This window comes from Chiloscyllium plagiosum, unplaced genomic scaffold (assembly GCF_037043375.1).
Source record: "Chiloscyllium plagiosum isolate Xiang-an unplaced genomic scaffold, Cpla_swu_hap1 HiC_scaffold_50, whole genome shotgun sequence".
NCBI lineage: Eukaryota > Metazoa > Chordata > Chondrichthyes > Orectolobiformes > Hemiscylliidae > Chiloscyllium > Chiloscyllium plagiosum.
This window is the reverse complement of record NW_028270188.1, coordinates 46,954,628-47,096,185: the sequence shown is the minus strand read 5'-3', so window position 1 is coordinate 47,096,185 and position 141,558 is coordinate 46,954,628. Positions and strand designations below refer to the sequence as shown.

Genomic DNA, 141,558 nt, shown 5'->3' with positions numbered 1-141,558 from the left:
CTCATGATACCACTGGACTTTGGGAGTTGGAGTGCTGTGTAGCAGGGGGTTTGATCGAAGTCTAAGGCAGTCATTCACAAGGGGAGGCAAAGGGTTAGAGCCAAACTGACATTGGGGATCAAGTGGGACATACCCTGTACATTTATTATGTGTTTAAATACTGCCCCCTGACAGTTACCAGTGGTGACAAGGTAACATTAACAGCTCAATCCCAGGCAATCAGCATTTTCTTGTAAAATTGAGCAGCAAGCAATTCCTGTGCTTCTCCTGCGTTTCTATCTTAGTATCGACAATAATTCCATTCTGAACTAACTGACTGGCTTGGAGCTAAACTGTGTGACAGGCAGGTGAAATGGAATCCACCCCTTCCTGATTCAGAAAATCTTCTAATGGAACATTCCCAACTATTCCCAGGAGCCGCAATCTGCTGGTGTTACCGGGGATATGAGAGCAGGCCATGCGCAGCCTGTGACATCAGGGATAGAAGGAGGCTAACAGTGTTCAGGGGAAAGATCAAGTGGCAGGGAAAACAATCAGGAAGCGCAGCCTCGAATGGTCAGGTTAGCTGGTTAAAACTCCTTTCACTTTGCTGTACACCGCTGACTCTGCTCAGAGCATCACAACAACTCCCATTTACATAGCGCCTGACAACAACAGCTCCCATTCACACAGCGCCTGACAACAACTCCCATTTACACAGCGCCTGACAGTAACAGCTCACATTTACAAAGCGCCTGACAGTAACAGCTCCCATTCACATAGCGCCTGACAACAACAGCTCCCATTTACACAGCGCCTGACAACAACAGCTCCCATTCACACAGCGCCTGACAGTAACAGCTCCCATTCACACAGCGCCAGACAACAACAACTCCCATTCACACAGCGCCTGACAGTAACAGCTCCCATTCACACAGCGCCTGACAGTAACAGCTCCCATTCACACAGCGCCAGACAACAACAGCTCCCATTTACACAGCGCCTGACAACAACAGCTCCCATTCACACAGCGCCTGACAACAACAGCTCCCATTTACACAGCGCCTGACAACAACAGCTCCCATTTACACAGCGCCTGACAACAACAGCTCCCATTCACACAGCACCTGACAACAACAGCTCCCATTCACACAGCGCTTGACAACAACAGCTCCCATTTACAATGCACATGAGAACAGCTCCCATTCACACAGCGTCTGACAACAACAGCTCCCATTCACACAGCGCCTGACAGTAACAGCTCCCATTCACACAGCGCCTGACAACAACAGCTCCCATTTACACAGCGCCTGACAACAACAGCTCCCATTCACACAGCACCTGACAACAACAGCTCCCATTTACACAGCGCCTGACAACAACAGCTCCCATTCACACAGCGTTTGACAACAACAGCTCCCATTCACACAGCGCTTGACAACAACAGCTCCCATTTACACAGCGCCTGACAACAACAGCTCCCATTTACACAGCGCCTGACAACAACAGCTCCCATTCACACAGCGTTTGACAACAACAGCTCCCATTTACACAGCACATGAGAACAGCTCCCATTCACACAGCGCTTGAGAACAACAGCTCCCATTTACACAGCGCCTGACAACAAAAGCTCCCATTCACACAGCGCCTGACAACAACAGCTCCCAATTACACAGCGCCTGACAACAACAGCTCCCATTCACAGAACGCCTGACAACTCCCATTTACACAGCGCCCGACAGTAGCAACTCCCATTTACGCTGTGCCAGACAGCAACAACTCCCATTTACACAGCGCCTGACAGCAACAACTCCCATTTACACAGAACCTGACAGTAACAGCTCCCATTCACACAGCGCCTGACAGCAACAACTCCCATTTACACAGAACCTGACAGTAACAACTCCCATTTACACAGCGCCTGACAGCAGCAGCTCCCATTTACACAGCGCCTGAAAGCAACAACTCCCATTTACACAGCGCCTGACAGTAACAACTCCCATTTACACAGCACCTGACAGCAACAACTCCCATTTACACAGCACCTGACAGCAGCAGCTCCCATTTACACAGCGCCTGAAAGCAACAACTCCCATTTACACAGCTCCTGACAGCAACAACTCCCATTTACACAGCACCTGACACCAACAACTCCCATTTACACAGCGCCTGACAGCAACAACTCCCATTTACATAACACCTGACAGCAACAGCTCCCATTCACACAGCGCCTGACAGCAACAGCTCCCATTTACACAGCGCCTGACAGTAACAGCTCCCATTTACACAGCGCCTGACAACAACAACTCCCATTTACATAGCGCCTGATAGTTACAACTCCCATTTACACAGCACCTGACAGTAACAACTCCCATTTACACAGCACCTGACAGTAACAACTCCCATTTACACAGCGCCTGACAGTAACAACTCCCATTTACACAGCACCTGACAGTAACAACTCTCATTTACACAGCGCCTGACTGTAACAACTCCCATTTACACAGCACCTGACAGTAACAACTCCCATTTACACAGCGCCTGACAGCAACAACTCCCATTTACACAGCGCCTGACAGTAACAGCTCCCATTTACACAGCACCTGACAGTAACAACTCCCATTTACACAGCGCCTGACAGTAACAACTCCCATTTACACAGCGCCTGACAGTTACAACTCCCATTCACACAGCGCCTGACAGTAACAACTCCCATTTACACAGCGCCTGACAGTAACAACTCCCATTTACACAGCGCCTGACAGTAACAACTCCCATTCACACAGCGCCTGACAGTAACAACTCCCATTTACACAGCTCCTGACAGAAACAACTCCCATTTACACAGCGCCTGACAACAACAGCTCCCATTTACACAGCGCCTGACAACAACTCCCATTCACACAGCACCTGACAGTAACAACTCCCATTTATACAGCACCTGACAGCAACAACTCCCATTTACACAACACCTGACAGCAACAACTCCCATTCACACAGCGCCTGACAGTAACAACTCTCATTTACACAGAACCTGACAGTAACAGCTCCCATTTACACAGCTCCTGACAGAAACAGCTCCCATTCACACAGCGCCTGACACCAACTCCCATTTAATCAGCGCCTGACAAAAACAGCACCCATTCACACAGCGCCTGATAACAACAGCTCCCATTTACACAGCGCCTGACAACAACTCCCATTCACACAGCACCTGACAGTAACAACTCCCATTTACACAGCGCCTGACAGCAACAACTCCCATTTACACAGCGCCTGACAACAACTCTCATTTACACAGCGCCTGACAGTAACAACTCCCATTTACACAGCGCCTGACAGTAACAACTCCCATTTACACAGCGCCTGACAGCAACAACTCCCATTTACACAGCGCCTGACAGTAACAACTCCCATTTACATAGCGCCTGATAGTTACAACTCCCATTTACACAGCACCTGACAGGAACAACTCCCATTTACACAGCACCTGACAGTAACAACTCCCATTTACACAGAACCTGACAGTAACAACTCTCATTTACACAGCGCCTGACTGTAACAACTCCCATTTACACAGCACCTGACAGTAACAACTCCCATTTACACAGCGCCTGACAGTTACAACTCCCATTCACACAGCGCCTGACAGTAACAACTCCCATTTACACAGCTCCTGACAGAAACAACTCCCATTTACACAGCGCCTGACAACAACAGCTCCCATTCACACAGCGCCTGACACCAACTCCCATTTAATCAGCGCCTGACAACAACAGCACCCATTCACACAGCGCCTGACAACAACAGCTCCCATTTACACAGCGCCTGACAACAACTCCCATTCACACAGCACCTGACAGTAACAACTCCCATTTACACAGCGCCTGACAGTAACAACTCCCATTTACACAGCGCCTGACAGTAACAACTCCCATTTACACAACACCTGACAGCAACAACTCCCATTCACACAGCGCCTGACAGTAACAACTCTCATTTACACAGAACCTGACAGTAACAGCTCCCATTTACACAGCTCCTGACAGAAACAGCTCCCATTCACACAGCGCCTGACACCAACTCCCATTTAATCAGCGCCTGACAACAACAGCACCCATTCACACAGCGCCTGATAACAACAGCTCCCATTTACACAGCGCCTGACAACAACTCCCATTCACACAGCACCTGACAGTAACAACTCCCATTTACACAGCGCCTGACAGCAACAACTCCCATTTACACAGCGCCTGACAACAACTCTCATTTACACAGCGCCTGACAGTAACAACTCCCATTTACACAGCGCCTGACAGTAACAACTCCCATTTACACAGCACCTGACAGTAACAACTCCCATTTACACAGCGCCTGACAGCAACAACTCCCATTCACACAGCGCCTGACAGTAACAACTCTCATTTACACAGCACCTGACAGTAACAACTCCCATTTACACAGCGCCTGACAGTAACAACTCCCATTTACACAGCGCCTGACAGCAACAACTCCCATTTACACAGCGCCTGACAGTAACAACTCCCATTTACACAGCACCTGACAGCAACAACTCCCATTTACACAACACCTGACAGCAACAACTCCCATTCACACAGCGCCTGACAGTAACAGCTCCCATTTACACAGAACCTGACAGTAACAACTCCCATTTACACAGCGCCTGACAGTAACAACTCTCATTTACACAGAACCTGACAGTAACAACTCCCATTTACACAGCGCCTGACAGCAACAACTCCCATTTACACAGCGCCTGACAGTAACAACTCCCATTTATACAGCACCTGACAGTAACAACTCCCATTTACACAGCGCCTGACACCAACAACTCCCATTTACACAGCGCCTGACAGTAACAACTCTCATTTACACAGAACCTGACAGTAACAACTCCCATTTACACAGCACCTGACAGTAACAACTCTCATTTACACAGAACCTGACAGTAACAACTCCCATTCACACAGCACCTGACAGTAACAACTCTCATTTACACAGCGCCTGACAGTAACAACTCCCATTTACACAGCACCTGACAATAACAACTCCCATTTACACAGCGCCTGACACAACAGCTCGCATTTATACAGCACCTGACAGTAACAGCTCCCATTTACACAGCGCCTGACACAACAGCTCCCATTTATACAGCACCTGACAGTAACAGCTCCCATTTACACAGCACCTGACAGTAACAACTCCCATTTACACAGCACCTGACAGCAACAACTCCCATTTACACAGCACCTGACAGTAACAGCTCCCATTTACACAGCGCCTGACAGTAACAACTCCCATTTACACAGCACCTGACAGTAACAGCTCCCATTTACACAGCGCCTGACAGTAACAGCTCCCATTTACACAGCACCTGACAGTAACAACTCCCATTTACACAGCACCTGACAGTAACAGCTCCCATTTACACAGCGCCTGACAGTAACAGCTCCCATTTACACAGCGCCTGACAGTAACAACTCCCATTTACACAGCACCTGACAGTAACAACTCCCATTTACACAGCGCCTGACAGTAACAGCTCCCATTTACACAGCGCCTGACAGTAACAACTCCCATTCACACAGCGCCTGACAGCAACAACTCCCATTTACACAGCACCTGACAGTAACAGCTCCAATTTACACAGCGCCTGACAGTAACAACTCCCATTCACACAGCACCTGACTGTAACAACTCCCATTTACACAGCGCCTGACAGTAACAACTCCCATTTACACAGCGCCTGACAGCAACAACTCCCATTTACACAGAACCTGACAGCAACAACTCCCATTTACACAGCGCCTGACAGCAACAACTCCCATTTACACAGAACCTGACAGTAACAACTCCCATTTACACAGCACCTGACAGCAACAACTCTCATTTACACAGCACCTGACAGCAACATCTCCCATTTACACAGTGCCTGACAGTAACAACTCCCATTTACACAGGGCCTGACAGCAACAGCTCCCATTTACACAGCACCTGACAGTAACAGCTCCCATTTACACAGCGCCTGACAGCAACAACTCCCATTTACACAGCGCCTGACAGTAACAACTCCCATTTACACAGCGCCTGACAACAACAACTCCCATTTACACAGCGCCTGACAGTAACAACTCCCATTTACACAGGGCCTGACAGCAACAGCTCCCATTTACACAGCACCTGACAGTAACAACTCCCATTTACACAGCACCTGACAGTAACAACTCCCATTTACACAGCGCCTGACAGTAACAACTCCCATTTACACAGCGCCTGACAGCAACAACTCCCATTTACACAGCGCCTGACAGCAACAACTCCCATTTACACAGCGCCTGACAGGAACAACTCTCATTTACACAGCACCTGACAGCAACAACTCCCATTTACACAGCGCCTGACAGTAACAACTCCCATTTACACAGCGCCTGACAACAACAACTCCCATTTACACAGCGCCTGACAGGAACAACTCTCATTTACACAGCACCTGACAGCAACAACTCCCATTTACACAGCGCCTGACAGTAACAACTCCCATTTACACAGGGCCTGACAGCAACAGCTCCCATTTACACAGCACCTGACAGTAACAACTCCCATTTACACAGCACCTGACAGTAACAACTCCCATTTACACAGCACCTGACAGTAACAACTCTCATTTACACAGCGCCTGACAGTAACAACTCCCATTTACACAGCGCCTGACAACAACAACTCCCATTTACACAGCGCCTGACAGTAACAACTCCCATTTACACAGCACCTGACAACAACAACTCCCATTTACACAGCGCCTGACAGTAACAACTCCCATTTACACAGCACCTGACAGCAACAACTCCCATTTACACAGCGCCTGGCAGTAACAGCTCCCATTTACACAGGGCCTGACAACAACAACTCCCATTTACACAGCGCCTGACAGTAACAACTCCCATTTACACAGCGCCTGACAGTAACAACTCCCATTTACACAGTGCCTGACAACAACAACTCCCATTTACACAGCACCTGACAGTAACAACTCCCATTTACACAGCACCTGACAGCAACAACTTCCATTTACACAGCGCCTGGCAGTAACAGCTCCCATTTACACAGGGCCTGACAACAACAACTCCCATTTACACAGCGCCTGACAGTAACAACTCCCATTTACACAGCGCCTGACAGTAACAACTCCCATTTACACAGTGCCTGACAGTAACAACTCCCATTTACACAGCACCTGACAATAACAACTCCCATTTACACAGTGCCTGACAGTAACAACTCCCATTTACACAGCACCTGACAGTAACAACTCCCATTTACACAGTGCCTGACAGTAACAACTCCCATTTACACAGCACCTGACAGTAACAACTCCCATTTACACAGCACCTGACAGCAACAGCTCCCATTTACACAGCGCCTGACAGTAACAACTCCCATTTACACAGCGCCTGACAGTAACAACTCCCATTTACACAGCACCTGACAGCAACAACTCCCATTTACACAGCACCTGACAGCAACAACTCTCATTTACACAGCGCCTGACAGCAACAACTCCCATTTACACAGCGCCTGACAGCAACAACTCCCATTTACACAGCGCCTGACAGTAACAGCTCCCATTTACACAGCACCTGACAGCAACAACTCCCATTTACACAGCGCCTGACAGTAACAGCTCCCATTTACACAGCACCTGACAGCAACAACTCCCATTTACACAGCGCCTGACAGCAACAACTCCCATTTACACAGCGCCTGACAGTAACAACTCCCATTTACACTGCGCCTGACAGTAACAACTCCCATTTACACAGCACCTGACAGCAACAACTCCCATTTACACAGCGCCTGACAGCAACAACTCCCATTTACACAGCGCCTGGCAGTAACAACTCCCATTTACACAGCACCTGACAGTAACAACTCCCATTTACACAGCGCCTGACAGTAACAACTCCCATTTACACAGCGCCTGACAGTAACAACTCCCATTTACACAGCGCCTGACAGTAACAACTCCCATTTACACAGCACCTGACAGGAACAACTCCCATTTACACAGCACCTGACAGTAACAGCTCCCATTTACACAGCGCCTGACAGCAACAACTCCCATTTACACAGCACCTGACAGGAACAACTCCCATTTACACAGAACCTGACAGTAACAGCTCCCATTTACACAGCGCCTGACAGCAACAACTCCCATTTACACAGCACCTGACAGGAACAACTCCCATTTACACAGAACCTGACAGTAACAACTCCCATTTACACAGCGCCTGACAGTAACAGCTCCCATTTACACAGCGCCTGACAGCAACAACTCCCATTTACACAGCGCCTGACAGTAACAGCTCCCATTTACACAGCGCCTGACAGCAACAACTCCCATTTACACAGCACCTGACAGTAACAACTCCCATTTACACAGCGCCTGACAGTAACAGCTCCCATTTACACAGCGCCTGACAGCAACAACTCCCATTTACACAACACCTGACAGCAACAGCTCCCATTCACACAGCGCCTGACAGTAACAGCTCCCATTTACACAGCGCCTGACAGTAACAACTCCCATTTACACAGCGCCTGACAGTAACAGCTCCCATTTACACAGCGCCTGACAGCAACAACTCCCATTTACACAGCACCTGACAGTAACAACTCCCATTTACACAGCGCCTGACAGCAACAGCTCCCATTTACACAGCGCCTGACAGTAACAACTCCCATTTACACAGCGCCTGACAGTAACAGCTCCCATTTACACAGCGCCTGACAGTAACAACTCCCATTTACACAGCGCCTGACAGTAACAGCTCCCATTTACACAGCTCCTGACAGCAACAACTCCCATTTACACAGCTCCTGACAGAAACAACTACCATTTACACAGTGCCTGACACAACAGCTCGCATTTATACAGCACGTGACAACAACTCCCATTTACACAGCGCCTGACAGCAACAACTCCCATTTACACAGCGCCTGACACCAACAACTCCCATTTACACAGCACCTGACAGCAACAACTCCCATTTACACAACACCTGACAGCAACAACTCCCATTCACACAGCGCCTGACAGTAACAACTCCCATTTACACAGCGCCTGACTGCAACAACTCCCATTTACTCAGCGCCTGACAGCAACAACTCCCATTTACACAGCGCCTGAGAGTAACAACTCCCATTTACACAGCGCCTGACAACAACTCCCATTTACACAGCGCCTGAGAGTAACAACTCCCATTTACACAGCGCCTGACAACAACTCCCATTCACACAGCACCTGACAATAACAACTCCCATTTACACAGCACCTGACAACAACTGCTCGCATTTATACAGCACCTGACAGTAACAACTCCCATTTACACAGCGCCTGACAGCAAAAGCCCCCATTTACACAGAACCTGACAGTAACAGCTCCCATTTACACAGCACCTGACAGTAACAGCTCCCATTTACACAGCGCCTGACAGCCTCAGCTCCCATTTACTAAGCGACTGACAGCAACAACTCCCATTTACACAGCACCTGACAGTAACAACTCCCATTTACACAGCGCCTGACAGCAACAGCTCCCATTTACACAGAATCTGACAGTAACAACTCCCATTTACAAAGCGCCTGACAGTAACAGCTCCCATTCACATAGCGCCTGACAACAACAGCTCCCATTTACACAGCACCTGACAGCAACAACTTCCATTTACACAGCGCCTGGCAGTAACAGCTCCCATTTACACAGGGCCTGACAACAACAACTCCCATTTACACAGCACCTGACAGCAACAACTCCCATTTACACAGCGCCTGGCAGTAACAGCTCCCATTTACACAGGGCCTGACAACAACAACTCCCATTTACACAGCGCCTGACAGTAACAACTCCCATTTACACAGCGCCTGACAGTAACAACTCCCATTTACACAGTGCCTGACAACAACAACTCCCATTTACACAGCACCTGACAGTAACAACTCCCATTTACACAGCACCTGACAGCAACAACTTCCATTTACACAGCGCCTGGCAGTAACAGCTCCCATTTACACAGGGCCTGACAACAACAACTCCCATTTACACAGCGCCTGACAGTAACAACTCCCATTTACACAGTGCCTGACAGTAACAACTCCCATTTACACAGCACCTGACAATAACAACTCCCATTTACACAGTGCCTGACAGTAACAACTCCCATTTACACAGCACCTGACAGCAACAGCTCCCATTTACACAGCGCCTGACAGTAACAACTCCCATTTACACAGCGCCTGACAGTAACAGCTCCCATTTACACAGCACCTGACAGTAACAACTCCCATTTACACAGCGCCTGACAGTAACAACTCCCATTTACACAGCACCTGACAGCAACAACTCCCATTTACACAGCACCTGACAGCAACAACTCTCATTTACACAGCGCCTGACAGCAACAACTCCCATTTACACAGCGCCTGACAGCAACAACTCCCATTTACACAGCGCCTGACAGTAACAACTCCCATTTACACAGCGCCTGACAGTAACAGCTCCCATTTACACAGCACCTGACAGCAACAACTCCCATTTACACAGCGCCTGACAGTAACAGCTCCCATTTACACAGCACCTGACAGCAACAACTCCCATTTACACAGCGCCTGACAGCAACAACTCCCATTTACACAGCGCCTGACAGTAACAACTCCCATTTACACTGCGCCTGACAGTAACAACTCCCATTTACACAGCACCTGACAGCAACAACTCCCATTTACACAGCGCCTGACAGCAACAACTCCCATTTACACAGCGCCTGGCAGTAACAACTCCCATTTACACAGCACCTGACAGTAACAACTCCCATTTACACAGCGCCTGACAGTAACAACTCCCATTTACACAGCGCCTGACAGTAACAACTCCCATTTACACAGCGCCTGACAGTAACAACTCCCATTTACACAGCACCTGACAGGAACAACTCCCATTTACACAGCACCTGACAGTAACAGCTCCCATTTACACAGCGCCTGACAGCAACAACTCCCATTTACACAGCACCTGACAGGAACAACTCCCATTTACACAGAACCTGACAGTAACAACTCCCATTTACACAGCACCTGACAGTAACAACTCCCATTTACACAGCACCTGACAGTAACAACTCCCATTTACACAGCGCCTGACAGTAACAGCTCCCATTTACACAGCGCCTGACAGCAACAACTCCCATTTACACAGCGCCTGACAGTAACAGCTCCCATTTACACAGCGCCTGACAGCAACAACTCCCATTTACACAGCACCTGACAGTAACAACTCCCATTTACACAGCGCCTGACAGTAACAGCTCCCATTTACACAGCGCCTGACAGCAACAACTCCCATTTACACAACACCTGACAGCAACAGCTCCCATTCACACAGCGCCTGACAGTAACAGCTCCCATTTACACAGCGCCTGACAGTAACAACTCCCATTTACACAGCGCCTGACAGTAACAGCTCCCATTTACACAGCGCCTGACAGCAACAACTCCCATTTACACAGCACCTGACAGTAACAACTCCCATTTACACAGCGCCTGACAGCAACAGCTCCCATTTACACAGCGCCTGACAGTAACAACTCCCATTTACACAGCGCCTGACAGTAACAGCTCCCATTTACACAGCGCCTGACAGTAACAACTCCCATTTACACAGCGCCTGACAGTAACAGCTCCCATTTACACAGCTCCTGACAGCAACAACTCCCATTTACACAGCGCCTGACAGTAACAACTCTCATTTACACAGCTCCTGACAGCAACAACTCCCATTTACACAGCTCCTGACAGAAACAACTACCATTTACACAGTGCCTGACACAACAGCTCGCATTTATACAGCACGTGACAACAACTCCCATTTACACAGCGCCTGACAGCAACAACTCCCATTTACACAGCGCCTGACACCAACAACTCCCATTTACACAGCACCTGACAGCAACAACTCCCATTTACACAACACCTGACAGCAACAACTCCCATTCACACAGCGCCTGACAGTAACAACTCCCATTTACACAGCGCCTGACTGCAACAACTCCCATTTACTCAGCGCCTGACAGCAACAACTCCCATTTACACAGCGCCTGAGAGTAACAACTCCCATTTACACAGCGCCTGACAACAACTCCCATTTACACAGCGCCTGAGAGTAACAACTCCCATTTACACAGCGCCTGACAACAACTCCCATTCACACAGCACCTGACAATAACAACTCCCATTTACACAGCACCTGACAACAACTGCTCGCATTTATACAGCACCTGACAGTAACAACTCCCATTTACACAGCGCCTGACAGCAAAAGCCCCCATTTACACAGAACCTGACAGTAACAGCTCCCATTTACACAGCACCTGACAGTAACAGCTCCCATTTACACAGCGCCTGACAGCCTCAGCTCCCATTTACTAAGCGACTGACAGCAACAACTCCCATTTACACAGCACCTGACAGTAACAACTCCCATTTACACAGCGCCTGACAGCAACAGCTCCCATTTACACAGAATCTGACAGTAACAACTCCCATTTACAAAGCGCCTGACAGTAACAGCTCCCATTCACATAGCGCCTGACAACAACAGCTCCCATTTACACAGCACCTGACAGCAACAACTTCCATTTACACAGCGCCTGGCAGTAACAGCTCCCATTTACACAGGGCCTGACAACAACAACTCCCATTTACACAGCGCCTGACAGTAACAACTCCCATTTACACAGCGCCTGACAGTAACAACTCCCATTTACACAGTGCCTGACAGTAACAACTCCCATTTACACAGCACCTGACAATAACAACTCCCATTTACACAGTGCCTGACAGTAACAACTCCCATTTACACAGCGCCTGACAGCAACAGCTCCCATTTACACAGCGCCTGACAGTAACAACTCCCATTTACACAGCGCCTGACAGTAACAGCTCCCATTTACACAGCACCTGACAGTAACAACTCCCATTTACACAGCGCCTGACAGTAACAACTCCCATTTACACAGCACCTGACAGCAACAGCTCCCATTTACACAGCGCCTGACAGCAACAACTCCCATTTACACAGCACCTGACAGTAACAGCTCCCATTTACACAGCACCTGACAGTAACAACTCCCATTTACACAGCGCCTGACAGTAACAACTCCCATTTACACAGCACCTGACAGCAACAACTCTCATTTACACAGCGCCTGACAGCAACAACTCCCATTTACACAGCGCCTGACAGCAACAACTCCCATTTACACAGCACCTGACAGTAACAGCTCCCATTTACACAGCACCTGACAGTAACAACTCCCATTTACACAGCGCCTGACAGTAACAACTCCCATTTACACAGCACCTGACAGTAACAGCTCCCATTTACACAGCACCTGACAGTAACAACTCCCATTTACACAGCGCCTGACAGTAACAACTCCCATTTACACAGCACCTGACAGTAACAACTCACATTTACACAGCACCTGACAGCAACAACTCCCATTTACACAGCGCCTGACAGTAACAACTCCCATTTACACAGCGCCTGACAGTAACAACTCCCATTTACACAGCGCCTGACAGTAACAGCTCCCATTTACACAGCACCTGACAGCAACAACTCCCATTTACACAGCGCCTGACAGTAACAGCTCCCATTTACACAGCACCTGACAGCAACAACTCCCATTTACACAGCGCCTGACAGCAACAACTCCCATTTACACAGCGCCTGACAGTAACAACTCCCATTTACACTGCGCCTGACAGTAACAACTCCCATTTACACAGCACCTGACAGCAACAACTCCCATTTACACAGCGCCTGACAGTAACAACTCCCATTTACACAGCACCTGACAGTAACAACTCCCATTTACACAGGGCCTGACAGCAACAACTCCCATTTACACAGCGCCTGGCAGTAACAACTCCCATTTACACAGCACCTGACAGTAACAACTCCCATTTACACAGCGCCTGACAGTAACAACTCCCATTTACACAGCACCTGACAGTAACAACTCCCATTTACACAGCACCTGACAGTAACAACTCCCATTTACACAGCGCCTGACAGTAACAACTCCCATTTACACAGCGCCTGACAGCAACAACTCCCATTTACACAGCGCCTGGCAGTAACAACTCCCATTTACACAGCACCTGACAGTAACAACTCCCATTTACACAGCGCCTGACAGTAACAACTCTCATTTACACAGCGCCTGACAGCAACAACTCCCATTTACACAGCGCCTGACAGTAACAACTCCCATTTACACAGCACCTGACAGTAACAACTCCCATTTACACAGCACCTGACAGTAACAACTCCCATTTACACAGCGCCTGACAGTAACAGCTCCCATTTACACAGCGCCTGACAGCAACAACTCCCATTTACACAGCGCCTGACAGTAACAGCTCCCATTTACACAGCGCCTGACAGCAACAACTCCCATTTACACAGCACCTGACAGTAACAACTCCCATTTACACAGCGCCTGACAGTAACAGCTCCCATTTACACAGCGCCTGACAGCAACAACTCCCATTTACACAACACCTGACAGCAACAGCTCCCATTCACACAGCGCCTGACAGTAACAGCTCCCATTTACACAGCGCCTGACAGTAACAACTCCCATTTACACAGCGCCTGACAGTAACAGCTCCCATTTACACAGCGCCTGACAGCAACAACTCCCATTTACACAGCACCTGACAGTAACAACTCCCATTTACACAGCGCCTGACAGCAACAGCTCCCATTTACACAGCGCCTGACAGTAACAACTCCCATTTACACAGCGCCTGACAGTAACAGCTCCCATTTACACAGCGCCTGACAGTAACAACTCCCATTTACACAGCGCCTGACAGTAACAGCTCCCATTTACACAGCTCCTGACAGCAACAACTCCCATTTACACAGCTCCTGACAGAAACAACTACCATTTACACAGTGCCTGACACAACAGCTCGCATTTATACAGCACGTGACAACAACTCCCATTTACACAGCGCCTGACAGCAACAACTCCCATTTACACAGCGCCTGACACCAACAACTCCCATTTACACAGCACCTGACAGCAACAACTCCCATTTACACAACACCTGACAGCAACAACTCCCATTCACACAGCGCCTGACAGTAACAACTCCCATTTACACAGCGCCTGACTGCAACAACTCCCATTTACTCAGCGCCTGACAGCAACATCTCCCATTTACACAGCACCTGACAGTAACAACTCCCATTCACACAGCGCCTGACAGTAACAACTCCCATTTACACAGCGCCTGACTGCAACAACTCCCATTTACACAACACCTGACAGCAACAACTCCCATTTACACAACACCTGACAGTAACAACTCCCATTTACACAACACCTGACAGCAACAACTCCCATTTACACAGCGCCTGACAGTAACAACTCCCATTTACACAGCGCCTGACAGTAACAGCTCCCATTTACACAACACCTGACAGCAACAACTCCCATTCACACAGCGCCTGACAGTAACAACTCCCATTTACACAGCGCCTGACTGCAACAACTCCCATTTACTCAGCGCCTGACAGCAACATCTCCCATTTACACAGCACCTGACAGTAACAACTCCCATTCACACAGCGCCTGACAGTAACAACTCCCATTTACTCAGCGCCTGACTGCAACAACTCCCATTTACACAGCACCTGACAGCAACAACTCCCATTTACACAACACCTGACAGCAACAACTCCCATTCACACAGCGCCTGACAGTAACAACTCCCATTTACACAGCGCCTGACTGCAACAACTCCCATTTACACAACACCTGACAGCAACAACTCCCATTCACACAGCGCCTGACAGTAACAACTCCCATTTACACAGCGCCTGACTGCAACAACTCCCATTTACTCAGCGCCTGACAGTAACAACTCCCATTTACACAGCGCCTGACAGTAACAACTCCCATTTACACAGCACCTGACAGTAACAACTCCCATTTACTCAGCGCCTGACAGTAACAACTCCCATTTACACAGCACCTGACAGTAACAACTCCCATTCACACAGCGCCTGACAACAACAGCTCCCATTCACACAGCACCTGACAATAACAACTCCCATTTACACAGCACCTGACAACAACTGCTCGCATTTATACAGCACCTGACAGTAACAGCTCCCATTTACACAGGGCCTGACAGCAAAAGCCCCCATTTACACAGAACCTGACAGTAACAGCTCCCATTTACACAGCACCTGACAGTAACAGCTCCCATTTACACAGCGCCTGACAGCCTCAGCTCCCATTTACTAAGCGACTGACAGCAACAACTCCCATTTACACAGCACCTGACAGTAACAGCTCCCATTTACACAGCACCTGACAGCAACAGCTCCCATTTACACAGCTCCTGACAGTAACAACTCCCATTTACACAGAATCTGACAGTAACAACTCCCATTTACACAGCGCCTGACAGCAACAGCTCCCATTTACATAGAATCTGACAGTAACAACTCCCATTTACACAGCGCCTGACAGCAACAGCTCCCATTTACACAGAATCTGACAGTAACAACTCCCATTTACACAGCACCTGACAGCAACAACTCCCATTTACACAGAATCTGACAGTAACAACTCCCATTTACACAGCGCCTGACAGCAACAGCTCCCATTTACATAGAATCTGACAGTAACAACTCCCATTTACACAGCACCTGACAGCAACAACTCCCATTTACACAGAATCTGACAGTAACAACTCCCATTTACACAGCGCCTGACAGCAACAGCTCCCATTTACATAGAATCTGACAGTAACAACTCCCATTTACACAGCGCCTGACAGTAACAGCTCCCATTTACACAGCGCCTGACAGCAACAACTCCCATTTACACAGCACCTGACAGTAACAACTCCCATTTACACAGCGCCTGACAGCAACAGCTCCCATTTACACAGCACCTGGCAGTAACAGCTCCCATTTACACAGGGCCTGACAACAACAACTCCCATTTACACAGCGCCTGACAGTAACAACTCCCATTTACACAGCGCCTGACAGTAACAGCTCCCATTTACACAGCTCCTGACAGTAACAACTCCCATTTACACAGCACCTGACAGCAACAACTTCCATTTACACAGCGCCTGGCAGTAACAGCTCCCATTTACACAGGGCCTGACAACAACAACTCCCATTTACACAGCGCCTGACAGTAACAACTCCCATTTACACAGCGCCTGACAGTAACAACTTCCATTTACACAGCGCCTGACAGTAACAACTCCCATTTACACAGCGCCTGACAGTAACAACTCCCATTTACACAGCGCCTGACAGTAACAACTCTCATTTACACAGCACCTGACAGTAACAACTCCCATTTACACAGCACCTGACAGTAACAACTCTCATTTACACAGCGCCTGACAGTAACAGCTCCCATTTACACAGCGCCTGACAGTAACAGCTCCCATTTACACAGCACCTGACAGCAACAACTCCCATTTACACAGCACCTGACAGCAACAACTCCCATTTACACAGCGCCTGACAATAACAACTCCCATTTACACAGTGCCTGGCAGTAACTGTTCCCATTTACACAGCGCCTGACAGTAACAGCTCCCATTTACACAGCGCCTGACAGTAACAGCTCCCATTTACACAGCACCTGACAGCAACAACTCCCATTTACACAGCACCTGACAGCAACAACTCCCATTTACACAGCGCCTGACAGTAACAACTCCCATTTACACAGCGCCTGACAGCAACAACTCCCATTTACACAGCGCCTGACAGTAACAGCTCCCATCTACACAGCGCCTGACAGTAACAGCTCCCATTTACACAGCACCTGACAGCAACAACTCCCATTTACACAGCGCCTGACAGCAACAACTCCCATTTACACAGCGCCTGACAGTAACAGCTCCCATCTACACAGCGCCTGACAGTAACAGCTCCCATTTACACAGCACCTGACAGCAACAACTCCCATTTACACAGCGCCTGACAGTAACAACTCCCATTTACACAGCTCCTGACAGTAACAACTCCCATTTACACAGCACCTGACAGCAACAACTCCCATTTACACAGCTCCTGACAGTAACAACTCCCATTTACACAGCGCCTGACAGCAACAACTCCCATTTACACAGCGCCTGACAGTAACAGCTCCCATCTACACAGCGCCTGACAGTAACAGCTCCCATTTACACAGCACCTGACAGCAACAACTCTCATTTACACAGCGCCTGACAGTAACAACTCCCATTTACACAGCGCCTGGCAGTAACAGCTCCCATTTACACAGCGCCTGACAACAACAACTCTCATTTACACAGCGCCTGACAGTAACAACTCCCATTTACACAGCGCCTGGCAGTAACAGCTCCCATTTACACAGCGCCTGACAGTAACAGCTCCCATTTACACAGCACCTGACAGCAACAACTCCCATTTACACAGCTCCTGACAGTAACAACTCCCATTTACACAGCACCTGACAGCAACAACTCCCATTTACACAGCGCCTGACAGCAACAACTCCCATTTACACAGCGCCTGACAGTAACAGCTCCTATCTACACAGCGCCTGACAGTAACAGCTCCCATTTACACAGCACCTGACAGCAACAACTCCCATTTACACAGCGCCTGACAGTAACAACTCCCATTTACACAGCGCCTGACAGTAACAACTCCCATTTACACAGCGCCTGACAGTAACAACTCCCATTTACACAGCGCCTGACAGTAACAACTCCCATTTACACAGCGCCTGACAGTAACAACTCCCATTTACACAGCGCCTGACAGAAACAACTCCCATTGACACAGTGCCTGACACAGCAGCTCGCATTTATACAGCACGTGACAACAACTCCCATTTACAGAGCGCCTGACAGCAACAACTCCCATTTACACAGCGCCTGACACCAACAACTCCCATTTATACAGCACCTGACAGCAACAACTCCCATTTACACAACACCTGACAGCAACAACTCCCATTCACACAGCGCCTGACAGTAACAACTCTCATTTACACAGAACCTGACAGTAACAACTCCCATTTACACAGCACCTGACAGTAACAGCTCCTATCTACACAGCGCCTGACAGTAACAGCTCCCATTTACACAGCACCTGACAGCAACAACTCCCATTTACACAGCGCCTGACAGTAACAACTCCCATTTACACAACACCTGACAGCAACAACTCCCATTCACACAGCGCCTGACAGTAACAACTCCCATTTACACAGCTCCTGACAGTAACAACTCCCATTTACACAGCACCTGACAGCAACAACTCCCATTTACACAACACCTGACAGCAACAACTCCCATTCACACAGCGCCTGACAGTAACAACTCTCATTTACACAGAACCTGACAGTAACAACTCCCATTTACACAGCACCTGACAGTAACAGCTCCTATCTACACAGCGCCTGACAGTAACAGCTCCCATTTACAGAGCGCCTGACAGCAACAACTCCCATTTACACAGCGCCTGACACCAACAACTCCCATTTATACAGCACCTGACAGCAACAACTCCCATTTACACAACACCTGACAGCAACAACTCCCATTCACACAGCGCCTGACAGTAACAACTCTCATTTACACAGAACCTGACAGTAACAACTCCCATTTACACAGCGCCTGACAGTAACAACTCCCATTTACACAGCGCCTGACAGTAACAGCTCCCATTTACACAGCGCCTGACAGTAACAACTCCCATTTACACAGCACCTGACAGTAACAACTCCCATTTACACAGCACCTGACAGTAACAACTCTCATTTACACAGAACCTGACAGTAACAACTCCCATTTACACAGAACCTGACAGTAACAACTCCCATTTACACAGCACCTGACAGTAACAACTCCCATTTACACAGCACCTGACAGTAACAACTCCCATTTACACAGCACCTGACAGTAACAACTCTCATTTACACAGAACCTGACAGTAACAACTCCCATTTACACAGCTCCTGACAGTAACAACTCCCATTTACACAGCGCCTGACAGTAACAACTCCCATTTACACAGCTCCTGACAGTAACAACTCCCATTTACACAGCACCTGACAGCAACAACTCCCATTTACACAGCTCCTGACAGCAACAACTCCCATTTACACAGCACCTGACAGTAACAACTCTCATTTACACAGAACCTGACAGTAACAACTCCCATTTACACAGCACCTGACAGTAACAACTCCCATTTACACAGCACCTGACAGCAACAACTCTCATTTACACAGCACCTGACAGTAACAACTCCCATTTACACAGCTCCTGACAGTAACAACTCCCATTTACACAGCGCCTGACAGTAACAACTCCCATTTACACAGCTCCTGACAGAAACAACTCCCATTGACACAGTGCCTGACACAGCAGCTCGCATTTATACAGCACGTGACAACAACTCCCATTTACACAGCGCCTGACAGCAACAACTCTCATTTACACAGAACCTGACAGAAACAGCTCCCATTTACACAGCGCCTGACAGTAACAACTCCCATTTACACAGCGCCTGACAGTAACAACTCCCATTTACACAGCGCCTGACAGTAACAACTCCCATTTACAGAGCGCCTGACAGCAACAACTCCCATTTACACAGCGCCTGACACCAACAACTCCCATTTATACAGCACCTGACAGCAACATCTCCCATTTACACAGCACCTGACAGTAACAGCTCCCATTCACACAGCACCTGACAGTAACAACTCCCATTTACACAGCACCTGACAGTAACAACTCCCATTTACACAGCACCTGACAGTAACAACTCTCATTTACACAGAACCTGACAGTAACAACTCCCATTTACACAGCTCCTGACAGCAACAACTCCCATTTACACAGCGCCTGACAGTAACAACTCCCATTTACACAGCGCCTGACAGTAACAACTCCCATTTACACAGCTCCTGACAGTAACAACTCCCATTTACACAGCACCTGACAGTAACAACTCCCATTTACACAGCACCTGACAGTAACAACTCTCATTTACACAGAACCTGACAGTAACAACTCCCATTTACACAGCTCCTGACAGCAACAACTCCCATTTACACAGCGCCTGACAGTAACAACTCCCATTTACACAGCGCCTGACAGTAACAACTCCCATTTACACAGCTCCTGACAGAAACAACTCCCATTGACACAGTGCCTGACACAGCAGCTCGCATTTATACAGCACGTGACAACAACTCCCATTTACACAGCGCCTGACAGCAACAACTCCCATTTACACAGCGCCTGACAGAAACAACTCCCATTGACACAGTGCCTGACACAGCAGCTCGCATTTATACAGCACGTGACAACAACTCCCATTTACACAGCGCCTGACAGCAACAACTCCCATTTACACAGCGCCTGACACCAACAACTCCCATTTATACAGCACCTGACAGCAACAACTCCCATTTACACAGCGCCTGACAGTAACAACTCCCATTTACACAGCACCTGACAGTAACAACTCCCATTTATACAGCACCTGACAGCAACAACTCCCATTTACACAGCGCCTGACAGTAACAACTCCCATTTACACAGCACCTGACAGTAACAACTCCCATTTACACAGCGCCTGACAGCCTCATCTCCCATTTACACAGCGCCTGACAGTAACAACTCCCATTTACACAGCACCTGACAGTAACAACTCCCATTTACACAGCACCTGACAGTAACAACTCCCATTTACACAGCGCCTGACAGCAACAACTCTCATTTACACAGCGCCTGACAGTAACAACTCCCATTTACACAGCACCTGACAGTAACAACTCCCATTTACACAGCGCCTGACAGCAACAACTCTCATTTACACAGCGCCTGACAGTAACAACTCCCATTTACACAGCGCCTGACAGTAACAACTCTCATTTACACAGCGCCTGATAGCAACAACTCCCATTTACACAGCACCTGACAGTAACAACTCCCATTTACACAGCGCCTGACAGTAACAACTCCCATTTACACAGCGCCTGACAGTAACAACTCCCATTTACACAGCGCCTGACAGTAACAACTCCCATTTACACAGCGCCTGACAGTAACAACTCCCATTTACACAGCGCCTGACAGCAACAACTCCCATTTACACAGAACCTGACAGTAACAACTCCCATTTACACAGCACCTGACAATAACAACTCCCATTTACACAGAACCTGACAGCAACAACTCCCATTTACACAGCGCCTGACAGTAACAACTCCCATTTACACAGCACCTGACAGTAACAGCTCCCATTTACACAGCACCTGACAGTAACAACTCCCATTTACACAGCGCCTGACAGCAACAGCTCCCATTTACACAGCTCCTGACAGGAACAACTCCCATTTACACAGCACCTGACAGCAACAACTCCCATTTACACAGCACCTGACACCAACTCCCATTTACACAGCACCTGACAGCAACAACTCCCATTTACACAGCGCCTGAGAGTAACAACTCCCATTTACACAGCGTCTGACAACAACAACTCCCATTCACACAGCGCCTGACACCAACTCCCATTTACACAGCTCCTGACAGGAACAACTCCCATTTACACAGAACCTGACAGCAACAACTCCCATTTACACAGCACCTGACAGTAACAGCTCCCATTTACACAGCACCTGACAGTAACAACTCCCATTTACACAGCGCCTGACAGCAACAACTCCCATTTACACAGCGCCTGAGAGTAACAACTCCCATTTACACAGCGTCTGACAACAACAGCTCCCATTCACACAGCGCCTGACACCAACTCCCATTTACACAGCGCCTGACAACAACAGCTCGCATTTATACAGCACGTGACAACAACTCCCATTTACACAGCGCCTGACAACAGGAACTCCCATTTACACAGCACCTGACAACAACAACTCCCATGAACACAGTGCCCGACAGCCTCATCTCCCATTTACACAGCGCCTGACAGCAAAAGCCCCCATTTACACAGCGCCTGACAGCAACAACTCCCATTTACAAAGCGCCTGACAGCAACAACTCCCATTTACACAGCAACTGACAGTAACAGCTCCCATTTACACAGCGCCTGAGAGTAACAACTCCCATTTACACAGCGCCTGACAGTAACAACTCCCATTTACACAGCGCCTGACAGCAAAAGCCCCCATTTACACAGCGCCTGACAGCAACAACTCCCATTTACACAGCGCCTGACAGCAACAACTCCCATTTACACAGCACCTGACAGCAACAACTCCCATTTACACAGCGCCTGACAGCAACAACTCCCATTTACACAGCGCCTGACAGCAACAACTCCCATTTACACAGCGCCTGACAGCAACAACTCCCATTCACACAGCTCCTGACAGTAACAGCTCCCATTTACACAGCAACTGACAGTAACAGCTCCCATTTACACAGCGCCTGACAGCAACAACTCCCATTTACACAGCGCCTGACAGCAACAACTCCCATTTACACAGCGTCTGACAACAACAGCTCCCATTCACACAGCGCCTGACACCAACTCCCATTTACACAGCTCCTGACAGGAACAACTCCCATTTACACAGAACCTGACAGCAACAACTCCCATTTACACAGCACCTGACAGTAACAGCTCCCATTTACACAGCACCTGACAGTAACAACTCCCATTTACACAGCGCCTGACAGTAACAACTCCCATTTACACAGCTCCTGACAGCAAAAGCCCCCATTTACACAGCTCCTGACAGCAACAACTCCCATTTACACAGCACCTGACAGTAACAACTCCCATTTACACAGCACCTGACAGCAACAACTCCCATTTACACAGCTCCTGACAGCAACAACTCCCATTTACACAGCACCTGACAGTAACAGCTCCCATTTACACAGCACCTGACAGTAACAACTCCCATTTACACAGCGCCTGACAGTAACAACTCCCATTTACACAGCTCCTGACAGCAAAAGCCCCCATTTACACAGCTCCTGACAGCAACAACTCCCATTTACACAGCGCCTGACAGTAACAGCTCCCATTTACACAGCTCCTGACAGCAAAAGCCCCCATTTACACAGCACCTGACAGCAACAACTCCCATTTACACAGCGCCTGACAGTAACAACTCCCATTTACAAAGCGCCTGACAGCAACAGCTCCCATTTATACAGCACCTGACAGTAACAACTCCCATTTACACAGCGCCTGACAGCCTCAGCTCCCATTTACACAGCGCCTGACATCAACAACTCCCATTTACACAGCGCCTGACAGCCTCAGCTCCCATTTACAAAGCGCCTGACAGCAACAACTCCCATTTACACAGCACCTGACAGTAACAACTCCCATTTACACAGCGCCTGACAGCCTCAGCTCCCATTTACAAAGCGCCTGACATCAACAACTCCCATTTACACAGCGCCTGACAGCCTCAGCTCCCATTTACAAAGCGCCTGACAGCAACAACTCCCATTTACACAGCGCCTGACAGTAACAGCTCCCATTTATACAGCACCTGACAGTAACAGCTCCCATTTACACAGAACCTGACAGTAACAACTCCCATTTACACAGCGCCTGACAGTAACAACTCCCATTTACACAGCGCCTGACAGCAACAACTCCCATTTACACAGCGCCTGACAGCAACAGCTCCCATTTACACAGCGCCTGACAGTAACAACTCCCATTTACACAGCACCTGACAGCAACAACTCTCATTTACACAGCACCTGACACCAACAACTCCCATTTACACAGCGCCTGACAGCAACAGCTCCCATTTACACAGCGCCTGACAGTAACAACTCCCATTTACACAGCACCTGACAGTAACAGCTCCCATTTACACAGAACCTGACAGTAACAACTCCCATTTACACAGCGCCTGACAGTAACAACTCCCATTTACACAGCGCCTGACAGCAACAACTCCCATTTACACAGCGCCTGACAGCAACAGCTCCCATTTACACAGCACCTGACAGTAACAACTCCCATTTTCACAGCACCTGACAGTAACAGCTCCCATTTACACAGCACCTGACAGCAACAGCTCCCATTTACACAGCGCCTGACAGTAACAACTCTCATTTACACAGCACCTGACAGCAACAGCTCCCATTTACACAGCACCTGACAGCAACAGCTCCCATTTACACAGCGCCTGACAGTAACAACTCCCATTTACACAGCGCCTGACAGCAACAGCTCCCATTTACACAGCACCTGACAGTAACAACTCCCATTTTCACAGCACCTGACAGTAACAGCTCCCATTTACACAGCACCTGACAGCAACAGCTCCCATTTACACAGCACCTAACAGCAACAACTCTCATTTACACAGCACCTGACAGCAACAACTCTCATTTACACAGCGCCTGACAGTAACAACTCTCATTTACACAGCACCTGACAGTAACAGCTCCCATTTACACAGCACCTGACAGCAACAGCTCCCATTTACACAGCGCCTGACAGTAACAACTCTCATTTACACAGCACCTGACAGCAACAGCTCCCATTTACACAGCACCTGACAGCAACAACTCTCATTTACACAGCGCCTGACAGTAACAACTCTCATTTACACAGCACCTGACAGCAACAACTCCCATTTACACAGCACCTGACAGTAACAACTCCCATTTACACAGCGCCTGACAGTAACAACTCTCATTTACACAGCACCTGACAGTAACAGCTCCCATTTACACAGCACCTGACAGCAACAGCTCCCATTTACACAGCGCCTGACAGTAACAACTCTCATTTACACAGCACCTGACAGTAACAGCTCCCATTTACACAGCGCCTGACAGTAACAACTCTCATTTACACAGCTCCTGACAGTAACAGCTCCCATTTACACAGCACCTGACAGTAACAGCTCCCATTTACACAGCACCTGACAGCAACAGCTCCCATTTACACAGCGCCTGACAGTAACAACTCTCATTTACACAGCACCTGACAGTAACAGCTCCCATTTACACAGCGCCTGACAGTAACAACTCCCATTTACACAGCGCCTGACAGTAACAACTCTCATTTACACAGCACCTGACAGTAACAGCTCCCATTTACACAGCACCTGACAGCAACAGCTCCCATTTACACAGCGCCTGACAGTAACAACTCTCATTTACACAGCACCTGACAGTAACAGCTCCCATTTACACAACACCTGACAGCAACAACTCCCATTCACACAGCGCCTGACAGTAACAACTCCCATTTACACAGCGCCTGACAGTAACAACTCTCATTTACACAGCACCTGACAGCAACAGCTCCCATTTACACAGCACCTGACAGCAACAACTCTCATTTACACAGCGCCTGACAGTAACAACTCTCATTTACACAGCACCTGACAGCAACAACTCCCATTTACACAGCACCTGACAGTAACAACTCCCATTTACACAGCGCCTGACAGTAACAACTCCCATTTACACAGCACCTGACAGCAACAACTCCCATTTACACAGCACCTGACAGCAACAACTCTCATTTACACAGCACCTGACAGCAACAACTCTCATTTACACAGCGCCTGACAGTAACAACTCCCATTTACACAGCACCTGACAGTAACAACTCCCATTTACACAGCGCCTGACAGCAACAACTCCCATTTACACAGCACCTGACAGCAACAACTCTCATTTACACAGCGCCTGACAGTAACAACTCCCATTTACACAGCACCTGACAGCAACAGCTCCCATTTACACAGCACCTGACAGTAACAACTCCCATTTACACAGAACCTGACAGTAACAACTCCCATTTACACAGCGCCTGACAGCAACAACTCCCATTTACACAGCGCCTGACAGTAACAACTCCCATTTACACAGCACCTGACAGCAACAACTCCCATTTACACAGCACCTGACAGTAACAACTCTCATTTACACAGCACCTGACAGTAACAACTCTCATTTACACAGCACCTGACAGTAACAACTCCCATTTACACAGGGCCTGACAGCAACAACTCCCATTTACACAGCGCCTGACAATAACAACTCCCATTTACACAGCACCTGACAGCAACAGCTCCCATTTACACAGCGCCTGACAGTAACAACTCCCATTTACACAGCGCCTGACAGTAACAACTCCCATTTACACAGCACCTGACAGCAACAACTCTCATTTACACAGCACCTGACAGCAACAACTCTCATTTACACAGCGCCTGACAGTAACAACTCCCATTTACACAGCACCTGACAGTAACAACTCCCATTTACACAGCGCCTGACAGCAACAACTCCCATTTACACAGCACCTGACAGCAACAACTCTCATTTACACAGCACCTGACAGCAACAACTCTCATTTACACAGCGCCTGACATCAACAACTCCCATTTACACAGCGCCTGACAGCCTCAGCTCCCATTTACAAAGCGCCTGACAGCAACAACTCCCATTTACACAGCGCCTGACAGTAACAGCTCCCATTTACACAGCGCCTGACAGTAACAACTCCCATTTACACAGTGCCTGACAGTAACAACTCCCATTTACACAGCGCCTGACAGCAACAACTCCCATTTACACAGCGCCTGACAGCAACAGCTCCCATTTACACAGCGCCTGACAGTAACAACTCCCATTTACACAGCGCCTGACAGCAACAGCTCCCATTTACACAGCACCTGACAGTAACAACTCCCATTTTCACAGCACCTGACAGTAACAGCTCCCATTTACACAGCACCTGACAGCAACAGCTCCCATTTACACAGCACCTGACAGCAACAACTCTCATTTACACAGCGCCTGACAGTAACAACTCCCATTTACACAGCGCCTGACAGTAACAACTCTCATTTACACAGCACCTGACAGCAACAACTCCCATTTACACAGCGCCTGACAGTAACAACTCCCATTTACACAGCGCCTGACAGTAACAACTCCCATTTACACAGCACCTGACAGCAACAACTCTCATTTACACAGCGCCTGACAGTAACAACTCCCATTTACACAGCACCTGACAGTAACAACTCCCATTTACACAGCGCCTGACAGCAACAACTTCCATTTACACAGCACCTGACAGCAACAACTCCCATTTACACAGCGCCTGACAGTAACAGCTCCCATTTACACAGCGCCTGACAGTAACAACTCCCATTTACACAGCACCTGACAGCAACAACTCCCATTTACACAGCGCCTGACAGTAACAGCGCCCATTTACACAGCACCTGACAGTAACAGCTCCCATTTACACAGCGCCTGACAGTAACAACTCCCATTTACACAGCACCTGACAGCAACAACTCCCATTTACACAGCGCCTGACAGCAACAACTCTCATTTACACAGCACCTGACAGCAACAACTCCCATTTACACAGCACCTGACAGCAACAGCTCCCATTTACACAGCCTCTGACAGCAACAACTCCCATTTAGACAGCGCCTGACAGCAACAACTCCCATTTACACAGCACCTGACAGCAACAACTCCCATTTACACAGCACCTGACAGTAACAGCTTCCATTTACACAGCGCCTGACAGCAACAACTCCCATTTACACAGCGCCTGACAGCAACAACTCCCATTTAAACAGCGCCTGACAGTAACAACTCCCATTTACACAGCGCCTGACAGTAACAACTCTCATTTACACAGCACCTGACAGCAACAACTCCCATTTACACAGCGCCTGACAGTAACAACTCTCATTTACACAGCGCCTGACAGTAACAACTCCCATTTACACAGCACCTGACAGCAACAACTCCCATTTACACAGCGCCTGACAGTAACAACTCTCATTTACACAACACCTGACAGTAACAACTCCCATTTACACAGCGCCTGACAGGAACAGCTCCCATTTACACAGCGCCTGACAGCAACAACTCCCATTTACACAGAACCTGACAGTAACAACTCCCATTTACACAGAACCTGACAGGAACAGCTCCCATTTACACAGCGCCTGACAGCAACAACTCCCATTTACACAGAACCTGACAGTAACAACTCCCATTTACACAGCACCTGACAGCAACAACTCCCATTTACACAGCACCTGACAGTAACAACTCCCACTTACACAGCACCTGACAGCAACAACTCCCATTTACACAGCACCTGACAGTAACAACTCCCATTTACACAGCGCCTGACAGCCTCAGCTCCCATTTACACAGCACCTGACAGTAACAACTCCCATTTACACAGCGCCTGACAGTAACAACTCCCATTTACACAGCGCCTGACAACAGGAACTCCCATTTACACAGCGCCTGACAGTAACAGCTCCCATTTACACAGCGCCTGACAGCCTCAGCTCCCATTTACACAGCACCTGACAGTAACAACTCCCATTTACACAGCACCTGACAGTAACAACTCCCATTTACACAGCGCCTGACAACAGGAACTCCCATTTACACAGCGCCTGACAGTAACAACTCCCATTTACACAGCACCTGACAGTAACAACTCCCATTTACACAGCACCTGACAGTAACAACTCTCATTTACACAGCACCTGACAGCAACAACTCCCATTTACACAGCGCCTGACAGCAACATCTCCCATTTACACAGCGCCTGACACAACAGCTCGCAATTATACAGCACGTGACAACAACTCCCATTTACACAGCGCCTGACAACAGGAACTCCCATTTACGCAGCACCTGACAACAACAGCTCCCATTAACACAGTGCCCGACAGCCTCATCACCCATTTACACAGCGCCTGACAACAGGAACTCCCATTTACACAGCACCTGACAACAACAGCTCCCATTAACACAGTGCCCGACAGCCTCAACTCCCATTTACACAGCGCCTGACAGCAAAAGCCCCCATTTACACAGAACCTGACAGTAACAGCTCCCATTTACACAGCTCCTGACAGTAACAACTCCCATTTACACAGCACCTGACAGTAACAACTCCCATTTACACAGCGCCTGACAGTAACAACTCCCATTTACACAGCGCCTGACAGTAACAACTCCCATTTACACAGCTCCTGACAGTAACAACTCCCATTTACACAGCACCTGACAGTAACAACTCCCATTTACACAGCGCCTGACAGTAACAACTCCCATTTACACAGCTCCTGACAGTAACAACTCCCATTTACACAGCACCTGACAGTAACAACTCCCATTTACACAGCGCCTGACAGTAACAGCTCCCATTTACACAGCGCCTGACAGTAACAACTCCCATTTACACAGCACCTGACAGTAACAGCTCCCATTTACACAGCGCCTGACAGTAACAACTCCCATTTACACAGCGCCTGACAGTAACAACTCCCATTTACACAGCACCTGACAGTAACAACTCACATTTACACAGCACCTGACAGCAACAGCTCCCATTTACACAGCGCCTGACAGTAACAACTCCCATTTACACAGCGCCTGACAGTAACAACTCCCATTTACACAGCGCCTGACAGTAACAACTCCCATTTACACAGCACCTGACAGTAACAACTCCCATTTACACAGCGCCTGACAGCAACAGCTCCCATTTACACAGCGCCTGACAGCAACAACTCCCATTTACACAGCACCTGACAGTAACAACTCCCATTTACACAGCGCCTGACAGTAACAACTCCCATTTACACAGCGCCTGACAGTAACAACTCCCATTTACACAGCGCCTGACAGTAACAACTCCCATTTACACAGTGCCTGACAGCAACAACTCCCATTTACACAGCACCTGACAGTAACAGCTCCCATTTATACAGCACCTGACAGTAACAGCTCCCATTTACACAGCACCTGACAGTAACAACTCCCATTTACACAGCGCCTGACAGCAACAACTCCCATTTACACAGCACCTGACAGTAACAGCTCCCATTTACACAGAGCCTGACAGTAACAACTCCCATTTACACAGTGCCTGACAGCAACAACTCCCATTTACACAGCGCCTGACAGCAACAACTCCCATTTACACAGCGCCTGATAGTAACAACTCTCATTTACACAGCGCCTGACAGTAACAACTCCCATTTACACAGCGCCTGACAGTAACAACTCCCATTTACACAGCACCTGACAGTAACAACTCCCATTTACACAGCGCCTGACAGTAACAACTCCCATTTACACAGCACCTGACAGTAACAACTCCCATTTACACAGCGCCTGACAGTAACAACTCCCATTTACACAGCGCCTGACAGTAACAGCTCCCATTTACACAGCGCCTGACAGTAACAACTCCCATTTACACAGCGCCTGACAGTAACAACTCCCATTTACACAGCGCCTGACAGTAACAGCTCCCATTTACACAGCGCCTGACAGTAACAACTCCCATTTACACAGCGCCTGACAGTAACAACTCCCATTTACACAGCGCCTGACAGTAACAACTCCCATTTACACAGCACCTGACAGTAACAACTCCCATTTACACAGCGCCTGACAGCAACAGCTCCCATTTACACAGCGCCTGACAGCAACAACTCCCATTTACACAGCACCTGACAGTAACAACTCCCATTTACACAGTGCCTGACAGCAACAACTCCCATTTACACAGCACCTGACAGTAACAGCTCCCATTTACACAGCACCTGACAGTAACAACTCCCATTTACACAGCGCCTGACAGTAACAACTCCCATTTACACAGCACGTGACAGCAACAACTCCCATTTACACAGCGCCTGACAGCAACAACTCCCATTTACACAGCACCTGACAGTAACAACTCTCATTTATACAGCGCCTGACAGCAACAACTCCCATTTACACAGCGCCTGACAGCAACAACTCCCATTTACACAGCGCCTGACAGTAACAACTCCCATTTACACAGCACGTGACAGCAACAACTCCCATTTACACAGCACCTGACAGTAACAACTCCCATTTACACAGCACCTGACAGTAACAGCTCCCATTTACACAGCGCCTGACAGCAACAACTCCCATTTACACAGCACCTGACAGTAACAGCTCCCATTTACACAGCGCCTGACAGCAACAACTCCCATTTACACAGCGCCTGACAGTAAAAACTCCCATTTACACAGCACCTGACAGTAAAAACTCCCATTTACACAGCACCTGACAGTAACAACTCCCATTTACACAGCGCCTGACAGTAACAACTCCCATTTACACAGCACCTGACAGTAACAACTCCCATTTACACAGTGCCTGACAGCAACAACTCCCATTTACACAGCGCCTGACAGTAAAAACTCCCATTTACACAGCGCCTGACAGTAACAACTCCCATTTACACAGCGCCTGACAGTAACAACTCCCATTTACACAGCACGTGACAGCAACAACTCCCATTTACACAGCGCCTGACAGTAACTACTCCCATTTACACAGCGCCTGACAGCAACAACTCCCATTTACACAGCACGTGACAGCAACAACTCCCATTTACACAGCACGTGACAGCAACATCTCCCATTTACACAGCACCTGACAGCAACAACTCCCATTTACACAGCGCCTGACAGCAACAGCTCCCATTTACACAGCGCCTGACAGCAACAACTCCCATTTACACAGCGCCTGACAGCAACAACTCCCATTTACACAGCGCCTGACAGTAACAACTCCCATTTACACAGCTCCTGACAGTAACAACTCCCATTTACACAGCGCCTGACAGCAACAACTCCCATTTACACAGCACCTGACAGTTACAACTCCCATTTACACAGCGCCTGACAGTAACAGCTCCCATTTACACAGCGCCTGACAGCAACAACTGTCATCGGTTTAGGGTGTTTCCTGGAGAATTGACTAATGGTCCAATCTCTAAACACTTACTCTGCTTATAACATCTTAGACATTGGGTGTCCATATTGCGTTGGGCTATTCCACTAACGGGTTCGTCTCACTTTCAGCCGAATCTTAAATACGAGATTTTGTTGACGATCAGGATCCGGAATATTTATAACTCCACTCTGCCGGACTCAATTCACGGTCACTGAGCCAATGTATAGCTTTTGAGGAGAAAGTGAGGACTGCAGATGTTGGAGGTGATTGTTGAGAGTGTGGTGCTGATGAAGGGCCTCTGCCCAAAAGGTTCATTCTCCTGCTCCTTGGGCCCTGCCTGATCTGCTGCGCTTTTCCAAAGTATAGCTATTGCCCAGAAACAGCAGTTGACTAAAATATACCTCCATACATGGGCAGTTCACAGCTGCTGGATCAAAATCCTGGAATTCTCTCCCTGAAGGGATAAGGCATGGGTTTTTTTAAAGATTAGATTACTTACAGTGTGGAAACAGGCCCTTCGGCCCAACAAGTCCACACCGACCCTCTGAAGAGCAACCCATTCCCCTACATTTACCCCTTCCCCTAACACTACGGGCAATTTAGCATGGCCAATTCACCTAACCTGCACATCTTTGGACTGTGGGAGGAAACGGGAGCAATCCCATGCAGAACGTGCAAACTCCACACAGACAGCTGCCTGAGGCGGGAATTGAACCCGGTTCTCTGGCGCTGTGAGACAGCAGTGCTAACCACTGAGCCACTGTTCTTTACAGTTAATCTAAACCACATGAATGCAGTTCCCCACAACCTTCTCAAGGACGGGCACTAAAATGTTGGCCCAGCCAGTGATGCCCAAATGAATTTAAAAAAGCAGTATAGACCGCCCAATGAGGTAACACGCCGCTTCAAGGAGATCATCACAGTAGATCCACATGTTTCTATGAAAGCTCATTGAATTCTGTTGAACTGCATGGAGAACTCGAGGAGAGGCTGAATGTGAAGGTGGATTAACCAGACTTGGTTAACAGCTAGCAGGAGGTAAAGGCACTGTCACCTGGACAGAGTCTGAGGATGGACAGTGTGTGTGAGAGAGAGAGGGGAACTGCAAGGACAGAAAGAGGGGGGAAGGAGGAACATAAGGACAGACACAGCAGCAAGCGAGGATGGTAAGAGAGGGAGGAAATGTGAAGACAGAGATTCAGTAACTTCTCAGTCAGAAAGAGTGACGTACTGTGAAGAGAAGGAGATACTGAGAAGCAAGACAGAGGGTTACTGTTGGGAGTGAGTGGGACTGAAGACAGAGAGGAACTGTGAAGACAGATTGCGAGTGGAACTGCAATAAAGTTGAAAAGTGATTGAAATAAAATGTATTTCCAAGCAATAAATTAACTAGGAGGAATGAACATTGTTGATTTTTCAACACTTAAATGCTCAATCAGCCTAGTATCCCACGTCTGTCTCTGCTGGTGTCACACTCCCACTTACCACCTCCTCCGCATCTGTTACTATTTCACTCTCAGTTTCTGAATAACCAGGATAACCGTCACTTCAACAGACTCTCCAATTAACACCTGTCTGTATCCCAATTAATCCCAGACAGTGCATACGGGACTGTACAGTTGGAGCTCATTATTAACTCCTCATTGTCAGAGCCACTGAAAACGGAATGCGCGTGATACATTCAACATTGCCAAAGATTTAAATTAGCTGCGTTCAATTTAAATTTACATTAACAATTCTCATTTAAAGCTCTTGGTTCAAATCTCCCACTTTGTGAATATTGCTACTCATAATATTTCCCAATGTGCTTGCACAGTTCTGCAATATGTTACATAAAACATTACCATGACATGGATTTGGACCAGTCCTGGTGATGTACCTCAGAGGGAGAAAGGTCTGAACAAGGGTAACTGGACACAAAATGGGAACTCTGATTTGTCTCCACAGATGCTGCCAGTGGGCGGCACGGTGGCACAGTGGTTAGCACTGCTGCCTCACAGCGCCGAAGACCCGGGTTCAGTTCCAGTCTCAGGCGACTGACTGTGTAGAGTTTGCACGTTCTCCCCGTGTCTGCGTGGGTTTCCTCCGGGTGCTCCGGTTTCCTCCCACAGTCCAAAGATGTGCAGGTCAGGTGAATTGGCCATGCTAAATTGCCCGTAGTGTGAGGTAAGGGGTAAATGTAGGGGTATGGGTGGGTTGCGCTTCGGCGGGTCGGTGTGGACTTGTTGGGCCGATGGGCCTGTTTCCACACTGTAATGTAATGTAATGTAATCTAATCTACCTGCGGAGATTTTGCAGAAATTTCTGTTTTCGTTTGTTTCAGAGCCAGAACGTTCTGTGCTCAAATCACACAATCGAGCAACATTCAAGGTAACATTCTCAGTGGTGTACCGCGCTATCAGAAAGGTCAGTGCTGAGGGAGTGCCGCACTGTCGGGGGGTCAGTGCTGAGGGAGTGGGCACTGTCGGAGGGTCAGTGCTGAGGGAGTGGGCACTGTCAGAGGGTCAGTGCTGAGGGAGCGCCGCACTGTCAGAGGGTCAGTGCTGAGGGAGTGGGCACTGTCGGAGGGTCAGTGCTGAGGGAGTGGGCACTGTCAGAGAGTCAGGGCTGAGGGAGTGGGCACTGTCGGAGGGTCAATGCTGAGGGGGTGGGCACTGTCGGAGGGTCAGTGCTGAGGGAGTACCGCACTGTCGGAGGGTCAGTGCTGAGGGGGTGGGCACTGTCGGAGGATCAGTGCTGAGGGGGTGGGCACTGTCAGAGGGTCAGGGCTGAGGGAGTGGGCACTGTCAGAGGGTCAATGCTGAGGGGGTGGGCACTGTCGGAGGGTCAATGCTGAGGGGGTGGGCACTGTCGGAGGGTCAGTGCTGAGGGAGTACCGCACTGTCGGAGGGTCAGTGCTGAGGGAGAGGGCACTGTCAGAGGGTCAATGCTGAGGGGGTGGGCACTGTCGGAGGGTCAGTGCTGAGGGGGTACCGCACTGTCGGAGGGTCAGTGCTGAGGGGGTGGGCACTGTCGGAGGGTCAGTGATGAGGGGGTGGGCACTGTCAGAGGGTCAATGCTGAGGGGGTGGGCACTGTCGGAGGGTCAGTGCTGAGGGAGTACCGTACTGTCGGAGTGTCAGTGCTGAGGGGGTGGGCACTGTCGGAGGGTCAGTGCTGAGGGGGTGGGCACTGTCGGAGGGTCAGTGCTGAGGGAATGGGCACAGTCGGAGGGTCAGTGCTGAGGGAATGCCGCACTGTCGGAGGGTCAGTGCTGAGGGAATGCCGCACTGTCGGAGGGTCAGTGCTGAGGGAATGGGCGCTGTCGGAGGGTCAGTGCTGAGGGAGTGGGCACTGTCGGAGGGTCAGTGCTGAGGGAATGGGCACAGTCGGAGGGTCAGTGCTGAGGGAATGCCGCACTGTCAGAGGGTCAGTGCTGAGGGAGTGGGCACTGTCGGAGGGTCAGTGCTGAGGGAGTGGGCACTGTCAGAGAGTCAGGGCTGAGGGAGTGGGCACTGTCGGAGGGTCAATGCTGAGGGGGTGGGCACTGTCGGAGGGTCAGTGCTGAGGGAGTACCGCACTGTCGGAGGGTCAGTGCTGAGGGGGTGGGCACTGTCGGAGGATCAGTGCTGAGGGGGTGGGCACTGTCAGAGGGTCAGGGCTGAGGGAGTGGGCACTGTCAGAGGGTCAATGCTGAGGGGGTGGGCACTGTCGGAGGGTCAATGCTGAGGGGGTGGGCACTGTCGGAGGGTCAGTGCTGAGGGAGTACCGCACTGTCGGAGGGTCAGTGATGAGGGGGTGGGCATTGTCGGAGGGTCAGTGCTGAGGGGGTGGGCACTGTCGGAGTCACAGGGCTGAGGGAGTACCGCACTGTCAGAGGGTCAGTGCTGAGGGAGAGGGCACTGTCAGAGGGTCAATGCTGAGGGGGTGGGCACTGTCGGAGGGTCAGTGCTGAGGGGGTACCGCACTGTCGGAGGGTCAGTGCTGAGGGGGTGGGCACTGTCGGAGGGTCAGTGATGAGGGGGTGGGCACTGTCAGAGGGTCAATGCTGAGGGGGTGGGCACTGTCGGAGGGTCAGTGCTGAGGGAGTACCGTACTGTCGGAGTGTCAGTGCTGAGGGGGTGGGCACTGTCGGAGGGTCAGTGCTGAGGGGGTGGGCACTGTCGGAGGGTCAGTGCTGAGGGAATGGGCACAGTCGGAGGGTCAGTGCTGAGGGAATGCCGCACTGTCGGAGGGTCAGTGCTGAGGGAATGCCGCACTGTCGGAGGGTCAGTGCTGAGGGAATGGGCGCTGTCGGAGGGTCAGTGCTGAGGGAGTGGGCACTGTCGGAGGGTCAGTGCTGAGGGAATGGGCACAGTCGGAGGGTCAGTGCTGAGGGAATGCCGCACTGTCAGAGGGTCAGTGCTGAGGGAGTGCCGTACTGTCAGAGGGTCAGTGCTGAGGGAGTGGGCATTGTTGGAGGGTCAGTCCTGAGGGAGTGGGCACTGTTGGAGGGTCAGTGCTGAGGGAGTGCCGCACTGTCGGAGGGTCAGTGCTGAGGGAGCACCGCACTGTCAGAGGGTCAGTGCTGAGGGAATGCCGCACTGTCAGAGGGTCAGTGCTGAGGGAGTGCCGTACTGTCAGAGGGTCAGTGCTGAGGGAGTGGGCACTGTTGGAGGGTCAGTCCTGAGGAAGTGGGCACTGTTGAAGGGTCAGTGCTGAGGGAGTGCCGCACTGTCGGAGGGTCAGTGCTGAGGGAGTGCCGTACTGTCAGAGGGTCAGTGCTGAGGGAGTGGGCACTGTCGGAGGGTCAGTGCTGAGGGAGTGGGCACTGTCGGAGGGTCAGTGCTGAGTGAGTGCTGCACTGTCGGAGGGTCAGTGCTGAGTGAGTGCTGCACTGTCGGAGGATCAGTGCTGAGTGAGTGCTGCACTGTCGGAGGGTCAGTGCTGAGGGAGTGGGCACCTGTCGGAGGGTCAGTGCTGAGGGAGTGCCGCACTGTCGGAGGGTCAGTGCTGAGGGAATGGGCGTTGTCGGAAGGTCAGTGCTGAGGGAACGGGCACAGTCGGAGGGTCAGTGCTGAGGGAGTGCCGCACTGTCGGAGGGTCAGCGCTGAGGGAGTGCCGCACTGTCGGAGGGTCAGTGCTGAGGAACGGGCACTGTCGGAGGGTCAGCGCTGAGGGAGTGCCGCACTGTCGGAGGGTCAGCACTGAGGGAGTGCCGCACTGTTGGAGGGTCAGTGCTGAGGAACGGGCACTGTCGGAGGGTCAGTGCTGAGTGAATGCCGCACTGTCGGAGGGTCAGTGCTGAGGGAGTGCCGCACTGTCGGAGGGTCAGTGCTGAGGGAGTGCCGCACTGTCGGAGGGTCAGTGCTGAGGGAGCTCCGTACTGTCGGAGGGTCAGTACTGAGGGAGCTCCGCACTGTCGGAGGGTCAGCGCTGAGGGAGTGCCGCACTGTCGGAGGGTCAGCGCTGAGGGAGTGCCGCACTGTTGGAGGGTCAGTGCTGAGGAACAGGCACTGTCGGAGGGTCAGTGCTGAGTGAATGCCGCACTGTCGGAGGGTCAGTGCTGAGGGAGTGCCGCACTGTCGGAGGGTCAGTGCTGAGGGAGTGCCGCATTGTCGGAGGGTCAGTGCTGAGGGAGCTCCGTACTGTTGGGGGATCAGCACTGAGGGAGTGCCGCACTGTCGGAGGGTCAGTGCTGAGGGAGCGCCGCACTGTCGGAGGGTCAGTGCTGAGGGAGCTCCGTACTGTTGGGGGATCAGCACTGAGGGAGTGCCGCACTGTCGGAGGGTCAGTGCTGAGGGAGTGCCGCACTGTCGGAGGGTCAGTGCTGAGGGAGCTCCGTACTGTTGGGGGATCAGCACTGAGGGAGCGCCATCAGCGGGTCAGTATTTACAAACTGGAGTGAGCTATTTAGCCCATTGAGCCTGCTGACTTTGTAGAGCACAGCTGATCAACTCCTTAATGCCACTTGCTCACATGAGTCTATATTTGGTAAGGCTATTAATCTCCAGAAAGGTTTTACTTTCTGTGTTAAATACTCAATGATTGAGTGTCTGGTGCTGAGAATTCCATTGAATCACGAACGTCCAAGTGAAGAAATTCCTCATCTCAGTCCAAGATGGCTTTCCTTTTATGCTGAGATTTTTGACTCATTTTTCCTGGGCAATAAACTACCTATGTCCACCCTGAATGATTTTTGTAATTTCAATGAGGTCACCACTCAATTTTCAATAGACCCAATCTTGTCAATCTTTCATTGTAAGGCAATCCTATCATTCCAGGAAATAATCTGGGGAACCTGCACTGCACTCCTCCTCTGGTATATGTGTCCTTCCTTAGATAAGGGAACCAAAATTGTCCACAATACTTCCAGGTGTGGTCTTGCCAAAGTTCAATACAACTGCAACAAGACGTCTTTATTCCTGTAATAGCATCTCCTTACAATGCAGGCCAACATATCATTTGCTGTTCTAACTGCTTACTACACCTTCATGTCAACCTTCAATTATTCATGAACAAGGACAGCAGGTTCTTTTGGACACCCACTCTCTCACCATTTCAGACATTTTTTTTTTCTTTTGCAAAGTAACTTCATATTCTATTCCATCTGCCATGTTCCAGTCCATTCACTGAGCGTGTCCAATTCCCCTCGTAACCTCCTCACCATTTACCTTCCCATCCAGCAGATGTGGACGTATTCCCATTGGGGTCCACAGCTACATAGGATTGTGAACAGTTGAGGTCCTAGCACTGATCTTTGTCACCCCGAGCATGATACATCCATTCCTGCTCTGTTAACCAATTCTCAATCAGACATTTCCCCAAACCTGTGTTCTTTCACTTTATTTACTAACCCATCTGGGGGCTTATCAGAAACTTCTAAAAATCCAAACACACACATATCCAGTCGCACTTGACTTTCTTAAGAAAACTCCAAATTTATCAAACATGATTTCCTTTTCATAATTGACATTGAAATTGCTCAATGCTCAGATTGTTTTCCAATTATTCATTGATCACATTCTTTATGACAGGTTTGAACACTGACTTCCTGACATTAAACTAACAGTTCTGTAATGCTCCACTCTCCCTCATTTGTTCAATGCTGGGGTTACATCTGCGACTTTCCAATCTAATTTGCCACTTTTTTGAGAATCTATATAGTATGGTAACCCCAAATACATCCAGTATCTCTCAAGCTGCCTCCTTCAACACTGCTTGAAGCTCATCTGGTCCAGAGATTCATCAACTTTCAACCCCGTTAACTTTACCCACTTCACATCTTTGCAAACAACTGATTTCCTTTTGTTCAATTTCACATGACCCTTGGTGACCCATTACTTTTGGGAGATTCTCTGTATTTTTACTCTGTGAAGTCAAACACAAAGTAACTGTTTAGTTTCTCCACTATAAATTCCCCTGTGACAAAAATTGCTGGAAAAGCTCAGCAGGTCTGACAGCATCCATGGAGAGAAATCAGAGTGACCCTTCCTCAGAACCTGATGGTAGCTGAGAAACTAATGGTTGAAATGTACAAGATAGGGTGGGGGTGGGGGTGAGACATGTGGGTGGCACAGTGGTTAGCACTGCTGCCTCACAGCGCCAGAGACCTGGGTTCCATTCCCGCCTCTGGCGACTGACTGTGTGGAGTTTGCACGTTCTCCCCGTGTCTGCGTGGGTTTCCTCCGGGTGCTCCGGTTTCCTCCCACAGTCCAAAGATGTGCAGGGTAGGGTGAATTGGCCATGCTAAATTGCCCGTAGTGTTAGGTGAAGGGGTAAATGTAGGGAAATGAATCTGGGTGGGTTACTCTTCGGAGGGTCAGTGTGGACTTGTTGGGTCGAAGGGCCTGTTTCCACACTGTAAGTAATCTAATAAGTGGGGAGAAAGCCCAAAGTGACAGAGGAACAGCTGGAGAGACAAAGGAGTGGACATTGATCTGGCTGGGAGGCTGAATAGCTATTAATAAAGGACTGTTAGTAGCTAACAATGGGTTGTGTGTCATAGCAGCCTTTGTAATAACAAGGCCTGAACTGTGGCAGGAGAAAGTGAGGGCTGCAGATGCTGGAGATCAGAGCTGAAAATGTGTTGCTGGAAAAGCGCAGCAGGTCAGGCAGCCACAAATTCACCTGCACCTCCACACACATCATTTACTGCATCCGCTGCACGCGATGTGGCCTCCTCTATATTGGGGAGACAGGCCGCCTACTTGCGGAACGTTTCAGAGAACACGTCTGGGACACCCGGACCAACCAACCCAACCATCCTGTGGCTCAACACTTCAACTCCCCCTCCCACTCCACCAAGGACATGCAGGTCCTTGGACTCCTCCATCGCCAGACCATAGTAACATGACGGCTGGAACCCCAGGAACCCTCCAACCACAAGGGATGAACTCAGATTTCTCCAGTTTCCTCATTTCCCCTCCCCCCACCTTGTCTCAGTCCCAACCCTCGGACTCAGCACCGCCTTCCTAACCTGCAATCATCTTCCTGACCTCTCCTCCCCCACCCTCACTCTGGCCTATCACCCTCACCTTGACCTCCCTCCACCTATCGCATTTCCAACGCCTCTCCCCCCAACCTTTTATCTTAGCCTGCTGGACACACTTTCCTCATTCCTGAAGAAGGGCTTATGCCCGAAACGTCGATTCTCCTGTTCCCTGGATGCTGCCTGACCTGCTGCGCTTTTCCAGCAACGCATTTTCAGCTCTGGCGTGTGGCAGTTGGGAAAGCTCCAGCAATTTCTATTTTTGTCTCCGATTTACAGCATCCTTGGTTCTCGTAAACTCTGCTGTCCCCACCTGTGTTCTCTGTTTGGGTATGTGAAAGGGTTGGCCAGCCCACTCCTCCAGAGGCGTTTACAGTGTTCAGTTATATTGCTTGCCAGTTTGTATTCATAGTCGGTTTTCCATTTCTTTCCCAGTTTCTTGGTGCAGCTTTATCAGATGTTAAATTCCTCACCTGTACCACTTTTTCGGGCATTCTTATAAGCCACTTCCTTTAATCCATTTCCCTAAATTATTTGATTAACCCTGGTTCATTTACTTTTCCTATTGGGTGTTTGCGCCATCGAGAAATGTGGATGGTTGCAGACTGGGAACGATTGGTTTAAAAACCACCTCTGTGCCACTAAAACTTTTATATTCCTGATCCAATTGGCCATGGTCAACTTATGCTTCATATCTTCAAAATGTCACTTCAGATTTATGACCAGAATTCCACTGTACCAAGGGAGCACTGCCCCACAATACAGAACACAGCAATGGTGTCTGGGAAAGTCAGGACCCAGAAAGAGTCAGGACATTGAACGGTTTAGTACACCGAGTACCCACTGTACAGCTCTTCTTTTCAGAGTGCGGCACTCCCTCAGCGCTGACTCTCAGTGCCCACTCCCTCAGCGCTGACCCTCCGACAGTGCAGCACTCCCTCAGCACTGACTCTCAGTGCCCACTCCCTCAGCACTGACCCTCCGACAGTGCAGCACTCCCTCAGCACTGACCCTCTGACAGTGTGGCATTCCCTTAGCACTGACCCTCCAACAGTGTCCACTCCCTCAGCACTGACCCTCCGACAGTGCCCACTCCCTCAGCACTGACCCTCCAACAGTGTCCACTCCCTCAGCACTGACCCTCCAACAGTGTCCACTCCCTCAGCACTGATCCTCCGACAGTGCCCACTCCCTCAGCACTGACCCTCCGACAGTGCCCAATCCCTTAGCACTGACCCTCTGACAGTGCCCAATCCCTTAGCACTGACCCTCTGACAGTGCAGCACTTCCTCAGCACTAACCCTTTGACAGTGCGGCACTCCCTCAGCACTGACCCTCCGACAGTGCCTGCTCCCTCAGCACTGACCCTCCGACAGTGCCCACTCCCTCAGCACTGACCTTCTGACAGTGCGGCACTCCCTCAGCACTGACCCTCCGACAGTGCTGCACTCCCTCAGCACTGACACTCCGACAGTGCCCGCTCCCTCAGCACTGACCCTCCGACAGTGCCCACTCCCTCTGCACTGACCCTCCGACAGTGCCCACTCCCTCAGCACTGACCCAACAGTGTGGCGCTCCTTCAGCACTGATCCTCCGATAAATGCCCACTCCCTCAGCGCTGACCCTCCGACAGTGCGGCACTCCCTCAGTGCTGACCCTCCGACAGTGCGGCACTCCCTCAGCACTGACCCTCCGACACTGCGGCACTCCCTCAGCACTGACCCTCCGACAGTGCTTGCTCCCTCAGCACTGACCCTCCGACAGTGCCCACTCCCTCAGCACTGACCCTCCGACAGTGCGGCACTCCCTCAGCACTGACACTCCGACAGTGCCCGCTCCCTCAGCACTGACCCTCCGACAGTGCCCACTCCTTCAGCACTGACCCTCCGACAGTGCACACTCCCTCAGCATTGACCCAACAGTGTGGCGCTCCTTCAGCACTGACCCTCCGACAGTGCGGCACTCCCTCAGCGCTGACCGTCCGACAGTGCAGCGCTGCCTCAGCGCTGACCCTCCGACAGTGCAGCGCTCCCTCAGCACTGACCCTCCGACAGTGCTGCACTCCCTCAGCACTGACACTCCGACAGTGCAGCGCTCCCTCAGCACTGACCCTCCGACAGTGCCCGCTCCCTCAGCACTGACCCTCCGACAGGGCCCACTCCCTCTGCACTGACCCTCCGACAGTGCCCACTCCCTCAGCACTGACCTTCCGACAGTGCGGCACTCCCTCAGCACTGACCCTCCGACAGTGCTGCACTCCCTCAGCACTGACACTCCGACAGTGCCCGCTCCCTCAGCACTGACCCTCTGACAGTGCCCACTCCCTCTGCACTGACCCTCCGACAGTGCCCACTCCCTCAGCACTGACCCTCCGACACTGCAGCACTCCCTCAGCACTGACCCTCCGACAGTGCTTGCTCCCTCAGCACTGACCCTCCGACAGTGCCCACTCCCTCAGCACTGACCCTCCGACAGTGCGGCACTCCCTCAGCACTGACACTCCGACAGTGCCCGCTCCCTCAGCACTGACCCTCCGACAGTGCCCAATCCTTCAGCACTGACCCTCCGACAGTGCACACTCCCTCAGCATTGACCCAACAGTGTGGCGCTCCTTCAGCACTGACCCTCCAACAGTGCTTGCTCCCTCAGCACTGACCCTCCGACAGTGCCCACTCCCTCAGCACTGACCCTCCGACAGTGCGGCACTCCCTCAGCACTGACACTCCGACAGTGCCCGCTCCCTCAGCACTGACCCTCCGACAGTGCCCAATCCTTCAGCACTGACCCTCCGACAGTGCACACTCCCTCAGCATTGACCCAACAGTGTGGCGCTCCTTCAGCACTGACCCTCCAACAGTGTCCACTCCCTCAGCACTGACCCTCCGACAGTGCCCACTCCCTCAGCACTGACCCTCCGACAGTGCCCAATCCCTTAGCACTGACCCTCTGACAGTGCCCAATCCCTTAGCACTGACCCTCTGACAGTGCAGCACTTCCTCAGCACTGACCCTTTGACAGTGCGGCACTCCCTCAGCACTGACCCTCCGACAGTGCCTGCTCCCTCAGCACTGACCCTCCGACAGTGCCCACTCCCTCAGCACTGACCTTCCGACAGTGCGGCACTCCCTCAGCACTGACCCTCCGACAGTGCTGCACTCCCTCAGCACTGACACTCCGACAGTGCCCGCTCCCTCAGCACTGACCCTCCGACAGTGCCCACTCCCTCTGCACTGACCCTCCGACAGTGCCCACTCCCTCAGCACTGACCCAACAGTGTGGCGCTCCTTCAGCACTGATCCTCCGATAAATGCCCACTCCCGCAGCGCTGACTCTCTGACAGTGCAGCGCTCCCTCAGCGCTGACCCTCCGACAGTGCGGCACTCCCTCAGTGCTGACCCTCCGACAGTGCGGCACTCCCTCAGCACTGACCCTCCGACACTGCGGCACTCCCTCAGCACTGACCCTCCGACAGTGCTTGCTCCCTCAGCACTGACCCTCCGACAGTGCCCACTCCCTCAGCACTGACCCTCCGACAGTGCGGCACTCCCTCAGCACTGACACTCCGACAGTGCCCGCTCCCTCAGCACTGACCCTCCGACAGTGCCCACTCCTTCAGCACTGACCCTCCGACAGTGCACACTCCCTCAGCATTGACCCAATAGTGTGGCGCTCCTTCAGCACTGACCGTCCGACAGTGCGGCACTCCCTCAGCGCTGACCGTCCGACAGTGCAGCGCTGCCTCAGCGCTGACCCTCCGACAGTGCAGCGCTCCCTCAGCACTGACCCTCCGACAGTGCTGCACTCCCTCAGCACTGACACTCCGACAGTGCAGCGCTCCCTCAGCACTGACCCTCCGACAGTGCCCGCTCCCTCAGCACTGACCCTCCGACAGGGCCCACTCCCTCTGCACTGACCCTCCGACAGTGCCCACTCCCTCAGCACTGACCTTCCGACAGTGCGGCACTCCCTCAGCACTGACCCTCCGACAGTGCTGCACTCCCTCAGCACTGACACTCCGACAGTGCCCGCTCCCTCAGCACTGACCCTCTGACAGTGCCCACTCCCTCTGCACTGACCCTCCGACAGTGCCCACTTCCTCAGCACTGACCCTCCGACACTGCGGCACTCCCTCAGCACTGACCCTCCGACAGTGCTTGCTCCCTCAGCACTGACCCTCCGACAGTGCCCACTCCCTCAGCACTGACCCTCCGACAGTGCGGCACTCCCTCAGCACTGACACTCCGACAGTGCCCGCTCCCTCAGCACTGACCCTCCGACAGTGCCCAATCCTTCAGCACTGACCCTCCGACAGTGCACACTCCCTCAGCATTGACCCAACAGTGTGGCGCTCCTTCAGCACTGACCCTCCGACAGTGCGGCACTCCCTCAGCGCTGACCGTCCGACAGTGCAGCGCTGCCTCAGCGCTGACCCTCCGACAGTGCAGCGCTCCCTCAGCACTGACCCTCCGACAGTGCTGCACTCCCTCAGCACTGACACTCCAACAGTGCAGCGCTCCCTCAGCACTGACCCTCCGACAGTGCCCGCTCCCTCAGCACTGACCCTCCGACAGGGCCTGCTCCCTCAGCACTGACCCTCCGACAGTGCCCACTCCCTCAGCACTGACCTTCCGACAGTGCGGCACTCCCTCAGCACTGACCCTCCGACGGTGCTGCACTCCCTCAGCACTGACACTCCGACAGTGCCCGCTCCCTCAGCACTGACCCTCCGACAGTGCCCACTCCCTCTGCACTGACCCTCCGACAGTGCCCACTCCCTCAGCACTGACCCAACAGTGTGGCGCTCCTTCAGCACTGATCCTCCGATAAATGCCCACTCCCGCAGCGCTGACTCTCTGACAGTGCAGCGCTCCCTCAACGCTGACCCTCCGACAGTGCGGCACTCCCTCAGTGCTGACCCTCCGACAGTGCGGCACTCCCTCAGCACTGACCCTCCGACACTGCGGCACTCCCTCAGCACTGACCCTCCGACAGTGCTTGCTCCCTCAGCACTGACCCTCCGACAGTGCCCACTCCCTCAGCACTGACCCTCCGACAGTGCGGCACTCCCTCAGCACTGACAGTCCGACAGTGCCCGCTCCCTCAGCACTGACCCTCCGACAGTGCCCACTCCTTCAGCACTGACCCTCCGACAGTGCACACTCCCTCAGCATTGACCCAACAGTGTGGCGCTCCTTCAGCACTGACCGTCCGACAGTGCAGCGCTGCCTCAGCGCTGACCCTCCGACAGTGCAGCGCTCCCTCAGCACTGACCCTCCGACAGTGCTGCACTCCCTCAGCACTGACACTCCGACAGTGCAGCGCTCCCTCAGCACTGACCCTCCGACAGTGCCCGCTCCCTCAGCACTGACCCTCCGACAGGGCCCACTCCCTCAGCACTGACCATCCGACAGTGCCCACTCCCTCAGCACTGACCATCCGACAGTGCAGCACTCCCTCAGCGCTGACCCTCCGAAGTGCAGCCTTCCCTCAGCGCTGACCCTCCGACAGTGCCCGCTCCCTCAGCACTGACCCTCCGACAGTGCCCACTCCCTCAGCACTGACCATCCGACAGTGCAGCACTCCCTCAGCGCTGACCCTCCGACAGTGCAGCCCTCCGTCAGCGCTGACCCTCCGGCAGTGCAGCCCTCCCTCAGCACTGACCCTCTGACAGTGCGGCGCTCCCTCAGCGCTGACCCTCTGACAGTGCGGCGCTCCCTCAGCGCTGACCCTCTGACAGTGCGGCGCTCCCTCAGTAGTGACCCTCCGACAGTGCGGCGCTCCCTCAGTACTGACCCTCCAACTGCATTGGTCCCTCAGCGCTGACCCTCCGACAGTGCGGCACTCCCTCAGCGCTGACCCTCTATCACTCCCTCAGTACTGACTCTCAGAATTGGGCAGTCTCTTAGTTGATTAGATTTCGTACAGTGTGGAAACAGGCCCTTTGGCCCAACCAGTCCACACCGACCCTCCGAAGAGTAACCCACCCAGACCCATTTCTCTCTGACTGATGCACCTAACACCAAGAGCAATTTAGCATGGCCAAATCACCTGACCTTTGGACTGTGGGAGGAAAGCGGAGGAAGCCCACACAGACACGGGGAGAATGTGCAAACTCCACACAGACAGTCGCCCGAGGGTGGGATCGAACCTGGGAGCCTGGTGCTGTGAGGCTAACCACTGAGCTACCGTGCCACCCGCGGTAGTTCTGACCCTCGGATAGAGTACGACACAGATCCTATTGTTATGTTCCTGGTGTCTGAGAGTACCTCTTCCTTGAACCATGGCTGATTGAATGATCGTAGGACAACAACAAAAAAAATCACAAACAAGTTTTATTAAAAATGTATCACATCTCTTGGAAAAAAGTACATGGAACAGAAGGAGCTGAGACTGCGTTTGAGAATGGTGTCAATTATAACCGGACACACAATTCACTCCCCTTGCCTCTCCACACCCTCACACCCTGACCACTGACCCTTAAACCGCACCCACCCCCCCGCCCCTGGGCTGGGCCTGACTCTCAAACATCCCCCTCCCCCAGGCTCGGCCTGACTCTCAAACATCCCCCGCCCCCGGGCTGGGCCTGACTCTCAAACATCCCCCTCCCCTGGGCTGGGCCTGACTCTCAAACATCCCCCTCCCCCGGGCTGGGCCTACTCTCAAACATCCCCCTCCCCCGGGCTGGGCCTACTCTCAAACATCCCCCTCCCCTGGGCTGGGCCTACTCTCAAACGTCCCCCTCCCCTGGGCTGGGCCTGATTCTCAAACATCCCCCTCCCCCTGGACTGGGCCTGACTCTCAAACATCCCCCTCCCCCGGGGATGGGCCTACTCTCAAACATCCCCTTCCCCTGGGCTGGGCCTGACTCTCAAACATCCCCTTCCCCTGGGCTGGGCCTGACTCTCAAACATCCCCCGCCCCCGGGCTGGGCCTGATTCTCAAACATCCCCCTCCCCCCGGGCTGGGCCTGACTCTCAAACATCCCCCTCCCCCCGGGCTGGGCCTGACTCTCAAACATCCCCCTCCCCTGGGCTGGGCCTGACTCCCAAACATCCCCCTCCCCTGGGCTGGGCCTGACTCCCAAACATCCCCCTCCCCCGGGCTGGGCCTGACTCTCAAACATCCCCCTCCCCCGGGCTGGGCCTGACTCTCAAACATCCCCCTCCCCCGGGCTGGGCCTGACTCTCAAACATCCCCCTCCCCTGGGCAGGGCCTGACTCTCAAACATCCCCCTCCCCTGGGCTGGGCCTGACTCTCAAACATGCCCCTCCCCTGGGCTGGGCCTGACTCTCAAACATCCCCCTCCCCCGGGCTGGGCCTGACTCTCAAACATCCCCCTCCCCTGGGCTGGGCCTGACTCTCAAACATCCCCCTCCCCCAGGCTGGGCCTACTCTCAAACATCCCCCTCCCCCAGGCAGGGCCTGACTCTCAAACATGCCCCTCCCCCAGGCTGGGCCCGATCTCTAACCTCCTCCTCCCCTCCCGGTGCTGACCTCTCCCCCCACCTTCTCCTGGGCCTGACCCCTAACACCCTCCCCCTAGCCCGGGCAGACCTCTAATTCCCCCACCTCCCCCAGCCTGGCCCTGACCTCTAACCTCTCCCCTCCCAGGGCTGATCTCTAACCACCCCACCCTTCCCCAGACCCAGAGCTAACCTCTTAACCCCCTCCCCCAGCCTGGGCTGACCTCTAACACCACCCCTCTCACTGTAACAGCAATAGCATGACCCCTCTCATGGAGAGTCAGGGGTGTATCAGGGAACTGTTGGGTCCACAGTAACGTTAATTCTCTGATTTACATCAGCCTTGTAGGGTGGGCAGAGACATCATCATGAAAACTTCGGTCTGAAAGGGAACAGCTCTCAGACATACAGCAACTCAGGACCGGTCTCCATTCACCAGCCAACAGCCCTCACACTCCAGAGGGACAGTGAGAGTGACCAAGAGCCTGGTTAGAGTGATACAGTGACCCACTGCGCAGGCCGCGTGTTCCAGGTTGTTTGTGAAATCTCGGAGCACGGGAAGCCATTGATGTGATCCGGTTTGTAGCAGCTACAAGCTCATCCTGATCCAGACAGTGTCTTACTGACAAACACAGCTCCCTGAGGAGCTGCCGCGGCTCTCTGAGGCAGTGGTCACCATTACTGAGGCTGGAGGGGCCCTCGCGGTAATCCTCGGGGGGGCAGTGGGAGCCGGGTACCACCACGTGGGGGCATGAGTGGACCGCGCGCAAATCCAAAATGTGGAGGACGTGGTGGGCCATTGAACCCGGGCGGGGGCATTGGAGGTGGGGGCCCACGCATTCCATGTGGGGGTGGTCCTACAGGTGGGAGAGAGGAAAGGAGATTAAATAGAACAGAGGAAACAGAGAACACAGTTGTGCCCCTCTTTGGAAAAGCCCGCTCAGATTCTCTAAGAATCCCTCAGTTCCACAGTCAAGAAACCTCCAACTATGGTCTCACACACAGCTGCCATCTGACTAACACAGGAAGGCCTAGTCCCACCCCTACCAAGGGACAGTCAATCACACCCACCCTGGACAGAGAGATGCACCCCGCTGCACTGCACACAGGGATAGCCCTCCCCCCATTCAGCACCCACCCCCCCACCCCATCCCCATTCAGCCCCACACACACACACACACAGATCCCCCACCCCGTCCCCATTCAGCCACACACACAATCCCCCACCCCATCCCCATTCAGACCCCCCCCATACACACACATCCCCCACCCCATCCCCATTCAGACCCCCCCCATACACACACATCCCCCACCCCATCCCCATTCAGACCCCCCCATACACACACATCCCCCACTCCATCCCCATTCAGCCCCACACACACACAAACACCCCCCCATCCCCATTCAGCTCCTCTGCCACACACACAGAGATCCCCCCCCCCAACACACACACATCCCCCACCCTGCCCCCATTCAGCTCCCCCGAGACACAGATCCCCCACCCCGTCCCCATTCAGCCCACATCCACACACACACACATCCCCCACCCTGCCCCCATTCAGCCCCCCCCCCACACACACAATCCCCCACCCCGTCCCCATTCAGCCCCACACACACACACACACATCCCCCACCCCGTCCCCATTCAGCCCCACACACACACACACACATATCCCCCACACCATCCCCATTCGGCCCCTCATACATACACACACAGCTCTCCCACCCTCTCCCCATTCTCTCTCTCTCTCACACACACACACACACACACACAGAGAAACCCCCTCTCTGGTTCCACACAGAGCCCTATTGACCCACCCTCTCCTGTGGTCCCACAGAGAATGATGATTCTCTCTCTGTTCACCCTTTCCCTGGGAGGTTGTGATACTGTGATGCAGCAAGTGGGAGGGAGGTTAGAATCTGACCCTCAGCCTCCTGATCGTCGTGTCTGACCAGACAGCTGCTCCTATTTACTCCTTCACAATTTTGAACACCTCAGTCCAATTTCCTGTTACACCTCCCTGCTCCAACAGGAACAATCTCTGGGACTCCAGTCTCTCCACACAGAGTGAAGTCACCTTGCCCTGGGGCCTGTCTGTTAAATCTCCCTCTTCAAGGCTTCTTTTGTAAGATGGGTCTGCCAAAACGGAAAGCTGCTGTGTTCTAAGTGAGCAGGTTTGACCAGTGGTTTCTGAGGGATTCACTATCAGTTACTCGCTTTTGCGTTCCGTTCCTCCAGAAATAACTACCTGAGCCTGAGAGCTTTAGCATCTTCCTCAACTTGTTCTGCCACATCACAGTCGGAATATTTCCCCAGACTGTCGATCCCACACAGAGCCCCTCCTTACCCATGTGATGTCCAAATGGGGGTCCGCGAGGGGGCATCACCATGGGAGGAGGGTTGTGATGCTGCATTCCAGGAGGGGGAGGTCGGTGAGGAGCATTCTGTGCTGGCCCACCAGACAGGGGAGCCATGCTGTGTGGTCCATGATGTGGCACCTGCATTGGGTGCATTCCTGGACAGAGTGAGAGATAGACAGACAGACAGACAGACAGACAGACAAGCACAGGTTACTTTAGCATCACCACTGGCCACAGTCTCAGCAGTATCGCTGTCAGGGTGTAATACTCACCGTGATGGGGCATACCTCCCGGAGGAAACGGAGGTCCCACATGGTGCGGCGTCGTCCCCGGTGGGCCAGATGCTGGTGGTCCAGGCGCGGATGTGCTGGGTGGCATTGGAGGTGGCATTGCTGGGGGCATCCCTGGTGGTATTGCCCCTGGTGGAGGCACTGGAGGTGGGAATGATCCTGGGTGTGGCATACCTGTCAGAGAGGGCATGGGGGAACAAGATGGGGGGGTGGGGGGAGAGAGTAAGAGACAAGAAAGCGGTGGCTGATCACAACACCAAAGAACACCCCCCCCCACCCACCCGAGTGTTCAGGAGCATGGTCTCCATTAAACCACAGCCCCCTGTCCTGTGCCAGGGAGCCGCTGATAGTACAGACCAAGACCCCCCTCGCCCCCCCCTCCCTCGCTCAGAGATAGGGAGCAGCACCTTGTGCATCCTAAGACCCATAGGCTGCTACTCCAAAAACCTTCCCCACTGAATCCATTCTCTTCCCGTCTAGGGTCTAATCAGTGGAGGGGTGGACAGTGTGGAAGAATGTTACAGGTTGTGGGGGACTTGGATAAACTGCACAATTGGGCTGAGAGGTGGCAAATGGAGTTCAGTGCAGCTAAATGTGAGGCGATGCACTTTGGGAAGAATAACAAGGCGGCAGAAAACTGGGTCAATGGAAAGATTCTTGGTAGTGTGGATGTGCAGAGGGATCTTGGAGTCCCATGTACATAGATCCCTGAAAGTTGCCGCCCAGGTTGAGAGTACTGTTAAAAGGCACACAGTGTGTTAGGTTTCATTGGGAGAGGGATTGAGTTTCAGAGCCGCAATATCATGCGGCAACTGTACAAAACGCTAGTGCGGCCACACTTGGAATATTGTGTATAGTTCTGGTCACCCCATTACAGGAAGGATGTGGAAGCATTGGGAAAGGTGCAGAGGGGATTTTGGATAGTAGATTAGATTACTTACAGTGTGGAAACAGGCCCTTCGGCCCAACAAGTTCACACTGACCCGCCGAAGTGCAACCCACCCATACCCCTACATTTACCCCTTACCTAACACTACGGGCAATTTAGCATGGCCAATTCACCTGACCTGCACATCTTTGGACTGTGGGAGGAAACCGGAGCACCCGGAGGAAACCCACGCAGACACGGGGAGAACGTGCAAACTCCACACAGTCAGTCGCCTGAGGCGGGAATTACCAGGCTGTTGCCTGGTCTGGAGGGAAGGTCTTATGAGGACTTGGGTCTGTTCTCATTGCAAATAAGGAGGCTAAGAGGGGATTTGATAGAGACATACAAGATGATCAGAGGATTAGATAGGGTAGACAGTGAAATACGTTTTCCCAGGAAGATGACGTCAGCTTGTACAAGGGGGCATAACTATAAATTGAGGGGTGATAGATTTAAGACAGATATCAGAGGCAGGTTCTTTACACAGAGAGTGGTAAGGGCGTGGAATGCACTACCTGCTAATGTAGTCAACTCAGCCACATTAGGGCGATTTAAACAATCCTTAGATAAGCACATGGATGATTTTGGGATAGTGTAGGGGGACGAGCTGAGAATAGTTCACATTGAGGGCCGAAGGGCCTGTTCTGCGCTATATTGTTCTATGTTATCCCAACAGCCCGATCTTCACGTGACCCAGAGAGCACTTTGACCCTGAACCTCCCTCTGAGCCGATGGCTGCAGTCAGTCGGAATGGGGAGACGGAAGAATGCTTACCTGGAGGGGGCACTCCTGCTGCCAAGCTGGACACCACATTACCCTGAGAGGCCTGAGGAGGAGGAGCATCAGCAAACAGCTGATGAGGACGGTCGGCCTGTGACAGAGGGTTCTGCGCAGCCAGCAAGCGTTCAGCTGCTGAGCCATGCCTCTCGCCCTTGGAGTCCTTCTTAAAGGCATAGGACACAGTGATAGGCCGGTTACACAGGTACTGCCCATTCATCGCCTCTATGGCAGCATCAGAGGCATCAAAACTGGCAAAATTGATGAAGGCATAGCCTTTGGAATTGCCAGTGTCAGGGTCCCGCATAATCTTGGGAGTCTGCAGGATGACCCCAAAAGCACTGAAAGTATCGTACAGGAGTTTCTCATCAATCTCCGGATCCAGGTTGCCAATGAATATGTTTGCACCAACATCCAGGTTCTTGTTGTGAGCTGAGGCCTTATTGACCCTGATTGGCTTTCCGTACAGTTTGATCATATTCATGATCTTGATGGCATAGTCTGCATCCTCCTCACTCAGGAATTCCACAAAGCCATATCCTGGAACAGAGAGAATAAAAACCAGTGTCAGGCAAAGGGTGGGCAACAGTGCACCAAGCAGGAGGAACATCAGCGAGAGAGAGAGAGAGAGAGAGATCCGGAGATCCCCGCCCATTGCCCAGTGTGGCACGACGCCCAACAGGAGGTCAGCCCACAGAGCGGGAAAACAACATAGCTGCCTACAGAGGATGCCAGCACCACCCGGTGCAGTGGCAAACTCAGCTGTAAGCTCCCCATCATCTCAAGCTCCATTCATTAACAGTGAATTATTGGAGGGATGAATGCTCCGTAGACAGTGAGCTGAGTTTACATCCAGCCATGCTAATGTTCTCACCTTGATGCTGCCCAGTCACTCTGTCCTTGGGCATATGGGTGTTAACCACCGGCCCAGCCTGCAGGAAGAGTTCCCATAGCAACGGCTCATTCACCTTTTCATCCAGACCACCCACATATACTGTCGCATCTAGGAGACAAAATGTTCAAAGGAAACATCTTATTCAAGCACTTTTATTGTGGTCACTCAATATCCTAGTTAATGTCTTCCTGTGGATAAGACAGAGAGAAAGAGTGAGAGAGAGAGTGAGAGAGAGAGAGAGAGAGAGAGAGAAAGTGAGTGAGAGAGAGAGAGGAATAGAGAGTGAGTATGAGAGAGAGTGTGTGTGAGACAGAGTTGGAAATAGAGAGAGAGAGTGAGTGTAAGTGGGAATGAGTGTGAGAGAGAGTGAGTGAGAGTGAGTGAGAGAGAGAAATAGAGAGACAGAGAGTGAGTGAGAGAGAGAGAGAGAGAGACAGTAAGTGAGAGAGAGAGAGAGAGCGAGAGGAGTTTGCATACTCAAGCAAAGAACAGGAGATTCGACGTTTCGGGCACAGGCCCTTCTTAGTCGAATCTCCTGTTCCCTGGATGCTGCCTGACCTGCTGTGCTGTTCCAGCAATAAAGTTTCAACTTTGATCTCCAGCATCTGCAGACCTCACTTTCTACTCAAGCAAAGAGGCAATGGGTTGAATTAAACAGTCGAAAATGATTGAACACTAATCAGGTGTACCCCAGCAGGGAGAATAGATCACTGCAGGGGTTAGACAAGCATCTGACAACTGGTTTAAAATGAACTTCTCATCTACAGACATGTAGACATTATGGATGGCAACAGATTGGAAAAGGGGGAGGTGCAATGAGACCTGGGTGTCCTCGTGCACCAGTCACTGTAAGTTCACAGTAACTGCAGCAGGTAATGAAGAAGGTAAATGGTATGTTGGCCTTCATAGTAGGTACTGGGCCTTGATGAGACCCCATTTGGAGTACCATGTGCAGTTTTGGTCTCCTCATCTGAGGAAGGATGCTCTTGTGATGGAGGGAGTGTAGTGAAGGTTTCCCAGCCTGATACCAGGATGGCAGGGCTGATGTAGGAGACGACTCTGGATAGGTTAGGGACCATATTCACTGGAGTTTAGGTTATTTTCTCTGACTGAGACTGACATTTGTACTGTGTACTTGTACTTGACACCACCAGAGTTATTGCTTAAAAATGTGTTGCTGGAAAAGCACAGCAGGTCAGGCAGCATCCAAGGAGAAGGAGAATCGACGTTTCAGGCATAAGCCCTTCTTCAGGGCAATTTTGTCCATTTCGGTTCATCCTTCAACATTTTTGCATTCGTGTTCATCTACAAAGATTATATCATTGCCTGTCTCGATCTCCTTCAGGCTGGAAGATTACATTTCTCTGTCTGCTATTTAATAAAAGATGCAAAGGAAATCCAAGCAGTCACAGACCCCAATTAACCATCACTTTCAACAAATGAGGAGAATCTGTTGCTGACGAGAGACAGAGAGCTCAACGTGTTGAAACCTCCAGAGAGAGCCAGTGTTTGTGAGGGTCAAGCTAATGGAAATTGAGGTGAAGCCAGGAGGAAATGAGGTTGTACAATATCCAATTACAGCAAGGGTCAGATGACTGGGTAGGCAAAGATCGAGCAAATGTAGTAACATTGTGGGAAACATGGAATGATCCATTTGAATAGGGAGACAGTGGGTGTGTGGGGGGGTGGCAGGGTGAACTCAATCAATGAGGAATTGGAAATGTGGATGGAGCCTTATCTTTTTACACACACAGGGACTGCAAAGGACACCCCCCACCTTTATACGGGGGGGGGGGGGGGGGGAACACAGGCATCCACATCCCCTTTACACACTGGGGGGAGACACAGACCTCCCTCCCCTTTATACACGGGGGGGGGAACACTGACCTCCCTCCCCTTTAGGCACGGGGGAGGGGGGGGGGGAGATACTGACCCCACTCCCCTTTATACACGGGGGAGGGGGGGGAGACACTGACCCCCCTCCCCTTTATACACTGGGGGGGGGACACTGACCCCCCCTCCCCTTTATACACTGGTGGGGGGGGGGACACTGACCCCCCTCCCCTTTATACACTGAGGGGGGGGACACTGACCCCCCTCCCCTTTATACACTGGTGGGGGGGGGACACTGAACCCCCCCTCCCCTTTATACACTGAGGGGGGACACTGACCCCGCTCCCCTTTATACACTGAGGGGGGGGGGGGAGACACTGACCTCCTTCCCCTTTATACACTGAGGGGGGGGGACACTGACCCCCCTCCCCTTTATACACTGGGGGGGGGACACTGACCCCCCCTCCCCTTTATACACTGAGGGGGGGGGACACTGACCCCCCTCCCCTTTATACACTGAGGGGGGGGGCACTGACCCCCCTCCCCTTTATACACTGAGGGGGGGGGGACACTGACCCCCCTCCCCTTTATACACTGGGGGGGGGGAGACACTGACCCCCCTCCCCTTTATACACTGGTGGGGGGGGAACACTGAACCCCCCCACCCCTTTATACACTGGGGGGGGGGACACTGACCCCCCTCCCCTTTATACACGGGGGGGGGGGGGACACTGACCTCCCTCCCCTTTATACACTGAGGGGGGGGACACTGACCCCCCTCCCCTTTATACACTGAGGGGGGGGACACTGACCCCCCTCCCCTTTATACACTGGGGGGGGGACACTGACCCCCCTCCCCTTTATACACGGGGGGGGGGGGGGGACACTGACCCTCCTCCCCTTTATACACTGGGGGGACGACACTGACCCCCCTCCCCTTTATACACTGGGGGGGGGGGACACTGACCTCCCTCCCCTTTATACACTGGGGGTGGGGGGGACGGACACTGACCCCCCTCCCCTTTATACACTGAGGGGGGGGACACTGACCCCCCTCCCCTATATACACTGAGGGGGGGACACTGACCCCCCTCCCCTTTTTACACTGAGGGGGGGGACACTGACCCCCCTCCCCTTTATACACTGGGGGGGGGGGACACTGACCCCCCTCCCCTTTATACACTGAGGGGGGGGGGGACACTGACCCCCCTCCCCTTTATACACTGAGGGGGGGGGACACTGACCCCCCTCCCCTTTATACACTGAGGGGGGGGGGGGACACTGACCCCCCTCCCCTTTATTCACTGAGGGGGGGACACTGACCCCCCTCCCCTTTTTACACTGAGGGGGGGGACACTGACCCCCCTCCCCTTTATACACTGAGGGGGGGGACACTGACCCCCCTCCCCTTTATACACTGAGGGGGGGGGACACTGACCCCCCTCCCCTTTATACACTGAGGGGGGGGACACTGACCCCCCTCCCCTTTATACACTGAGGGGGGGGACACTGACCCCCCTCCCCTTTATACACTGGGGGGGGGACACTGACCCCCCCTCCCCTTTATACAATGAGGGGGGGGGACACTGACCCCCCTCCCCTTTATACACTGAGGGGGGGGGGGACACTGACCCCCCTCCCCTTTATACACTGAGGGGGGGGGGACACTGACCCCCCTCCCCTTTATACACTGGGGGGGGGGGGAGACACTGACCCCCCTCCCCTTTATACACTGGTGGGGGGGGAACACTGAACCCCCCCACCCCTTTATACACTGGGGGGGGGGGGACACTGACCCCCCTCCCCTTTATACACGGGGGGGGGGGGGGGGGGACACTGACCTCCCTCCCCTTTATACACTGAGGGGGGGGACACTGACCCCCCTCCCCTTTATACACTGAGGGGGGGGACACTGACCCCCCTCCCCTTTATACACTGGGGGGGGGACACTGACCCCCCTCCCCTTTATACACGGGGGGGGGGGGACACTGACCCTCCTCCCCTTTATACACTGGGGGGACGACACTGACCCCCCTCCCCTTTATACACTGGGGGGGGGGGACACTGACCTCCCTCCCCTTTATACACTGGGGGTGGGGGGGACGGACACTGACCCCCCTCCCCTTTATACACTGAGGGGGGGACACTGACCCCCCTCCCCTTTATACACTGAGGGGGGGACACTGACCCCCCTCCCCTTTTTACACTGAGGGGGGGGACACTGACCCCCCTCCCCTTTATACACTGGGGGGGGGGACACTGACCCCCCTCCCCTTTATACACTGAGGGGGGGGGGACACTGACCCCCCTCCCCTTTATACACTGAGGGGGGGGAGACACTGACCCCCCTCCCCTTTATACACTGAGGGGGGGGGGGGACACTGACCCCCCTCCCCTTTATACACTGAGGGGGGAACACTGACCCCCCTCCCCTTTTTACACTGAGGGGGGGGACACTGACCCCCCTCCCCTTTATACATTGAGGGGGGGGACACTGACCCCCCTCCCCTTTATACACTGAGGGGGGGGACACTGACCCCCCTCCCCTTTATACACTGAGGGGGGGGGACACTGACCCCCCTCCCCTTTATACACTGAGGGGGGGACACTGACCTCCCTCCCCTTTATACACTGAGGGGGGGGACACTGACCCCCCTCCCCTTTATACACGGGGGGGGGGGGGGACACTGACCCCCCTCCCCCTTTATACACTGAGGGGGGGGGACACTGACCCCCCTCCCCTTTATACACGGGGGGGGGGGGGGGACACTGACCCCCCTCCCCTTTATACACGGGGGGGGGGACACTGACCCCCCTCCCCTTTATACACTGGGGGGGGGGACACTGACCCCCCTCCCCTTTATACACTGGGGGGGGGGGACACTGACCCCCCTCCCCTTTATACACTGGGGGGGGGGACACTGACCCCCCTCCCCTTTATACACTGGGGGGGGGGGACACTGACCCCCCTCCCCTTTATACACTGGGGGGGGGGGGGACACTGACCCCCCTCCCCTTTATACACTGGGGGGGGGGGGACACTGACCCCCCTCCCCTTATACACTGAGGGGGGGGGGACACTGACCCCCCTCCCCTTTATACACTGGGGGGGGACACTGACCCTCCTCCCCTTTATACACTGAGGGGGGGGGGACACTGACCCCCCTCCCCTTTATACACTGAGGGGGGGGGGCACTGACCCCCCTCCCCTTTATACACTGGGGGGGGGGGGGGGGGACACTGACCCCCCTCCCCTTTATACACTGGGGGGGAGACACTGACCCCCCTCCCCTTTATACACTGGGGGGGGAGACACTGACCCCCCTCCCCTTTATACACTGGGGGGGGGGACACTGACCCCCCTCCCCCTTTATACACTGGGGGGGAGACACTGACCCCCCTCCCCTTTATACACTGGGGGGGGGGGGGACACTGACCCCCCTCCCCTTTATACACTGGGGGGGGGGGGGACACTGACCCCCCTCCCCTTTATACACTGAGGGGGGGGGGGACACTGACCCCCCCTCCCCTTTATACACTGGGGGGGGAACAACTGACCCTCCTCCCCTTTATACACTGGGGGGGAGACACTGACCCCCCTCCCCTTTATACACTGGGGGGGGGACACTGACCCCCCTCCCCTTTATACACTGGGGGGGAGACACTGACCCCCCTCCCCTTTATACACTGGGGGGGGGACACTGACCCCCCTCCCCCTTTATACACTGAGGGGGGGGGGGGGACACTGACCCCCCTCCCCTTTATACACTGGGGGGGAGACACTGACCCCCCTCCCCCTTTATACACTGGGGGGGGAGACACTGACCCCCCTCCCCTTTATACACTGGGGGGGGACACTGACCCCCCTCCCCTTTATACACTGGGGGGGAGACACTGACCCCCCTCCCCTTTATACACTGGGGGGGGGACACTGACCCCCCTCCCCTTTATACACTGAGGGGGGGGGGGGACACTGACCCCCCTCCCCTTTATACACTGGGGGGGGGGACACTGACCCCCCTCCCCTTTATACACTGGGGGGGAGACACTGACCCCCCCTCCCCTTTATACACTGGGGGGGGGGGGGACACTGACCCCCCTCCCCTTTATACACTGGGGGGGAGACACTGACCCCCCTCCCCTTTATACACTGGGGGGGGGGGGGACACTGACCCCCCTCCCCTTTATACACTGGGGGGGAGACACTGACCCCCCTCCCCTTTATACACTGGGGGGGGGGGGGACACTGACCCCCCTCCCCTTTATACACTGGGGGGGAGACACTGACCCCCCTCCCCTTTATACACTGGGGGGGGGGGGGACACTGACCCCCCTCCCCTTTATACACTGGGGGGGAGACACTGACCCCCCTCCCCTTTATACACTGGGGGGGGGGGGGACACTGACCCCCCTCCCCTTTATACACTGGGGGGGGGGGGGGGGGGACACTGACCCTCCCCCACCCCCGGGACATCCCCATCCCCCCCCCCCCCCCCGGGGGGGGCCTTACCCTGGTTCCTCTCACTGATCGGTCCGGCCGCCATTCCGCCCAACCCCCGTCTCCGAGACGATCCGGAACCGGAAATCAAGAGGGGCCCAACCGCCGAGACCGGCCCACAGCGCCCCCTGTGTCCTGGAGGACCGATCACAGCGCCCCCCTGTGTCCTGGAGGACCGATCACAGCGCCCCCTGTGTCCTGGAGGACCGATCACAGCGCCCCCTGTGTCCTGGAGGACCGATCCACGGCGCCCCCTGTGTCCTGGAGGACCGATCACAGCGCCCCCTGTGTCCTGGAGGACCGATCACAGCGCCCCCTGTGTCCTGGAGGACCGATCACGGCGCCCCCTGTGTCCTGGAGGACCGATCACAGCGCCCCCCCGTGACCTGGAGGACCGATCACAGCGCCCCCTGTGTCCTGGAGGACCGATCACAGCGCCCTCTCTGTCCTGGAGGACCGATCACAGCGCCCCCTGTGTCCTGGAGGACCGATCACAGCGCCCCCTGTGTCCTGGAGGACCGATCGCAGCGCCCCCTGTGTCCTGGAGGACCGATCGCAGCGCCCCCTGTGTCCTGGAGGACCGATCGCAGCGCCCCCTGTGTCCTGGAGGACCGATCACAGCGCCCCCTCTGTCCTGGAGGAACGATCACAGCGCCCTCTCTGTCCTGGAGGACCGAAAACAGCGCCCTCTCTGTCCTGGAGGACCGAAAACAGCGCCCTCTCTGTCCTGGAGGACCGATCACAGCGCCCACTCTCTCTCCTGGAGGCCCGATCACAGCGCCCCCTCTCTCCTGGAGGACCGATCACAAGCGCCCCCCCCCTCTCTTTCCTGGAGGACCGATCACAGCGCCCCCTCTGTCCTGGAGGACCGATCACAGCGCCCCCTCTCTCCTGGAGGACCGATCACAGCGCCCCCCTCTCTCCTGGAGACCGATCACAGCGCCCCCCCCCCCCCCGGAGCACCGATCACAGCGCCCCCTCTTTCCCGGAGGACCGATCACAGCGGCCCCTCTCTCCTGGAGGACCAATCACAGCACCCCCTCACTCTCTCGGAGGACCGATCACAGCGCCCCCTCTCTCTCCTGGAGGACCGATCACAGTGTCCCCTCTCTCTCCTGGAGGACCGGTCATAGCGCCCCCTGTCTCCTGGAGGACCGATCACAGCGCCCCCCCCTCTCTTTCCTGGAGGACCGATCACAGCGCCCCCTCTGTCCTGGAGGACCGATCACAGCGCCCCCTCTCTCCTGGAGGACCGATCACATCGCCCCCCCCCCTCCTGGAGCACCGATCACAGCGCCCCCTCTGTCCTGGAGGACCGATCACAGCGGCCCCTCTCTCCTGGAGGACCAATCACAGCACCCCCTCACTCTCTCGGAGGACCGATCACAGTGCCCCCTCTCTCTCCTGGAGGACCGGTCATAGCGCCCCCTGTCTCCTGGAGGACCGATCACAGCGCCCCCTGTGTCTTCTGGAGGACCAATAATAGTGCCCCCTGTCTCCTGGAGGACCGATCACAGCGCCCCCTGTGTCTTCTGGAGGACCAATAATAGTGCCCCCTGTCTCCTGGAGGACCGATCACAGCGCCCCCCTCTCTCTCCTGGAGGACCGATCACAGCGCCCCCTCTCTCTCCTGGAGGACCGATCACAGTGCCCCCTCTCTCTCCTGGAGGACCGGTCATAGCGCCCCCTGTCTCCTGGAGGACCGATCACAGCGCCCCCTGTGTCTTCTGGAGGACCAATAATAGTGCCCCCCTGTCTCCTGGAGGACCGATCACAGCGCCCCCTGTGTCTTCTGGAGGGACCAATAATAGTGCCCCCTGTCTCCTGGAGGACCGATCACAGCGCCCATTCTCTTGCCTGGAGGACTGATCACAGCGCCCCCTCTGTCCTGGAGGACCGATGACAGCGGCCCTTCTCTCCTGGAGGACCGATCTCAGCGCCCCCTCTCTCCTGGACGACTGATCACAGCGCCCCCTCTCTCCTGGAGGACCGATCTCAGCTCCCCCTCTCTCCTGGAGGACCGATGACAGCGGCCCTTCTCTCCTGGAGGACCGATCTCAGCGCCCCCTCTCTCCTGGAGGACCGATGACAGCGGCCCTTCTCTCCTGGATGACTGATCACAGTGCCCCCTCTGCCCTGGAGGACCGATCACAGCGGCCCTTCTCTCCTGGAGGACCGATCTCAGCGCCCCCTCTCTCCTGGAGGACCGATGACAGCGGCCCTTCTCTCCTGGATGACCGATCACAGTGCCCCCTCTGCCCTGGAGGACCGATCAGAGCACCCCCTGTGTCCTGGAGGACCGAGCACAGCGCCCCCGCTCCCCTAGAGGACCGATCACAGTGCACCCTGTGTCCTGGAGGACCGATCATAGCGCCCACTCTATCCTGGATGACCGATCACCGCGCCCCCTGTATCCTGGAGGACCGATCATAGCGCCCCCTCTGTCCTGGATGACCGATCACCGCACCCCCTGTGTCCTGGAGGAACGATCACAGCGCCCCCTCTCTTCTGGGGTGACCGATCACAGCGCCCTCTGTATCCTGGAGGACCGATCACAGTGCCCCCTCTCTCCTGGAGGACAGCTCACAGCGCCCCCTGTGTCCTGGAGGACCGATCACAGCACCCTCTCTGTCCTGGAGGACCGATCACAGCACCCCTTGTGTCCTGGAGGACCGATCACAGCGTCCCCTGTGTCCTGTAGGACCGATCACAGCGCCCTCTCTGTCCTGGAGGACCGATCACAGCACCCCCTGTGTCCTGGAGGACCGATCACAGCGCACCCGTGTCCTGGAGGACCGATCACAGCGCCGCCTGTGTTCTGGAGGACCAATCACAGCGCCCCCTCTGTCCTGGCGGACCGTTCACAGCGCCCCCTGTGTCCTGGAGGATCGATCACAGCGCCCTCTCTGTCCTGGAGGACCGATCACGGTGCCCGCTGTGTCCTGGAGGACCGATTACAGCGCCCCGTGTCCTGGAGGACCGATCACAGCGCCCCCTGTGTCCTGGAGGACCGATCACAGCGTCCCTTTGTCCTGGAGGACCGATCACAGCGCCCCCTCTCTCCTGGAGGACCGATCACAGCGGCCCCTCTCTCCTAGAGGACCAATCAAAGCACCCCCTGTGTCCTGGAGGACTGACAATCTCAGCGCCCCCTCTCTCCTGGATGACCGATCACAGTGCCCCCTCTGCCCTGGAGGACCGATCATAGCGTCCTCTGTGTCCTGGAGGACCGATCACAGCGCCCATTCTCTCCTGGAGGACCGATCACAGTGCCCCCTCTGCCCTGGAGGACCAATCATAGCGCCCTCTGTGTCCTGGAGGACCGATCACAGCGCCCACTCTCTCCTGGAGGACTGATCACAGCGCCCCCTCTCTCCTGGAGGACCGATCACAGAGCCCTCGCTCTCTCCTGGAGGACCGATCACAGCGGCAGCTCTCTCCTGGAGGACCGATCACAGCCGCCCCCTGTGTCCTGGAGGACCGATCACAGCGCCCCTCTCTCCTGGAGGACCGATCACAGCGCCCCCTCTCTCCTGGAGGACCGATCACAGAGCCCTCGCTCTCTCCTGGAGGACCGATCACAGCGCCCACTCTCTCCTGGAGGACTGATCACAGCGCCCCCTCTCTCCTGGAGGACCGATCACAGAGCCCTCGCTCTCTCCTGGAGGACCGATCACAGCGGCAGCTCTCTCCTGGAGGACTGATCACAGCGCCCCCTCTCTCCTGGAGGACCGATCACAGCGGCAGCTCTCTCCTGGAGGACCGATCACAGCCGCCCCCTGTGTCCTGGAGGACTGATCACAGCGCCCCCGCTCCCCCTAGAGGACCGATCGCAGTGCATCCTGTGTCCTGGAGGAACGATCACAGTGCCCCCTCTCTTCTGGAGAACCGATCACAGTGCCCCTCTCTTCTGGGATGACCGATCACAGTGCCCCCTCTGCCCTGGGAGGACTGATCATAGCGCCCCCTCTGTCCTGGAGGACTGAGCACAGCGCCCCATCCCTCCTGGAGGACTGAGCACAGCGCCCCCTCTCTCCTGGAGGACTGATCACACAAAGCCGCCCCCCCCCCCCCCTCCTTTCTCCTGGTGGACCGATCACAGCACCCTCTCTCTCGCCTGGAGGACCGATCACTGCGCCCCCTCTCTCCTGGAGGACCGATCACAGCACCCTCTCTCTCGCCTGGAGGACCGATCACTGCGCCCCCTCTCTCCTGGAGGACCGATCACTGCGCCCCCTCTCTCCTGGAGGACCGATCACTGCGCCCCCTCTCGCCTGGAGGACCGATCACTGCGCCCCCTCTCGCCTGGAGGACCGATCACTGCGCCCCCTCTCGCCTGGAGGATCGATCACAGCGCACCCTCTATCCAGGAGGATCGATCACAGCGCCTTCTCTCTCGCCTGGAGTACCGATCACAGTGCCCCCTGTGCCCTGGAGGACTGATCACAGCGGCCCCCTCTGTCCTGGAGGACCGATCACAGCAACCCCTCTGTCCTGGAGGACCGATCACAGCGGCCCCTCTATCCTGGAGAACCGATCACAGCGCCCCTCTGTCCTGGAGGACCGATCACAGCGCCCCCTCACTCTCTCGGAGGACCAATCACAGTGCCCCCTCTCTCTCCTGGAGGACCGACCATAGCGCCCCCTGTCTCCGGGAGGACCGATCACAGCGCCCACTCTCGCCTGGAGGACCGATCACTGCGCCCCCTGTCTACTGGTGGACCGATCACAGCGCGCCCCCCCCCCCCCCCCCGTCCTGGAGGATCCATCATAGCGCCCGCTCCCTCCTGGAGGACCGATCACAGCGCCCCCTCTGTCCTGGAGGACACATCCCAGCACCCCCTCCCTCCTGGAGGACCGATCACAGCGCCCCCCTCTCTTCTGGAGGACCGATCACTGCACCCTCCCTCTCTCCTGGAGGACCAATCACAGCACCCTCTCTCTCGCCTGGAGGACCGATCACAGCACCCCCTCTCTCCTGGAGGACTGATCACAGCGGCCTCTCTCTCGCCTGGAGGACTGATCACAGCGCCCCCTGTGCCCTGGAGGACCAATCACAGCACTCCCTCTCTTCCGGAGGATCGATCACAGCGCCTTCTATCTCGCCTGGAGTACCGATCACAGTGCCCCCTGTGCCCTGGAGGACTGATCACAGCGCCCCCGTGTCCTGGAGGACCGATCACAGCGCCCCCTCTCTCTCGGAGGACCAAACACAGCACCCTCTGTGTCCTGGAGGACCGAGGAGAACTGCCCCACCTTCCCCACACCCTCTCAATGCTGGAAAACAACCTCTTTCCCACCCTCGTTCATTTTGTGTAAACACTGGACCCTTCCCTTGGGTCTCATCACCAACTGGATGTCCCTGGGTCTCCCTCCCACCTCACACCCCCCTCCCCTCTCCCAAATCTAGTCACCCCTCCCCCATTATCCCTTCCTAAATGCAATCACCCCTCCCTATCATCCCCTCTCCCAAATCCAGTCACCCCTCCCCATCACCCCTCCCCCAAATCCAGTCACCCCTCCCCCTCACCCCTCCCAAATGCAGACACCCCTCCCCCATTCCCAAATCCAGACACCCCTCCCCCATCAGCCCCAAATGCAGACACCCCTCTCCCCTCTTCCCAAATGCAATCATCCCTCCATCACCCCCCCTCCCAAATGCAGACACCACTTCCCCATCACCCCCTTCCAAATGCAGACACCTCTCCCCATCACCCCCCCTCCCAAATGCAGACACCACTTCCCCATCACCCCCTTCCAAATGCAGACACCTCTCCCCATCACCCCCCCTCCCAAATGCAGACACCTCTCCCCATCATCACCCCTTCCAAATGCAGACACCTCTCCCCATCACCCCCTTCCCAAATGCAGACACGTCTCCCCATCACCCCCTTCCAAATGCAGACACCTCTCCCCATCACCCCTCCCAAATGCAGACACCTCTCCCCATCACCCCCTTCCCAAATGCAGACACCTCTCCCCATCACCCCCTTCCCAAATGCAGACACCCCTCTCCATCACCCCCCTCCCAAATGCAGACACCTCTCTCCATCACCCCCCCTCCCAAATGCAGACACCTCTCCCCATCACCCCCCCTCCCAAATGCAGACACCTCTCCCCATCACCCCCCCTCCAAATGCAGACACTCTCCCAAATGCAGACACTCTCCCCATCACCCCCCTTCCCAAATGCAATCACCCCTCCCCCATCATCCCCCCTCCCAAATGCAGGCATCCCTCCCCCCTCCCAAATGCAATCACCCCTCCCCCATCATCCCCCTCCCAAATGCAGGCATCCCTCCCCCCCTCCCAAATGCAATCACCCCTCCCCCATCACCCGCTCTCCCAAATGCAATCACCCCTCCCCTAATCTAGTCAACCCCCCCTCAGCCCACAAACTGGTGGACGCCCCCCTCCCTCAAACAGGTGGCTTTTCTTTGTCATTCAAGTGTTTTGCGTTCTGAAGAAAAGTCAGTGGACTGGGAACATTACCCCTATTACATTCTCCACCGATACTGCCAGGCCTGCTGAGTTCTCCAGTATGTTCCGTTGTTATTTGGAGAGCGCCCGGGTTTTGGCTGACAACGGCATCCAGACAATGACCATAACCAACAAGAGACTGACTCACCAGGGTGGTGGCCCCTTGACATTCAATGGTATTAGCATCACTCAGTCTCCCACTATCGATATCCCAGGGTGTTACCATTAACTCAAAACTAAACAGCATGGAATCTTCCACATAAACAGTGTCTACAGGAGCCAGTCAGAGGCTAATGACCCTGCAGAGAGTAACTCACCTCCCGAGTCCCCAAAGCCTGTCCACCATCTACGAAGCACAAGTCAGGAGTGTGAGGGAATACCTGCCTGGATACCTTCAACAACACAAAACATCAGGACAAAGCTATCTGCTTGATTAGCACAACGTCTACAAAGATCTGCTCCCCCCACCACTGGCGCTCAGCAGCAGCAGCAGCAGCAATGTGCACAATCTACAAAATGCACTGCAGAAATTTATCAAAGATCCTTCGGCAGCACCTTCCAAACCCATGGCCACTTCCATGTGGAATGACATCTAGAAAACGCTTGGGAACCCCACCCCCTGCGGTTGCCCTCCGAGCCTCACGCCATCCTGACTTGGAAATATATCTCCGTTCCTTCAGTGTGGCTGGGTCAGAATCCTGGAATTCCCTCCCTGGAATTCCCTCCCTGAGGCCACTATTGGTGTACGTGCACCACATGGATGGCAGTGGTTCAGCAAAGCAGCTCAGCACCCACACTCTCAAGGGCAGCTCGGGGACAGGCAATAAATGTTCCCATATCATACAAATGAATTGGATAGACAGTTACTAAAACCACAGTTCAACTTATTCTCAAACGTACTGCTACGGATCTGTTCATCCTGTTACTTGTTCTCAGTTAAATCAGCCAACAGACAGTCCAAAATAGTGTTAAAACTATACTTTATTATTGTCAAAAACTAGAGTTAATTGGGTTACAGTACAAAATATATAGAAACAGCAAGCCCTGTCAGACTACTGCATTACAACCTCTGTGAACACAGCTCAAGTAAAGTGCGTTGGATTCCAGAATCTTGAATTTCTGGTAAATTCTATCCATTTCCCTGGTTTTCCTTAACCCTTGTTCCTTGGGATTGACAGGAAACAGAATCCGAGCACTGAAGGATTCCCTATCCCCTTTCCTGAAGCTGCTGCTCCCATTCCCCATCGTTTGTACCTTGTTAAGGGGAGGGGGGAGCAACAGCAGGTTATTAATCCATGATGAGCATCTGGGCCAAGTCCACGGCCATTTCTCTGGGTTGGGGGGGGGGGGGGGGGGGGGGACACATGAAAATCAATTTCAGTCTCAAAGTGAACAGCGGAGGACATCTCCGTCTGTCCAGAACAGACAGCAGAATGGGATCCACAGGACCCATCCCCACCTCTGGGAGGGGAACGGGTGTCAGTCTCTATCAGGGAGAGGAGGGGAGTATGGTCAGTCTCCCTCAGGAAGGGGAAGGGTCAGTTTTCCTCGGGGAAGATCTGCTCAATCCCAGAGCCTGAGGAGTGAGTTAATGACAGTGAATGAGGGAAGGGGGAAGGAAGGGGAGGGGACAGTTTAATCCACAATGAATCCCTGGACCCTTGCCCGTGCCCTGTCTCTCAGTACCTGTGCAATTAGAAACATCTTGGAACAGTCAGCGAAATAGCCCTCAAGCTGAATCCACAACTTGGGAAATTTGTTCAGAAGCACCCAGCTCCGCTTCTCTGGGAAACAAGTCTGTGTTTGGTCCTTTGTGGCTGTGATTGGGAAACCTGGAGAGACCACACCTGGGGCTCACTGCAGGCAGGGAGCTACCGTGTAGTACTGCTGACTAGCATGGAGAAGGATGTTTCCATGGTGGTGCTGTCAGTTCGGTCGGTGGGGGGAGGTGTGATGGATCCTTGCTGATTATCAGAGTGAGGGATCTGATTGCCCTGGTGATCCAGTCCATTGATCTGCTGACTAGTTTGTTGCTGCAGTCTCTGCCGGAGGCAGCTGATCTGAGCGGTGAGAGCAGACAGTAGGCCATAGGTGTTCTCTACCTCCACCTGGGTCAGCCAGCGAAGGTAGCAGCTCTTCCAGAAGCGGATGCTGGCTGCTGGGATGGGAGGGAGCAAGAGGCCACTGGGATCCAGGGAGGGAGCTGGGGAGATTCTCTGCGGTTGCTCCAACTCCAGCAGGCTCTCCAGTGACTGGCTGAGTTTACTAAGCTTCTTTGTTACCGATGTGTTCTTCCATGGCAGGAACTGGGTAGCAGTGAGGAGCACACCTTTACTCAGGAGGTAGACCGACCTCAGAGGCAGAACATCACGCTGCAACACAGGAGAACAGCAGATAAACTGGGCTCATGGGCAGGGACCAGAACAGAAGCTTGGACTGGTCCCCCACCCCACTCCCTCTCTCTAATATAGGGGTCAGTGGGCAGGGACCAGAACAGAAGCTTGGACTGGTCCCCCTCCCCCCACCCCACTCTCTCTCTCTAATATAGGGGTTAGTGGGCAGTCACCAGGAGCAGGAACCCTGGCTGATTTCCCCCCCCCCTTCTCTCTCTAATATAGGGGTCAGTGGGCAGTGACCAGAACAGAAGCTTGGACTGGTCCCCCCACCCACCCCACTCTCTCTCTCTAATACAGGGGTCAGTGGGCAGGGACCAGGAGCAGGAACCCTGGCTGATTTCCCCCCACTCTCTCTCTCTCTCTAATATAGGGGTCAGGGGGCAGTGACCAGGCGCAGGAACCCTGGCTGATTTCCCCCCCCCTCTCTCTCTAATATAGGGGTCAGTGGACAGTGACCAGGAGCAGGAACCCTGGCTGATTTCCCCCCCCCCCTCTCTCTCTAATATAGGGGTCAGTGGACAGTGACCAGGAGCAGGAACCCTGGCTGATCTCCCCCCCACCTCTCTAATATAGGGGTCAGTGGGCAGTGACCAGGCGCAGGAACCCTGGCTGATTTCCCCCCTCTCTCTCTCTCTAATATAGGGGTCAGTGGGCAGTGACCAGGCGCAGGAACCCTGGCTGATTTCCCCCCCCCCCCTCTCTCTCTAATATAGGGGTCAGTGGACAGTGACCAGGAGCAGGAACCCTGGCTGATTTCCCCCCCACCTCTCTAATATAGGGGTCAGTGGGCAGTGACCAGGAGCAGGAACCCTGGCTAATTTCCCCCCCTCTCTCTAATATAGGGGTCAGTGGGCAGTGACCAGGAGCAGGAACCCTGGCTGATTTCCCCCCCCCCCCTCTCTAATATAGGGGTCAGTGGGCAGTGACCAGGAGTAGGAACCCTGGCTGATTCCCCCCTCTCTCTCTCTAATATAGGGGTCAGTGGGCAGTGACCAGGAACCCTGGCTGATTTCCCCCCTCTCTCTCTGTAATATAGGGGTCAGTGGGCAGTGACCAGGAGCAGGAACCCTGGCTGATTTCCCCCCTCTCTCTAATATAGGGGTCAGTGGGCAGTGACCAGGAGCAGGAACCCTGGCTGATTTCCCCCCTCTCTCTCTCTAATATAGGGGTCAGTGGGCAGTGACCAGGAGCAGGAACCCTGGCTGATTCCCCCCCCCTCTCTCTAATATAGGGGTCAGTGGGCAGTGACCAGGAGCAGGAACCCTGGCTGATTTTCCCCCCCCCCTCTCTAATATAGGGGTCAGTGGACAGTATCTGTTTTTATTCAGATTCTCACCTTCTCAGTGTTGTGATGCTGGGCCATGGATTGAGTATCACCGCTGTATAGGGTATTTCTGAATAACTGCTGATGCCCAGTTGGAAACTGAAGCGACCAGTCCCAGACCGATGGTAGTGGACAGCTCCTCTCGTCCCGAGAGAAGAAACCACCCTTCAGCACCACCTGCTGGACACGCTGCGCATTACGAGACAGCGACCAGTCATTGGTGAAAGGGGTCATTCGAGTGTTCATACCTATTGGGAGAGACTGACGATAGAGAGAGAGATACGGTCATCAGGCAAAACAGAGAGAAACTAACAGTGTCCCTGGACTCTGTGAGCAAAGTGAGAGAGAGAGAGAGAGAGAGATAGAGATTGTGGGAGAGCAAGCAGATGGGGTTTGGAGGAGAAGGGAGAGAGAGATTGTGAGGTGCATACCTGCTGAATATAGATCCGTTCCCTTGAACAGTTGAACAGGAAAGTGCCAAACAGCACAGTGTGGGTGCTGTCGTGTAACGCCATAAGGTAGCGATCTGTGAATTCAAAAAAGCCTCTATAACGGTCCAACAATTGCCAAACACAGTCCAGGAAGAGCAGGAATACTGGAGACTGGAAAACAGGATTAAACAGGAGTTACAGCAAGAGCTCACCCATGACATACCGCAAGGTGGACAGTATAGTCTAACAGGAAAACCAAAACTTCAACCGCACAAGATTAGCTACACACTAAGGACTTCGAGAGTCTTTTAAACAGAGTAAAGCTCCCTCTACACTGTCCCCATCAAACACTCCCAGGACAGGGACAGCACAGGGTTAGATACAGAGTAAAGCTCCCTCTACACTGTCCCCCATCACACACTCCCAGGACAGGGACAGCATGGGATTAGATACAGAGTAAAGCTCCCTCTACACTGTCCCCCATCAAACACTCCCAGGACAGGGACAGCACAGGGTTAGATACAGAGTAAAGCTCCCACTACACTATCCCCTATCAAAAACTCCTGAGACAGGGACAGCACAGGGTTAGATACAGAGTAAAGCTCCCTCTACACTGTCCCCCCATCAAACACTCCCAGGAACAGGGACAGCACGGGGTTAGATACAGAGTAAAGCTCCCTCTACACTGTCCCCCATCAAAAACTCCCAGGACAGGGACAGCACGGGGTTAGATACAGAGTAAAGCTCCCTCTACACTGTTCCCCCCCCGTATCCCAGGGACAGGGACAGCATGGGGTTAGATACAGAGTAAAGCTCCCTCTACACTGTCCCCCAAACACTCCCATGACAGAGACAGCACGAGGTTAGATACAGAGTAAAGCTCTCTCTACACTGTCCCCCCATCAAACACTCCCAGTGACAGGGACAGCACGGGGTTAGATACAGAGTAAAGCTCCCTCTACACTGTCCCACAACAAACACTCCCAGGACAGGGACAGCTCAGGGTTAGATACAGAGTAAAGCTCCCTCTACACTGTCCCCCCATTAAACACTCCCAGGGACAGGGACAGCACGGGGTTAGATACAGAGTAAAGCTCCCTCTACACTGACCCCCATCAAACACTCCCAGGAACAGGAACAGCACGGGGTTAGATACAGAGTAAAGCTCCCTCTACACTGTCCCCCATCAAACACTCCCAGGACAGGGACAGCACGGGGTTAGATACAGAGTAAAGCTCCCTGTACACTGTCCCCCATCAAAAACTCCTGAGACAGGGACAGCACGGGGTTAGATACAGAGTAAAGCTTCCTCTACACTATCTCCCATCCAATACTCCCAGGACAGGGACAGCATGGGGTTAGATACAGAGTAAAGCTCCCTCTACACTGTCCCCCCCCCCGTATCCCAGGGACAGGGACAGCATGGGGTTAGATACAGAGTAAAGCTCCCTCTACACTGTCCCCCAAACACTCCCATGACAGAGACAGCACGAGGTTAGATACAGAGTAAAGCTCTCTCTACACTGTCCCCCCATCAAACACACACAGTGACAGGGACAGCACGGGGTTAGATACAGAGTAAAGCTCCCTCTACACTGTCCCACAACAAACACTCCCATGACAGGGACAGCTCAGGGTTAGATACAGAGTAAAGCTTCCTCTACACTGTCCCCCCATTAAACACTCCCAGGACAGGGACAGCACGGGGTTAGTTACAGAGTAAAGCTCCCTCTACACTGTCCCCTATTAAACACTCCCAGGGACAGGGTCAGCACGGGGTTAGATACAGAGTAAAGCTCCCTCTACACTGTCCCCCATCAAACACTCCCAGGACAGGGACAGCACGGGGTTAGATACAGAGTAAAGCTCCCTCTACACTGTCCCCCATTAAACACTCCCAGGACAGGGACAGCACGGGGTTAGATACAGAGTAAAGCTCCCTCTACACTGTCCCCCATCAAACACTCCCAGGACAGGGACAGCACGGGGTTAGATACAGAGTAAAGCTCCCTCTACACTGTCCCCCATCAAACACTCCCAGGACAGGGACAGCACGGGGTTAGATACAGAGTAAAGCTCCCTCTACACTGTCCCCCATCAAACACTCCCAGGACAGGGACAGCACGGGGTTAGATACAGAGTAAAGCTCCCTCTACACTGACCCCCATCAAACACTCCCAGGACAGGGACAGCACGGGGTTAGATACAGAGTAAAGCTCCCTCTACACTGACCCCCATCAAACACTCCCAGGACAGGGACAGCACGGGGTTAGATACAGAGTAAAGCTCCCTCTACACTGACCCCCATCAAACACTCCCAGGACAGTGACAGCACGGGGTTAGATACAGAGTAAATTTCTCACTCTGAAGGTAGTAAATTAATGTAATGTGAATGGAGTAACAAACCTGAACAAATGTTGAATGTTCTGGGGACATTGAGATAAAAACGTGAAGTGTGAAAGAGTGATCATGAAACCAGTGCTGACTGCTCTTTCACTGATCTGTCCTTACATCTGCCATCCCGAGCTGCTCTAGATAACTGATAGCCCCCAGACCCACAGCAGCGTGGGTGATTATTAGCACTGGCCTATGTAGCTCTGGCCATATCCCAGTAGACAGCGATATAGGTCCCTGTGCAATGCCACAGAACTGTCTGACAGTGGGCAGCCGCCTGGTGCAGAGTCAGGAAGGGCTGTCGAAGAGCAGCTATGACTGCCCAGAGAACGGGAGCCTCTCACCTCGTCTTTCTCTGTCGCTCGCAGCTGGTTGAAGCGGTCACTGAAGCGGTGACCGGCCTCCACCCACTCCTTCTGCAGCAGGCTCTGAAATCCCAGGATGGTTCGGCAGTAAGGATCCAGCTGCACCTGGACCAGTGAAGAGATAACGCAGGCCAGATCACGGTCATCGGTCTCTGAGGGAACACCGCTCACAGTTAGCAGCCTTCGGGAGAGCCCGGGGCCAACAGCACCCCCACTCACCCATTCACACAACCCCAGCACACAGAGCCAGCCCCTTCAGGAGGGGGAGGGGGACCCCGTACCCCAGCACACAGAGGCAGCCCCTTCAGGAGGGGGAGGGGGACCCCGTACCGCAGCACACAGAGCCAGCCCCTTCAGGAGGGGGAGGGGGACCCCGTATCCCAGCACACAGAGCCAGCCCCTTCAGGACAGAGAGGGGGACCCTGTACCCCAGTGAGATAGAGTCAGCTCCTTCAGGAGGGGGAGGGGGACCCCGTACCCCAGCACACAGAGGCAGCCCCTTCAGGAGGGGGAGGGGGACCCCATACCCCAGCACACAGAGCCAGCCCCTTCAGGAGGGGGAGGGGGACCCCGTACCCCAGCACACAGAGCCAGCCCCTTCAGGACAGGGAGGGGGACCCCATACCCCAGCACACAGAGCCAGCCCCTTCAGGACAGGGAGGGGGACCCCATACCCCAGCACACAGAGGCAGCCCCTTCAGGACAGGGAGGGGGACCCCGTACCCCAGTGAGAGACAGCCCCTTCAGGAGGGGGAGGGAGACCCCATACCCCAGTGAGAGCCAGCCCCTTCAGGAGGGGGAGGGAGACCCCGTACCTCAGTGAGGGTCAGCCCCTTCAGGAGGGGGAGGGGGACCCCGTACCCCAGTGAGAGTCAGCCCCTTCAGGAGAGGGAGGGGGACCCCGTACCCCAGAGAGAGAGAGTCTGCCCCTTCAGGAGGGGGAGGGAGACCCCGTACCCCAGTGAGAGAGGGTCAGCCCCTTCAGGAGGGGGAGGGAGACCCCGTACTCCTGGGGAAAGCTGCTGTAAATTTGGAAGCTCTGGTTTGGAGCTGGTGGAAATGTAATGGTGAATGGGAAGAAGGAGCCTTACCCTGCAGAGTGACAGTCAGCCTTTGGTTACTCAGCAACGAGGAGATTTCACTTGCCTTCTTTAGACACAGCCTGGTTTGGGGAGGAGAAGGAAGGAGATAACAGTCACGATGAAACTGTCTGTACAGTGAGTGAACAGGAAGCTCTCTATTGCCCCTGGCCAGACCTGTTCATCCCCAAGATTTGATTTATTATTGTCACATGTCCCTCAGTACAGTGAAAAGTGCTGTTTTTGCTTGTAATACAGAGAAATCATACCAAACAAAGTGGATGAGGGGAATAGAGCAGCACGAGGAATACAAGGTGACAGCTGCAGAGGAAGTGCACGAAGAGAGATCAACCTGACCTTTGAAATTTGAGAGGTCCATTCAGAAGGTCTTGGAGTCATAGAGATGGACGGCACGGAAACAGACTCTTCGGTCCATCCCGTCCACGCCGACCAGATATCCCAACCCAATCCCAATCCCAGTCCCACCTGCCAGCACCCGGCCCGTGTAAGTCGAACAACAGACAGGAAGGAGGTGTGAGAGTGAGCAGTGATTGACAGCCCCAGTCTCTGACCCACTGGGTACGTACCTCACATACTCCAGCCAGTGTGTCCCCTCGAGGGTCGACAGCCACTTTTCATCAGAGTCCTTGAGGGAGCTGGGATTCTCTGTAATACAGGCAGCACCAGTCAGTTCCTGCAGATCGCACAGCCCTGAGCAATACAACAGCAAAGACAGACAGGCAGGGTTTGGGGTACTTACCACAGCTGCAGAGAGTTCGCAGTTTGCTGTACGCCTGTTGGATTTCTAGGGGATTTGGTAAATCATCTGACAAGTCAGCGATCACCAGCCGACAGTGCGCACCATACAACAGTTCCTCCAGCTTACTGAAGAGGACAAAACAAATCAGGAGAGACAGAGAACAGGTAACGAGAAAGCCATCAACCAACCAGCTCACGGCAAAGGGCCGAAACCACCAACCAACCAGCTCACGGCAAAGGGCCGAAACCACCAACCAACCAGCTCACGGCAAAGGGCCGAAACCACCAACCAACCAGCTCACGGCAAAGGGCCGAAACCAACAACCAACCAGCTCACGGCAAAGGGCCGAAACCACCAACCAACCAGCTCACGGCAAAGGGCCGAAACCACCAACCAACCAGCTCACGGCAAAGGGCCGAAACCACCAACCAACCAGCTCACGGCAAAGGGCCGAAACCACCAACCAACCAGCTCACGGCAAAGGGCCGAAACCACCAACCAACCAGCTCACGGCAAAGGGCCGAAACCACCAACCAACCAGCTCACGGCAAAGGGCCGAAACCACCAACCAACCAGCTCACGGCAAAGGGCCGAAACCACCAACCAACCAGCTCACGGCAAAGGGCCGAAACCATCAACCAACCAGCTCACGGCAAAGGGCCGAAACCACCAACCAACCAGCTCACGGCAAAGGGCCGAAACCATCTACCAAGCAGCTCACGGCAAAGGGCCGAAACCATCAACCAACCAGCTCACGGCAAAGGGCCGAAACCATCAACCAACCAGCTCACGGCAAAGGGCCGAAACCATCAACCAACCAGCTCACGGCAAAGGGCTGAAACCACCAACCAACCAGCTCACGGCAAAGGGCCGAAACCATCAACCAACCAGCTCACGGCAAAGGGCCGAAACCATCAACCAACCAGCTCACGGCAAAGGGCCGAAACCATCAACCAACCAGCTCACGGCAAAGGGCCGAAACCATCAACCAAGCAGCTCACGGCAAAGGGCCGAACCCATCAACCAACCAGCTCACGGCAAAGGGCCGAAACCACCAACCAACCAGCTCACGGCAAAGGGCCGAAACCATCAACCAAGCAGCTCACGGCAAAGGGCTGAAACCACCAACCAACCAGCTCACGGCAAAGGGCCGAAACCATCAACCAACCAGCTCACGGCAAAGGGCTGAAACCACCAACCAAGCAGCTCACGGCAAAGGGCCGAAACCACCAACCAACCAGCTCACGGCAAAGGGCCGAAACCATCAACCAACCAGCTCACGGCAAAGGGCTGAAACCACCAACCAACCAGCTCACGGCAAAGGGCTGAAACCATCAACCAACCAGCTCACGGCAAAGGGCCGAAACCACCAACCAACCAGCTCACGGCAAAGGGCTGAAACCACCAACCAACCAGCTCACGGCAAAGGGCCGAAACCACCAACCAACCAGCTCACGGCAAAGGGCCGAAACCACCAACCAACCAGCTCACGGCAAAGGGCCAAAACCATCAACCAACCAGCTCACGGCAAAGGGCTGAAACCACCAACCAACCAGCTCACGGCAAAGGGCTGAAACCACCAACCAACCAGCTCACGGCAAAGGGCCGAAACCACCAACCAACCAGCTCACGGCAAAGGGCTGAAACCACCAACCAACCAGCTCACGGCAAAGGGCCGAAACCACCAACCAACCAGCTCACGGCAAAGGGCCGAAACCATCAACCAACCAGCTCACGGCAAAGGGCTGAAACCACCAACCAACCAGCTCACGGCAAAGGGCCGAAACCACCAACCAACCAGCTCACGGCAAAGGGCCGAAACCACCAACCAACCAGCTCACGGCAAAGGGCCGAAACCACCAACCAACCAGCTCACGGCAAAGGGCCGAAACCATCAACCAAGCAGCTCACGGCAAAGGGCCGAAACCACCAACCAACCAGCTCACGGCAAAGGGCTGAAACCACCAACCAACCAGCTCACGGCAAAGGGCCGAAACCATCAACCAACCAGCTCACGGCAAAGGGCCGAAACCATCAACCAACCAGCTCACGGCAAAGGGCCGAAACCATCAACCAACCAGCTCACGGCAAAGGGCCGAAACCACCAACCAACCAGCTCACGGCAAAGGGCCGAAACCACCAACCAACCAGCTCACGGCAAAGGGCTGAAATTAACAGCAGGCAACACGAAAGCTGCAAATGCTGACAGCTCAGGCTGGACTGAGAACTGTAAACTCAACAAACAACTTCGGATGCTGCTGCTGCACAGTCAATACACAGAGCTTTACTCAGGGGACAGTGTAGTGGGAGCTTTCCTCTGTATCTAACCCTGTGCTGTCCCTGTCCCTGGGAGTGTTTGATGGGGGACAGTGTAGAGGGAGCTTTACACTGTATCTAACCCCGTGCTGTCCCTGGTCTGGGAGTGTTTGATGGGGTGACAGTGTAGAGGGAGCATTACACTGTATCTAACCCCGTGCTGTCCCTGTCCTGGCAGTGTTTGATGGGGGACAGTGTAGAGGGAGCTTTACTCTGTATCTAACCCCGTGCTGTCCCTGTCCTGGCAGTGTTTGATGGGGGACAGTGTAGAGGGAGCCTTACTCTGTATCTAACCCCGTGCTGTCCCTGTCCCTGTCCCTGGGAGTGTTTGATGGGGGACAGTGTAGAGGGAGCCTTACTCTGTATCTAACCCCGTGCTGTCCCTGTCCCTGTCCCTGGGAGTGTTTGATGGGGGGACAGTGTAGAGGGAGCCTTACTCTGTATCTAACCCCGTGCTGTCCCTGTCCCTGTCCCTGGGAGTGTTTGATGGGGGGACAGTGCAGAGACAGCTTTCCTCTGTATCTAACCCTGGATGCCCCTGTCTGGGGAGTGTTGGGAGAGTGGAGAGTTGGGGATGGTGTGGGGATTGGATGGATTGACTCAGGCTCTGAGGGTAAGTGAGATCCTACCTGACTCCATCTCGCTGTGGGTACGTGTTGCTCTGGATGTTGCTCATTCTCAGGAGGTTGCTTCCCAGATGGTGCCAGTGCCAACGCTGAGGAGAGATCAAGAAATATCCATCACCAGCAACGACAGCACAAAGGGTCAGAACTCAGGATAGCACCGCCAATACTTACTGGAACACGGCCCTCATTGAAGTAAGCACCTGCGTCCTTAATATCCAAGTCTAGAATCTTCCGTGGAACTACCAGAACCTTAGAAAGACTAAACAAAAGAACAAGAAAGTTAGATGGCATCAACTGGGTTTACTGGTTACAGGTCTGTCCCTGTATAACACTGGGGTACAGTACTGGTGGGGACAGGTCTGTCACTGTATAACACTGGGGTACAGTACTGGTGGGGGACAGGTCTGTCACTGTATAACACTGGGGTACAGTACTGGTGGGGACAGGTCTGTCACTGTATAACACTGGGGTACAGTACTGGTGGGGACAGGTCTGTCACTGTATAACACTGGGGTACAGTACTGGTGGGGGACAGGTCTGTCACTGTATAACACTGGGGTACAGTACTGGTGGGGACAGGTCTGTCACTGTATAACACTGGGGTACAGTACTGGTGGGGACAGGTCTGTCCCTGTATAACACTGGGGTACAGTACTGGTGGGGACAGGTCTGTCACTGTATAACACTGGGGTACAGTACTGGTGGGGACAGGTCTGTCACTGTATAACACTGGGGTACAGTACTGGTGGGGACAGGTCTGTCCCTGTGTAACACTGGGGTACAGTACTGGTGGGGACAGGTCTGTCCCTGTATAACACTGGGGTACAGTACTGGTGGGGACAGGTCTGTCCCTGTGTAACACTGGGGGACAGTACTGGTGGGGGACAGGTCTGTCACTGTATAACACTGGGGTACAGTACTGGTGGGGACAGGTCTGTCCCTGTATAACACTGGGGTACAGTACTGGTGGGGACAGGTCTGTCCCTGTATAACACTGGGGTACAGTACTGGTGGGGACAGGTCTGTCCCTGTATAACACTGGGGTACAGTGCTGGTGGGGACAGGTCTGTCCCTGTATAACACTGGGGTACAGTACTGGTGGGGACAGGTCTGTCACTGTATAACACTGGGGTACAGTACTGGTGGGGACAGGTCTGTCACTGTATAACACTGGGGTACAGTACTGGTGGGGACAGGTCTGTCCCTGTATAACACTGGGGTACAGTACTGGTGGGGACAGGTCTGTCACTGTATAACACTGGGGTACAGTACTGGTGGGGACAGGTCTGTCAATGTATAACACTGGGGTACAGTACAGGTGGGGACAGGTCTGTCCCTGTATATCACTGGGGTACAGTACAGGTGGGGACAGGTCTGTCACTGTATAACACTGGTGTACAGTACTGGTGGGGACCGGTCTGTCACTGTATAACACTGGGGTACAGTACTGGTGGGGACAGGTCTGTCACTGTATAACACTGGTGTACAGTACTGGTGGGGGACAGGTCTGTCCCTGTGTAACACTGGGGTACAGTACTGGTGGGGACAGGTCTGTCACTGTATAACACTGGGGTACAGTACTGGGTGGGGACAGGTCTGTCATTGTATAACACTGGGGTACAGTACTGGTGGGGACAGGTCTGTCCCTGTATAACACTGGGGTACAGTACTGGTGGGGACAGGTCTGTCACTGTATAACACTGGGGTACAGTACTGGGTGGGGACAGGTCTGTCACTGTATAACACTGGGGTACAGTACTGGTGGGGACAGGTCTGTCCCTGTATAACACTGGGGTACAGTACTGGTGGGGACAGGTCTGTCACTGTATAACACTGGGGTACAGTACTGGTGGGGACAGGTCTGTCACTGTATAACACTGGGGTACAGTACTGGTGGGGACAGGTCTGTCCCTGTATAACACTGGGGTACAGTACTGGTGGGGACAGGTCTGTCACTGTATAACACTGGGGTACAGTACTGGGTGGGGACAGGTCTGTCACTGTATAACACTGGGGTACAGTACTGGTGGGGACAGGTCTGTCCCTGTATAACACTGGGGTACAGTACTGGTGGGGACAGGTCTGTCACTGTATAACACTGGGGTACAGTCCTGGTGGGGACAGGTCTGTCCCTGTATAACTCTGGGGTACAGTACTGGTGGGGACAGGTCTGTCACTGTATAACACTGGGGTACAGTACTGGTGGGGACAGGTCTGTCACTATATAACACTGGGGTACAGTACTGGTGGGGACAGGTCTGTCCCTGTATAACACTGGGGTACAGTACTGGTGGGGACAGGTCTGTCCCTGTATAACACTGGGGTACAGTACTGGTGGGGACAGGTCTGTCACTGTATAACACTGGGGTACAGGACTGGTGGGGACAGGTCTGTCTCTGTGTAACACTGGGGTACAGTACTGGTGGGGACAGGTCTGTCACTGTATAACACTGGGGTACAGTACTGGTGGGGACAGGTCTGTCCCTGTATAACACTGGGGTACAGTACTGGTGGGGACAGGTCTGTCCCTGTGTAACACTGGGGTACAGTACTGGTGGGGACAGGTCTGTCACTGTATAACACTGGGGTACAGTACTGGTGGGGACAGGTCTGTCACTGTGTAACACTGGGGTACAGTACTGGTGGGGACAGGTCTGTCACTGTGTAACACTGGGGTACAGTACTGGTGGGGACAGGTCTGTCACTGTATAACACTGGGGTACAGTACTGGTGGGGACAGGTCTGTCACTGTGTAACACTGGAGTACAGTACTGGTGGGGGACAGGTCTGTCACTGTATATCACTGGGGTACAGTACTGGTGGGGACAGGTCTGTCACTGTATAACACTGGGGTACAGTACTGGTGGGGACAGGTCTGTCACTGTATAACACTCGGGTACAGTACTGGTGGGGACAGGTCTGTCACTGTATAACACTGGGGTACAGTACTGGTGGGGACAGGTCTGTCACTGTATAACACTGGGGTACAGTACTGGTGGGGACAGGTCTGTCCCTGTGTAACACTGGGGTACAGTACTGGTGGGGACAGGTCTGTCACTGTATAACACTGGGGTACAGTACTGGTGGGGACAGGTCTGTCACTGTATAACACTGGGGTACAGTACTGGTGGGGACAGGTCTGTCACTGTATAACACTGGGTTACAGTACTGGTGGGGGACAGGTCTGTCCCTGTATATCACTGGGTTACAGTACTGGTGGGGACAGGTCTGTCCCTGTATATCACTGGGTTACAGTACTGGTGGGGACAGGTCTGTCACTGTATAACACTGGGGTACAGTACTGGTGGGGACAGGTCTGTCCCTGTATATCACTGGGGTACAGTACTGGTGGGGACAGGTCTGTCACTGTATAACACTGGGGTACAGTACTGGTGGGGACAGGTCTGTCCCTGTGTAACACTGGGGTACAGTACTGGTGGGGACAGGTCTGTCACTGTATAACACTGGGGTACAGTACTGGTGGGGACAGGTCTGTCACTGTATAACACTGGGGTACAGTACTGGTGGGGTCAGGTCTGTCACTGTATAACACTGGGTTACAGTACTGGTGGGGGACAGGTCTGTCCCTGTATATCACTGGGTTACAGTACTGGTGGGGACAGGTCTGTCCCTGTATATCACTGGGTTACAGTACTGGTGGGGACAGGTTTGTCACTGTATAACACTGGGGTACAGTACTGGTGGGGACAGGTCTGTCACTGTATAACACTGGGGTACAGTACTGGTGGGGACAGGTCTGTCACTGTATAACACTGGGGTACGGTACTGGTGGGGACCGGTCTGTCACTGTATAACACTGGGGTACAGTACTGGTGGGGACAGGTCTGTCACTGTATAACACTGGGGTACAGTACTGGTGGGGACAGGTCTGTCACTGTATAACACTGGGGTACAGTACTGGTGGGGACAGGTCTGTCACTGTGTAACACTGGGGTACAGTACTGGTGGGGACAGGTCTGTCCCTGTGTAACACTGGGGTACAGTACTGGTGGGGACAGGTCTGTCCCTGTGTAACACTGGGGTACAGTACTGGTGGGGACAGGTCTGTCACTGTATAACACTGGGGTACAGTACTGGTGGGGACAGGTCTGTCTCTGTATAACACTGGGGTACAGTACTGGGTGGGGACAGGTCAGTCCCTGTGTAACACTGGGGTACAGTACTGGTGGGGACAGGTCTGTCACTGTATAACACTGGGGTACAGTACTGGTGGGGACAGGTCTGTCCCTGTATAACACTGGTGTACAGTACTGGTGGGGACAGGTCTGTCCCTGTATAACACTGGGGTACAGTACTGGGTGGGGACAGGTCTGTCCCTGTGTAACACTGGGGTACGGTACTGGTGGGGACAGGTCTGTCACTGTATAACACTGGGGTACAGTACTGGTGGGGACAGGTCTGTCCCTGTATAACACTGGGGTACAGTACTGGGTTGGGACAGGTCTGTCCCTGTGTAACACTGGGGTACAGTACTGGGTGGGGACAGGTCTGTCACTGTATAACACTGGGGTACAGTACTGGGTGGGGACAGGTCTGTCACTGTATAAGACTGGGGTACAGTACTGGGTGGGGACAGGTCTGTCACTGTATAACACTGGGGTACAGTACTGGTGGGGACAGGTCTGTCACTGTATAACACTGGGATACAGTACTGGGTGGGGACAGGTCTGTCCCTGTGTAACACTGGGGTACAGTACTGGGTGGGGACAGGTCTGTCCCTGTGTAACACTGGGGTACAGTACTGGGTGGGGACAGGTCTGTCACTGTGTAACACTGGGGTACAGTACTGGGTGGGGACAGGTCTGTCACTGTATAACACTGGGATACAGTACTGGTGGGGACAGGTCTGTCACTGTATAACACTGGGGTACAGTACTGGGTGGGGACAGGTCTGTCACTGTATAACACTGGGATACAGTACTGGTGGGGACAGGTCTGTCACTGTATAACACTGGGGTACAGTACTGGTGGGGACAGGTCTGTCACTGTATAACACTGGGGTACAGTACTGGTGGGGACAGGTCTGTCTCTGTATAACACTGGGGTACAGTACTGGGTGGGGACAGGTCTGTCCCTGTGTAACACTGGGGTACAGTACTGGTGGGGACAGGTCTGTCACTGTATAACACTGGGGTACAGTACTGGTGGGGACAGGTCTGTCCCTGTATAACACTGGTGTACAGTACTGGTGGGGACAGGTCTGTCCCTGTATAACACTGGGGTACAGTACTGGGTGGGGACAGGTCTGTCCCTGTGTAACACTGGGGTACGGTACTGGTGGGGACAGGTCTGTCACTGTATAACACTGGGGTACAGTACTGGTGGGGACAGGTCTGTCCCTGTATAACACTGGGGTACAGTACTGGGTGGGGACAGGTCTGTCCCTGTATATCACTGGGTTACAGTACTGGTGGGGACAGGTCTGTCACTGTATAACACTGGGGTACAGTACTGGTGGGGACAGGTCTGTCCCTGTATATCACTGGGTTACAGTACTGGTGGGGACAGGTCTGTCACTGTATAACACTGGGGTACAGTACTGGTGGGGACAGGTCTGTCACTGTATAACACTGGGGTACAGTACTGGTGGGGACAGGTCTGTCACTGTATAACACTGGGGTACGGTACTGGTGGGGACCGGTCTGTCACTGTATAACACTGGGGTACAGTACTGGTGGGGACAGGTCTGTCACTGTATAACACTGGGGTACAGTACTGGTGGGGACAGGTCTGTCACTGTATAACACTGGGGTACAGTACTGGTGGGGACAGGTCTGTCACTGTGTAACACTGGGGTACAGTACTGGTGGGGACAGGTCTGTCCCTGTGTAACACTGGGGTACAGTACTGGTGGGGACAGGTCTGTCCCTGTATAACACTGGGGTACAGTACTGGTGGGGACAGGTCTGTCACTGTATAACACTGGGGTACAGTACTGGTGGGGACAGGTCTGTCTCTGTATAACACTGGGGTACAGTACTGGGTGGGGACAGGTCTGTCCCTGTGTAACACTGGGGTACAGTACTGGTGGGGACAGGTCTGTCACTGTATAACACTGGGGTACAGTACTGGTGGGGACAGGTCTGTCCCTGTATAACACTGGTGTACAGTACTGGTGGGGACAGGTCTGTCCCTGTATAACACTGGGGTACAGTACTGGGTGGGGACAGGTCTGTCCCTGTGTAACACTGGGGTACGGTACTGGTGGGGACAGGTCTGTCACTGTATAACACTGGGGTACAGTACTGGTGGGGACAGGTCTGTCCCTGTATAACACTGGGGTACAGTACTGGGTGGGGACAGGTCTGTCCCTGTGTAACACTGGGGTACAGTACTGGGTGGGGACAGGTCTGTCACTGTATAACACTGGGGTACAGTCCTGGGTGGGGACAGGTCTGTCACTGTATAAGACTGGGGTACAGTACTGGGTGGGGACAGGTCTGTCACTGTATAACACTGGGGTACAGTACTGGTGGGGACAGGTCTGTCACTGTATAACACTGGGATACAGTACTGGGTGGGGACAGGTCTGTCCCTGTGTAACACTGGGGTACAGTACTGGGTGGGGACAGGTCTGTCCCTGTGTAACACTGGGGTACAGTACTGGGTGGGGACAGGTCTGTCACTGTATAACACTGGGGTACAGTACTGGGTGGGGACAGGTCTGTCACTGTATAACACTGGGATACAGTACTGGTGGGGACAGGTCTGTCACTGTATAACACTGGGATACAGTACTGGTGGGGACAGGTCTGTCACTGTATAACACTGGGATACAGTACTGGTGGGGACAGGTCTGTCACTGTATAACACTGGGGTACAGTACTGGTGGGGACAGGTCTGTCTCTGTATAACACTGGGGTACAGTACTGGGTGGGGACAGGTCTGTCCCTGTGTAACACTGGGGTACAGTACTGGTGGGGACAGGTCTGTCACTGTATAACACTGGGGTACAGTACTGGTGGGGACAGGTCTGTCCCTGTATAACACTGGTGTACAGTACTGGTGGGGACAGGTCTGTCCCTGTATAACACTGGGGTACAGTACTGGGTGGGGACAGGTCTGTCCCTGTGTAACACTGGGGTACGGTACTGGTGGGGACAGGTCTGTCACTGTATAACACTGGGGTACAGTACTGGTGGGGACAGGTCTGTCCCTGTATAACACTGGGGTACAGTACTGGGTGGGGACAGGTCTGTCCCTGTGTAACACTGGGGTACAGTACTGGGTGGGGACAGGTCTGTCACTGTATAACACTGGGGTACAGTACTGGGTGGGGACAGGTCTGTCACTGTATAACACTGGGGTACAGTACTGGTGGGGACAGGTCTGTCACTGTATAACACTGGGATACAGTACTGGGTGGGGACAGGTCTGTCCCTGTGTAACACTGGGGTACAGTACTGGGTGGGGACAGGTCTGTCCCTGTGTAACACTGGGGTACAGTACTGGGTGGGGACAGGTCTGTCACTGTATAACACTGGGGTACAGTACTGGTGGGGACAGGTCTGTCACTGTATAACACTGGGGTACAGTACTGGGTGGGGACAGGTCTGTCACTGTATAACACTGGGATACAGTACTGGTGGGGACAGGTCTGTCACTGTATAACACTGGGGTACAGTACTGGGTGGGGACAGGTCTGTCACTGTATAACACTGGGATACAGTACTGGTGGGGACAGGTCTGTCACTGTATAACACTGGGGTACAGTACTGGTGGGGACAGGTCTGTCACTGTATAACACTGGGGTACAGTACTGGTGGGGACAGGTCTGTCTCTGTATAACACTGGGGTACAGTACTGGGTGGGGACAGGTCTGTCCCTGTGTAACACTGGGGTACAGTACTGGTGGGGACAGGTCTGTCACTGTATAACACTGGGGTACAGTACTGGTGGGGACAGGTCTGTCCCTGTATAACACTGGTGTACAGTACTGGTGGGGACAGGTCTGTCCCTGTATAACACTGGGGTACAGTACTGGGTGGGGACAGGTCTGTCCCTGTGTAACACTGGGGTACGGTACTGGTGGGGACAGGTCTGTCACTGTATAACACTGGGGTACAGTACTGGTGGGGACAGGTCTGTCCCTGTATAACACTGGGGTACAGTACTGGGTGGGGACAGGTCTGTCCCTGTGTAACACTGGGGTACAGTACTGGGTGGGGACAGGTCTGTCACTGTATAACACTGGGGTACAGTACTGGGTGGGGACAGGTCTGTCACTGTATAAGACTGGGGTACAGTACTGGGTGGGGACAGGTCTGTCACTGTATAACACTGGGGTACAGTACTGGTGGGGACAGGTCTGTCAGTGTATAACACTGGGATACAGTACTGGGTGGGGACAGGTCTGTCACTGTATAACACTGGGGTACAGTACTGGTGGGGACAGGTCTGTCAGTGTATAACACTGGGATACAGTACTGGGTGGGGACAGGTCTGTCCCTGTGTAACACTGGGGTACAGTACTGGGTGGGGACAGGTCTGTCCCTGTGTAACACTGGGGTACAGTACTGGGTGGGGACAGGTCTGTCACTGTATAACACTGGGGTACAGTACTGGTGGGGACAGGTCTGTCACTGTATAACACTGGGGTACAGTACTGGGTGGGGACAGGTCTGTCACTGTATAACACTGGGATACAGTACTGGTGGGGACAGGTCTGTCACTGTATAACACTGGGGTTCAGTACTGGGTGGGGACAGGTCTGTCACTGTATAACACTGGGATACAGTACTGGTGGGGACAGGTCTGTCACGGTATAACACTGGGGTACAGTACTGGTGGGGACAGGTCTGTCACTGTATAACACTGGGGTACAGTACTGGTGGGGGACAGGTCTGTCCCTGTATAACACTGGGGTACAGTACTGGTGGGGACAGGTCTGTCCCTGTATAACACTGGGGTACAGTACTGGTGGGGACAGGTCTGTCACTGTATAACACTGGGGTACAGTACTGGTGGGGACAGGTCTGTCACTGTATAACACTGGGGTACAGTACTGGTGGGGACAGGTCTGTCCCTGTATAACACTGGGGTACAGTACTGGTGGGGACAGGTCTGTCCCTGTATAACACTGGGGTACAGTACTGGTGGGGACAGGTCTGTCCCTGTATAACACTGGGGTACAGTACTGGTGGGGACAGGTCTGTCACTGTATAACACTGGGGTACAGTACTGGTGGGGACAGGTCAGTCACTATATAACACTGGGGTACAGTACTGGTGGGGACAGGTCTGTCCCTGTATAACACTGGGGTACAGGACTGGTGGGGACAGGTCTGTCCCTGTATAACACTGGGGTACAGTACTGGTGGGGACAGGTCTGTCACTGTGTAACACTGGGGTACAGTACTGGTGGGGACAGGTCTGTCCCTGTATAACACTGGGGTACAGTACTGGTGGGGACAGGTCTGTCACTGTGTAACACTGGGGTACAGTACTGGTGGGGACAGGTCTGTCACTGTATAACACTGGGGTACAGTACTGGTGGGGACAGGTCTGTCCCTGTATAACACTGGGGTACAGTACTGGGTGGGGACAGGTCTGTCACTGTATAACACTGGGGTACAGTACTGGTGGGGACAGGTCTGTCACTGTATAACGCTGGGGTACAGTACTGGTGGGGACAGGTCAGTCACTATATAACACTGGGGTACAGTACTGGTGGGGACAGGTCTGTCACTGTGTAACACTGGGGTACAGTACTGGTGGGGACAGGTCTGTCCCTGTGTAACACTGGGGTACAGTACTGGTGGGGACAGGTCTGTCCCTGTATAACACTGGGGTACAGTACTGGTGGGGACAGGTCTGTCACTGTATAACACTGGGGTACAGTACTGGGTGGGGACAGGTCTGTCCCTGTGTAACACTGGGGTACAGTACTGGGTGGGGACAGGTCTGTCACTGTATAACACTGGGGTACAGTACTGGTGGGGACAGGTCTGTCACTGTATAACACTGGGGTACAGTACTGGGTGGGGACAGGTCTGTCACTGTATAACACTGGGATACAGTACTGGTGGGGACAGGTCTGTCACTGTATAACACTGGGGTACAGTACTGGGTGGGGACAGGTCTGTCACTGTATAACACTGGGATACAGTACTGGTGGGGACAGGTCTGTCACGGTATAACACTGGGGTACAGTACTGGTGGGGACAGGTCTGTCACTGTATAACACTGGGGTACAGTACTGGTGGGGGACAGGTCTGTCCCTGTATAACACTGGGGTACAGTACTGGTGGGGACAGGTCTGTCCCTGTATAACACTGGGGTACAGTACTGGTGGGGACAGGTCTGTCACTGTATAACACTGGGGTACAGTACTGGTGGGGACAGGTCTGTCACTGTATAACACTGGGGTACAGTACTGGTGGGGACAGGTCTGTCCCTGTATAACACTGGGGTACAGTACTGGTGGGGACAGGTCTGTCCCTGTATAACACTGGGGTACAGTACTGGTGGGGACAGGTCTGTCCCTGTATAACACTGGGGTACAGTACTGGTGGGGACAGGTCTGTCACTGTATAACACTGGGGTACAGTACTGGTGGGGACAGGTCAGTCACTATATAACACTGGGGTACAGTACTGGTGGGGACAGGTCTGTCCCTGTATAACACTGGGGTACAGGACTGGTGGGGACAGGTCTGTCCCTGTATAACACTGGGGTACAGTACTGGTGGGGACAGGTCTGTCACTGTGTAACACTGGGGTACAGTACTGGTGGGGACAGGTCTGTCCCTGTATAACACTGGGGTACAGTACTGGTGGGGACAGGTCTGTCACTGTGTAACACTGGGGTACAGTACTGGTGGGGACAGGTCTGTCACTGTATAACACTGGGGTACAGTACTGGTGGGGACAGGTCTGTCCCTGTATAACACTGGGGTACAGTACTGGGTGGGGACAGGTCTGTCACTGTATAACACTGGGGTACAGTACTGGTGGGGACAGGTCTGTCACTGTATAACGCTGGGGTACAGTACTGGTGGGGACAGGTCAGTCACTATATAACACTGGGGTACAGTACTGGTGGGGACAGGTCTGTCACTGTGTAACACTGGGGTACAGTACTGGTGGGGACAGGTCTGTCCCTGTATAACACTGGGGTACAGTACTGGTGGGGACAGGTCTGTCCCTGTATAACACTGGGGTACAGTACTGGTGGGGACAGGTCTGTCACTGTATAACACTGGGGTACAGTACTGGTGGGGACAGGTCTGTCTCTGTATAACACTGGGGTACAGTACTGGGTGGGGACAGGTCTGTCCCTGTGTAACACTGGGGTACAGTACTGGTGGGGACAGGTCTGTCACTGTATAACACTGGGGTACAGTACTGGTGGGGACAGGTCTGTCCCTGTATAACACTGGTGTACAGTACTGGTGGGGACAGGTCTGTCCCTGTATAACACTGGGGTACAGTACTGGGTGGGGACAGGTCTGTCCCTGTGTAACACTGGGGTACGGTACTGGTGGGGACAGGTCTGTCACTGTATAACACTGGGGTACAGTACTGGTGGGGACAGGTCTGTCCCTGTATAACACTGGGGTACAGTACTGGGTGGGGACAGGTCTGTCCCTGTGTAACACTGGGGTACAGTACTGGGTGGGGACAGGTCTGTCACTGTATAACACTGGGGTACAGTACTGGGTGGGGACAGGTCTGTCACTGTATAAGACTGGGGTACAGTACTGGGTGGGGACAGGTCTGTCACTGTATAACACTGGGGTACAGGACTGGTGGGGACAGGTCTGTCACTGTATAACACTGGGATACAGTACTGGGTGGGGACAGGTCTGTCCCTGTGTAACACTGGGGTACAGTACTGGGTGGGGACAGGTCTGTCCCTGTGTAACACTGGGGTACAGTACTGGGTGGGGACAGGTCTGTCACTGTATAACACTGGGGTACAGTACTGGGTGGGGACAGGTCTGTCACTGTATAACACTGGGATACAGTACTGGTGGGGACAGGTCTGTCACTGTATAACACTGGGGTACAGTACTGGGTGGGGACAGGTCTGTCACTGTATAACACTGGGATACAGTACTGGTGGGGACAGGTCTGTCACTGTATAACACTGGGGTACAGTACTGGTGGGGACAGGTCTGTCACTGTATAACACTGGGGTACAGTACTGGTGGGGACAGGTCTGTCTCTGTATAACACTGGGGTACAGTACTGGGTGGGGACAGGTCTGTCCCTGTGTAACACTGGGGTACAGTACTGGTGGGGACAGGTCTGTCACTGTATAACACTGGGGTACAGTACTGGTGGGGACAGGTCTGTCCCTGTATAACACTGGTGTACAGTACTGGTGGGGACAGGTCTGTCCCTGTATAACACTGGGGTACAGTACTGGGTGGGGACAGGTCTGTCCCTGTGTAACACTGGGGTACGGTACTGGTGGGGACAGGTCTGTCACTGTATAACACTGGGGTACAGTACTGGTGGGGACAGGTCTGTCCCTGTATAACACTGGGGTACAGTACTGGGTGGGGACAGGTCTGTCCCTGTGTAACACTGGGGTACAGTACTGGGTGGGGACAGGTCTGTCACTGTATAACACTGGGGTACAGTACTGGGTGGGGACAGGTCTGTCACTGTATAACACTGGGGTACAGTACTGGTGGGGACAGGTCTGTCACTGTATAACACTGGGATACAGTACTGGGTGGGGACAGGTCTGTCCCTGTGTAACACTGGGGTACAGTACTGGGTGGGGACAGGTCTGTCCCTGTGTAACACTGGGGTACAGTACTGGGTGGGGACAGGTCTGTCACTGTATAACACTGGGGTACAGTACTGGTGGGGACAGGTCTGTCACTGTATAACACTGGGGTACAGTACTGGGTGGGGACAGGTCTGTCACTGTATAACACTGGGATACAGTACTGGTGGGGACAGGTCTGTCACTGTATAACACTGGGGTACAGTACTGGGTGGGGACAGGTCTGTCACTGTATAACACTGGGATACAGTACTGGTGGGGACAGGTCTGTCACTGTATAACACTGGGGTACAGTACTGGTGGGGACAGGTCTGTCACTGTATAACACTGGGGTACAGTACTGGTGGGGACAGGTCTGTCTCTGTATAACACTGGGGTACAGTACTGGGTGGGGACAGGTCTGTCCCTGTGTAACACTGGGGTACAGTACTGGTGGGGACAGGTCTGTCACTGTATAACACTGGGGTACAGTACTGGTGGGGACAGGTCTGTCCCTGTATAACACTGGGGTACAGTACTGGTGGGGACAGGTCTGTCCCTGTATAACACTGGGGTACAGTACTGGTGGGGACAGGTCTGTCACTGTATAACACTGGGGTACAGTACTGGTGGGGACAGGTCTGTCCCTGTATAACACTGGGGTACAGTACTGGGTGGGGACAGGTCTGTCACTGTATAACACTGGGGTACAGTACTGGTGGGGACAGGTCTGTCACTGTATAACACTGGGGTACAGTACTGGTGGGGACAGGTCTGTCACTGTATAACACTGGGGTACAGTCCTGGTGGGGACAGGTCTGTCACTGTATAACACTGGGGTACAGTACTGGTGGGGACAGGTCTGTCACTGTATAACACTGGGGTACAGTACTGGTGGGGACAGGTCTGTCACTGTATAACACTGGGGTACAGTACTGGTGGGGACAGGTCTGTCACTGTATAACACTGGGGTACAGTACTGGTGGGGACAGGTCTGTCACTGTGTAACACTGGGGTACAGTACTGGTGGGGACAGGTCTGTCCCTGTGTAACACTGGGGTACAGTACTGGTGGGGACAGGTCTGTCCCTGTATAACACTGGGGTACAGTACTGGTGGGGACAGGTCTGTCACTGTATAACACTGGGGTACAGTACTGGTGGGGACAGGTCTGTCTCTGTATAACACTGGGGTACAGTACTGGGTGGGGACAGGTCTGTCCCTGTGTAACACTGGGGTACAGTACTGGTGGGGACAGGTCTGTCACTGTATAACACTGGGGTACAGTACTGGTGGGGACAGGTCTGTCCCTGTATAACACTGGTGTACAGTACTGGTGGGGACAGGTCTGTCCCTGTATAACACTGGGGTACAGTACTGGGTGGGGACAGGTCTGTCCCTGTGTAACACTGGGGTACGGTACTGGTGGGGACAGGTCTGTCACTGTATAACACTGGGGTACAGTACTGGTGGGGACAGGTCTGTCCCTGTATAACACTGGGGTACAGTACTGGGTGGGGACAGGTCTGTCCCTGTATAACACTGGGGTACAGTACTGGGTGGGGACAGGTCTGTCACTGTATAACACTGGGGTACAGTACTGGGTGGGGACAGGTCTGTCACTGTATAAGACTGGGGTACAGTACTGGGTGGGGACAGGTCTGTCACTGTATAACACTGGGGTACAGTACTGGTGGGGACAGGTCTGTCACTGTATAACACTGGGATACAGTACTGGGTGGGGACAGGTCTGTCCCTGTGTAACACTGGGGTACAGTACTGGGTGGGGACAGGTCTGTTCCTGTGTAACACTGGGGTACAGTACTGGGTGGGGACAGGTCTGTCCCTGTGTAACACTGGGGTACAGTACTGGGTGGGGACAGGTCTGTCACTGTATAACACTGGGGTACAGTACTGGTGGGGACAGGTCTGTCACTGTATAACACTGGGGTACAGTACTGGGTGGGGACAGGTCTGTCACTGTATAACACTGGGATACAGTACTGGTGGGGACAGGTCTGTCACTGTATAACACTGGGGTACAGTACTGGGTGGGGACAGGTCTGTCACTGTATAACACTGGGATACAGTACTGGTGGGGACAGGTCTGTCACTGTATAACACTGGGGTACAGTACTGGTGGGGACAGGTCTGTCACTGTATAACACTGGGGTACAGTACTGGTGGGGACAGGTCTGTCTCTGTATAACACTGGGGTACAGTACTGGGTGGGGACAGGTCTGTCCCTGTGTAACACTGGGGTACAGTACTGGTGGGGACAGGTCTGTCACTGTATAACACTGGGGTACAGTACTGGTGGGGACAGGTCTGTCCCTGTATAACACTGGTGTACAGTACTGGTGGGGACAGGTCTGTCCCTGTATAACACTGGGGTACAGTACTGGGTGGGGACAGGTCTGTCCCTGTGTAACACTGGGGTACGGTACTGGTGGGGACAGGTCTGTCACTGTATAACACTGGGGTACAGTACTGGTGGGGACAGGTCTGTCCCTGTATAACACTGGGGTACAGTACTGGGTGGGGACAGGTCTGTCCCTGTGTAACACTGGGGTACAGTACTGGGTGGGGACAGGTCTGTCACTGTATAACACTGGGGTACAGTACTGGGTGGGGACAGGTCTGTCACTGTATAACACTGGGGTACAGTACTGGTGGGGACAGGTCTGTCACTGTATAACACTGGGATACAGTACTGGGTGGGGACAGGTCTGTCCCTGTGTAACACTGGGGTACAGTACTGGGTGGGGACAGGTCTGTCCCTGTGTAACACTGGGGTACAGTACTGGGTGGGGACAGGTCTGTCACTGTATAACACTGGGGTACAGTACTGGTGGGGACAGGTCTGTCACTGTATAACACTGGGGTACAGTACTGGGTGGGGACAGGTCTGTCACTGTATAACACTGGGATACAGTACTGGTGGGGACAGGTCTGTCACTGTATAACACTGGGGTACAGTACTGGGTGGGGACAGGTCTGTCACTGTATAACACTGGGATACAGTACTGGTGGGGACAGGTCTGTCACTGTATAACACTGGGGTACAGTACTGGTGGGGACAGGTCTGTCACTGTATAACACTGGGGTACAGTACTGGTGGGGACAGGTCTGTCTCTGTATAACACTGGGGTACAGTACTGGGTGGGGACAGGTCTGTCCCTGTGTAACACTGGGGTACAGTACTGGTGGGGACAGGTCTGTCACTGTATAACACTGGGGTACAGTACTGGTGGGGACAGGTCTGTCCCTGTATAACACTGGTGTACAGTACTGGTGGGGACAGGTCTGTCCCTGTATAACACTGGGGTACAGTACTGGGTGGGGACAGGTCTGTCCCTGTGTAACACTGGGGTACGGTACTGGTGGGGACAGGTCTGTCACTGTATAACACTGGGGTACAGTACTGGTGGGGACAGGTCTGTCCCTGTATAACACTGGGGTACAGTACTGGGTGGGGACAGGTCTGTCCCTGTGTAACACTGGGGTACAGTACTGGGTGGGGACAGGTCTGTCACTGTATAACACTGGGGTACAGTACTGGGTGGGGACAGGTCTGTCACTGTATAAGACTGGGGTACAGTACTGGGTGGGGACAGGTCTGTCACTGTATAACACTGGGGTACAGTACTGGTGGGGACAGGTCTGTCAGTGTATAACACTGGGATACAGTACTGGGTGGGGACAGGTCTGTCACTGTATAACACTGGGGTACAGTACTGGTGGGGACAGGTCTGTCAGTGTATAACACTGGGATACAGTACTGGGTGGGGACAGGTCTGTCACTGTATAACACGGGTACAGTACTGGTGGGGGACAGGTCTGTCACTGTATAACGCTGGGGTACAGTACTGGTGGGGGACAGGTCTAACACTGTATAACACTGGGGTACAGCACTGGTGGGGACAGGTCTGTCACTATATAACACTGGGGTACAGTACTGGTGGGGACAGGTCTGTCACTGTATAACACTGGGGTACAGTACTGGTGGGGGACAGGTCTAACACTGTATAACACTGGGGTACAGCACTGGTGGGGACAGGTCTGTCACTATATAACACTGGGGTACAGTACTGGTGGGGACAGGTCTGTCCCTGTATAACACTGGGGTACAGTACTGGTGGGGACAGGTCTGTCCCTGTGTAACACTGAGGTACAGTACGGTGGGGACAGGTCTGTCACTGTATAACACTGGGGTACAGTACTGGTGGGGACAGGTCTGTCACTGTATAACACTGGGGTACAGTACTGGTGGGGACAGGTCTGTCACTGTATAACACTGGGGTACAGTACTGGTGGGGACAGGTCTGTCACTGTGTAACACTGGGGTACAGTACTGGTGGGGACAGGTCTGTCCCTGTGTAACACTGAGGTACAGTACGGTGGGGACAGGTCTGTCACTGTATAACACTGGGGTACAGTACTGGTGGGGACAGGTCTGTCACTGTATAACACTGGGGTACAGTACTGGTGGGGACAGGTCTGTCACTGTATAACACTGGGGTACAGTACTGGTGGGGACAGGTCTGTCCCTGTATAACACTGGGGTACAGTACTGGTGGGGACAGGTCTGTCCCTGTGTAACACTGAGGTACAGTACGGTGGGGACAGGTCTGTCACTGTATAACACTGGGGTACAGTACTGGTGGGGACAGGTCTGTCCCTGTATAACACTGGGGTACAGTACTGGTGGGGACAGGTCTGTCCCTGTATAACACTGGGGTACAGTACTGGTGGGGACAGGTCTGTCCCTGTGTAACACTGAGGTACAGTACTGGTAGGGACAGGTCTGTCCCTGTATAACACTGGGGTACAGTACTGGTGGGGACAGGTCTGTCACTGTATAACACTGGGGTACCGTACTGGTGGGGACAGGTCTGTCACTGTATAACACTGGGATACAGTACTGGTGGGGACAGGTCTGTCCCTGTATAACATTGGGGTACAGTACTGGTGGGGACAGGTCTGTCCCTTTATAACACTGGGGTACAGTACTGGTGGGGACAGGTCTGTCACTGTATAACACTGGGGTACAGTACTGGTGGGGACAGGTCTGTCCCTGTATAACACTGGGGTACAGTACTGGTGGGGACAGGTCTGTCACTGTATAACACTGGGGTACAGTACTGGTGGGGACAGGTCTGTCCCTGTATAACACTGGGGTACAGTACTGGTGGGGACAGGTCTGTCCCTGTATAACACTGGGGTACAGTACTGGTGGGGGACAGGTCTGTCACTGTATAACACTTGGGTACAGTACTGGTGGGGACAGGTCTGTCACTGTATAACACTGGGGTACAGTACTGGTGGGGACAGGTCTGTCACTGTATAACACTGGGGTACAGTACTGGTGGGGACAGGTCTGTCACTGTATAACACTAGGGTACAGTACTGGTGGGGACAGGTCTGTCCCTGTATAACACGGGTACAGTACTGGTGGGGACAGGTCTGTCACTGTATAACACTGGGGTACAGTACTGGTGGGGACAGGTCTGTCCCTGTATAACATTGGGGTACAGTACTGGTGGGGACAGGTCTGTCACTGTATAACACTGGGGTACAGTACTGGTGGGGACAGGTCTGTCCCTGTATAACACTGGGGTACAGTCCTGGTGGGGACAGGTCTGTCACTGTATAACACTGGGGTACAGTACTGGTGGGGACAGGTCTGTCACTGTATAACACTGGGGTACAGTACTGGTGGGGGACAGGTCTAACACTGTATAACACTGGGATACAGTACTGGTGGGGGACAGGTCTGACACTGTATAACACTGGGGTACAGTACTGGTGGGGACAGGTCTGTCACTGTATAACACTGGGGTACAGTACTGGTGGGGACAGGTCTGTCCCTGTGTAACACTGGGGTACAGTACTGGTGGGGACAGGTCTGTCCCTGTATAACACTGGGGTACAGTACTGGTGCGGACAGGTCTGTCACTGTATAACACTGGGGTACCGTACTGGTGGGGACAGGTCTGTCACTGTATAACACTGGGGTACAGTACTGGTGGGGACAGGTCTGTCCCTGTATAACACTGGGGTACAGTACTGGTGGGGACAGGTCTGTCACTGTATAACACTGGGGTACAGTACTGGTGGGGACAGGTCTGTCACTGTATAACACTGGAGTACAGTACTGGTGGGGACAGGTCTGTCACTGTATAACACTAGGGTACAGTACTGGTGGGGACAGGTCTGTCCCTGTATAACACGGGTACAGTACTGTTGGGGACAGGTCTGTCACTGTATAACACTGGGGTACAGTACTGGTGGGGACAGGTCTGTCCCTGTATAACACGGGTACAGTATTGGTGGGGGACAGGTCTGTCACTGTATAACGCTGGGGTACAGTACTGGTGGGGGACAGGTCTAACACTGTATAACACTGGGATACAGTACTGGTGGGGGACAGGTCTGACACTGCATAACACTGGGGTACAGTACTGGTGGGGACAGGTCTGTCCCTGTATAACACTGGGGTACAGTACTGGTGGGGACAGGTCTGTCCCTGTATAACACTGGGGTACAGTACTGGTGGGGACAGGTCTGTCCCTGTATAACACTGGGGTACAGTACTGGTGGGGACAGGTCTGTCCCTGTGTAACACTGAGGTACAGTACGGTGGGGACAGGTCTGTCACTGTATAACACTGGGGTACAGTACTGGTGGGGACAGGTCTGTCACTGTATAACACTGGGGTACAGTACTGGTGGGGACAGGTCTGTCCCTGTGTAACACTGAGGTACAGTACGGTGGGGACAGGTCTGTCACTGTATAACACTGGGGTACAGTACTGGTGGGGACAGGTCTGTCACTGTATAACACTGGGGTACAGTACTGGTGGGGACAGGTCTGTCACTGTATAACACTGGGGTACAGTACTGGTGGGGACAGGTCTGTCACTGTATAACACTGGGGTACAGTACTGGTGGGGACTGGTCTGTCCCTGTGTAACACTGAGGTACAGTACTGGTGGGGACAGGTCTGTCACTGTATAACACTGGGGTACAGTACTGGGTGGGGACAGGTCTGTCCCTGTATAACACTGGGGTACAGTCCTGGTGGGGACAGGTCTGTCACTGTATAACACTGGGGTACAGTACTGGTGGGGACAGGTCTGTCACTGTATAACACTGGGGTACAGTACTGGTGGGGACAGGTCTGTCACTGTATAACACTGGGGTACAGTACTGGTGGGGACAGGTCTGTCACTGTATAACACTGGGGTACAGTACTGGGTGGGGACAGGTCTGTCCCTGTGTAACACTGGGGTACAGTACTGGTGGGGACAGGTCTGTCACTGTATAACACTGGGGTACAGTACTGGTGGGGACAGGTCTGTCCCTGTATAACACTGGTGTACAGTACTGGTGGGGACAGGTCTGTCCCTGTATAACACTGGGGTACAGTACTGGGTGGGGACAGGTCTGTCCCTGTGTAACACTGGGGTACGGTACTGGTGGGGACAGGTCTGTCACTGTATAACACTGGGGTACAGTACTGGTGGGGACAGGTCTGTCCCTGTATAACACTGGGGTACAGTACTGGGTGGGGACAGGTCTGTCCCTGTATAACACTGGGGTACAGTACTGGGTGGGGACAGGTCTGTCACTGTATAACACTGGGGTACAGTACTGGGTGGGGACAGGTCTGTCACTGTATAAGACTGGGGTACAGTACTGGGTGGGGACAGGTCTGTCACTGTATAACACTGGGGTACAGTACTGGTGGGGACAGGTCTGTCACTGTATAACACTGGGATACAGTACTGGGTGGGGACAGGTCTGTCCCTGTGTAACACTGGGGTACAGTACTGGGTGGGGACAGGTCTGTTCCTGTGTAACACTGGGGTACAGTACTGGGTGGGGACAGGTCTGTCCCTGTGTAACACTGGGGTACAGTACTGGGTGGGGACAGGTCTGTCACTGTATAACACTGGGGTACAGTACTGGTGGGGACAGGTCTGTCACTGTATAACACTGGGGTACAGTACTGGGTGGGGACAGGTCTGTCACTGTATAACACTGGGATACAGTACTGGTGGGGACAGGTCTGTCACTGTATAACACTGGGGTACAGTACTGGGTGGGGACAGGTCTGTCACTGTATAACACTGGGATACAGTACTGGTGGGGACAGGTCTGTCACTGTATAACACTGGGGTACAGTACTGGTGGGGACAGGTCTGTCACTGTATAACACTGGGGTACAGTACTGGTGGGGACAGGTCTGTCTCTGTATAACACTGGGGTACAGTACTGGGTGGGGACAGGTCTGTCCCTGTGTAACACTGGGGTACAGTACTGGTGGGGACAGGTCTGTCACTGTATAACACTGGGGTACAGTACTGGTGGGGACAGGTCTGTCCCTGTATAACACTGGTGTACAGTACTGGTGGGGACAGGTCTGTCCCTGTATAACACTGGGGTACAGTACTGGGTGGGGACAGGTCTGTCCCTGTGTAACACTGGGGTACGGTACTGGTGGGGACAGGTCTGTCACTGTATAACACTGGGGTACAGTACTGGTGGGGACAGGTCTGTCCCTGTATAACACTGGGGTACAGTACTGGGTGGGGACAGGTCTGTCCCTGTGTAACACTGGGGTACAGTACTGGGTGGGGACAGGTCTGTCACTGTATAACACTGGGGTACAGTACTGGGTGGGGACAGGTCTGTCACTGTATAACACTGGGGTACAGTACTGGTGGGGACAGGTCTGTCACTGTATAACACTGGGATACAGTACTGGGTGGGGACAGGTCTGTCCCTGTGTAACACTGGGGTACAGTACTGGGTGGGGACAGGTCTGTCCCTGTGTAACACTGGGGTACAGTACTGGGTGGGGACAGGTCTGTCACTGTATAACACTGGGGTACAGTACTGGTGGGGACAGGTCTGTCACTGTATAACACTGGGGTACAGTACTGGGTGGGGACAGGTCTGTCACTGTATAACACTGGGATACAGTACTGGTGGGGACAGGTCTGTCACTGTATAACACTGGGGTACAGTACTGGGTGGGGACAGGTCTGTCACTGTATAACACTGGGATACAGTACTGGTGGGGACAGGTCTGTCACTGTATAACACTGGGGTACAGTACTGGTGGGGACAGGTCTGTCACTGTATAACACTGGGGTACAGTACTGGTGGGGACAGGTCTGTCTCTGTATAACACTGGGGTACAGTACTGGGTGGGGACAGGTCTGTCCCTGTGTAACACTGGGGTACAGTACTGGTGGGGACAGGTCTGTCACTGTATAACACTGGGGTACAGTACTGGTGGGGACAGGTCTGTCCCTGTATAACACTGGTGTACAGTACTGGTGGGGACAGGTCTGTCCCTGTATAACACTGGGGTACAGTACTGGGTGGGGACAGGTCTGTCCCTGTGTAACACTGGGGTACGGTACTGGTGGGGACAGGTCTGTCACTGTATAACACTGGGGTACAGTACTGGTGGGGACAGGTCTGTCCCTGTATAACACTGGGGTACAGTACTGGGTGGGGACAGGTCTGTCCCTGTGTAACACTGGGGTACAGTACTGGGTGGGGACAGGTCTGTCACTGTATAACACTGGGGTACAGTACTGGGTGGGGACAGGTCTGTCACTGTATAAGACTGGGGTACAGTACTGGGTGGGGACAGGTCTGTCACTGTATAACACTGGGGTACAGTACTGGTGGGGACAGGTCTGTCAGTGTATAACACTGGGATACAGTACTGGGTGGGGACAGGTCTGTCACTGTATAACACTGGGGTACAGTACTGGTGGGGACAGGTCTGTCAGTGTATAACACTGGGATACAGTACTGGGTGGGGACAGGTCTGTCACTGTATAACACGGGTACAGTACTGGTGGGGGACAGGTCTGTCACTGTATAACGCTGGGGTACAGTACTGGTGGGGGACAGGTCTAACACTGTATAACACTGGGGTACAGCACTGGTGGGGACAGGTCTGTCACTATATAACACTGGGGTACAGTACTGGTGGGGACAGGTCTGTCACTGTATAACACTGGGGTACAGTACTGGTGGGGGACAGGTCTAACACTGTATAACACTGGGGTACAGCACTGGTGGGGACAGGTCTGTCACTATATAACACTGGGGTACAGTACTGGTGGGGACAGGTCTGTCCCTGTATAACACTGGGGTACAGTACTGGTGGGGACAGGTCTGTCCCTGTGTAACACTGAGGTACAGTACGGTGGGGACAGGTCTGTCACTGTATAACACTGGGGTACAGTACTGGTGGGGACAGGTCTGTCACTGTATAACACTGGGGTACAGTACTGGTGGGGACAGGTCTGTCACTGTATAACACTGGGGTACAGTACTGGTGGGGACAGGTCTGTCACTGTGTAACACTGGGGTACAGTACTGGTGGGGACAGGTCTGTCCCTGTGTAACACTGAGGTACAGTACGGTGGGGACAGGTCTGTCACTGTATAACACTGGGGTACAGTACTGGTGGGGACAGGTCTGTCACTGTATAACACTGGGGTACAGTACTGGTGGGGACAGGTCTGTCACTGTATAACACTGGGGTACAGTACTGGTGGGGACAGGTCTGTCCCTGTATAACACTGGGGTACAGTACTGGTGGGGACAGGTCTGTCCCTGTGTAACACTGAGGTACAGTACGGTGGGGACAGGTCTGTCACTGTATAACACTGGGGTACAGTACTGGTGGGGACAGGTCTGTCCCTGTATAACACTGGGGTACAGTACTGGTGGGGACAGGTCTGTCCCTGTATAACACTGGGGTACAGTACTGGTGGGGACAGGTCTGTCCCTGTGTAACACTGAGGTACAGTACTGGTAGGGACAGGTCTGTCCCTGTATAACACTGGGGTACAGTACTGGTGGGGACAGGTCTGTCACTGTATAACACTGGGGTACCGTACTGGTGGGGACAGGTCTGTCACTGTATAACACTGGGATACAGTACTGGTGGGGACAGGTCTGTCCCTGTATAACATTGGGGTACAGTACTGGTGGGGACAGGTCTGTCCCTTTATAACACTGGGGTACAGTACTGGTGGGGACAGGTCTGTCACTGTATAACACTGGGGTACAGTACTGGTGGGGACAGGTCTGTCCCTGTATAACACTGGGGTACAGTACTGGTGGGGACAGGTCTGTCACTGTATAACACTGGGGTACAGTACTGGTGGGGACAGGTCTGTCCCTGTATAACACTGGGGTACAGTACTGGTGGGGACAGGTCTGTCCCTGTATAACACTGGGGTACAGTACTGGTGGGGGACAGGTCTGTCACTGTATAACACTTGGGTACAGTACTGGTGGGGACAGGTCTGTCACTGTATAACACTGGGGTACAGTACTGGTGGGGACAGGTCTGTCACTGTATAACACTGGGGTACAGTACTGGTGGGGACAGGTCTGTCACTGTATAACACTAGGGTACAGTACTGGTGGGGACAGGTCTGTCCCTGTATAACACGGGTACAGTACTGGTGGGGACAGGTCTGTCACTGTATAACACTGGGGTACAGTACTGGTGGGGACAGGTCTGTCCCTGTATAACATTGGGGTACAGTACTGGTGGGGACAGGTCTGTCACTGTATAACACTGGGGTACAGTACTGGTGGGGACAGGTCTGTCCCTGTATAACACTGGGGTACAGTCCTGGTGGGGACAGGTCTGTCACTGTATAACACTGGGGTACAGTACTGGTGGGGACAGGTCTGTCACTGTATAACACTGGGGTACAGTACTGGTGGGGGACAGGTCTAACACTGTATAACACTGGGATACAGTACTGGTGGGGGACAGGTCTGACACTGTATAACACTGGGGTACAGTACTGGTGGGGACAGGTCTGTCACTGTATAACACTGGGGTACAGTACTGGTGGGGACAGGTCTGTCCCTGTGTAACACTGGGGTACAGTACTGGTGGGGACAGGTCTGTCCCTGTATAACACTGGGGTACAGTACTGGTGCGGACAGGTCTGTCACTGTATAACACTGGGGTACCGTACTGGTGGGGACAGGTCTGTCACTGTATAACACTGGGGTACAGTACTGGTGGGGACAGGTCTGTCCCTGTATAACACTGGGGTACAGTACTGGTGGGGACAGGTCTGTCACTGTATAACACTGGGGTACAGTACTGGTGGGGACAGGTCTGTCACTGTATAACACTGGAGTACAGTACTGGTGGGGACAGGTCTGTCACTGTATAACACTAGGGTACAGTACTGGTGGGGACAGGTCTGTCCCTGTATAACACGGGTACAGTACTGTTGGGGACAGGTCTGTCACTGTATAACACTGGGGTACAGTACTGGTGGGGACAGGTCTGTCCCTGTATAACACGGGTACAGTATTGGTGGGGGACAGGTCTGTCACTGTATAACGCTGGGGTACAGTACTGGTGGGGGACAGGTCTAACACTGTATAACACTGGGATACAGTACTGGTGGGGGACAGGTCTGACACTGCATAACACTGGGGTACAGTACTGGTGGGGACAGGTCTGTCCCTGTATAACACTGGGGTACAGTACTGGTGGGGACAGGTCTGTCCCTGTATAACACTGGGGTACAGTACTGGTGGGGACAGGTCTGTCCCTGTATAACACTGGGGTACAGTACTGGTGGGGACAGGTCTGTCCCTGTGTAACACTGAGGTACAGTACGGTGGGGACAGGTCTGTCACTGTATAACACTGGGGTACAGTACTGGTGGGGACAGGTCTGTCACTGTATAACACTGGGGTACAGTACTGGTGGGGACAGGTCTGTCCCTGTGTAACACTGAGGTACAGTACGGTGGGGACAGGTCTGTCACTGTATAACACTGGGGTACAGTACTGGTGGGGACAGGTCTGTCACTGTATAACACTGGGGTACAGTACTGGTGGGGACAGGTCTGTCACTGTATAACACTGGGGTACAGTACTGGTGGGGACAGGTCTGTCACTGTATAACACTGGGGTACAGTACTGGTGGGGACTGGTCTGTCCCTGTGTAACACTGAGGTACAGTACTGGTGGGGACAGGTCTGTCACTGTATAACACTGGGGTACAGTACTGGGTGGGGACAGGTCTGTCCCTGTGTAACACTGAGGTACAGTACTGGTGGGGACTGGTCTGTCCCTGTGTAACACTGGGGTACAGTACTGGTGGGGACAGGTCTGTCATTGTATAACACTGGGGTACAGTACTGGTGGGGACAGGTCTGTCCCTTTATAACACTGGGGCACAGTACTGGTGGGGACAGGTCTGTCACTGTATATCACTGGGGTACAGTACTGGTGGGGACAGGTCAGTCACTGTGTAACACTGGGGTACAGTACTGGTGGGGACAGGTCTGTCACTGTATAACACTGGGGTACAGTACTGGTGGGGACAGGTCTGTCACTGTATAACACTGGGGTACAGTACTGGTAGGGACAGGTCTGTCACTGTAAAACACTGGGGTACAGTACTGGTGGGGACAGGTCTGTCACTGTATAACACTGGGATACAGTACTGGTGGGGACAGGTCTGTCACTGTGTAACACTGGGGGACAGTACTGGTGGGGACAGGTCTGTCACTGTATAACACTGGGCTACAGTACTGGAGGGGACAGGTCTGTCCCTGTACAACACTGGGGTACAGTACTGGTGGAGGACAGGTCTGTCACTGTATAACACTGGGGTACGGTACTGGTGGGGACAGGTCTGTCCCTGTATAACACTGGGGTACAGGTCTGTCACTGTATAACACTGGGGTACAGTACTGGTGGGGACAGGTCTGTCACTGTGTAACACTGGGGTACAGTACTGGTGGGGACAGGTCTGTCACTGTATAACACTGGAGTACAGTACTGGTGGGGACAGGTCTGTCAGTGTGTAACACTGGGGTACAGTACTGGTGGGGACAGGTCTGTCAGTGTGTAACACTGGGGTACAGTACTGGTGGGGACAGGTCTGTCACTGTATAACACTGGGGTACAGTACTGGTGGGGACTGGTCTGTCCCCGTATAACACTGGGTTACAGTACTGGTGGGGACAGGTCTGTCCCTGTATAACACTGGGGTACAGGTCTGTCACTGTATAACACTGGGGTACAGTACTGGTGGAGGACAGGTCTGTCACTGTATAACACTGGGGTACGGTACTGGTGGGGACAGGTCTGTCCCTGTATAACACTGGGGTACAGGTCTGTCACTGTATAACACTGGGGTACAGTACTGGTGGGGACAGGTCTGTCACTGTATAACACTGGGGTACAGTACTGGTGGGGACAGGTCTGTCCCTGTATAACACTGGAGTACAGTACTGGTGGGGACAGGTCTGTCAGTGTGTAACACTGGGGTACAGTACTGGGTGGGGACAGGTCTGTCCCTGTGTAACACTGGGGTACAGTACTGGGTGGGGACAGGTCTGTCCCTGTGTAACACTGGGGTACAGTACTGGTGGGGACAGGTCTGTCACTGTATAACACTGGGGTACAGTACTGGTGGGGACAGGTCTGTCACTGTATAACACTGGGGTCCAGTACTGGTGGGGACAGGTCTGTCACTGTATAACACTGGGGTACAGTACTGGTGGGGACAGGTCTGTCACTGTATAACACTGGGGTACAGTACTGGTGAGGACAGGTCTGTCACGGTATAACACTGGGGTACAGTACTGGTGGGGACAGGTCTGTCACTGTATGACACTGGGGTACCGTACTGGTGGGGGACAGGTCTGTCACTGTGTAACACTGGGCTACAGTACTGGAGGGGACAGGTCTGTCCCTGTACAACACTGGGGTACAGTACTGGTGGGGACAGGTCTGTCCCTGTGTAACACTGGGGTACAGTACTGGTGTGGACTGGTCTGTCACTGTATCATACTGGGGTACAGTACTGGTGGGAAGAAAGTGTGGTCTGCAGATGCTGGAGATCAGAGCTAGAAATGTGTTGCTGGAAAAGTGCAGCAGGTCAGGCAGCATCCAGGGAACAGGAGAATCGACGTTTCGGGCATAAGCCCTTCTTCGGGAATGGGGTACAGTACTGGTGGGGACAGGTCTGTCCCTGTATAACACTGGGGTACAGTACTGGTGGGGGACAGGTCTGTCCCTGTATAACACTGGGGTACAGTACTGGTGGGGACTGGTCTGTCCCCGTATAACACTGGGGTACAGTACTGGTGGGGACAGGTCTGTCCCCGTATAACACTGGGGTACAGTCCTGGTGGGGACTGGTCTGTCCCCGTTTCACACTGGGGTACAGTACTGGTGGGGACAGGTCTGTCACTGTATAACACTGGGGTACAGTACTGGTGGGGACAGGTCTGTCACTGTATAACACTGGGGCACAGTACTGGTGGGGACAGGTCTGTCACTGTATAACACTAGGGTACAGTACTGGTGGGGACAGGTCTGTCCCTGTATAACACGGGTACAATACTGGTGGGGACAGGTCTGTCACTGTATAACACTGGGGTACAGTACTGGTGGGGACAGGTCTGTCACTGTATAACACTGGGGTACAGTACTGGTGAGGACAGGTCTGTCACGGTATAACACTGGGGTACAGTACTGGTGGGGACAGGTCTGTCACTGTATAACACTGGGGTACCGTACTGGTGGGGGACAGGTCTGTCACTGTGTAACACTGGGGTACAGTACTGGTGGGGACTGGTCTGTCCCCGTATAACACTGGGGTACAGTACTGGTGGGGACAGGTCTGTCCCCGTATAACACTGGGGTACAGTCCTGGTGGGGACTGGTCTGTCCCCGTTTCACACTGGGGTACAGTACTGGTGGGGACAGGTCTGTCACTGTATAACACTGGGGTACAGTACTGGTGGGGACAGGTCTGTCACTGTATAACACTGGGGCACAGTACTGGTGGGGACAGGTCTGTCACTGTATAACACTAGGGTACAGTACTGGTGGGGACAGGTCTGTCCCTGTATAACACGGGTACAATACTGGTGGGGACAGGTCTGTCACTGTATAACACTGGGGTACAGTACTGGTGGGGACAGGTCTGTCCCTGTATAACACGGGTTCAGTACTGGTGGGGGACAGGTCTGTCACTGTATAACGCTGGGGGACAGTACTGGTGGGGGACAGGTCTGTCACTGTATAACACTGGGGTACAGTACTGGTGGGGACAGGTCTGTCCCTGTATAACACGGGTACAGTACTGGTGGGGACAGGTCTGTCACTGTATAACACTGGGGTACAGTACTGGTGGGGACAGGTCTGTCCCTGTATAACACTGGGGTACAGTACTGGTGGGGACAGGTCTGTCACTGTATAACACGGGTACAGTACTGGTGGGGACAGGTCTGTCACTGTATAACACTGGGATACAGTACTGGTGGGGTCAGGTCTGTCCCTGTATAACACTGGGATACAGTACTGGTGGGGGACAGGTCTGTCACTGTATAACACTGGGGTACAGTACCGGTGGGGACAGGTCTGTCACTGTATAACACTGGGATACAGTACTGGTGGGGACAGGTCTGTCCCTGTATAACACTGGGATACAGTACTGGTGGGGTCAGGTCTGTCCCTGTATAACACTGGCATACAGTACTGGTGGGGGTCAGGTCTGTCCCTGTATAACACTGGGGTACAGTACTGGTGGGGTCAGGTCTGTCCCTGTATAACACTGGGGGACAGTACTGGTGGGGACAGGTCTGTCACTGTATAACACTGGGGTACAGTACTGGTGGGGACAGGTCTGTCACTGTATAACACTGGGGTACAGTACTGGTGGGGACAGGTCTGTCCCTGTATAACACTGGGATACAGTACTGGTGGGGACAGGTCTGTCACTGTATAACACTGGGGTACAGTACTGGTGGGGACAGGTCTGTCACTGTATAACACTGGGGTACAGTACTGGTGGGGTCAGGTCTGTCTCTGTATAACACTGGGGTACAGGACTGGTGGGGACAGGTCTGTCACTGTATAACACTGGGGTACAGTACTGGTGGGGACAGGTCTGTCACTGTATAACACTGGGGTACAGTACTGGTGGGGACAGGTCTGTCCCTGTATAACACTGGGGGACAGTACTGGTGGGGACAGGTCTGTCACTGTATAACACTGGGGTACAGTACTGGTTGGGACAGGTCTGTCACTGTATAACACTGGGGTACAGTACTGGTGGGGGACAGGTCTGTCCCTGTATAACACTGGGGTACAGTACTGGTGGGGACAGGTCTGTCACTGTATAACGCTGGGGTACAGTACTGGTGGGGGACAGGTCTGTCCCTGTATAACACTGGGGTACAGTACTGGTGGGGACAGGTCTGTCACTGTGTAACACTGGGGTACAGTACTGGTGGGGACAGGTCTGTCATTGTATAACACTGGGGTACAGTACTGGTGGGGGACAGGTCTGTCCCTGTATAACACTGGGGTACAGTACTGGTGGGGGACAGGTCTGTCACTGTATAACACTGGGGTACAGTACTGGTGGGGACAGGTCTGTCCCTGTATAACACGGGTACAGTACTGGTGGGGGACAGGTCTGTCACTGTATAACGCTGGGGTACAGTACTGGTGGGGGACAGGTCTAACACTGTATAACACTGGGGTACAGCACTGGTGGGGACAGGTCTGTCACTATATAACACTGGGGTACAGTACTGGTGGGGACAGGTCTGTCCCTGTATAACACTGGGGTACAGTACTGGTGGGGACAGGTCTGTCCCTGTATAACACTGGGGTACAGTACTGGTGGGGACAGGTCTGTCACTGTATAACACTGGGGTACAGTACTGGTGGGGACAGGTCTGTCACTGTATAACACTGGGGTACAGTACTGGTGGGGACAGGTCTGTCACTGTGTAACACTGGGGTACAGTACTGGTGGGGACAGGTCTGTCACTGTATAACACTGGGGTACAGTACTCGTGGGGACAGGTCTGTCCCTGTGTAACACTGAGGTACAGTACGGGTGGGGACAGGTCTGTCACTGTATAACACTGGGGTACAGTACTGGGTGGGGACAGGTCTGTCCCTGTATAACACTGGGGTACAGTACTGGTGGGGACAGGTCTGTCACTGTATAACACTGGGGTACCGTACTGGTGGGGACAGGTCTGTCCCTGTATAACACTGGGGTACAGTACTGGTGGGGACAGGTCTGTCACTGTATAACACTGGGATACAGTACTGGTGGGGACAGGTCTGTCCCTGTATAACACTGGGGTACAGTACTGGTGGGGACAGGTCTGTCCCTTTATAACACTGGGGTACAGTACTGGTGGGGACAGGTCTGTCACTGTATAACACTGGGGTACAGTACTGGTGGGGACAGGTCTGTCCCTGTATAACACTGGGGTACAGTACTGGTGGGGACAGGTCTGTCACTGTATAACACTGGGGTACAGTACTGGTGGGGACAGGTCTGTCACTGTATAACACTGGGGTACAGTACTGGTGGGGACAGGTCTGTCACTGTATAACACTGGGGTACAGTACTGGTGGGGACAGGTCTGTCACTGTATAACACTAGGGTACAGTACTGGTGGGGACAGGTCTGTCCCTGTATAACACGGGTACAGTACTGGTGGGGACAGGTCTGTCACTGTATAACACTGGGGTACAGTACTGGTGGGGACAGGTCTGTCCCTGTATAACACTGGGGTACAGTACTGGTGGGGACAGGTCTGTCACTGTATAACACTGGGGTACAGTACTGGTGGGGACAGGTCTGTCCCTGTATAACACTGGGGTACAGTACTGGTGGGGACAGGTCTGTCACTGTATAACACTGGGGTACAGTACTGGTGGGGACAGGTCTGTCCCTGTATAACACGGGTTCAGTACTGGTGGGGGACAGGTCTGTCACTGTATAACGCTGGGGGACAGTACTGGTGGGGGACAGGTCTGTCACTGTATAACACTGGGGTACAGTACTGGTGGGGACAGGTCTGTCCCTGTATAACACGGGTACAGTACTGGTGGGGACAGGTCTGTCACTGTATAACACTGGGGTACAGTACTGGTGGGGACAGGTCTGTCCCTGTATAACACTGGGGTACAGTACTGGTGGGGACAGGTCTGTCACTGTATAACACGGGTACAGTACTGGTGGGGACAGGTCTGTCACTGTATAACACTGGGATACAGTACTGGTGGGGTCAGGTCTGTCCCTGTATAACACTGGGATACAGTACTGGTGGGGGACAGGTCTGTCACTGTATAACACTGGGGTACAGTACCGGTGGGGACAGGTCTGTCACTGTATAACACTGGGATACAGTACTGGTGGGGACAGGTCTGTCCCTGTATAACACTGGGATACAGTACTGGTGGGGTCAGGTCTGTCCCTGTATAACACTGGCATACAGTACTGGTGGGGGACAGGTCTGTCACTGTATAACACTGGGGTACAGTACCGGTGGGGACAGGTCTGTCCCTGTATAACACTGGGGTACAGTACTGGTGAGGACAGGTCTGTCCCTGTATAACACTGGGGTACAGGACTGGTGGGGACAGGTCTGTCACTGTATAACACTGGGGTACAGTACTGGTGGGGACAGGTCTGTCACTGTATAACACTGGGGTACAGTACTGGTGGGGGACAGGTCTGTCCCTGTATAACACTGGGGTACAGTACTGGTGGGGACAGGTCTGTCACTGTATAACACTGGGGTACAGTACTGGTGGGGGACAGGTCTGTCACTGTATAACACTGGGGTGCAGTACTGGTGGGGACAGGTCTGTCACTGTGTAACACTGGGGTACAGTACTGGTGGGGACAGGTCTGTCACTGTATAACACTGGGGTACAGTACTGGTGGGGACAGGTCTGTCACTGTATAACACTGGGGTACAGTACTGGTGGGGACAGGTCTGTCACTGTATAACACTGGGGTACAGTACTGGTGGGGACAGGTCTGTCACTGTGTAACACTGGGGTACAGTACTGGTGGGGACAGGTCTGTCACTGTATAACACTGGGGTACAGTACTGGTGGGGACAGGTCTGTCACTGTATAACACTGGGGTACAGTACTGGTGGGGACAGGTCTGTCACTGTATAACACTGGGGTACGGTACTGGTGGGGTCAGGTCTGTCCCTGTATAACACTGGGGTACAGTACTGGTGGGGTCAGGTCTGTCCCTGTATAACACTGGGGTACAGTACTGGTGGGGTCAGGTCTGTCCCTGTATAACACTGGGGGACAGTACTGGTGGGGACAGGTCTGTCACTGTATAACACTGGGGTACAGTACTGGTGGGGACAGGTCTGTCACTGTATAACACTGGGGTACAGTACTGGTGGGGACAGGTCTGTCCCTGTATAACACTGGGATACAGTACTGGTGGGGACAGGTCTGTCACTGTATAACACTGGGGTACAGTACTGGTGGGGACAGGTCTGTCACTGTATAACACTGGGGTACAGTACTGGTGGGGTCAGGTCTGTCTCTGTATAACACTGGGGTACAGGACTGGTGGGGACAGGTCTGTCACTGTATAACACTGGGGTACAGTACTGGTGGGGACAGGTCTGTCACTGTATAACACTGGGGTACAGTACTGGTGGGGACAGGTCTGTCCCTGTATAACACTGGGGGACAGTACTGGTGGGGACAGGTCTGTCACTGTATAACACTGGGGTACAGTACTGGTTGGGACAGGTCTGTCACTGTATAACACTGGGGTACAGTACTGGTGGGGACAGGTCTGTCCCTGTATAACACTGGGGGACAGTACTGGTGGGGACAGGTCTGTCACTGTATAACACTGGGGTACAGTACTGGTGGGGACAGGTCTGTCACTGTATAACACTGGGATACAGTACTGGTGGGGACAGGTCTGTCACTGTATAACACTGGGGTACAGTACTGGTGGGGACAGGTCTGTCACTGTATAACACTGGGGTACAGTACTGGTGGGGTCAGGTCTGTCTCTGTATAACACTGGGGTACAGGACTGGTGGGGACAGGTCTGTCACTGTATAACACTGGGGTACAGTCCTGGTGGGGACAGGTCTGTCACTGTATAACACTGGGGTACAGTACTGGTGGGGACAGGTCTGTCACTGTATAACACTGGGGTACAGTACTGGTGGGGTCAGGTCTGTCTCTGTATAACACTGGGGTACAGGACTGGTGGGGACAGGTCTGTCACTGTATCACACTGGGGTACAGTACTGGTGGGGACAGGTCTGTCCCTGTATAACACGGGTACAGTACTGGTGGGGACAGGTTTGTCCCTGTATAACACTGGGGTACAGTACTGGTGGGGGCAGGTCTGTCCCTGTATAACACTGGGGTACAGTACTGGTGGGGACAGGTCTGTCACTGTATAACACTGGGGTACAGTACTGGTGGGGACAGGTCTGTCCCTGTATAACACTGGGGTACAGTACTGGTGGGGACAGGTCTGTCACTGTGTAACACTGGGGTACAGTACTGGTGGGGACAGGTCTGTCCCTGTATAACACGGGTACAGTACTGGTGGGGGACAGGTCTGTCACTGTATAACGCTGGGGTACAGTACTGGTGGGGGACAGGTCTGTCCCTGTATAACACTGGGGTACAGTACTGGTGGGGACAGGTCTGTCACTGTGTAACACTGGGGTACAGTACTGGTGGGGACAGGTCTGTCATTGTATAACACTGGGGTACAGTACTGGTGGGGGACAGGTCTGTCCCTGTATAACACTGGGGTACAGTACTGGTGGGGGACAGGTCTGTCACTGTATAACGCTGGGGTACAGTACTGGTGGGGGACAGGTCTAACACTGTATAACACTGGGGTACAGCACTGGTGGGGACAGGTCTGTCACTATATAACACTGGGGTACAGTACTGGTGGGGACAGGTCTGTCCCTGTATAACACTGGGGTACAGTACTGGTGGGGACAGGTCTGTCCCTGTATAACACTGGGGTACAGTACTGGTGGGGACAGGTCTGTCACTGTATAACACTGGGGTACAGTACTGGTGGGGACAGGTCTGTCACTGTATAACACTGGGGTACAGTACTGGTGGGGACAGGTCTGTCACTGTGTAACACTGGGGTACAGTACTGGTGGGGACAGGTCTGTCACTGTATAACACTGGGGTACAGTACTCGTGGGGACAGGTCTGTCCCTGTGTAACACTGAGGTACAGTACGGGTGGGGACAGGTCTGTCACTGTATAACACTGGGGTACAGTACTGGGTGGGGACAGGTCTGTCCCTGTATAACACTGGGGTACAGTACTGGTGGGGACAGGTCTGTCACTGTATAACACTGGGGTACCGTACTGGTGGGGACAGGTCTGTCCCTGTATAACACTGGGGTACAGTACTGGTGGGGACAGGTCTGTCACTGTATAACACTGGGATACAGTACTGGTGGGGACAGGTCTGTCCCTGTATAACACTGGGGTACAGTACTGGTGGGGACAGGTCTGTCCCTTTATAACACTGGGGTACAGTACTGGTGGGGACAGGTCTGTCACTGTATAACACTGGGGTACAGTACTGGTGGGGACAGGTCTGTCACTGTATAACACTGGGGTACAGTACTGGTGGGGACAGGTCTGTCACTGTATAACACTAGGGTACAGTACTGGTGGGGACAGGTCTGTCCCTGTATAACACGGGTACAGTACTGGTGGGGACAGGTCTGTCACTGTATAACACTGGGGTACAGTACTGGTGGGGACAGGTCTGTCCCTGTATAACACTGGGGTACAGTACTGGTGGGGACAGGTCTGTCACTGTATAACACTGGGGTACAGTACTGGTGGGGACAGGTCTGTCCCTGTATAACACTGGGGTACAGTACTGGTGGGGACAGGTCTGTCACTGTATAACACTGGGGTACAGTACTGGTGGGGACAGGTCTGTCACTGTATAACACTGGGGTACAGTACTGGTGGGGGACAGGTCTAACACTGTATAACACTGGGATACAGTACTGGTGGGGGACAGGTCTGACACTGTATAACACTGGGGTACAGTACTGGTGGGGACAGGTCTGTCACTGTATAACACTGGGGTACAGTACTGGTGGGGACAGGTCTGTCCCTGTGTAACACTGGGGTACAGTACTGGTGGGGACAGGTCTGTCCCTGTATAACACTGGGGTACAGTACTGGTGCGGACAGGTCTGTCACTGTATAACACTGGGGTACCGTACTGGTGGGGACAGGTCTGTCACTGTATAACACTGGGGTACAGTACTGGTGGGGACAGGTCTGTCCCTGTATAACACTGGGGTAGAGTACTGGTGGGGACAGGTCTGTCACTGTATAACACTGGGGTACAGTACTGGTGGGGACAGGTCTGTCCCTGTATAACACTGGAGTACAGTACTGGTGGGGACAGGTCTGTCACTGTATAACACTAGGGTACAGTACTGGTGGGGACAGGTCTGTCCCTGTATAACACGGGTACAGTACTGTTGGGGACAGGTCTGTCACTGTATAACACGGGTACAGTACTGGTGGGGGACAGGTCTGTCACTGTATAACGCTGGGGTACAGTACTGGTGGGGGACAGGTCTAACACTGTATAACACTGGGATACAGTACTGGTGGGGGACAGGTCTGACACTGCATAACACTGGGGTACAGTACTGGTGGGGACAGGTCTGTCCCTGTATAACACTGGGGTACAGTACTGGTGGGGACAGGTCTGTCCCTGTATAACACTGGGGTACAGGACTGGTGGGGACAGGTCTGTCCCTGTATAACACTGGGGTACAGTACTGGTGGGGACAGGTGTGTCACTGTATAACACTGGGGTACAGTACTGGTGGGGACAGGTCTGTCCCTGTGTAACACTGAGGTACAGTACGGTGGGGACAGGTCTGTCACTGTATAACACTGGGGTACAGTACTGGTGGGGACTGGTCTGTCCCTGTGTAACACTGGGGTACAGTACTGGGTGGGGACAGGTCTGTCACTGTATAACACTGGGGTACAGTACTGGTGGGGACAGGTCTGTCCCTTTATAACACTGGGGCACAGTACTGGTGGGGACAGGTCTGTCACTGTATATCACTGGGGTACAGTACTGGTGGGGACAGGTCTGTCACTGTGTAACACTGGGGTACAGTACTGGTGGGGACAGGTCTGTCACTGTATAACACTGGGGTACAGTACTGATGGGGACAGGTCTGTCACTTTATAACACTGGGGTACAGTACTGGTATGGACAGCTCTTTCACTGTAAAACACTGGGGTACAGGTCTGTCACTGTATAACACTGGGGTACAGTACTGGTGGGGACAGGTCTGTCACTGTATAACACTGGGGTACAGTACTGGTGGGGACAGGTCTGTCACTGTGTAACACTGGGGTACAGTACTGGTGGGGACAGGTCTGTCACTGTATAACACTGGGATACAGTACTGGTGGGGACAGGTCTGTCACTGTGTAACACTGGGGGACAGTACTGGTGGGGACAGGTCTGTCACTGTATAACACTGGGCTACAGTACTGGAGGGGACAGGTCTGTCCCTGTACAACACTGGGGTACAGTACTGGTGGAGGACAGGTCTGTCACTGTATAACACTGGGGTACGGTACTGGTGGGGACAGGTCTGTCCCTGTATAACACTGGGGTACAGGTCTGTCACTGTATAACACTGGGGTACAGTACTGGTGGGGACAGGTCTGTCACTGTGTAACACTGGGGTACAGTACTGGTGGGGACAGGTCTGTCACTGTATAACACTGGAGTACAGTACTGGTGGGGACAGGTCTGTCAGTGTGTAACACTGGGGTACAGTACTGGTGGGGACAGGTCTGTCACTGTGTAACACTGGGGTACAGTACTGGTGGGGACAGGTCTGTCACTGTATAACACTGGGGTACAGTACTGGTGGGGACTGGTCTGTCCCCGTATAACACTGGGGTACAGTACTGGTGGGGACAGGTCTGTCCCTGTATAACACTGGGGTACAGGTCTGTCACTGTATAACACTGGGGTACAGTACTGGTGGAGGACAGGTCTGTCACTGTATAACACTGGGGTACGGTACTGGTGGGGACAGGTCTGTCCCTGTATAACACTGGGGTACAGGTCTGTCACTGTATAACACTGGGGTACAGTACTGGTGGGGACAGGTCTGTCACTGTGTAACACTGGGGTACAGTACTGGTGGGGACAGGTCTGTCACTGTATAACACTGGGGTACAGTACTGGTGGGGACAGGTCTGTCCCTGTATAACACTGGGGTACAGTACTGGTGGGGACAGGTCTGTCACTGTATAACACTGGGGCACAGTACTGGTGGGGACAGGTCTGTCCCTGTATAACACTGGAGTACAGTACTGGTGGGGACAGGTCTGTCAGTGTGTAACACTGGGGTACAGTACTGGTGGGGACAGGTCTGTCCCTGTATAACACTGGGGTACAGTACTGGTGGGGACAGGTCTGTCACTGTATAACACTGGGGTACCGTACTGGTGGGGGACAGGTCTGTCACTGTGTAACACTGGGCTACAGTACTGGAGGGGACAGGTCTGTCCCTGTACAACACTGGGGTACAGTACTGGTGGGGACAGGTCTGTCCCTGTGTAACACTGGGGTACAGTACTGGTGTGGACTGGTCTGTCACTGTATCATACTGGGGTACAGTACTGGTGGGGACAGGTCTGTCACTGTATAACACTGGGATACAGTACTGGTGGGGACAGGTCTGTCCCTGTGTAACACTGGGGTACAGTACTGGTGTGGACTGGTCTGTCACTGTATCATACTGGGGTACAGTACTGGTGGGAAGAAAGTGTGGTCTGCAGATGCTGGAGATCAGAGCTAGAAATGTGTTGCTGGAAAAGTGCAGCAGGTCAGGCAGCATCCAGGGAACAGGAGAATCGACGTTTCGGGCATAAGCCCTTCTTCGGGAATGGGGTACAGTACTGGTGGGGACAGGTCTGTCCCTGTATAACACTGGGGTACAGTACTGGTGGGGACAGGTCTGTCACTGTATAACACTGGGGTACAGTACTGGTGGGGGACAGGTCTGTCCCTGTATAACACTGGGGTACAGTACTGGTGGGGGACAGGTCTGTCCCTGTATAACACTGGGGTACAGTACTGGTGGGGACTGGTCTGTCCCCGTATAACACTGGGGTACAGTACTGGTGGGGACAGGTCTGTCCCCGTATAACACTGGGGTACAGTCCTGGTGGGGACTGGTCTGTCCCCGTTTCACACTGGGGTACAGTACTGGTGGGGACAGGTCTGTCACTGTATAACACTGGGGTACAGTACTGGTGGGGACAGGTCTGTCACTGTATAACACTGGGGCACAGTACTGGTGGGGACAGGTCTGTCACTGTATAACACTAGGGTACAGTACTGGTGGGGACAGGTCTGTCCCTGTATAACACGGGTACAATACTGGTGGGGACAGGTCTGTCACTGTATAACACTGGGGTACAGTACTGGTGGGGACAGGTCTGTCCCTGTATAACACGGGTACAGTACTGGTGGGGGACAGGTCTGTCACTGTATAACGCTGGGGGACAGTACTGGTGGGGGACAGGTCTGTCACTGTATAACACTGGGGTACAGTACTGGTGGGGACAGGTCTGTCCCTGTATAACACGGGTACAGTACTGGTGGGGACAGGTCTGTCACTGTATAACACTGGGGTACAGTACTGGTGGGGACAGGTCTGTCCCTGTATAACACTGGGGTACAGTACTGGTGGGGACAGGTCTGTCACTGTATAACACGGGTACAGTACTGGTGGGGACAGGTCTGTCACTGTATAACACTGGGATACAGTACTGGTGGGGTCAGGTCTGTCCCTGTATAACACTGGGATACAGTACTGGTGGGGGACAGGTCTGTCACTGTATAACACTGGGGTACAGTACCGGTGGGGACAGGTCTGTCACTGTATAACACTGGGATACAGTACTGGTGGGGACAGGTCTGTCCCTGTATAACACTGGGATACAGTACTGGTGGGGTCAGGTCTGTCCCTGTATAACACTGGGATACAGTACTGGTGGGGGATAGGTCTGTCACTGTATAACACTGGGGTACAGTACCGGTGGGGACAGGTCTGTCACTGTATAACAGTGGGATACAGTACTGGTGGGGACAGGTCTGTCCCTGCATAACACTGGGGTACAGTACTGGTGAGGACAGGTCTGTCCCTGTATAACACTGGGGTACAGTACTGGTGGGGTCAGGTCTGTCCCTGTATAACACTGGGGGACAGTACTGGTGGGGACAGGTCTGTCACTGTATAACACTGGGGTACAGTACTGGTGGGGACAGGTCTGTCACTGTATAACACTGGGGTACAGTACTGGTGGGGACAGGTCTGTCACTGCATAACACTGGGGTACAGTACTGGTGGGGACAGGTCTGTCCCTGTATAACACTGGGGTACAGTACTGGTGGGGACAGGTCTGTCACTGTATAACACTGGGGTACAGTACTGGTGGGGACAGGTCTGTCCCTGTATAACACTGGGGTACAGTACTGGTGGGGTCAGGTCTGTCCCTGTATAACACTGGGATACAGTACTGGTGGGGACAGGTCTGTCACTGTATAACACTGGGGTACAGTACTGGTGGGGACAGGTCTGTCACTGTATAACACTGGGGTACAGTACTGGTGGGGTCAGGTCTGTCTCTGTATAACACTGGGGTACAGGACTGGTGGGGACAGGTCTGTCACTGTATAACACTGGGGTACAGTACTGGTGGGGACAGGTCTGTCACTGTATAACACTGGGGTACAGTACTGGTGGGGTCAGGTCTGTCTCTGTATAACACTGGGGTACAGGACTGGTGGGGACAGGTCTGTCACTGTATCACACTGGGGTACAGTACTGGTGGGGACAGGTCTGTCCCTGTATAACACGGGTACAGTACTGGTGGGGACAGGTCTGTCCCTGTATAACACTGGGGTACAGTACTGGTGGGGGCAGGTCTGTCACTGTATAACACTGGGGTACAGTACTGGTGGGGACAGGTCTGTCCCCGTATAACACGGGTACAGTACTGGTGGAGACAGGTCTGTCACTGTATAACACTGGGGTACAGTACTGGTGGGGACAGGTCTGTCCCTTTATAACACTGGGGTACAGTGCTGGTGGGGACAGGTCTGTCACTGTATAACACTGGGGTACAGTACTGGTGGGGACAGGTCTGTCCCTGTATAACACTGGGGTACAGTGCTGGTGGGGACAGGTCTGTCACTGTATAACACTGGGGTACAGTACTGGTGGGGACAGGTCTGTCACTGTATAACACTGGGGTACAGTACTGGTGGGGACAGGTCTGCCACTGTATAACACTGGGGTACAGTACTGGTGGGGACAGGACTGTCACTGTATAACACTGGGGTACAGTACTGGTGGGGACAGGTCTGTCACTGTATAACACTGGGGTACAGTACTGGTGGGGACAGGTCTGTCACTGTATAACACTGGGGTACAGTACTGGTGGGGACAGGTCTGTCACTGTATAACACTGGGGTACAGTACTGGTAGGGACAGGTCTGTCACTGTATAACACTGGGGTACAGTACTGGTGGGGGCAGGTCTGTCCCCGTATAACACGGGTACAGTACTGGTGGGGGACCGGTCTGTCACTGTATAACACTGGGTACAGTACTGGTGGGGGACAGGTCTGTCCCCGTATAACACGGGTACAGTACTGGTGGGGACAGGTCTGTCACTGTATAACACGGGTACAGTACTGGTGGGGACAGGTCTGTCCCCGTATAACACGGGTACAGTACTGGTGGGGACAGGTCTGTCACTGTATAACACGGGTACAGTACTGGTGGGGACAGGTCTGTCCCCGTATAACACAGGTACAGTACTGGTGGGGACAGGTCTGTCCCCGTATAACACGGGTACAGTACTGGTGGGGACAGGTCTGTCACTGTATAACACTGGGGTACAGTACTGGTGGGGACAGGTCTGTCACTGTATAACACGGGTACAGTACTGGTGGGGACAGGTCTGTCCCCGTATAACACAGGTACAGTACTGGTGGGGACAGGTCTGTCCCCGTATAACACTGGGGTACAGTACTGGTGGGGACAGGTCTGTCTCTGTATAACACTGGGGTACAGTACTGGTGGGGACAGGTCTGTCCCCGTATAACACTGGGGTACAGTACTGGTGGGGACAGGTCTGTCCCTGTATAACACTGTGGTACAGTACTGGTGGGGGACAGGTCTGTCCCTGTATAACACTAGGGTACAGTACTGGTGGGGGACAGGTCTGTCCCTGTATAACACTGGGGTACAGTACTGGTGGGGGACAGGTCTGTCCCTGTATAACACTGGGGTACAGTACTGGTGGGGGACAGGTCTGTCCCTGTATAACACTGGGGTACAGTACTGGTGGGGACAGGTCTGTCACTGTATAACACTGGGGTACAGTACTGGTGGGGACAGGTCTGTCACTGTATAACACTGGGGTACAGTACTGGTGGGGGACAGGTCTGTCCCTGTATAACACTAGGGTACAGTACTGGTGGGGACAGGTCTGTCACTGTATAACACTGGGGTACAGTACTGGTGGGGACAGGTCTGTCACTGTATAACACTGGGGTACAGTACTGGTGGGGACAGGTCTGTCAGTGTATAACACTGGGGTACAGTACTGTGGGGACAGGTCTGTCACTGTATAACACTGGGGTACGGTACTGGTGGGGGACAGGTCTGTCCCTGTATAACACAGGGTATAGTACTGGTGGGGGACAGGTCTGTCCCTGTATAACACTGGGGTACAGTACTGGTGGGGGACAGGTCTGTCCCTGTATAACACTGGGGTACAGTACTGGTGGGGGACAGGTCTGTCCCTGTATAACACTGGGGTACAGTACTGGTGGGGACAGGTCTGTCCCTGTATAACACTGTGGTACAGTACTGGTGGGGGACAGGTCTGTCCCTGTATAACACTAGGGTACAGTACTGGTGGGGGACAGGTCTGTCCCTGTATAACACTGGGGTACAGTACTGGTGGGGGACAGGTCTGTCCCTGTATAACACTGGGGTACAGTACTGGTGGGGACAGGTCTGTCACTGTATAACACTGGGGTACAGTACTGGTGGGGACAGGTCTGTCACTGTATAACACTGGGGTACAGTACTGGTGGGGGACAGGTCTGTCCCTGTATAACACTAGGGTACAGTACTGGTGGGGACAGGTCTGTCACTGTATAACACTGGGGTACAGTACTGGTGGGGGACAGGTCTGTCCCTGTATAACACTGTGGTACAGTACTGGTGGGGGACAGGTCTGTCCCTGTATAACACTAGGGTACAGTACTGGTGGGGGACAGGTCTGTCCCTGTATAACACTGGGGTACAGTACTGGTGGGGGACAGGTCTGTCACTGTATAACACTGGGGTACAGTACTGGTGGGGACAGGTCTGTCACTGTATAACACTGGGGTACAGTACTGGTGGGGGACAGGTCTGTCACTGTATAACACTGGGGTACAGTACTGGTGGGGGACTGGTCTGTCCCTGTATAACACTGTGGTACAGTACTGGTGGGGGACAGGTCTGTCCCTGTATAACACTAGGGTACAGTACTGGTGGGGGACAGGTCTGTCCCTGTATAACACTGGGGTACAGTACTGGTGGGGGACAGGTCTGTCCCTGTATAACACTGGGGTACAGTACTGGTGGGGACAGGTCTGTCACTGTATAACACTGGGGTACAGTACTGGTGGGGACAGGTCTGTCACTGTATAACACTGGGGTACAGTACTGGTGGGGGACAGGTCTGTCCCTGTATAACACTAGGGTACAGTACTGGTGGGGACAGGTCTGTCACTGTATAACACTGGGGTACAGTACTGGTGGGGACAGGTCTGTCACTGTATAACACTGGGGTACAGTACTGGTGGGGTCAGGTCTGTCTCTGTATAACACTGGGGTACAGGACTGGTGGGGACAGGTCTGTCACTGTATCACACTGGGGTACAGTACTGGTGGGGACAGGTCTGTCCCTGTATAACACGGGTACAGTACTGGTGGGGACAGGTCTGTCCCTGTATAACACTGGGGGACAGTACTGGTGGGGACAGGTCTGTCACTGTATAACACTGGGGTACAGTACTGGTGGGGACAGGTCTGTCACTGTATAACACTGGGGTACAGTACTGGTGGGGACAGGTCTGTCACTGCATAACACTGGGGTACAGTACTGGTGGGGACAGGTCTGTCCCTGTATAACACTGGGGTACAGTACTGGTGGGGACAGGTCTGTCACTGTATAACACTGGGGTACAGTACTGGTGGGGACAGGTCTGTCCCTGTATAACACTGGGGTACAGTACTGGTGGGGTCAGGTCTGTCCCTGTATAACACTGGGATACAGTACTGGTGGGGACAGGTCTGTCACTGTATAACACTGGGGTACAGTACTGGTGGGGACAGGTCTGTCACTGTATAACACTGGGGTACAGTACTGGTGGGGTCAGGTCTGTCTCTGTATAACACTGGGGTACAGGACTGGTGGGGACAGGTCTGTCACTGTATAACACTGGGGTACAGTACTGGTGGGGACAGGTCTGTCACTGTATAACACTGGGGTACAGTACTGGTGGGGTCAGGTCTGTCTCTGTATAACACTGGGGTACAGGACTGGTGGGGACAGGTCTGTCACTGTATCACACTGGGGTACAGTACTGGTGGGGACAGGTCTGTCCCTGTATAACACGGGTACAGTACTGGTGGGGACAGGTCTGTCCCTGTATAACACTGGGGTACAGTACTGGTGGGGGCAGGTCTGTCACTGTATAACACTGGGGTACAGTACTGGTGGGGACAGGTCTGTCCCCGTATAACACGGGTACAGTACTGGTGGAGACAGGTCTGTCACTGTATAACACTGGGGTACAGTACTGGTGGGGACAGGTCTGTCCCTTTATAACACTGGGGTACAGTGCTGGTGGGGACAGGTCTGTCACTGTATAACACTGGGGTACAGTACTGGTGGGGACAGGTCTGTCCCTGTATAACACTGGGGTACAGTGCTGGTGGGGACAGGTCTGTCACTGTATAACACTGGGGTACAGTACTGGTGGGGACAGGTCTGTCACTGTATAACACTGGGGTACAGTACTGGTGGGGACAGGTCTGCCACTGTATAACACTGGGGTACAGTACTGGTGGGGACAGGTCTGTCCCTGTATAACACGGGTACAGTACTGGTGGGGACAGGTCTGTCCCTGTATAACACTGGGGTACAGTACTGGTGGGGGCAGGTCTGTCACTGTATAACACTGGGGTACAGTACTGGTGGGGACAGGTCTGTCCCCGTATAACACGGGTACAGTACTGGTGGAGACAGGTCTGTCACTGTATAACACTGGGGTACAGTACTGGTGGGGACAGGTCTGTCCCTTTATAACACTGGGGTACAGTGCTGGTGGGGACAGGTCTGTCACTGTATAACACTGGGGTACAGTACTGGTGGGGACAGGTCTGTCCCTGTATAACACTGGGGTACAGTGCTGGTGGGGACAGGTCTGTCACTGTATAACACTGGGGTACAGTACTGGTGGGGACAGGTCTGTCACTGTATAACACTGGGGTACAGTACTGGTGGGGACAGGTCTGCCACTGTATAACACTGGGGTACAGTACTGGTGGGGACAGGTCTGTCACTGTATAACACTGGGGTACAGTACTGGTGGGGACAGGTCTGTCACTGTATAACACTGGGGTACAGTACTGGTGGGGACAGGTCTGTCACTGTATAACACTGGGGTACAGTACTGGTGGGGACAGGTCTGTCACTGTATAACACTGGGGTACAGTACTGGTGGGGACAGGTCTGTCACTGTATAACACTGGGGTACAGTACTGGTAGGGACAGGTCTGTCACTGTATAACACTGGGGTACAGTACTGGTGGGGGCAGGTCTGTCCCCGTATAACACGGGTACAGTACTGGTGGGGGACAGGTCTGTCACTGTATAACACTGGGTACAGTACTGGTGGGGGACAGGTCTGTCCCCGTATAACACGGGTACAGTACTGGTGGGGACAGGTCTGTCACTGTATAACACTGGGGTACAGTACTGGTGGGGACAGGTCTGTCACTGTATAACACGGGTACAGTACTGGTGGGGACAGGTCTGTCCCCGTATAACACGGGTACAGTACTGGTGGGGACAGGTCTGTCACTGTATAACACGGGTACAGTACTGGTGGGGACAGGTCTGTCCCTGTATAACACGGGTACAGTACTGGTGGGGACAGGTCTGTCACTGTATAACACGGGTACAGTACTGGTGGGGACAGGTCTGTCCGCGTATAACACAGGTACAGTACTGGTGGGGACAGGTCTGTCCCCGTATAACACGGGTACAGTACTGGTGGGGACAGGTCTGTCACTGTATAACACTGGGGTACAGTACTGGTGGGGACAGGTCTGTCACTGTATAACACGGGTACAGTACTGGTGGGGACAGGTCTGTCCCCGGATAACACAGGTACAGTACTGGTGGGGACAGGTCTGTCCCCGTATAACACTGGGGTACAGTACTGGTGGGGACAGGTCTGTCTCTGTATAACACTGGGGTACAGTACTGGTGGGGACAGGTCTGTCCCCGTATAACACTGGGGTACAGTACTGGTGGGGACAGGTCTGTCCCTGTATAACACTGTGGTACAGTACTGGTGGGGGACAGGTCTGTCCCTGTATAACACTAGGGTACAGTACTGGTGGGGGACAGGTCTGTCCCTGTATAACACTGGGGTACAGTACTGGTGGGGGACAGGTCTGTCCCTGTATAACACTGGGGTACAGTACTGGTGGGGGACAGGTCTGTCCCTGTATAACACTGGGGTACAGTACTGGTGGGGACAGGTCTGTCACTGTATAACACTGGGGTACAGTACTGGTGGGGACAGGTCTGTCACTGTATAACACTGGGGTACAGTACTGGTGGGGGACAGGTCTGTCCCTGTATAACACTAGGGTACAGTACTGGTGGGGACAGGTCTGTCACTGTATAACACTGGGGTACAGTACTGGTGGGGACAGGTCTGTCACTGTATAACACTGGGGTACAGTACTGGTGGGGACAGGTCTGTCAGTGTATAACACTGGGGTACAGTACTGGTGGGGACAGGTCTGTCACTGTATAACACTGGGGTACGGTACTGGTGGGGGACAGGCCTGTCCCTGTATAACACAGGGTATAGTACTGGTGGGGGACAGGTCTGTCCCTGTATAACACTGGGGTACAGTACTGGTGGGGGACAGGTCTGTCCCTGTATAACACTGGGGTACAGTACTGGTGGGGGACAGGTCTGTCCCTGTATAACACTGGGGTACAGTACTGGTGGGGACAGGTCTGTCCCTGTATAACACTGTGGTACAGTACTGGTGGGGGACAGGTCTGTCCCTGTATAACACTGGGGTACAGTACTGGTGGGGGACAGGTCTGTCCCTGTATAACACTGGGGTACAGTACTGGTGGGGGACAGGTCTGTCCCTGTATAACACTGGGGTACAGTACTGGTGGGGGACAGGTCTGTCCCTGTATAACACTGGGGTACAGTACTGGTGGGGACAGGTCTGTCACTGTATAACACTGGGGTACAGTACTGGTGGGGACAGGTCTGTCACTGTATAACACTGGGGTACAGTACTGGTGGGGGACAGGTCTGTCCCTGTATAACACTAGGGTACAGTACTGGTGGGGACAGGTCTGTCACTGTATAACACTGGGGTACAGTACTGGTGTGGACAGGTCTGTCACTGTATAACACTGGGGTACAGTACTGGTGGGGTCAGGTCTGTCTCTGTATAACACTGGGGTACAGGACTGGTGGGGACAGGTCTGTCACTGTATCACACTGGGGTACAGTACTGGTGGGGACAGGTCTGTCCCTTTATAACACCGGTACAGTACTGGTGGGGACAGGTCTGTCCCTGTATAACACTGGGGTACAGTACTGGTGGGGGCAGGTCTGTCACTGTATAACACTGGGGTACAGTACTGGTGGGGACAGGTCTGTCCCCGTATAACACGGGTACAGTACTGGTGGAGACAGGTCTGTCACTGTATAACACTGGGGTACAGTACTGGTGGGGACAGGTCTGTCCCTTTATAACACTGGGGTACAGTGCTGGTGGGGACAGGTCTGTCACTGTATAACACTGGGGTACAGTACTGGTGGGGACAGGTCTGTCCCTGTATAACACTGGGGTAGAGTGCTGGTGGGGACAGGTCTGTCACTGTATAACACTGGGGTACAGTACTGGTGGGGACAGGTCTGTCACTGTATAACACTGGGGTACAGTACTGGTGGGGACAGGTCTGCCACTGTATAACACTGGGGTACAGTACTGGTGGGGACAGGTCTGTCACTGTATAACACTGGGGTACAGTACTGGTGGGGACAGGTCTGTCACTGTATAACACTGGGGTACAGTACTGGTGGGGACAGGTCTGTCACTGTATAACACTGGGGTACAGTACTGGTGGGGACAGGTCTGTCACTGTATAACACTGGGGTACAGTACTGGTGGGGACAGGTCTGTCACTGTATAACACTGGGGTACAGTACTGGTAGGGACAGGTCTGTCACTGTATAACACTGGGGTACAGTACTGGTGGGGGCAGGTCTGTCCCCGTATAACACGGGTACAGTACTGGTGGGGGACAGGTCTGTCACTGTATAACACTGGGTACAGTACTGGTGGGGGACAGGTCTGTCCCCGTATAACACGGGTACAGTACTGGTGGGGACAGGTCTGTCACTGTATAACACTGGGGTACAGTACTGGTGGGGACAGGTCTGTCACTGTATAACACGGGTACAGTACTGGTGGGGACAGGTCTGTCCCCGTATAACACGGGTACAGTACTGGTGGGGACAGGTCTGTCACTGTATAACACGGGTACAGTACTGGTGGGGACAGGTCTGTCCCCGTATAACACGGGTACAGTACTGGTGGGGACAGGTCTGTCACTGTATAACACGGGTACAGTACTGGTGGGGACAGGTCTGTCCCCGTATAACACAGGTACAGTACTGGTGGGGACAGGTCTGTCCCCGTATAACACGGGTACAGTACTGGTGGGGACAGGTCTGTCACTGTATAACACTGGGGTACAGTACTGGTGGGGACAGGTCTGTCACTGTATAACACGGGTACAGTACTGGTGGGGACAGGTCTGTCCCCGTATAACACAGGTACAGTACTGGTGGGGACAGGTCTGTCCCCGTATAACACTGGGGTACAGTACTGGTGGGGACAGGTCTGTCTCTGTATAACACTGGGGTACAGTACTGGTGGGGACAGGTCTGTCCCCGTATAACACTGGGGTACAGTACTGGTGGGGACAGGTCTGTCCCTGTATAACACTGTGGTACAGTACTGGTGGGGGACAGGTCTGTCCCTGTATAACACTAGGGTACAGTACTGGTGGGGGACAGGTCTGTCCCTGTATAACACTGGGGTACAGTACTGGTGGGGGACAGGTCTGTCCCTGTATAACACTGGGGTACAGTACTGGTGGGGGACAGGTCTGTCCCTGTATAACACTGGGGTACAGTACTGGTGGGGACAGGTCTGTCACTGTATAACACTGGGGTACAGTACTGGTGGGGACAGGTCTGTCACTGTATAACACTGGGGTACAGTACTGGTGGGGGACAGGTCTGTCCCTGTATAACACTAGGGTACAGTACTGGTGGGGACAGGTCTGTCACTGTATAACACTGGGGTACAGTACTGGTGGGGACAGGTCTGTCACTGTATAACACTGGGGTACAGTACTGGTGGGGACAGGTCTGTCAGTGTATAACACTGGGGTACAGTACTGGTGGGGACAGGTCTGTCACTGTATAACACTGGGGTACGGTACTGGTGGGGGACAGGTCTGTCCCTGTATAACACAGGGTATAGTACTGGTGGGGGACAGGTCTGTCCCTGTATAACACTGGGGTACAGTACTGGTGGGGGACAGGTCTGTCCCTGTATAACACTGGGGTACAGTACTGGTGGGGGACAGGTCTGTCCCTGTATAACACTGGGGTACAGTACTGGTAGGGACAGGTCTGTCCCTGTATAACACTGTGGTACAGTACTGGTGGGGGACAGGTCTGTCCCTGTATAACACTAGGGTACAGTACTGGTGGGGGACAGGTCTGTCCCTGTATAACACTGGGGTACAGTACTGGTGGGGGACAGGTCTGTCCCTGTATAACACTGGGGTACAGTACTGGTGGGGGACAGGTCTGTCCCTGTATAACACTGGGGTACAGTACTGGTGGGGACAGGTCTGTCACTGTATAACACTGGGGTACAGTACTGGTGGGGACAGGTCTGTCACTGTATAACACTGGGGTACAGTACTGGTGGGGGACAGGTCTGTCCCTGTATAACACTAGGGTACAGTACTGGTGGGGACAGGTCTGTCACTGTGTAACACTGGGGTACAGTACTGGTGGGGACAGGTCTGTCCCTGTATAACACGGGTACAGTACTGGTGCGATGGGTCCCTTTTTTAAAATCCTGACTATCAGTTCAGAGTCATAGAGATGGACAGCATGGAAACAGATCCTTCGGTCCAACCCGTCCATGCCGACCAGATATCACAACCCAAACTAGTCCCACCTGCCAGCACACGGCCCATATCCCTCCAAACCCTTCCTATCCATATACCCATCCAATGCCTCTTAAATGTTGCAATTGTACCAGCCTCCACCACATCCTCTGGCAGCTCATTCCATACACGTACCACCCTCTGCGTGAAAAAGTTGCCCTGTAGCTCTCTTTTGCCCTCTAATCTGGACTCCCCCACCCCAGGGAAAAGACCTTGTCTATTTATCCTATCCATGCTCCTCATAATTCTGTAAACCTCACCCCTCAGCCTCTGATGCTCCAGGGAAAACAGCCCCAGCCTGTTCAGCCTCTCCCTATAGCTCAAATCCTCCAACCCTGGCAACATCCTTGTAAATCTTTTCTGAACCCTTTCAAGTTTCACAACATCTTTCCGATAGGAAGGAGACCAGAATTGCCCGCAATATTCCAACAGTGGCCTAACCAATGCCCTGTACAGCTGCAACATGACCTCCCAACTCCTGTACTCAATACTCTGACCAATAAAGGAAAACATACCAAACACCACCTTCACTATCCTATCTATCTGAGACTCCACTTTCAAGGAGCTATGAACCTGCACTCCAAGGTCTCTTTGTTCAGTTACACTTTCCTGGATGTCCCGTTACAATGATATGTCATTGCAGCAGAAGTTGGTCTGTTCATTGAGGGGCCATTGCTGGCACCTGAGAAACTCTCTCCTTCCTTTGACTGGATAAACAGTCTGAGAGTCTGCTGTGGAAATGAGAGACAGTGTTTCTGTGATTGTGGACGTGAGAGATCTTGGTGTGACTTTACCTTGCTGACACTTCAAATCGCTCATTGACCAGGCTAACACGCCAGCCTAATGCTCCAGTCCTGGCCAGCTCAAACTCCCAGTCTAAGTGCGTCTCAAACATCCGCGTTGCTTCAAACTCCTGCTGAGGATTCGAGTTCACGGGGTCTGGGCAGGGTGGGATAGAGGTCAGGAGACAGACAACAGAGAGACTCAGACAGGAGGCAATGGGCAGGTAGGGGAGAGAAAGAGAGCGACAGAGAGACAGACAGCGTCAGCGAGAGAGAGAGCGACCGAGAGAGAGAGAGAGAGAGAGAGAGAGAGACAGACGGCGACAGCGAGAGAGAGACGGACAGAGCGACAGAGAGAGAGAGGGAGACAGCGGCAGAGAGAGCGACCAAGAGAGAGAGAGGCAGACGGCGACAAGTGGGGGGAAGACGGCGACAGGGGGGGGAGACGGCGACGAGGGGGGGAGACGGCGACAGTGGGGGGGAGACGGCGACAGTGGGGGGGAGACGGCGACAGAGGGGGGGGGGGGGAGACGGCGACAGAGAAAGAGGGCGCGACGCAGAGGGGGCGCGACGCAGAGGGGGCGCGACAGAGGGAGGGCGCGACAGAGGGAGGGCGCGACAGAGGGAGGGCGCGACAGAGGGAGGGCGCGACAGAGGGAGGGCGCGACAGAGGGAGGGCGCGACAGAGGGAGGGCGCGACAGAGGGAGGGCGCGACAGAGGGAGGGCGCGACAGAGGGAGGGCGCGACAGAGGGAGGGCGCGACAGAGGGAGGGCGCGACAGAGGGAGGGCGCGACAGAGGGAGGGCGCGACAGAGGGAGGGCGCGACAGAGAGAGGGCGCGACAGAGAGAGGGCGCGACAGAGGGAGGGCGCGACAGAGGGAGGGCGCGACAGAGGGAGGGCGCGACAGAGGGAGGCGCGACAGAGGGAGGGCGCGACAGAGGGAGGGCGCGACAGAGGGAGGGCGCGACAGAGGGAGGGCGCGACAGAGGGAGGGCGCGACAGAGGGAGGGCGCGACAGAGGGAGGGCGCGACAGAGGGAGGGCGCGACAGAGGGAGGGCGCGACAGAGGGAGGGCGCGACAGAGGGAGGGCGCGACAGAGGGAGGGCGCGACAGAGGGAGGGCGCGACAGAGGGAGGGTGCGAGTCAGAGAGAGGGCGCGACAGAGAGAGGGCGCGACAGAGGGAGGGCGCGACAGAGGGAGGGCGCGACAGAGGGAGGGCGCGACAGAGGGAGGGCGCGACAGAGGGAGGGCGCGACAGAGGGAGGGCGCGACAGAGGGAGGGCGCGACAGAGGGAGGGCGCGACAGAGGGAGGGCGCGACAGAGGGAGGGCGCGACAGAGGGAGGGCGCGACAGAGGGAGGGCGCGACAGAGGGAGGGCGCGACAGAGGGAGGGCGCGACAGAGGGAGGGCGCGACAGAGGGAGGGCGCGACAGAGGGAGGGCGCGACAGAGGGAGGGCGCGACAGAGGGAGGGCGCGACAGAGGGAGGGCGCGACAGAGGGAGGGCGCGACAGAGGGAGGGCGCGACAGAGGGAGGGCGCGAGGCAGAGAGAGGGCGCGACAGAGGGAGGGCGCGACAGAGGGAGGGCGCGACAGAGGGAGGGCGCGACAGAGGGAGGGCGCGACAGAGGGAGGGCGCGACAGAGGGAGGGCGCGACAGAGGGAGGGCGCGACAGAGGGAGGGCGCGACAGAGGGAGGGCGCGACAGAGGGAGGGCGCGACAGAGGGAGGGCGCGACAGAGGGAGGGCGCGACAGAGGGAGGGCGCGACAGAGGGAGGGCGCGACAGAGGGAGGGCGCGACAGAGGGAGGGCGCGACAGAGGGAGGGCGCGACAGAGGGAGGGCGCGAGGCAGAGAGGGCGCGAGGCAGAGAGGGCGCGAGGCAGAGAGGGCGCGAGGCAGAGAGGGCGCGAGGCAGAGAGGGCGCGAGGCAGAGAGGGCGCGAGGCAGAGAGGGCGCGACGCAGAGAGGGCGCGACGCAGAGAGGGCGCGACAGAGAGAGGGCGCGACAGAGAGAGGGCGCGACAGAGAGAGGGCGCGACAGAGAGAGGGCGCGACAGAGAGAGGGCGCGAGGCAGAGAGGGCGCGAGGCAGAGAGGGCGCGAGGCAGAGAGGGCGCGAGGCAGAGAGGGCGCGAGGCAGAGAGGGCGCGACACAGAGAGGGCGCGACACAGATGGCGCGACACAGAGAGGGCGCGACACAGAGAGGGCGCGACAGAGAGAGGGCGCGACAGAGAGAGGGCGCGACAGAGAGAGGGCGCGAGGCAGAGAGGGCGCGAGGCAGAGAGGGCGCGAGGCAGAGAGGGCGCGAGGCAGAGAGGGCGCGAGGCAGAGAGGGCGCGACACAGAGAGGGCGCGACACAGAGAGGGCGCGACACAGATGGCGCGACACAGAGAGGGCGCGACACAGAGAGGGCGCGACACAGAGAGGGCGCGACACAGAGAGGGCGCGACACAGAGAGGGCGCGACACAGAGAGGGCGCGACACAGAGAGGGCGCGACACAGAGAGGGCGCGACACAGAGAGGGCGCGACACAGAGAGGGCGCGAGGCAGAGAGGGCGCGAGGCAGAGAGGGCGCGAGGCAGAGAGGGCGCGACACAGAGAGGGCGCGACACAGATGGCGCGACACAGAGAGGGCGCGACACAGAGAGGGCGCGACACAGAGAGGGCGCGACACAGAGAGGGCGCGACACAGAGAGGGCGCGACACAGAGAGGGCGCGACACAGAGAGGGCGCGACACAGAGAGGGCGCGAGGCAGAGAGGGCGCGAGGCAGAGAGGGCGCGAGGCAGAGAGGGCGCGAGGCAGAGAGGGCGCGAGGCAGAGAGGGCGCGACACAGAGAGGGCGCGACACAGATGGCGCGACACAGAGAGGGCGCGACACAGAGAGGGCGCGACACAGAGAGGGCGCGACACAGAGAGGGCGCGACACAGAGAGGGCGCGACACAGAGAGGGCGCGACACAGAGAGGGCGCGACACAGAGAGGGCGCGACACAGAGAGGGCGCGACACAGAGAGGGCGCGACACAGAGAGGGCGCGACACAGAGAGGGCGCGACACAGAGAGGGCGCGACACAGAGAGGGCGCGACACAGAGAGGGCGCGACACAGAGAGGGCGCGACACAGAGAGGGCGCGACACAGAGAGGGCGCGACACAGAGAGGGCGCGACACAGAGAGGGCGCGACACAGAGAGGGCGCGACACAGAGAGGGCGCGACACAGAGAGGGCGCGACACAGAGAGGGCGCGACACAGAGAGGGCGCGACACAGAGAGGGCGCGACACAGAGAGGGCGCGACACAGAGAGGGCGCGACACAGAGAGGGCGCGACACAGAGAGGGCGCGACACAGAGAGGGCGCGACACAGAGAGGGCGCGACACAGAGAGGGCGCGACACAGAGAGGGCGCGACACAGAGAGGGCGCGCACGACAGACAGAGAGCGCACGACAGACAGAGAGCGCACGACAGACAGAGAGCGCACGACAGACAGAGAGCGCACGCGACAGAGACAACGACAGAGAGAGAGAACGAGACAGCAACAGAGAGAGAGAAAGTGAGACAGTAACAGAGGGAGAGACAGCAACAGAGAGAGAGACAGCAACAGAGAGAGAGACAGCAACAGAGAGAGAGACAGCAACAGAGAGAGAGACAGCAACAGAGAGAGAGACAGCAACAGAGAGAGAGAGGGACAGCAACAGAGAGAGAGAGGGACAGCAACAGAGAGAGAGAGGGACAGCAACAGAGAGAGAGAGAGACAGCAACAGAGAGAGAGAGAGACAGCAACAGAGAGAGAGAGGGACAGCAACAGAGAGAGAGAGAGAGGGACACACACACACACAGTCAGACAGGTAAAGATAAAAGACAGATTCCAGTTTACAAATGATAACTGTGTAAGACTTTAGAAATGTTTGAAGCCTAAATGAAGGGAAACACTTCCGTAGCAGCTGCATGCGTTCGGATCTCACCAATGGTGTTTGACATTTCGACAGCAAACTCAAACACAAATAGTTCCCGAGGAGAGACTGGTTGACAGCTCCGAGCAATCAAGGAGATTAGCTGCAAAATTCAGAAAACAGTCATTTGTACCCTGCTGAATAAACCCTGACTCTGTACGGTTACACAGTGAGTGACCCTTACCCTGCTGAATAAACACTGACTCTGTACGGTTACACAGTGAGTGACCCTTACCCTGCTGAATAAACACTGACTCTGTACGGTTACACAGTGAGTGACCCTTACCCTGCTGAATAAACACTGACTCTGTACGGTTACACAGTGAGTGACCCTTACCCTGCTGAATAAACACTGACTCTGTACGGTTACACAGTGACCCTTACCCTGCTGAATAAACACTGACTCTGTACGGTTACACAGTGAGTGACCCTTACCCTGCTGAATAAACACTGACTCTGTACGGTTACACAGTGACCCTTACCCTGCTGAATAAACACTGACTCTGTACGGTTACACAGTGAGTGACCCTTACCCTGCTGAATAAACCCTGACTCTGTACGGTTACACAGTGAGTGACCCTTACCCTGCTGAATAAACACTGACTCTGTACGGTTACACAGTGAGTGACCCTTACCCTGCTGAATAAACACTGACTCTGTACGGTTACACAGTGAGTGACCCTTACCCTGCTGAATAAACACTGACTCTGTACGGTTACACAGTGAGTGACCCTTACCCTGCTGAATAAACCCTGACTCTGTACGGTTACACAGTGAGTGACCCTTACCCTGCTGAATAAACACTGACTCTGTACGGTTACACAGTGACCCTTACCCTGCTGAATAAACACTGACTCTGTACGGTTACACAGTGAGTGACCCTTACCCTGCTGAATAAACACTGACTCTGTACGGTTACACAGTGAGTGACCCTTACCCTGCTGAATAAACACTGACTCTGTACGGTTACACAGTGAGTGACCCTTACCCTGCTGAATAAACACTGACTCTGTACGGTTACACAGTGAGTGACCCTTACCCTGCTGAATAAACACTGACTCTGTACGGTTACACAGTGAGTGACCCCTACCCTGCTGAATAAACACTGACTCTGTACGGTTACACAGTGAGTGACCCTTTACCTGCTGGATAAACACTGACTCTGTACGGTTACACAGTGACCCTTACCCTGCTGAATAAACCCTGACTCTGTACGGTTACACAGTGAGTGACCCTTACCCTGCTGAATAAACACTGACTCTGTACGGTTACACAGTGAGTGACCCTTACCCTGCTGAATAAACACTGACTCTGTACGGTTACACAGTGAGTGACCCTTACCCTGCTGAATAAACCCTGACTCTGTACGGTTACACAGTGAGTGACCCTTACCCTGCTGAATAAACACTGACTCTGTACGGTTACACAGTGAGTGACCCTTACCCTGCTGAATAAACACTGACTCTGTACGGTTACACAGTGAGTGACCCCTACCCTGCTGAATAAACACTGACTCTGTACGGTTACACAGTGACCCTTACCCTGCTGAATAAACCCTGACTCTGTACGGTTACACAGTGAGTGACCCTTACCCTGCTGAATAAACACTGACTCTGTACGGTTACACAGTGACCCTTACCCTGCTGAATAAACACTGACTCTGTACGGTTACACAGTGAGTGACCCTTACCCTGCTGAATAAACACTGACTCTGTACGGTTACACAGTGACCCTTACCCTGCTGAATAAACACTGACTCTGTACGGTTACACAGTGAGTGACCCTTACCCTGCTGAATAAACACTGACTCTGTACGGTTACACAGTGAGTGACCCTTACCCTGCTGAATAAACACTGACTCTGTACGGTTACACAGTGAGTGACCCTTACCCTGCTGAATAAACCCTGACTCTGTACGGTTACACAGTGAGTGACCCTTACCCTGCTGAATAAACACTGACTCTGTACGGTTACACAGCGAGTGACCCTTACCCTGCTGAATAAACACTGACTCTGTACGGTTACACAGTGAGTGACCCTTACCCTGCTGAATAAACCCTGACTCTGTACGGTTACACAGTGAGTGACCCTTACCCTGCTGAATAAACCCTGACTCTGTACGGTTACACAGTGAGTGACCCTTACCCTGCTGAATAAACACTGACTCTGTACGGTTACACAGAGAGTGACCCTTACCCTGCTGAATAAACACTGACTCTGTACGGTTACACAGCGAGTGACCCTTACCCTGCTGAATAAACACTGACTCTGTACGGTTACACAGCGAGTGACCCTTACCGTGCTGAATAAACACTGACTCTGTACGGTTACACAGTGACCCTTACCCTGCTGAATAAACACTGACTCTGTACGGTTACACAGTGAGTGACCCTTACCCTGCTGAATAAACACTAACTCTGTACGGTTACACAGTGAGTGACCCTTACCCTGCTGAATAAACACTGACTCTGTACGGTTACACAGCGAGTGACCCTTACCCTGCTGAATAAACACTGACTCTGTACGGTTACACAGTGAGTGACCCTTACCCTGCTGAATAAACACTGACTCTGTACAGTTACACAGTGAGTGTCAGCTGTGCTGAATTACCACTGTGTAACCCACACTGTCCTCCTCTCTCCTGCCCTGAGATAACCTGGTTATGGAGCCCAAGATGTTCTGACTATATAAGGCCCAGTGTTATCTAAGTGTGGGCCCTGAGACAGGGGGGTCAGGGAGAGTGGTTGGTTATTCCTGGACTGCGATGTTGAAAGAGGTGGGGTTGCAGGATCTTTAGACTGGCTGAGGGGAATGTGGGGAGTGGAGAAAAACACAGAGTGAAGTGTACCTCATCAGTACGGGGTTCATGTTCAAACTGAAAGTGTAAGAGGCGGAAATCCTTGCAGTAAATCAGGAGCTCTCGGGCTTGGGCTTTCAGGCTGGAGGTGGCTAGCAGAAGTTTGTTTCGGGAGCTGTTCACTGCAAAATACAAAACATTCATCAGGTCAGTGCTGAGCAGCCATCTCTGCAGGGTGCACACTAACAAGTCCAAATGCTCCTGTTCTCTCGAGCAAAGCCAGGGACCTTGCTGGAACTGAGTTATATTCCTTCATCTCCATACAAAAGGGGACCAACCACCAAGGATCCCTCAGGAAAGTCCCACCTCCTGCCCTTCAGGGATAGAAAACTGATATTGCTTCCTGGCCCCCCAACAACGGGGTTAACAGCACCTCTGAAACGGCTGAGCATGTCACTCAGTTCAGGAGCAATTGGGGATGTGCAACCAGAGCTGGGTCAAAAGCAGAAGGGTTAGGGTCGGTGCAGCGATCAGTGAGCTCAGGGGAGAAGTGGGCAGAGAGCTGGGTAAGGGTACAGAGGCCACTAGGTACAGCTGCTGGCCACAGGGCATCAGACGAGTGGGACAGAGAGACTGCCAGGTGGGGACAAGGGGGTGTGACCGGAGAATAAGGGGCAGCAGCTTTCAGACGGAGCTGAGGAGGAACGTCTTCACCCAAAGGGTTGGGAATTGGTGGAATTCCCTGCCCAGTGAAGCAGTTAGGGCTAGCTCTTCAAATGTTTTTTAAGGTAAAGATAGATTGATGTTTGACCAGTATGGTGAGCTGGCGGGTAAGTGGAGCTGAGGCCGTGAAAAGATCAGCCATGAGGGGCCGAATGGCCTACTCCTACTTGTGCTTGTTATGTTCTGATGACACAGGGCACTGGATGAGGGGTATACGGGCACTGCCAGACAGGGACATAGGTCCCTGAGCAGGGGAAGGACCTGATTCCAGGTCATGGCCATTGCAAATCCTGCTTCCAACCCCAATCCCAGGTGAATGGAGAGTTTGGCCAGATCTGGGTGAAGGTCATCCCTGGGGCAGGACCTGAGATGGTACCGAAGCAGAGCCAGGCACTTCCCCTGGTTTCCCTTGGTCGGGTGAGGCTGCAGATGGTTCCCCTCAGGAGCCGGGATCCCCGGGCTGCTCCTTCAGCCTGTTCAGGAGCTGCTGGGATTGCTTTGCTATCCCATCAGTTCACTATCACTCCAGAGCATGCTGAGGCTCACTGGGCAGAATAGCCTTCTTCCAGACTCTCCTATTCTCCTGACTTTGACACATGGAAATACACACATACATACAAACATACATGCACACACAGACACAGGTACACAGTCCCTCTGCACCAAATGACAAGTCAGAAGCCAACTCACCAGCTACCACACGGTCAATGGATGACAAGGTAACGTCATCAGCTCCAAGGAGGTGCCTCTGACCAGCAGGGCCCTGCAGGGGAAGGCAAGGAGCTTTATTAATGATAGGGGCAGATCAGAGAGAGAGAGAGAGAGAGAGAAAAAAAAAAAGACATTCCCCTATAGTCCCAGCCCAGGCACACAGTCTTCAGACTGGCCTGAACCGGCCAGCTCCAGGGTCAGAGGGAGCAGGCTCACTGACTGGAGATAGCCTCAGGCTCACACACAAACAGTGGGTTAGAGAGTCAAACCCAAGAGGAAACGAGCACAACATGCCATACCCACTTCCCACACAGGAACGCCCAGTGGCAAAGCAAGCAACCACAAACTGCAATTTGCCAACTGATAGAAAATGCATGTTACTGATGGATAGCGGGATAGGTTTGGTGGCGGTTAGCTCAATTGGCTGAACAGCTGCTCTCCAATAGAATGATGTGAAGAGTGTGGGTCCAGTTCCTGCTCTGGCTGACATGACCAACCTCTCCCCTTGACATGTTGACCCATCACCAGGTCTCGCTCTCTCTCGTATCCTCTGGGACAATGGCCACTTTTACTTTAGAAGAACAGACATTCCCTCCCCGGGATATGACAGAATTTTCCACACTCCCGGATAGAATATTAGCTGCAGGATCTTTTACATTCAGCCAAGAGGATATGTGGAGACCGACCCTCCCTCAGCACTGGCCCTCCGACAGTGCGGCGCTCCCTCAGCACTGACCCTCCGACAGTGCGGCACTCCCTCAGCACTGACCCTCCCACAGTGCGGCGCTCCCTCAGCACTGACCCTCCGACAGTGCGGCGCTCCCTCAGCACTGACCCTCCGACAGTGCGGCACTTCCTCAGCACTGACCCTCCGACAGTGCGGCACTCCCTCAGCACTGACCCTCCGACAGTGCAGCACTCCCTCAGCACTGACCCTCCGACAGTGCCCACTCCCTCAGCGCTGACCCTCCGACCGTGCGGCACGCCCACAGCACTGACCCTCGGACAGTGCGGTGCTCCCTCAGCACTGACCCTCCGACAGTGCGGCACTCCCTCAGCACTGACCCTCCGACAGTGCGGCACTCCCTCAGCACTGACCCTCTGACAGTGCCCACTCTCTCAGCACTGACCCTCCGACAGTGCCCACTCCCTCAGCACTGACCCTCCGACAGTGCGGCACTCCCTCAGCACTGACCCTCCGACAGTGCCCACTCCCTCAGCACTGATCCTCCGACAGTGCGGCACTCCCTCAGCACTGGCCCTCCGACCGTGCGGCACTCCCTCAGCACTGGCCCTCCGACTGTGCCCACTCCCTCAGCGCTGACCCTCCGACAGTGCGGCACTCCCTCAGCACTGACCCTCCCGACCGTGCGGCACTCCCTCAGCACTGGCCCTCCGACAGTGCGGCACTCCCTCAGCACTGGCCCTCCGACAGTGCGGCACTCCCACAGCACTGACTCTACGACAGTGTGGCACTCCCTCAGCACTGACCCTCCGACAGTGCGGCACTCCCTCAGCACTGACCCTCCGACAGGGCCCACTCCCTCAGCGCTGACCCTCCGACAGTGCGGCACTCCCTCAGCACTGACCCTCCGACAGTGCGGCACTCCCTCAGCGCTGACCCTCCGACAGTGCGGCACTCCCTCAGCGCTGACCCTCCGACAATGCCCACTCCCTCAGCACTGACCCTCCGACAGTGCCCACTCCCTCAGCACTGATCCTCCGACAGCACCCGCTCCCTCAGCACTGACCCTCCGACAGTGCGACACTCCCTCAGCACTGACCCTCCGACAGTGCGACACTCCTTCAGCGTTGACCCTCCGACAGTGCGGCACTCCCTCAGCGCTGACCCTCCGACAGTGCCCACTCCCTCAGCGCTGACCCTCCGACAGTGCGGCACTCCCTCAGCGCTGACCCTCCGATAGTGCGGCACTCCCTCAGCGCTGACCCTCCGACAGTGCCCACTCCCTCAGCACTGACCCTCCGACAGTGCGACACTCCGACAGTGCGGCACTCCCTCAGTGTTGACCCTCCGACAGTGCGGCATTCCCTCAGCGCTGACCCTCCGACAGTGCGGCACTCCCTCAGCACTGACCCTCCGACAGTGCGACACTCCCTCAGCGCTGACCCTCCGACAGTGCGACACTCCCTCAGCGCTGACCCTCCGACAGTGCGGCATTCCCTCAGCGCTGACCCTCCGACAGTGCGGCACTCCCTCAGCGCTGACCCTCCGACAGTGCGGCATTCCCTCAGCGCTGACCCTCCGACAGTGCGGCATTCCCTCAGCGCTGACCCTCCGACAGTGCGGCACTCCCTCTGCGCTGACCCTCCGACAGTGCGGCACTCCCTCTGCGCTGACCCTCCGACAGTGCCCACTCCCTCAGCACTGACCCTCCGACAGTGCCCACTCCCTCAGCGCTGGCCCTCCGACAGTGCCCACTCCCTCAGCACTGACCCTCCGACAGTGCCCACTCCCTCAGCACTGACCCTCCGACAGTGCGGCGCTCCCTCAGCACTGACCCTCCGACAGTGCCCACTCCCTCAGCGCTGGCCCTCCGACAGTGCCCACTCCCTCAGCACTGACCCTCCGACAGTGCCCACTCCCTCAGCGCTGGCCCTCCGACAGTGCCCACTCCCTCAGCACTGAACCTCCGACAGTGCCCACTCCCTCAGCACTGACCCTCCGACAGTGCGGCGCTCCCTCAGCACTGACTCTCCGACAGTGCCCACTCCCTCAACACTGACCCTCCGACAGTGCCCACTCCCTCAGCGCTGGCCCTCCGACAGTGCCCACGCCCTCAGCGCTGGCCCTCCGACAGTGCCCACGCCCTCAGCACTGACCCTCCGACAGTGCCCACTCCCTCAGCGCTGGCCCTCCGACCGTCAAGTGTAATGGAGCACAGCCCCAGGATGTTGGTGACAGACTGAGAGCAATTACCATGGCAAATGATGGCCAGTGTCCTGACAGGTTAGTACAGGTTTCCATACCTGGAGCACTCTGGTCTCCACAGGAACAAAGGCCACTCGGAAATTCGTGCACAGCAGCTTCCCCATGATGGATTTCTGCACCTGTTTATAAGAGGTACATTTTCTCACATTGGGGGCTTCACCTCGAACCTTTTCCCCTGGAAGACAAATAACTGAGTTACCGAAGCAGGCAGACCAAACTAGACAAGGTACACGGCACAACGTCCCTCAGCGCTGACCCTCCGACAGTGCCCACTCCCTCAGCACTGACCCTCCGACAGTGCGGCGCTCCCTCAGCACTGACCCTCCGACAGTGCGGCACTCCCTCAGCACTGACCCTCCGACAGTGCCCACTCCCTCAGCACTGACCCTCCGACAGTGCGGCGCTCCCTCAGCACTGACCCTCCGACAGTGCGGCACTCCCTCAGCACTGACCCCTCCGACAGTGCGGCACTCCCTCAGCACTGACCCTCCGACAGTGCGGCACTCCCTCCTGCACTGACCCTCCGGCAGTGCCCACTCCCTCAGCACTGACCCTCCGACAGTGCTGCACTCCCTCAGCGCTGACCCTCCGACAGTGCGGCACTCCCTCAGCGCTGACCCTCCGACAGTGCGGCACTCCCTCAGCACTGACCCTCCGACAGTGCCCACTCCCTCAGCACTGACCCTCCGACAGTGCTGCACTCCCTCAGCGCTGTACCCTCCGACAGTGCGGCACTCCCTCAGCGCTGACCCTCCCGACAGTGC

The 141,558-nt window shown here is 54.1% G+C and overlaps 2 protein-coding genes and 1 non-coding gene across 5 annotated transcripts; 1 reads left to right on the top strand and 2 right to left on the bottom strand.

Annotated features, from left to right (window-relative positions):
* Positions 1-48,989: 48,989 nt before the first annotated feature.
* sf3b4 (splicing factor 3b, subunit 4) lies at positions 48,990-60,529 on the bottom strand. Of its 2 annotated transcripts, none has more exons than XM_087985000.1 (6): positions 60,404-60,529; positions 54,040-54,168; positions 53,163-53,705; positions 51,443-51,634; positions 51,158-51,325; positions 48,990-49,666 (listed from the first exon to the last, which is right to left on the bottom strand). In XM_087985000.1, exons 1-6 carry the CDS (start codon positions 60,435-60,437, stop codon positions 49,488-49,490), a joined length of 1,245 nt encoding a protein of 414 aa, XP_087841126.1. In that variant the 5' UTR covers positions 60,438-60,529; the 3' UTR covers positions 48,990-49,487. The 2 variants fall into 2 exon arrangements, with proteins under 2 accessions (XP_087841126.1, XP_087841125.1); XM_087984999.1 differs by having other exon boundaries at positions 48,992-49,666; positions 51,059-51,325.
* Positions 57,656-57,808, top strand: LOC148135290 (small nucleolar RNA SNORA57). Its single transcript, XR_015755405.1, has one exon. It is a non-coding gene; the product is annotated as a small nucleolar RNA SNORA57 (small nucleolar RNA).
* A 7,304-nt stretch (positions 60,530-67,833) lies between the features above and the next one.
* Positions 67,834-140,970, bottom strand: mtmr11 (myotubularin related protein 11). Of its 2 annotated transcripts, XM_087985015.1 has the most exons (14): positions 140,833-140,970; positions 137,824-137,896; positions 136,462-136,592; positions 133,626-133,716; positions 129,668-129,812; positions 78,733-78,820; positions 78,565-78,650; positions 75,620-75,744; positions 75,447-75,525; positions 74,872-74,942; positions 73,760-73,932; positions 71,022-71,192; positions 70,603-70,851; positions 67,834-69,242 (listed from the first exon to the last, which is right to left on the bottom strand). In XM_087985015.1, exons 1-14 carry the CDS (start codon positions 140,896-140,898, stop codon positions 68,742-68,744), a joined length of 2,049 nt encoding a protein of 682 aa, XP_087841141.1. In that variant the 5' UTR covers positions 140,899-140,970; the 3' UTR covers positions 67,834-68,741. The 2 variants fall into 2 exon arrangements, with proteins under 2 accessions (XP_087841141.1, XP_087841142.1); XM_087985016.1 differs by lacking the exon at positions 137,824-137,896 and having other exon boundaries at positions 140,833-140,966.
* Positions 140,971-141,558: the final 588 nt, after the last annotated feature.

Coding starts and splice junctions, on each gene's coding strand:
- sf3b4 (XM_087984999.1), bottom strand. CDS start 60,437: ATGGCGGCCGGACCGATCAGTGAGAGGAACCAGG. Junction 53,706..54,039: donor AGTGACTGGGCAGCATCAAG/GTGAGAACATTA, acceptor TCTCTGTTCCAG/GATATGGCTTTGTGGAATTC. Junction 49,667..51,058: donor GCTAAAGCTCTCAGGCTCAG/GTAGTTATTTCT, acceptor TCCCACCTGTAG/GACCACCCCCACATGGAATG.
- mtmr11 (XM_087985015.1), bottom strand. CDS start 140,898: ATGGGGAAGCTGCTGTGCACGAATTTCCGAGTGGCCTTTGTTCCTGTG. Junction 137,897..140,832: donor TGGAGACCAGAGTGCTCCAG/GTATGGAAACCT, acceptor CTTCCCCTGCAG/GGCCCTGCTGGTCAGAGGCA. Junction 75,745..78,564: donor CCACAGCGAGATGGAGTCAG/GTAGGATCTCAC, acceptor TGTCCTCTTCAG/TAAGCTGGAGGAACTGTTGT.